Source organism: Sphaeramia orbicularis, chromosome 9 (genome assembly GCF_902148855.1).
Source record: "Sphaeramia orbicularis chromosome 9, fSphaOr1.1, whole genome shotgun sequence".
NCBI classification, from domain to species: Eukaryota; Metazoa; Chordata; class Actinopteri; order Kurtiformes; family Apogonidae; genus Sphaeramia; species Sphaeramia orbicularis.
The window spans coordinates 10,092,647-10,236,825 of record NC_043965.1 but is presented as its reverse complement, the minus strand read 5'-3'; the positions used below and the strand labels follow the sequence as shown (position 1 = coordinate 10,236,825).

Genomic DNA, 144,179 nt, shown 5'->3' with positions numbered 1-144,179 from the left:
GTTGAAATTGCACTTATTTTTCTTCAGAAATTTCAGATTGTTCCTGTTCTTCACATTTTTACGGAAAATTTGTAGATAATGTAAACATTTACATAAGGGTCCAAACACAGTAATGTCCCATCAGAGAGCAAACTTTAATTGATCGTCATTCCAACATTTATTTCAATATAAAGTAACTTCTTGTTTTGGATAATCCCTTATGGTCCGACTAAAGCAAAAAATGAATTTAAAAGTTAAAATGTGGGTCATTTAGCAACACTAATCTGTCAAAATTGTCTCTAAAATGTCCCGTCAGAGAGATTTCGAATAGCGTGTTTTGACCCATAATGTAATTTTACTTTTTTTTTTTTAACTGTTATTATTTTACTAGTTCAGCCCACTTCAGATTAGGCTGAATGTCTCCCCTAAACTAAAGTATAGAGATTGACCGATATATTGGCCGGCCGATATATAGATTTTTTTTTCAATATCGGCCATCAGCCTTAATTTATAAAAAAAAAAAAAAAAAAAAAAAAAAAAAAGCCGATATTTGATCAGTAGTAAAAATGGTATAAGATATATGATCAGGCACCTGTGTGGGCAGCACTTGAAGTTCAATAAATGTTAAAAGAGTATGTGTATTAATAATTTCATGTATATTGCTGCATAAAAATCTTAATTATCCGAGTGTTTCTTTTTTTTTTATTTTGTTTTTATTGGAAAAGGAGCAAGATATCTCTGCATTAACATTCATACATATGATATCTATTACAGTCCTTTTTGTTTTTCTCATTTTATACATACAACAGTGTCAAACAAAAAAAACAAAAAACATATGAACTGAGTGCCTACAGTTTTGGTACTTGTCACTTAAAAAAAAAGATAATCACAGCTTTCAATACCTCTGGATTCTTTAAATATTACACATGTTTATGCAAAAGTAAAACATTCGCAAATAAAGACAGGGAGATTATAAAGAAGAAATTCTTTGAGGAGTGATACAAATTCTGGGTGGCAAGAGGATACAAACTTAATCCATTTGTCCCAAATATGGTAAAACTTATCCCTCTGGATTCAATCAAGTCAATTTTTCCATTTTGAAAATTTGCAAGACGGTCTCGCACTAGTCTTCTAATGTTGGTGGAGTTGGCTTTAACCACCTTCTTGTAATAGATTTCTTGCTGGCTGCTAAACACGCCTGTAATAATTTTGTATCCTCCCTCCATTTTAGTACTGAGACATTTATCCGAGTGTTTCAATTGTATTTTACGGTTAAAAAAAATAATGAGCTTCAAAAATCGGCCAAATTTTTTAAATATCGGCATTGGCCTTAGAAAAACCCATATCGCTAATGACGTTCATTTTGTCTTTTGTTTGTGTAATTATACTTTTTTTCTTTTGTTCAGACAAGGTATAGTTTTTAGATGTTACCTGCTTGTGACTCCAGTCTTCCTCAGAAGTGTCATCCGACCCAAGGTGAAGGAGGCGCGGTCGGCTCGACGGGCTCTGATTGGTCCGTCGAGCTGACCAGCTGATAAATGACACGTCAGCAGCACGTCGGATGACGCTTCTGAGAAAGACTGGATTCACAGCCGAAACTGTCAAACAGCTAACATCTAAAAAACTATACCTTGTCTGAACAAAAGAAAAAAAGAAAAGTATAATTAAAACCCATATCGGTCGACCTCTAGTGAACTGAATTTGCCACCCCTGGATTAACCCTTTCATGCATGAATTATGAGAACCTTAGTCAATATTTTTTTACTTGAGTGATTTTTTTTTCTTCCTCTTTAGGCATGAAAAAAAATATGCAATTGGAATTTTTTTATGACCCTGTTTTTATGGAGTTACAAAAATGTCCACTCAGCTGGACACCATGCGTTTAATTTTTGAAGCAAAGAAACATGTATTTAAAACTCATCTTCAGAAAGTGATATACTGTGTGAAAACTATGAAATTAAAACATTTTTAATGCCGCTAATGCCATTTTCTCATATTTTAACATATTCTAATACTAATTGTTACTCAATTCATGGGGATAATATGCAAAAAAAACCCAAAACAAAACACCTTTTTGTTCAAGAAAACTGTAAATTACGGTCTACTAGCCTAATAATTAGCAATTGATTTACACTCAAACATGTTACTGCACATTAGGTTTATCTAGAACAACAAAGTTACAGTAATGTTACCAATTGCAGTGTTTGGGATGATGCATGAGTGTCCACTGTGTTGGCTGATATGGAACTAAAACAGCAAAATCCATGAATATACAAGAGAACAGCTGGAGAAGAGCTGTCCACTGTAGTGATCAGTATGCATGAAAGGGTTAATGGATCAACAGGTTTTAAACATTTTACATGTATTTTGGTGGACGGTGGACATTTGGGTCTTTATGGGTTTACTGTAATAATGATCAAACTTTATAGATGAGTCCATCCGTAACATTTCAGTGAGCGTCCATGTGACCAACAGTGGAAATGTCGTGCGCTGTCTTCCTCACTTTCTTTGTGCAGATGTTCACTGAATGCTTGTAACTACTTCGATGGTGACGATGTAACATTTTTGGGGCTGATAACCGGTGAAAAAGAACCTAATATATAGTGTGACTGTATGTGTAGATGGTTCGTTGTACAGATCGTACAAACACAATCGTTCAGCATAGGACAATCCTCAGCCACTGAAGCGATCAGGTGAGAAAGGTCAAGTCGGTTGTGGTTTCCAAATTCTCGTCTGTACTTGAAACGTGTTCTTTAGCAATCAGAAGAGTCTTTGAGTAGATAAAGCGAAAATACGAGAAATAATCCGTTCTTTATATACGAAATCCCTCGACGCCTAAAACAGTGGAATCAGTTAAGAGTGGCTTTTATTGAAGCAGCTGGATTTGACACACCTCCCTGATCTGGAACACGATGGAAAAATCACTTTCATCATGTCAAATCTGGAAAAAAAAAAACCAGCAAATTCAATGCAGTGACAGTTTTTTTTTAGAATTGTAAAGTAGGATGAGTTCAAGGTCAAATCCAGGTTTATATTTTCATATGTAATGTTGGGTTGATAGTTGTTGGTCTTCAGGCTTAACATTGGATTAACCCATAAAGACCCAGTGCTACTTTTGTGGCAGTTCCCAAGTGAATTTTAATCTATATTTAACCTTTCTTAAGTGATTCATCACCATTTATTGCTATATTATCCTCTTTATTTGGAGTTTTTTTTTTTTGTGAAAATTTGTATTTAATTTAATAATCATGTAGAAGTTCAAAAAAGCTCAGAGTAAATTCAAAGTTTATCTCATATATTCATGTTTTTTTCAGTGTAAATCAGGTATTTTTCTGTATTTAATTCACTGATCATGTAGATGTTCATAAAAGCTCAGATTAAAGTTGAGGGTTATATCAAAAACAGAGAAAACTGAAGAAAAAGTGACTTTTTCAGAAAAATATATCAATAACTGAACCTAAACCACTGTCATTGATCCAACTCCATGGGTTTTACTGGTGAATCAATGTTGTAGAAGACGACGGTGTTTCCATGGTAACTACGGCACCTCTGAACATCCAAAATGGGTCATATCTGATGACCACGATAAGATGAATAACTGTATTTTACACCAATTATTTACATGTATTGGTAGGATTAGAGGATCAACAGGTATTAAACAGTTTAAATCAGTAGATGGTTTTGGTCGATGGTGGATGTTTGGGTCTTTATGGGTTAATGGAAGTTAAAATTTAAGGTAAAAAGATGAAAACATTTTTAAAAAGAATGTAGTTGCTACATATACAGTACGTTGAGGTCTGTTACAGCTGTGGTTAAGTGGAGACGAAACAGTGCAACGTAGGTGTTACGCTGCAAAAACTCTGCAAAAGGAGTTCAGGAAAGGAGTTACCTGTAAAGGAAAACCAGCTCCTCATCCCACCGTCATAAGGCTACGTCCACTCTGATATGTTCTGTTTTAATATCCAAGTTTTGGTGCTTGTAACTTAGTGCCGACACGTTTGAAGACCCTAAAGGCAGAAAGTTTTAGTTTGTAACTCCAGATTTGTGGTGAAATGTGGACAGATAATGACACTAGTTGCTTTTCCACTGGACATCTGCGCAAAAGTTTACCGATATTTACTAAATGTCGAAAAAATAGAAGTGTGTAATATCAATTTTTTCCATTAAATCCCAAATACGATGATTTGTTTATTTATTGTTGCGAGATGACATGAGAAGTCATTCCATAAACATGGAGGCGAACATAAATGAATTAAAAAAAATGGATGTTGACGGGACGTTACAACAAGCAAAGAAGAAACGTGTCGGTATGTGTGGACACACCAGGAAACCCAATCATTTTTAAATTTAGTATGAGATCGAGGGTAATATATAATAATAATGAATATATCTGTCAATCAACACCATATTCACGTTTGTCGACATGTTTATGGAATGACTTCTCGTGTCATCTCGCGATAATAAATAAATCATTGCATTTGTGATTTAATGGAAAAACCGACATTACGCACTTGTGTTTTTTTGACATTTAGTAAATATCAGTAAAGTTTTTGCACAGATGTCCAATGGAGAAGTGACTACAGATGCCTTTATCTGTTGGAATTAAACAAAAGAATGAACCAAACACTTAATTCAGGATGCATATGGAAGTACAGCAGAAGGACTTTTCATATTTTGTCATGATAATCCTGAATACATTCACAGCAGGTGACTGTTATTTGAGCAGTTTGTGATAATATGCTCATCAGAGTGGACGGTTCATTCTAAAACTCTGATCAAATGATCACATGGACTAAGATAAAAAAATATATATATATATAAGTGTGGATATAGCCTAAAGCACGGGTGTCAAACATACGGCCTGTGGGCTAAAACTAGCTCACCTTTGAGTCCATTCCAGCCCGTGGGATAAGTTTGTGAAATGCAAAAATTACTCTGTAGATAATAATCATTTTAGTTCAGGTTCCACATTCAGCCCCAATTCAACCTCAAGTGAGTCAAACCAGTAAAATACTATCATAATCTATAAATAGTGACAACTCCAATTTTTTTTTGTTTTAGTGTAAAAAAAAAAAAATTACATTACTTGAAAATTTTATATTTACAAACTATCCTTTCTCAAAAAATGTGAATAATCTGAAATGTCTTTAAGAGAAGTGAGTGCAATTTTTTTACAATATCCTGTCTGTTAGTAAATGTTTTTGATCTGTAAATTGTAATACACAGGAGTAAATGATAAGTGGAAGCATAAAATTGTTAAAATTGCACTTATTTTTCTTAATAAATTTCAATTTGTTCATAGTTTTTCATGCGAGTCACATTTTTTTAAGGGATAATTTGTAGATGCAAACATTTTCATACTGTAATTTTACTTTTTTTTTTTTACTCTAAAACATAAAGAAAAGTGTGGAGTTGGCCTTAGTTATTTATGTATAATTATGTTATTATTTTCCTGGTCTGGCCCACTTCAGATCATACTGGGCTGGATGTGAAACCTGAACTAAAATGAGTTTGACACCCCAGGCCTAAAGAGGCTAAAACTAGCCCACCAGAGGGTCCAGTCCAGCCTGTGGGATAAGTTTGTGAAATGCAAAAATTACTCTGAAGATATTAACAATTCAGCCCCAATTCAATCTCAAGTGGGTCAAACCAGTAATATACTATCATAATAATCTATAAATAGTGACAACTCCAATTTTTTTTTGTTTTTTTTTTTGTTTTTTTTGTTTTAGTGTAAAAAAAAAAAGTTACATTAAATGAAACTGTTTACATTTACAACCTATCCTTTCACAAAAAATGTGAATAATCTGAAATGTCTTAAGAGAAGTAAGTGCAATTTTAACAATATCCACAGGAGTAAATGATAAGTGGAAGCATAAAATTGTTAAAATTGCACTTATTTTTCTTAACAAATTTCAATTTGTTCATAGTTTTTCATGTGAGTTCCATTTTTTGACAGGATAATTTGTAGGTGTAAACATTTTCATACTGTAATTTTACTTTTTTTACTCTAAAACAGAGAAAAGTGTGGAGTTAGCCTTAGTTATTTATATATAATTATGTTATTATTTTCCTGGTCCGGTCCACTTCAGATCATATTAGGGCTGGATGTGGAACCTGAACTAAAATGAGTTTGACACCTGAGGCTTAAAGATCACAATCACTTATGTAGTATTTGTAGAAAGTTTCAATCCTGAAGCATCAGAAAGCTCATAAAATGCGAAAGAATATTAAAAATCCAATCATCACATTGTTATATTACTTTCTTTTAGGGTGTAAAAACTGTCAGACATTAAAAAAAAAAATAAAAAAACATCAGAGGAAACCGAAAGCGTCTCTGTGATCCAATGGTCCAACGATGCAGGACGATACTGTTATTTTTCTGTCCACTTCCTGCTTCTTTGCTGATTGGCCAGCGTTCGTTTACTGTCCGTACAAACCGAGGCTATACGGTGATAACCTCAGAACACTTATGAAGACTGGGAATCACTGGCGTTCTTTTAACCAAAGAGGTTTTCAAGCTGTGACGCTCATTTGATTTTTTTTCTTTTTTTCTTTTTTTTTGGGAGGGGGGGTCATAAGAGCAGGCAGAAGAAAACACAACAGCTTCGTCTGCGGAAATTAAAAAAAAACAAAAAAACAAAAAGCTCAATTATATAATCAAGTAACATGTTTACTTTGTAGTTTAGCGATGCAATGCTGGTAGTTTTTAGACACTAATGGCTTTATTAGCTGTGTATGAAGCTTTTAATGTTTCTTTTTTTTTTTTCCTTTTTTTGTTCTTCTTGGATGAATCCAGTGCATTATGGGGATGCTGGATTGTGGTGCTCAGGGGTTAAAATGTACAAAAAAAAAAAAAAGAGGTGAAAGAGATTTTCCTGTTTTTGCCATTTGACTTGTAGCGCATTTAGAAATAAAATCATGCTTTTATCTTCACTCAAATGTTCTCTGGCTCATTTTTGACTCAGGCGTCTGGGTAATCCGTGAAGTTTAACATGCTGACCGTGTAATTGCAGCCTTTAAATCCATCTGTGTGTCATCTTCCCTGTCTCTGCTCTACTCGTGCCCTGTTATCACTGCGTAGTTACTATCAAACTGTACAGCAAATACCACACACACCACCGCAGCACAACTACAACAAAAACAATTCAGTCCAATAAACTGTCATTAGTGATGAGTCAGGACGACATGTTGAAATTTAGTGTGGAAAGCAAAAGCATTTTTTTTTAATATCCTAAATGATGTCCTTTTTGTACATTTTCTTGTTTAAAATGTTCAAAAATTGCCTAAAATAATAATTATTAGTGTTTAGTACAGCAGTTTAGATATTCATTTATGAGGCTTATTCCAGTGTTGAACATATTCAGGATCTAACATTTGGACACTTTACTCATTCACTCTTTTCATTTATGTTGAAGGAAACTGTGAATATAACAGTGAACAAATGCAATGATGGCTGAAGCTTTATATAAAGTGACTATTACCTCCAACATATTCACCAGTTTACTCCAGGACCGTAGGGTTAAAATTTGAATCTAAAATCATATCAATGCATGTCCGACCACAATAAATAAATATATGGATATATATTAAAAAAAAAAAAAAAGTCAATAAACAGAAAAAAATTAATATTCCCTTTCATTTAGAGTATTCAAATAGAATAAGCAGATTCTGACAGGTGATAAGTTCATTATATCGTCATAGTGGAGATAACAGTCGACGTAAATACGTCAACTGTCAATACAATAAGACTGGTAGTAGTAGTAGTAGTGGTATTATATGTCTTTAACCATCAAATGTTTGGTTGTAAAAACATTTTTTCACTTTAAGTCTCTCGGAGACTTATTTGGTAAAACCAAATTAAAACCACATTCTTAGGCTTGATGTTAGCTATGATTATTTTGTACATGGCATCATAAAGCCAAATGTAATTTTTCAGTGGATGCAGAAATGTCAGTGACTTTCCATACATGTTCAGTATAATAATAAAAATAAAAATAATAATAATAATAATAATAATAATAATAATAATAATAATAATAATAATAATAATAATAATAATATTATTCTCAATGCTATTTAATGAGCTTCATGTGGACATAAAATTCAAAATTCCAAATGTTAGTGTGAAGTTAAAATAATTTACAAGAAGAATAAGAAGAAGAATATAAAGGAAGAAGGATAGAAAGAATTGAAAAAAAAAAAAAAAGGCTCTGACCTGGTAAACATTGCCATCAACGGGTCACATGACCACTAAGTACAGGACAAATAGGAAATGTACTGGTTTAGCAGATTTCACCAAAAAAATGCAAAGTTAAACATCTGATGTAACAGCATAAGTGAGTCAAACTGTAGATCACAGTAAAATAGAATAGAATAGAATAGAATAGAATAGAATACAACACAATACAACACAATACAACACAATACAATAGACAACCAGATATAAAAGTGCCATCCAATCTGTATATATAAAATTTTATATAAAACATACAAATTAAAGCAGCTTAAAAAAACAAAACAAAAAAAAAACAGGTATAAAACAAGCAGAAACCCATCTCATACACAAGCTTAAAGTCAGTCATATCAGCTTTTGTCTGAAACTGTACATTTATCTTTTAAATTGACAAACACTGTAATTCAAATAAGATCAAAATCATTCATATTCATTTTCCTAAAGTCAGATCCCATAGGGCCACACATGGGCCTTCAGCTGTTATATTTACTGGTTTAACATATTTAAAACACAAACATTCAACTGTCTGATTTATTTTCACAGAAGTAACAGCACAGTTGAGTGATGCTCAGCTGTAGATTATCTAAATAGACCGAAAACTATTTTTTGTGGTGACGTCCAAATAAATTTTTATGATTTAGTTAAAAAAAAATGTCAAAATGTCTTGTTTTTGTTTTTTTTGTTTTTTTTTTTGTTTTTGTGTGTATATTAACTACAGGTATTTTTTTATTTTAGTTTTTATTTTTTATTTTTTTGCAAATGGATCATGTGAGATTGACTTCAGACTTACAAGAATGTAAAAAAAAAAGAAAAAAAAAAGAAAGTGTTGAATTGGAACTATAACCAATTGCAAAATCAGAATCATAATGGATGAATAAGAGAAAATAGAAAAATTTGACAAATACACTCTATCCCTTGTTTTCTTGTTTTCTTTATCACTGTATTCCACCTTATTTCTGATGCACTTTACCACTGTATTTATTTAATATCTGCCTGTGTGGGGATGTGTGCAGTTGTGGGAATGAATAACAGGGTTATAATAGTTCTGGATTTTTCATTATAGTTTAGTTTTATTCAATTTTTACTTTTTTTCTCCAATTCAGTTAGTTTTAATTAGTTTTTAGAGCAGGTTTGCTAGTTTTTATTAGTTTTCATTATTTTCTGAATCAGTGTTTTTCAACCTTGGGGTCGGGACCCCACGTGGGGTCGCCAGGAATTCAAATGGGGTCGCCTGAAATTTCTAGTAATTGATAAAAAACAGAAAAACTTACTAATAAAAATATATGGTAAGTTGAGAGAGCCCCCATCCATAAAAATATACATTATATAGTCTAAATGTCATCTAAAGTTAACGTTTATTTACAACATGGTATAGCAAACTGTTACATGATCGAAAACAAATTAATTTTAGCAAAAAAAATGTCTCCATCTTCAGTCGCCAGAAATTTGTGATGTTAAAATGGGGTCATGAGCCAAAAACGGTTGGGAACCACTATTCTAAATGCTTAGTTTTAGTTTAGTTTTAGATTTTTTTAATATCTTTTATGTTCTTTGCCATCAAATTCAAATAAATCCGAGACAGGACTCTAAATGACAGGTGACGGACCGTTAAATAACATATGGTGCCATTAGCTAAAATTGCTTGAGGGAAATAAATCGATTTCGTATCAGTCCGACGTTGACAAAGACAAAAACGAAGGGAATTTTAGCCGTAATTTTTATACGTTTTAGTTAGTTTTGTAAGCACACAATACAGTTTCAGTTAGTAAACGTTTTTGTCTTTTAATTATAGTTTTTATTTATTTCAGTTGAGGAAAATGTTTTTACAATTCTAGTTTTCGTCATTTCGTTAGTTTTCATTTACGATAATAACCTTGCTACTGACGTTCACATTCACACTCCTTTTGCTTTTGTTAATTCTTTGATTTAATACATGTTAACTCTGCTTCTAAACTGTACGCGTAGCCTTTCCTATTTTTGTGGCATGAGCCAGTTGTAACAAAACTGGGGGCTTGTCCGGGAATAAAAGAGTTCATCTACCACCAGCGGAAACTCTTATATTTTAAAAATTATTTCTTTTTAGTGACTGCAAAAACAGTTGATTTGAAATATTGTCTTGATGGGAATTGATCAGAATACAAACTAAATATTGTGCATGTAATCGCAGTCGTCGTCTTCATTCTGCTGCAAGGTTATAATAGTTTTGTATTTTTCATTATAGTTTAGTTTTATTTAGTTTTGACTCTTTTTTTTTCTCTAATTCAGTTAGTTTTAATTAGTTTTTAGAGCAGGTTAGCTAGTTTTTATTAGTTTTCGTTATTTTCTAAATGCTTAGTTTTAGTTTAGTTTTAGTTGCTTTATATCTTTTATCTTCTTTACCGTCGAATTCAAATAAATCCCAGACAGGACTCTGCTGCTTTCTACCAACTTTAGTCTCCATGTTTCCAGGTAGAGTGGGGACGAGAAGACAACTATAAACGACAAGTGACAAGAAGTGACAGACCGTGAAGTACCATATGGTGCTGCTAGCTAAAATTGCTAGAGCGAATAAATCACTTTCGTACCAATCCGACATTGAAAAAGATGAAAACGAAAACCTTTTATTTTTTAAACTATTTCTTTTCATTGACCACGTAAACATTTTATTTGAAATACTGTCTTGATTTTCGTTAACAATAATAACCTTGGCGAATAACTAGTGAAGAGCTTTTAAATGTCATTGTATTGTACAATGCAATGACAATAAACTATTCTGTTCTATTCTTTTAATCCTTATTGTGGGAATAAAATAATAATGTCGGCAATAGAGCTCTGGTCATGTTTAAACCCAGCTGAACAGGATGTAAAGATACTAACTGTCTTTAAAAGTGACAAGTGGAGTCCCGGAAAGTCCTATTCAGCAGATGCAGGCAATTTACCTAATGCTGTTTGGTTGTGTGCAGCATTAAGCAGGTAAAATGGGCTAAAGATTGGTTAATTAAGGCTGAGAATCCTGATGTAATTAGGAGCAGCAAAGATTAGTGGCCATCGATGGCGCGACGAGGATTTGCAGGTAATAGACTTATTATTGGGGCCGGCTGAATGTTACTTTATACTTCTGAATAAACAAAAACAAATTAGGAGCAGTGGTCCAATAATGGGTTATCTTGTCAAGGCCTGACAGAAATCCATGCCCCTATAACACAGTGTTAATTTTATGCACCACTGACAAGCGCAGCACTAATCAATAACACTACTATAAAATAAGGTGAGGCATCAATCTGCTGTGAAGGTGTTGGATGGAGTTGTGCCGACACACAGGGAAGTGTCAGCAGGGTTTGGGAGAAATTTACTCAATGCCCCGAACATAATGGAAGCTGTGTGCAAAAAACTGACACAGCAAGAAGCGGAAAAAAAAAAAAAAAAGCAGCAGCAGAATGAAGACGACGACTGCGATTACATGCACAATATTTAGTTTGTATTCCGATCAGTTCCCATCAAGACAATATTTCAAATCAATTGTTTACACGGTCAATGAAAAGAAATAGTTTTTAAACCATAAGGTTTTTTACTGGTGGTAGATGAACTCTTTTATTCCCGGACGAGCCCCCAGTTTTGTTACGACTGGCTCACATCGCAAAAATAGGAAAGGCTACGCGTACAGTTTAGAAGCAGAGTTAACATGTATTGAGTCAAAGAATTAACAAAAGCAAAATGGAGTGTGAATGTGGACATCAGTAGCAAGGCTATTGTTGATGAAAACTAACAAAATGACGAAAACTAGAATTGTAAAAACATTTTTTGTTAACTGAAATAAATAAAAACTATAATTAAAAGAAAAAAAAAAAGATAACTAATTGAAACTGTATTGTGTGCTTACAAACCTAACTAAAACATATAAAAATTATGGATAAAATTCCTTTCGTTTTCATCTTTTTCAATGTCGGATTGATACGAAAGTGATTTATTCGCTCTAGCAATTTTAGCTAGCAGCACCATATGGTACTTCACGGTCTGTCACTTCTCGTCACTTGTCGTTTATAGTTGTCTTCTCGTCCCCACTCTACCTGGAAACATGGAGGCTAAAGTTGGTAGAAAGCAGCAGAGTCCTGTCTGGGATTTATGTGAATTTGACGGTAAAGAAGAGAAAAGATATAAAGCAACTAAAACTAAACTAAAACTAAGCATTTAGAAAATAACAAAAACTAATAAAAACTAGCAAACCTGCTCTAAAAACTAATTAAAACTAACTGAATTAGAGGGAAAAAAAGAGTCAAAACTAAATAAAACTAAACTATAATGAAAAATACAAAACTATTATAACCTTGCAGCAGAATGAAGACGACGACTGTGATTACATGCACAATATTTAGTTTGTATTCCGATCAATTCCCATCAAGACAATATTTCAAATCAACTGTTTACGCGCTCACTGAAAATAAATAGTTTTTAAAATATAAGGTTGTCTGCTGGTGGTAGATGAACTCTTTTATTCCCAGATGAGCCCCCAGTTTTGTTACGACTTGCTCACACTGCAAAAATAGGAAAGGCTACGCGTACAGTTTAGAAGCAGAGTTAACATGTATTGAATCAAATTATTAACAAAAGCAAAATGGAGTGTGAATGTGGACGTGTACCGTTCACATCTAAACCAATACGGTACCGATACTCGGTTTCTCGGACCTGGTATCGGTGTAACTGGTTGTGTTGGACTCTGCATTGTGTTCTTTTTAAGGGTGAGACTTATGTCTTTGGAGGAAGTCTCCGTTTATTGTTTTTTTTGTCCATTCCTGACAAAAGTGACAAAACACAAAAACCTCCGGTCAGCGACCCCCGCCAAACAAGCTCCTCTCCCACAGAAATCCGGAACAAAACAGCAATACATTAAATTATTAAAACAAAATACAACATACCTGACAGAAGTGACAAAACACAAAAATCTCCGGTCAGTGACCCCAGTCAAACAAGCTCCTACACAAACCAAAATGATATAGAAATGTGTTTCAGCACATTATAAGCACCTCATAGAGCTTGGACTAGCTAGTTCATTTAAAAAATTAAATTAGCAGAGGCTAAACCAAAAATTTTCATGAACTGCACGGCTGCTTACCTCTCCCACAGAAATCCGGAACAAAACGGAAGCGGTAAAGGCGCGAAAACTCTGGTTATAGCGTGCAGTGTCACACTGTAAATTGCTCATTGGTGAACAGACTCAAATTAAAAGTTCCACACACTGACTCAGAGGCCCACAATGTCAGGTACCAACCAAAAGAAATGAAAATAAAATGAACAGATTTTGTGTAATTATAACAATACACAATATCATATACATACCCACACTGCTGCAAAATAATTGACTCTTGGATTAACCCTCCCTCTGGTTTTTACATACTGCTTCTGCTCAGTGAATTTCATCTTCGGGGGGGACAACCAACCAATTAAAATAGGTTGTGACTAGGGATGCACTGATACCACTTTTTTCCAGACCGAGTACGAGTACTTACATTTGAGTATTTGCCGATACCGAGTACCGAGACGAGTACTTAATAATCCCATCCCAGTTCTTAGTTGTTTGATTATGTATCAGATATACAAAAACGGATGTTGAGAAGTATTCAAGTCACTATTACTTATATTGCCTGTCAATTATTATTTTGTTATTTACTGTCACTGCTGTTACAAAATTCAGAGGTGGTCTGGGGTGGGGGTGGTTATGTTTAAGGCAGACCCACACAATATTATCAATTCATATCAGAAATTATATGTAATGTGTTAAAACCTTAACCCTCTGGTATTCCGTCCAGCAAGGCCCTTACCAAGCAGCAAGTGTGCCTTTTTGGCACACTTGTGGAATAATGTCAAAAAAATTTCATACAGTTTGTTTTTAATTCTTTTACACTTTTTTTTCTATTTCATCAACTTGAGCAGTAAATAAAAATACCAAATACTCAATAATTGTCACATTTTTTACCCTTTAAATGCCGTGTTTGTAATGGAAACAAACTATTTTTTTGGATGCAAAAAACAAAAAAATATTTTTTTTTTCAATATACTACATAAAAAGTGGATCACATATTATTTGATTTTTGCAGCCTGGTATATGTCAGTGATTAACTCCAACATTGGTTAATTTGCATTATTATTTTTGGCGCTGGGTCAAATGTTCAAAAATACTAGCATCTGTCACCAAGTGTGTGTAAAATGCACACCTATAAATCAAACTATTAAATATTATGTATTGATTTATTTTTCTGCTCTAATTTGATTTTATTTTTGCAAATTTAAGGTCTGCCCTAATCATACATATCAAATGGAAGAAATAGTGCGTTTTAGGCACACTTGGAAGACAGACGCTAGTCTTGTAATTTTCTTTTGTTTACAATGTGCAAATTTTAGTTATTGGCCAGAATTTTAAAGCTCATGAAAAAATGAACAACTTTTGAATTCTAACCTTATTTAAATTGTGAAAAATAATATGAAGTTTTTTAATACGAAGTGCAAAGTGTGCCTAAAAGGCGCACCCGGATACCGGAGGGTTAATAAAGATATGTTTTAAAAAAATAAATAAATCAAGTGGTCCTCCAAAGAGGAGGGGGGGGGGGGCAGGTAAAAAAAAAAAAGTACCAAATTTGACACCCATCCCTAGTGTGGACAGCGTGTAAAACTAAAACCTAAGGCTCCATGTGGTATGCAGGTGTTGTAGATCAGCAATGAGCCCTGCACCATCCACAGAGCGACCACACACACTCAGTAATGGATGAACATTCCTTCAACCACCTTCAGACAAAGGTTGTTTTTTTCATATTTGCTCATCGCTTTAAACCTGTTGATTTCCTCTGACATAACGTTTAACGGTAGGTATGTTTCTCTTTCTGATCAGGAATGTGGACTTTTCTTTGGTGCATACATCTCTACCATAGAGTATGTTTGTCAGTGGTGCAGTAAAACACACAAATGACTCTTTCCAAACGTACTGTATACATACATGACCATAGAATCATCATAAAACATGGAATTATACTGACATATTCCACATACCTGAATTAGAAAGTACTCCATTACATCCAGTCTGAATATGCTGTTTACACCACACGTGTCAAATGGTTCAACTCAGACAAACAGTCAAACATTACAGTAAATGTAAACACAGTCTGTGGATGAAGGCCTGAAGTTCCACAGAGACAAAGAGGAGTTCATGTTCACAGGAGAGGAAGAAAAGGAACTAAGGCCGAAGGAATGGACCCATCCATCCATCCATCCATCCATCCATCCATCCATCCATCCATCCATCCATCCATCCATCTATCTATCTATCTATCTATCTATCTATGATACATCCATTCATGATCCATCCGTCTGTTCATCCATCCATCCATCCATCCATCCATCCATCCCAGTTAACCCCTGCAGTGTGTCCTACACCTCCTCTGACTCCTCTGGATGTGGAGGAGCAGCACTTCTCCTCTGAGCTCCTCCTGGTTGGATGAACTCCTCACCAGCCTCACCTCCAGCCTACAGAGGAAACCCGTTTCCACTGCTTGTATTCATGATCGTATTCTTTCGGTCACTACCCACAGCTCATGACCATCGGTGAAAGTAGGAACGTAGATCGACCAGTAAATCGAGAGCTTTGCCTTTTGGTTCAGCTCCTTCTTCACCACAACAGACATTTACTTCACTGAAGACACCCTGATCCACCTGACCATCTCATGTTTGCATGACATAAAAGCAACATGATTACAAAACTATTTATTTGCTCAAACCTGATTAAAATGACTGATTTTTTTGTGACTAACCCATGCATGTTTACTGCTAATCCATTCTGTTGTGCTGTATCCACCGTACCACTGCAGTTAATTTCTCATATAAAATAAATTCTTCTATTTCTCGGTGCGTTTTATTTGACAGTAATGACCTATCAATATCAGTAACACAGAGGTGCTGCCCCTCTTGTTTGTCTGTCAGTGGGAATTGATTTGAATAATGACCTTTGACCTGGGCAGCGGACTCCTCCTGCTTGAAAAAAAAAAAAAACACCTTCTGTGTCAAGGATGAATTTAAACTGATGATGTGAACAACTGGACGCTGCTGTGTCAATACCAATTAACACTCACATATACACAGGTCCAGTCCAGAGCCGGTGGAGCGCGAAGTCTGGGAATAAACACCGGATTATGAGCATTACTGTCGCCAATTCAGTCCAACAGCAAAACAGGAAACAAAAACAGTCACGAGTGGGTTTATTAGATTATTGTGGGGCTCAGAAGTCCACAACCGAGGGTCTTCTATGCGAGGATGGTGCAGCTAAAGTGACTAAGTATCCCAGTTTATGAGGCTGTGGTCTTTGGTCCTACTTTGTGTTTCAGATATTTTTATTGCGAAGTCTTATCATAGAACAGATTTGAGATTCCCTGATTGGTACATTATGATTCATTTTTGATATCAACATAACGAACGCACATTCAGAAATAAAATGAAAACAGCAATGATAGAGTGAGAAAAGAGGAAGGAAAGAAGAGAAAAAAGGAAGAAAGAAGGAAAAACGGACACACACAATTTAACATCTCACCCACCCACCCTATCCCCAAAGCTACACTGTGGACTACTGCTTATATAGTGGATCTTTTTTATTTATTTATTTATTTTCCAACTTTATTTAAATATCAATTTACAAACGTTGTCAAATGTTTAACATATAACACAATACACACAATACAAGAGAATACAGATACAAAAATGAAATACAATCATAAAATCAATATATGCACGGAATACATTTTCAATAATTCATATAGAAAAAATAAATTAAAAAAAAAAAAAAAAAACATAAATACTTTCTCACCTAAAATTTTATCAAATGTAAGAAGAAACATTAAATAACTTATCATAACTATCAAGCAATGTCCTATTTTATTTTATTTTTTTATTAACAAGGGTTAATGATTTATAAAGTGAATTAAATTCAATTAAAAAATGAGGAAAGGTTGGTTTTGAGGCTGAAAATTTTTGTTTATGAATGAAATATTTACCTAATAAAATAAAATAAAAACCAAAAACTAAATATTGCAGACATTTGTTCTTATTTTCATAATAACATATAACATCTTTCAGGGAAAAACAGTATGACATGTTAGCTTGGTTGAAGATATAAGAACACAGGTTAGACCAAAATTGCTTTGTGATATTACATTCAAAAAACAAATGGTTTAAAGTTTCATCAGCATGTCCACTAAAAAAACACAGGAGTTATCCACATCCTTGAATTTGAAATGAAAAACTTGACAGGATACATCTTGTGAAGAATTTTGACATGAATTTCTTTTACTTTGTTATGGATGCAGTATTTGTGAGGTAAAAGTCATGCTTTTTCCCAGTCTATGTCCTCGAAATAAGAGCGCAATAAAATTTTCCTCGTGGTGAAAACCTCTTTTTATCTTGAAAAATTTTTCTTATACACTGTAACCCCGGACTATGGTTTTACTAAAATGCTTTAATTACAATGTACTTAAATGATTTCATTTTATTCCATTACTATAAAATGTTAAGTATATTCTACTAATTTGCAGACATAGTCGAAAGTACGAAAAAGTTGAAGTTGAATGGATTTAAATCACTAAGTTTTAGTCATGACCACAGCTTTTTATCTGTGCATTGCATTGTGGGTATTGAGCATGTTGTTGAAAATGTGTTATTTTTCTGTGCAGGGGTTCAGTGCGGTTGTGGTGTTAGTGTTAATTTGGACTTAATGTGTGTATGGCAATGTTTATTGGCCTTTTTGTGTTTGTTTTTGTATTTTTGTAGAGCTGCACCATGAGTCAGAGCCAGAGGAAGAACAGTGGTTTTACTGTTCAGCCAAACTTAATCTTATACTGTGTAAATCTTTATGCCTTGTCATATAAAAAAATCACTTCCTGTACTGGCAAATTACATTGAGCTAACTTCCTGCCTAACTTCCATCCACGTTAAAATATATTAAGTTGAATAATTATACAAAGGAACTTATATTGCAAAACATTTTAATTTAAATCTACTTGGCATTGAGTCCAGTGAGCTGATGATATTAAGTCTAATGATTACACGAAACAATAGACATTGCCACAAATTTTAGGTTAAATTAACTTGGCATTTAGTGTGTTGTACTTAAAATAGCAATTCCATTCAAATCAAGCATTTAAGTTGAATACACTCAAGTTTTCATTACTCATTACTTGAATTTTTAAGGCAACCAGTTTACTCAAATTTTTTAAGTAAACTCAACTTATCCGGTCTTACAGTGTATGTTTACTGTTACATTTCTTGTCTTGTATACTGATACCGTTCAAAAGCAACACAGACGTGCCCACTGGGCTAATTTCTTGACCAAAGGATAAGTTACTTTTCATTAAATTGAGTAAACCAGAGGGGATTGTTTTTATCACTGAGTTACATTCTTTGAAAGGTATAGGAAAATTATTATATAGTGGATCTTAATTGTCCAGCCCTTCCATTGATGATATCACTTTTTCCAATTTTTTTTCAAAGTCTTCCAGTTTGTCATTAACTGTGTATCTAATCCTCTCTAAGTGAAGCGTTACCATCACTGTTGTTATCCAGACTTTAAAAGTTGTCGTCTCTTTTGTCTTCCACAACAGGAGAATGAGCTTCTTTGCACTGGCTTTGGTCCTACTTTGATTTTGAAGAAAATATGTGAGTTCAAGCAGATAAAGTCCGGTTTAGAATCAAATGTGATGCACGTTTAAAATCATTATTTGGAAAATTGTCAACAGTAAATGAAGTTTCACGTCAAACTGAAGAACTTATGGGTTTACAGTTTTATTCTGTTAAAAAGTGAAGTATTTTAATCATTTCATGAACATCATGTAACTTCTTTGATATTATTTGATCTTTTACTTGATTTAATTTATTAAGTTTTTTTTATTTCGCAAGCAAAAATTGTAGATTTAATACTCATATCTGCTAATATGTTACATTTTTGTCTATATTGTTGATGTTTTGTAGCTCTTTTTTGTAATTTAGTTGATTATTTTGCAGCTTTTTTTTTTTTTTTTAATTAATCTACAGCCTAAAACATAATGGAACATTTATCTCAAAAATGGACTTGAAATTGTTCTTTTCCAGTATAATCCACTTTGCTATTCAAAGGTTAAAGGTGAAAAGTCCTAATTACACCAACAGTACCTAGCATTAGCATTAGCACATAGCACACAGTATTAGTATTTAGTATCTGTGAGCTTCTTTTTAAGGGGCTCATGTGCCTAAAGTATACCCCCAGTCCAGAATATACCCCTATGGACTAAAGTATACCCCGAGTCCAGAATATACCCCAATGGACCAAAGTATACCCCCCAGTCCAGAATATACCCCTATGGACTAAAGTATACCCCCAGTCCAGAATATACCCCTATGGACCAAAGTATACCCCCCAGTCCAGAGCATACCCCAATGGACCAAAGTATACCCCCCAGTCCAGAACATACCCCTATGGACCAAAGTTTACCCCCCAGTCCAGAATATACCCCTATGGACCAAAGTATACCCCCAGTCCAGAATATACCCCGACTGGCCAAAGTATACCCCTAGTCCAGAATATAGCCCCACAGGCCAAAGACTACCCCCAGTCCAGAATATACCCCTATGGACCAAAGTATATCCCCAGTCCAGAATATACCCCTATGGACCAAAGTATACCCCCAGTCCAGAATATACCCCGACTGGCCAAAGTATACCCCTAGTCCAGAATATAGCCCCACAGGCCAAAGACTACCCCCAGTCCAGAATATACCCCTATGGACCAAAGTATATCCCCAGTCCAGAATATACCCCTATGGACCAAAGTATACCCCCCAGTCTAGAAAATACCCCTATGGACCAAAGTATACCCCCAGTCCAGAATATACCCCTACTGGCCAAAGTGTACCTCCAGTCCAGAATATACCCCTATGGACCAAAGTATACCCCCAGTCCAGAATATACCCCTACTGGCCAAAGTATACCCCCCAGTCCAGAATATACCCCTATGGACCAAAGTATACCCCAGTCCAGAATATACCCCTATGGACCAAAGTATACCCCCAGTCCAGATTATACCCCTACTGGCCAAAGTATACCCCCAGTCCAGAATATACCCCTATGGACCAAAGTATACCCCCAGTCCAGAAAATACCCCTACTGGCCAAAGTATACCCCCAGTCCAGAATATCATTTTGATAGTTTGCCCTAGGCCAGAGTATAACCTGGGGGATAAACTGCCCTGGGCCAGAATATACCCCTGCAAGCCAGATTCTACCCCTCTAGGTCAGAGTATAGTGTTTCAGGTTGAAGTAATAAAAGTAATTGTTTAGAGTTTTCAGATTTAAGTCAGTTAACTCTCTCACAAACTTACCTGACAAAGCTGAACCCCCCCAATAAAATTTTGATAAATGAAGTAATTCTTGTGTATATCACTCAACACTGCTGATATCATGGGGGTATAATCAGGTCCAGGTGGGGTATATTCTGGCCTAGGCCTCTCAAACCCTGGGTATACTTTGGCCTGTTACACCAGTCCATCTCCAACTTTCAGACCTTCAGACCAGATGTCGATACCAGGTCTGAACAGGGCCTCAGACTGTAACCCTCAGCTCCAGCGTCATTCTTCTGGGGTCACTTCAAGGACATATTGGAATTTTTCAGGTGAAAACATCCAGAGTATATTCTATACAGTGGAATTAGATGAAAAAATAACATGTCCCATGGATGACATGGGGATGAAAGCACAAGGAATGCTGTCACTTTCAAGGCTGTGACAGACAATCACTGGCGACCTGAGCATAATTGTACTGTCATAAATTGCTGTCATAAATTACATTCACTATTGTGACCAGATGAATGGAGAGTCTTTCCAATAGTGCTCTGTGATGGGAAATGCTGTGAAGAATGTCTTTTACAGTTATTCTGAAATAATGCAACCCCAGAGAATAAAAGCAATTACATTCCATCTAAATCACACCGTTTCAACATAGTTTGAAAAGTCAGTTTCATTTGTCGCCAAATTAAAGAAATACTCTCCATCAGCTCTGACAATAAATCATCAATTGGATTTGCTGCTCATTAGAGAAGTCAACACTTGATCTAATTGAGTGTTTTCACCTCCAGACTTAACTAACCTTCAGTTTCTGGGCTGATTTTTGCCAAAAGAAGAAACTGGACCTGAGAGGGCCAGTGTTTCTGAGGTACTTTGAAGCTTTTTACAAGTTTTAACAAAGAAATCACATTTTTACAAAGAGTCTGTGTCACTGTGTAAACCTTTGGCCTCAACTGTCATTATTAACCAATGTGAAGTTCCTTAAGCTGTGAAGTTTTGGAAGCTTCCACGATGTAAATTTGGCGTCAGTAAACATAAAACTCTATAATACTGATGTTGAATCAATGTTGTACAAGATGATGGTGTTTCCACGGTAACTACGGAGCCTCTGAACGTCCAAATGGGTCATATCTGATGAGCATGAAAAGATGACAAACTGTATTTTACATGTGTTGATAGGATTAGTGGATCAACACGTTTTAAACAGTCTAGATCAGTAGATGGTTTTGGTCGACAGTGGATGGAGACACTTGTTTTTATGTCCAGTTAATGATATATTTTGCTGAAAAAGTCACTTTTTGTTCAGTTTTCTCTGTTTCGGACATAATACCCCTCAACTTTAATCTGAGCTTTTATGAACTTCAGACTCAGAATCATGTTTATTGCCATGTAAGTAAAACATGATTCACATTTCTTGGAATTTGCTTCAGTGGTTTGATGCATACGTAGAACATGGAGTAGGTAAGAAGTATGCAGTAAAAAATAAAATAAGTAAATATAGTGGACTATCAAATTTTGCAAAATATACAATATATAATGTGAGCAAAACCAATGAGTTTCTACATAAGGTAAGGTAAGGTAAGGTAAGGTAAGGTAAGGTAAGGTAAGATAAGATAAGATAAGATAAGATAAGATAAGATAAGATAAGATAAGATAAGATAAGATAAGATAAGATAAGATAAGATAAGATAAGATAAGATGAGACTTTAATGATCCCACTATGCAGAAATGTCCCAGTTGACAGCAGCAACATACCACACACCAGTACAAGAGAAAGACAGGTAGAAAAAAAAAACACAAGTGGGAGTGAAAATATGAAGGAAAATAAGAAATTTGGTATTTATATAAATAATTATATAAATAGATAATTAGAATTAAACATCTTAAAATTTAAATAGTATTTACATATTTACCTATTTACATTATTGTTACAATAATATATACATTATATTATTCATATTATTATTATTTATGATCAGTAAATTAAATATAGGAAAATATCTGATTTTCACTGAAAAATACATCATGCAAAATACAGAGGATACTATAATAAATGGTGATAAATCACTTAATAACGGTTAGAAATAAAAATTCATGAAAGAGACGACACAAAAGCAGCACTGGGACTTTATGGGTTAAACACAGAGGACCAGTTTCATGCTGTGTTTGTTTTTGAGTTCATGAAATTCTTAGTCTTTCTTATTTAAGCCCTTTCTTAACCCTACCACAGTTGTTTTCATGCCTAAACCTGACCACACCTAACTATACTTGTGGATCCTCCACAGTGGGATCAAGTAACAGAACATGTGTGGAGAAGTGTGGAGAATATACAGGGTGTCCATGAAGTCTCTTTACTGTTTACAAATTTATCACAAAAGCAAATTAATAGAGAAATCTTTGGAAATTATTACAAAATGAAAAGTAGATTTTTTTTTTTGCCTCATTTAACCCATAAAGAAAGACAAACTGAAGCTGAAACTGAAGCACTGTGGTTCTGTTTCTCTGTCAAATGTTCATTGTGGTCAGTTTCAGATGCTGCAGCTCTTTAATAATTCATAGTTTGAGTTCTTGTTTGTTCAGTATTAATTGTCAGCCTTGTAAATCCAAGCTGGACTGACTGTACATATCCTGACCAAGGAAAATAAACAAATTTCCTTATTTTATTTTATTTTATTTATTTTTATTTTTTAATTGATTTATTTTGAATACGGATATGATACAAGCTTCCTGATTACTACTATTTGACTTCTTTGCACAACATAATATAGAAATGAAAATTCAAGGAAGCATAAAATAATGATACACGCAAAAAGAAAAAGAAAAAAGTCATATTCGAAAAGGAGTGAGAAGAAGCATAGCTTATTAGCTCTCACCCCTTTGTCTAAACCAACAATATGTACATATATACATACATACATGTATACACCCATATACATACACATCTATCTATCTATCTATCTATCTATCTATCTATCTATCTATCTATCTATCTATCTATCTATCTATCTATCTATCTATCTATCTATCTATCTATCTATCTACATACATACGTACACCTACATATACATACATACACATATATGCATATACGTACATATACATACCCATGCGCATCCCCCATCCTTTTTTCATTTGTCAGACAGATGGAAGAGTTAATTCTTTTACCTTGACATGTTTCGGCTACAGCCTGTAGTCTTCCTCAGAAGGGTCACTTGTTGTCGTGTTGACGTGTCGTTGTCAGCTGTTTTATCCTGGTTTGCCAGGCATCGGGGGGTGATTATGCCCCCGATGCCTGGCATCCCACAGAGGAAGACTACAGGTTGTAGCCGAAACATGTCAAGGTAAAAGAATTAACTCTTTTTCCATCTGTCGGACAAATAAGAAAAGGAAATTTGTATAAGTTCTAATAGACAGTATGAACCTAACTGGACAGGGAAAATAAAATTCTCACTTTGTGCAATAATCTACACCTGACTTTTCTGCCTCTGTCCATAATAATATACATTATATAGCCCATGTGAGATGTTTGAAGGTACTATCTTTATTCTATTGTTTTTATTTGGTAGTAGTTTATTGTTCTTATTTATCTATTTCATTTATTTATTTATTTAGTTGTTTTTAATTGTATGGCTTTTTAATCTATTCTTGTATTTTATTCTATTATTTGGGTTTTATTCATTCTTCTGTATAACACTTTTTTGTACAGTTTATATGTCTGTTCTGTATTTTATTCATCTATTTTGGTTTTAATAATTCTTCTGTACAGCACTTTGGTCCACTGCAGTTGTTTTAAAGTGCTTTACAAATAAAGTTGGATTGGATAAATGTCATCTAAAATTAACATTTATGTGCAACATAGTATAGCAAACTATTACATCACAGGTGTCAAACATGCAGCCTGGGGGCAAAATCTGGCCCGCCAAAGGTTCCATTCCAGCCCGCAGGATGAAAGAGCAAAAACGAACAAGAACAGTCAAGGTTGGCAAAATAATCATGGTTCAGGTTCCACATACAGACCTATGTGATCTACAGTAAAAATAACAACACAATAAACCCATAAATAATGACAAATACAAATTTTCTTTGTGAAAAATTATGTGGAAAAAATTGAAGTGAAAAAAATAACATTACACTGTGAAAATATTTACATTTACAAAACTATTCTTTCACAATAAAACGCAAATGAATACATAAATAAAAACAAAGATGAACAACTCCAAATGTGCAGTTTTAAAAATATTCTGCCTTTTACTAAATGTTTTGTGCATTTATGGATCCACTGTGATCTGTAGTTGTGTTAATAATAATAATAATAATAATAATAATAATAATAATAATAATAATAATAATAATAATAATAATAATAATAAGAGATGTAATATTGTAGAAATTTTTCAAATTTTAGTTCCAAACTCCAAAATTTTAACAATATTCTGCCTGGTACGAAATTATTATGTAACATTTTGTGTAATGCACATGTATAAATAATAAATCGAGGCATATTATTGTTCAAATTGCACAAATTTTTCAAATGAATTTTCTGTTTTTTCAGGTTATTCACATCTTTTTTTGAAAAATGTAAATATTTTCATAATTTAATTGTTTTTTTTTTTATACTAAAATAAAAGGAAAAACTTGGATTTGTCATTATTTATAGGTTATTCAGTCATTATTTTACTGGTCTGGCCCGCTTGAGATCAAATTGGGCTAAATATGGAACTGAACCAAAATGAGTTTGACAGCCCTGTATTACATGATCTAAAACAAATTCATTTTAGCAAGAAAAAAAAAAAAGTCTCCCTTTTGAATGTCTGGGGTCGCCAGAAATTTGTGATGTTAACCCTTTCATGTATGAACCGTGAGAACCTTAGTCAAGATTTTTTTCTTCAGTGTTTTTATTCCTCCTTAGGCGTGAAAAAAAACAATGCGATCAAGTTTTTTTTTTTTTTTTTCTATGGAGTTACAAAATGATCCATTCATTTAATTTTTGAAGTAAAGAAACGTGTTTAAAACCCAATATCAGAAAGTGATATGAAAACAATGAAATAAAAACATTTTTAATGCTGCTAATCTGATGTCTTCTCACATTTTAACATATTCTAATGCTAGTAATTACTCACTTCATGGAGATAATGTGCAAAAAAAAACAAAACCTTCTTGTCTAACAAATAACAATTGATTTACACTTCAACATGTTAGTGCAGATCAGGTTTATCTAGAACAGCAAAGTTACAGTAATGGTCTGAATGTCAGTGTATGGGATGGTGCATAAGTGTTCACCGTGTTGGCTGATATGGAACTAAAACATCAAAACCCATGAATATACAAGAGAACAGCTGGAGAAGAACTGTCCACTGGAGTGACCTATGCATGAAAGGGTTAAAATAAAGTCACGAACCAAAACAGGTTGTGAACCACAGGACTAAAGCCTCTCCTTAACTCCAGCTGGTTCCACACATACACTCACCAAACAGAGCAGGTTCTGCCTTTATTAAACGGACCATGTTCTGACTGGCAGTGGATGGCAGACAGAGCAGGATCCCAATTATTGGTGAAATGAAACAGCACTTGTGTTGTTGTGTGTTGTCTTATTAGTTGGACTGTTGCTGCTGTTGCTGCTCTGTTCATGTTCCTCCGTCAGCCTCTGCGCTCAAAGCAGCCGCTACAACCAACACTTAAAAGAGGAACGACTCAGACTATATTATGCTGATTACGGACGTCTGCAGCTGCTTTAGTCCCTTTTCTCTTTGTGTGTTTTTCCATCCATTGACATGTGTTTTCAGCAGCGTCCTGCACTGTTCGGTAATTGCATCAGTTTGTAGTCTGGTACTTCGGCGGAATCGGTTCTATCTCTGATTCTGCCAAACATCTGAGTCTGTTGAGTTTGAAGCACACAAATGACCAGGAGAAGGAAAAGAACACAAGGAAGGCCAATAAAGGACAATCACACACCTGTGGTTCATCTCAGCTCCTTCAGGCAGGAACTACAGCCTTAATAAAAGCTGCTGTTTCACTGTAATTGTCTTATTTAACCCATAAAGACCCAAACATCCACCGTCAACCAAAATCATCTACTAATCTAAACTGTTTAATACCTATTGATCCATTAATCCTTTCAATATATGTAAATAACTGGTGTAAGTAGTCTATTTCCTGTGTGTTAAGCCTGTTTTTAAGGGCTTAACCACTTTTTTTTTTAGGAGTCTAACTGGATTTTATATAGATTTATGTGTTATTTTACAATCAGGAGCACATTTTAACCCTTTCATGCATTAATTATGAGAACCTTAGTTAAGATTTTTTTTCTTGAGTGTTTTTATTCCTCCATAGGCATGAAAAAAACAGTGTGATCAAGTTTGTTTGTTTGTTTTCATAGAGTTACAAAAATGTCCATGCATTTAACTTTTGAAATAAAGACACGTTTAAAACCCAATATCAGAAAGTGATATGAAAACAATGAAATAAAATAACATCTGATGTTTTCTCACTTTTTAACATATTCTAATGCAGGTTATTACTATTTTCATGGAGATCATTTGAAAAAAAAAAAAAAAAAAAAAAAAAAAATTCTAACAAATAACAACTGATTAACGCTGAAACATGTTAGTGCAGATCAGGTTTATCCAGAACAGCAAAGTTTCAGTAATGGCCTGAATGTCAGTGTATGGGATGGTGCATAAGTGTCTACTGTGTTGGCTGATATGGAACTAAAACAACAAAACCCATGAATATACAAGAGAACAGCTGGAGAATAACTGTCCACTGGAGTGACCACTATGCATGAAAGGGTTAAATTTATCATGTACACAACGACAGCGTTAGGATTTGTTTGGCTGTTTGAGCTACACAACAGGTTTGAGTTTTGCAAAAAAGTCCAAGTTATATTATGGAAATTAAAATGGATAAGGTGTAGTAATATGCAAAAACGTTGTTGTACCACATAAAAAGCTACAGTTCCAACATAGACCCAAACATTGAATAGAAAATTTGTTATTTTTTACCCATAAAGACCCAAACATCTATCACCGACCAAAACCATCTACTGATCTAAACTGTTTAATACCTGTTGGTCCACTAATCCTATCAATACATGTAAATAATTGGCATAAAATATAATTTGTCGTCTTTTCATGGTCATCAGATATGACCCATTTGGACATTCAGAGGCTCCGCAGTTACCGTGGAAACACTGTCATCTTCTACAACATTGATTCACCAGTAAAACCCATGGAGTTGGATCAATGACAGTGGATAGAGACACTGGGTTTATGTTCAGTTATTTATATTTTTGCTGAAAAAGTAACTTTTTCTTCAGTTTTCTCTGTTTCTAATATAAGAACCCTCAATTTTAATCTGAGGTTTTATCAACATCTACATGATCAGTGAATTAAATACAACAAAATGCATGATTTTCACTGGAAAAACATGAAATAAAGAAGATAATATTACAATAAATGATGATAAATCACATAAGAAAGATTAAATATAAAGAAAATTCATTTGGGAATTGCCACAAAAATAGGACTGGGTCTTTATGGGTTAAAGTATTTCACTGAAGGTTAATTGAAAATATTATTAAAATATTTTGGCATTTTATACAGGGTGTCCACAAAGTTTCAAGCAATTAAATGAATGAAGGAATGAATGAATGAAGGAACAGTTTATTTTGGTTTGTACATTAATCATTGCACTTAGTACAATAATTATATTAAACATAAAAATCATAAAAGGAATAGGCTAGAGGGAAAAGCTTTTTTTTTTTTTTTTTTTTTTTTTTTTGCATTTTTCATATTTTACACCAATTATTGACATGTATTAATAGAATTAATGGATCAGCAGGTATTAAACAGTTTAGATCAGCAGATGGTTTTGGTTGCCAGTGACTGTTTGGTTCTTGTTTAATTTTAATGTTTAATTGTTTTATATTCATACACCTGCCTTTTGCACCTGCTTTTTATCTGTTTTAATGTGTTTGGTTTCTGGTTTTATCTGCTATGTGTAAAGTGTCTTTGTCTCCATGAAAAGCGCTACACAAATAAAATCTATTATTATTATTATTATTATTATTATTATTATTATTATTATTATTATTATTATTATTATTATGATTAATGGGTTAAAGCAAAGGTGATGCTTGATTCATGTGAAACAACCTCAAACTCAACCATCACATACCCATGATACAGATTTTTGTGTTTTTTTTCTGTTTTTTAAAACTTTTTGGGAGTGTTTTTTTGTTTGACAGGCAGAAAAGAACAAACCCCTGGGGATGTCACTGACCCCAGCGTGACCTCAGCCTTCACGACTCAGGGTCTCATGGTTGAATGTGATTTCCCAGGTTGACTTTCCCTCCATGTTACCTGAGCTTTGGCCACATTTACTCCTTTTGCCCTTAGTTGTCGTCATCTGAGCTGACAACCTGAGCCTACGATGATTAATCGGACCTTGTAGTCAGTGAACATTTCAGACAGATTAAAAAAACACCTTCGTCACTGTAGGGGAAGCTGGTTTTTCATCTGTGAGGACATCATAGTGTTTTATGATGGTTCAAGCTGAAATTACAGAACTGTCAAGTGAGCGTTGGACTAAAAAGTTTGCAGATTTGGAAGATATCTGGCTCATATCTATCCATAAGTTGTTGAATGTTTTTTTTTTACTTTGTTAACATTTAGCATCCAAACATTCGAGTGTCTTAACGTTCAGAAAGTGGAGACATTTGTAAATTTCACTGAGCTCCTTTACATGATCCTAAAATCTGATAACGGAGTAATCAGATAATTGTAATAATTCAGTCTGATTCAGAAATGCTAAAATGAAAAAGCCCTGATTGAGATGTTTCAGTGGGATTTCTTTTGGAGTATCTATATAATAAAAGCAAAATGGCCTCTGTGTGCATGTGTGAGGAGGAGGAGGAGGAGGAGGAGAAGAAGACGAAGAAGAAGGAGGAGGAGGAGAAGAAGAAGAAGGAGGAGGAGGAGAAGAGGAAGGAGAAGGAGGAGGAGAAGAGGAAGGAGAAGGAGGAGGAGAAGAAAAATAAGGAGAAGGAGGAGGAGAAGAAGAAGAAGGACAAGAAGGAGAAGAAGAAGAAGAAGGAGGAGGAGGAGGAGAAGAAGAAGGAGGACAAGAAGGAGACGAAGAAGAAGAAGGAGGAGGAGAAAAAGAAGAAGGAGGAGGAGAAGGAGAAGAAGACGAAGAAGAAGGAGGAGGAGGAGGTGGAGAAGAAGAAGAAGGAGGAGAAGGAGGAGGAGAAGAAGAAGAAGAAGAAGAAGGAGGAGGAGAAGAGGAAGGAGAAGAAGGAGAAGAAGAAGAAGGAGAAGGAGAAGGAGGAGGAGAAGAAGAAGGAGAAGGAGGAGAAGAAGAAGAAGAAGGAGGAGGAGAAAAAGAAGAAGGAGGAGGAGGAGGAGAAGAAGACGAAGAAGAAGGAGGAGGAGGAGGTGGAGAAGAAGAAGAAGGAGGAGAAGGAGGAGGAGAAGAAGAAGAAGAAGAAGGAGGAGGAGGAGGAGAAGAGGAAGGAGAAGAAGGAGGAGAAGAAGAATAAGGAGAAGGAGAAGGAGGAGGAGAAGAAGAAGGAGAAGAAGAAGAAGGAGGAGGAGAAAAAGAAGAAGAAGGAGGAGGAGGAGGAGGAGAAGAAAAAGACGGAGGAGGAGAAGAAGTGGAAGAAAAAGGAGGAGAAGGAGGAGGAGAAGAAGAAGAAGAAGGAGAAGAAAAAGGAAGAGGAGAAGGAGGAGGAGAAGAAGAAGGAGGAGGCGAAGGAGAAGAAGGAGAAGAAAAAGAAGGAGGAGGAGAAGAAGAAGAAGAAGAAGGAGAAGAAGAAGAAGGAGAAGAAGAAGAAGGAGAAGAAGGAGGAGGAGGAGCATAATTTCATAAAGTTTTTTTTTTTTTTTTAATCTTTTTCAAACAGTATATTACAGTGCAAATGCACCAGTGCTGATGTAACTTCCCTTTAAATGAGCAGCTGAATTGATTTAAAGAGACAAAAGGGATCATCTCAGCTGTGATTCAGTCTCATGTCAAGGCCAAATGTCTTGTCTTTTGTGGGGAAAGGTCACATGACAGGGCCTCAACCAATCAGACAAGGATGCAACGTGAATACAGGTGTGTACGTCACTGTTTGTAAAAGTGTCCGTCTTTGTCTGTAAAACACAGTCAGCTGTGTTTACGTGTTTCAGGGAGGTTGAATCAGGACTGGTGTGGACTCTGGGTGGAAATACAGCAAAAGAAAACCAAATAAAACTAAATAAACTCAGCTGTTAATAGTTCAACTCAAACTGAAACAGAATGTCAGGCAAGACCAGCCTAACATGGTATTTCTAAAATGTTAATGGTTCACAGTGCATAATATAATAAAACAGTTTGGTGAAACGTATTTGGGATTGTGCATTTGTTCAACTTTTCATCTTTTTCAGCTCCTATAAGAAAATATAACAGCAATCTAATGTTCAGTAGTCCCAAGCCTACATTAAAACGAAAAAACTCAACTAAAAGGAGAAGGTTCAAAATAAAAGAAAACATTGTTTCCTCACTTATAAATTGCATTAAGATGATGCATTTCTCTAAAACAAACATCCACTGGCAACCAAAACTATCTACTGATCTAAACTGTTAAACACCATAAAACTGTTTTATACCATGAAAAACTATCTCTAACACAGCTGTTTCCAACCTTTTTTGGCTCGTGACCCCATTTTAACATCACAAATTTCTGGCGACTCCAGGCACTTAAAATGAAGACATTTGTTTTGTTGCTAAAAATTAATTTGTTTTTGATTATGTAATAATTTGCATGGTGGCCCAGAGGTGCAACAGCTCAAAAAATTATCCACTATAAGAAAAAAAAAGAGAACAACCCAAAAAATTATCCACTATAAGAAAAAAAAAGAGAACAACCCAAAAAATTATCCACTATAAGAAAAAAGGAGAAGAGCTCAAAAAATTATCCACTATAAGAAAAAAAGAGAACAGCTTAAAAAATTATCCACTATAAGAAAAAAAAGAGAACAGCTCAAAAAATTATCCACTGTAAGAAAAAAAAGAGAACAGTTCAAAAAAATATCCATATAAGAAAAAAAAGAGAACAGCTCAAAAAATTATCCACTATAAGAAAAAAAAGAGAACAGCTCAAAAAATTATCCATATAAGAAAAAAAAGAGAACAGCCCCCAAAATTTTCCACTATAAGAAAAAAAAAGAGAACTGTCCAAAAAATTATCCATATAAGAAAAAAAGAGAACCCAAAAAATTATCCATTATAAGAAAAAAAAGAGAACAGCCCAAAAAATTATCCAGTATAAGAAAAAAAAGAGAACAGCTCCAAAAAAATTATCCACTATAAGAAAAAAAGAGAACAACCCCAAAAATTATCCACTATAAGAAAAAAAGAGAACAGCTCAAAGAATTATCCATAATAAGAAAAAAAAGAGAACAACCCAAAAAATTATCCACTATAAGAAAAAAAAGAGAACAGCCCAAAAAATTATCCACTATTAGAAAAAAAGAGAACCCAAAAAATTATCCACTATAAGAAAAAAAAGAGAACAGCCCAAAAAATTATCCAGTATAAGAAAAAAAAGAGAACAGCTCCAAAAAAATTATCCACTATAAGAAAAAAAGAGAACAACCCCAAAAATTATCCACTATAAGAAAAAAAGAGAACAGCTCAAAGAATTATCCATAATAAGAAAAAAAAGAGAACAACCCAAAAAATTATCCACTATAAGAAAAAAAAGAGAACAGCCCAAAAAATTATCCACTATAAGAAAAAAAGAGAACAACCCAAAAAATTATCCACTATAAGAAAATAAAGAGAACAGCCCAAAAAATTATCCACTACAAGAAAAAACAAAAACAAACATCATCCACCTTTTCAATTACAGGGTGCTGTTTACCCAAAAGGTCTCTTGCTTTAAAATTAAGGCCACCAGAAAAAATAAAAGTATAGGCTGAAAATTTTTAAGGCCTTCAGCTAATGTGGCTAATGCTAATTTTTTGGGCTGTTCTCTTTTTTTTTTTTTTTTTTAATTATTATTGTGGATAATTATTTAGGCTGTTGCACCTCTGGGCCACGGTAAGTTTGCTACACTATGTTGCAAATACATGTTAATTTTAGACGACATTTAGTCTTTATAATGTATATTATTATGGACGGAGGCAGAAAAGCCAGGTGTAGATTACTGCACAAAGGGAGAATTTTCTTTTCCTTGGTCAGGATATGTACAGTCAGTCCAGCTTGGATTTACAAGGCTGACAATTAATACTGAACAAACAAGAACTCAAACTATGAATTATGAAAGAGCTGCAGCATCTGAAACTGACCACAGTGAACATTTGAAAGATAAACAGAACCACAGTGCTTCAGTTTCAGTTTCAGTTTGTCATGTCTGTTATGGATTGGGATTGTCTCTGTCAACTCACCATATATTTTTTTATTAGTAAGTTGTTTTTTTTTTTTTTTTTTTATCAATAACTAGAAATTCCAGGCGACCCCAAGGTTGAAAAACATTGCTCTAACACAACATATATATACAGTGACAGGATCGTGCAATGACAGAATGAATGGTTGCGTGTGTTTGTTTATGTATTTATTACTGTAGTGTTTTTGTTGTTTTTGCATTATTACTATACACTGACTGTTTGACACTTTTTTTTTTAAATTTCGCTGTAAATGTTACATGTTACAATGACAATAAAGGACTATTCTATTCTACCTGTTGATCCACTAATCCTATCAATACGTGTAAATAATTAATGTAAAATACAGTTTGTCATCTTTTCATGGTCATCAGATATGACCCATTTGGACGTTCAGAGGCTCCGTAGTTACCGTGGAAACACTGTCATCTTCTACAACATTGATTCACCAGTAAAACCCATGGAGTTGGATCAACGACAGTGGATAGACACACTTGTTTTTTCATTCACTTATTGATATATTTGATGAAAAAGTCATTTTTTTTCTTCTGTTTTCTCTGTTTTGATAGAATAACATTGAATTTAATCTGAGTTTTTATGAATATCTAAAAATGTAGGAAATTAACCCTTCATGCATGAATTATGAGAGCCTTAATCAAGATTTTTTTTTTCCTGAGTGTTTTTATTCCTCTTTAGGTATGAAAAAACGTGATTGAAATGTTTTTATGAACCTATTTATCATGGAGTTACAAAAATGTCCACTCGGCTGAACACCATTCGTTTAATTTTTGAAGCAAAGAAACATGTATTTACTGTCATACTGTGTGAAAACTATGAAAGAATTTTTTTTAAAATGCTGCTAATCTGATGTTTTCTCACATTTTAATATATTATAATACTAGCTATTACTCAGATAATATGCAAAAAAAAAAAAAATTAAACGTTTTAAAAGAAACTGTTCATTACGGTCTAACTGATTTACACTCAAATATGTTAGTGCAGATCAGGTTTATCTAAAACAGGAAAGTTATCGTAATAGTATGAATTGCAGTGTATGGGATGATGCATAAGCGTCCATGTTGGTTGATATAGAACTAAAACAACAAAATCCATGAATATACAAGAGAACAGCTGGAGAATAACTGTCCACTGTAGTGACCACTATACATGAAAGGGTTAAATATAAGGAAAATACATAATTTACAGTGAAAAATGCAAAATACTGAGGATAATATTATTATAAATGGTGATAAATCACTTAAGAAAGATTAAATAGAGAGAAAAAAAATTCATTTGGGAACTGACACAAAAGTAGCACTGGGTCTGTATGGGTTAATACTACTTTTGTTTGGATCAAAATATGTCATGTACTGAATCTGAGGCTCATTGAAGTGTGTTCACTGTTCAGTCAGACTGCACTGCCCCCTGCTGGAAGGACACACTAATGCATGACTGTGAAATTAAAGGTGATGCCATAAACCAGTGGGGTTAAACTCCTTTTAGTTCAGGGGACACATGCAGCCCAGTATGATTTCAAGTGGACCAGTAAAAAGGAAAAATTAGATTAAGACAGTGCTAATGTGTTTACCCTTTCTCATTGGACTGAGATGTTTTTTTTGTTGTTTTTTTTTACACCCTTTTGCAAAACAGTTCACACAGATGTCATTCAAGCAGCCCAAACTCCAGAGTTTTTTTTTTGTTTTGTTTTCAAACTGAAATCGCTGAAATAAAACTGAAATCACTGAAATCAGACTAATATATGAAATCAAAATGAATTCAGACTGAAATAACTGAAATCATGAAATCAGACTGAAATCATGAAATCAGACCGAAATCACTGAAATCGTAAAATTTTTCGCCAGACCTGACATACGTGCCAAATTTGGTGAGTTTTTGAGTTTGTTTAAGGGGTCAAATTCCAGTTTATTTTGTCTCGGTATAATAATAATAATGATAATAATAATAATAATAATAATAATAATAATAATAATAATAAAGTATAGATACTAAATAAATAAACAAACGAAATACAATAGGGCCTTGCTTTCAAGGCAAGGCCTCTCACTGTGAGTGAGAGGGCCTTACCTTTCGGCTCGGTCCCTAATAATACTAATAAAAACCAAATGAAATACAATAGGCCCTCTCCCTCACTCACACAGTGAGGGAGAGGGCCTCTCCCTGTGGGCTCGGTCCCTAAAAAAAAAAAAAAAAATGCTGTTCCTTATGCACTCGTCTGCTATTCCGTATCATATCTGGTAACAAGAATTAGCGTCCTTGAATATGGTCCATCTCTCCCATCTTTGATTAAAAGTTCCCACCTTAATCCCCAAACTCCACTGTTGTAAGTCATTTCTAATTTTTTTTGTATTGTCTGTGTGGTTCCTTATGTCTAAGTACATGTTTATGTAAATGTACAATTTAAAAGAAAAAAAAAAACATGTATATATATATATATATATATATATATATATACATATATGTATGAAGAAAAAAAAAGAAATTATCTGCCTCAGAGATAAAATGTGCTAAACATTATGTATTTCAATAAGATTAATTGGAAAACAAATGACAAAAGCTTGAAATGGTCTTATATACTGCTGTTTATAAAGACACTGTGTTAAATTTGTTGATCCTAGTGGCTTTTCTAACCCAGACATGCAGGTCTCATTCCAAGTTTCGCATGTGCAGCAACGGTCATTTTTGTGAAACACTCTACCTTGCATATTTAGTTCAATTCCCAAACTGTACCCGTGAGAAAATAAAAATATGTTCGAAAAAAATAGTAGTGCCTAATTTTTGTGTCCTTTTTATCGTGTTACATGCGGATTTTTTTGTATGCGAGCGTCAACTAAAAATGTGTTTTATCTGAAAAATAATTCCTTTTGTCTCAGTAAATATTTATTTTAAAACACACCCAAAGTGCTTCCAAACTTGCTTCATAACATTAGTCTACATCTGGTTTGAATTTTTAGCCCCCATGTCCTGTTTTGAGGGACCAGTTTCACAGAAGCACCCATATCCAAACAGAATATCAGAATAATGTCATATTAGTAACAGCAGAGAAACAGAAGTGCACATGTAAACAGTCACAGGTTTGTTGATCATTGCCTTCAAATATGAAGAATGCACCAATGTTCAAGCACAGCAGGCTTTATCTGAATAAAAAAGAAAACTTTTATTAATAAAAAATACAGACATATGGTACCACAATTCAAATGTTTACAGGTGTGTGAAAAGACGAGTGTGTAACAAACCATTCTGTCATATATAATGAATCCTAAGCAAATAAAAGTGAGCATTTTATCAGTTCTGTCGACACGGCGTTAAAAGGAGAAATGTCCAAATGAGCTGGAACATGTTTGAAATTCCACTAAGTATGAAGAATAAAAAAGGGAAAAAAAAAAAAAAAACAAAACACAAAAGACTCCAGGCAGCCTCTACTTGAAAACCAAGAATGTCAAGGTTTAAAAAAACTCATGTTTCATTTGAAAACTGGTGACCCTGATGGAAAAACTCCACTGATGCTTTGTGGGTAATGTACTTACTTACCTCCAGTGTTATCCAGTCTGATGTGTGTGGAACTAACAGTTACATATCAGATAATAATGAATAATGGATCCACTGTATGCGCTCTGAGTATGGATTCATAGAAAAGCGCTCTATAAATCCAATCCATTATTATTATTATATCAGAGGGTTTAGCAAAAACACATCTGTAGACAATCAGTTTTCCTCTAAAGCTGAACAAAACCACACTATGGACTATTTTAACTCAAGTGTTCCACGTGTAAACTCTCACCCACCGTCAGTGGATAAACACAAATGTAAGTCAATGAGTCCATGTGAAACAAACAAATAAAACTGGAGCAGAGGGAAAGATGGTTTAGGCCAGAGGTGTCAAACATGTGGCCCGCAGGGCCAAATCTGGCCCCTGGGATGAATTTGTGAAATGCAAAAATTACTGAAGATATTAATAATCAAGGATGTTCAAATCATTTTAGGTCATTTCAGTCTAAAGTGGATCAGACCAGTAAAATACTATCCTAATAACCTATAAATAATGAAAACTGTAAATTTGTCTCTTTGTCTTAGTGTAAACAAAGTAAAATTACACAAAATGTTTACATTTACAGACCAGTCTTTTACAAAAAATATGAATATCTGAAATGAAATAAGTATGTGGAATTTTAATAATGTTCTCCGTTATTTAATGTTTTGTGTATTTGTAGATCCACTGGGATTTGTAAGTCGTGATTCGCATGTATAAATGATAAACTAAGGCGTAATATTGTTTACATTGTACTTATTTTACTAAGGAATTTTCAGCTTGGTCATATTTGTTCATGTTATGTTCAAGTACAATTCGTGGATATAAACATTTTCATTACAGAATTTACTTTGTACACTCAAAAGTTCTTATCCTATTACTTATATTATTTCACTGGTCTGGCCCACTTTATATCATATTAGGCTGAATGTGGCCCCTGAACTAAAATGACTTTGACACCCGTGTTTTAAAGGATAGTTGGTAGATGTAAACATTTTCATCGCATAATTGTACTTTTTTCGCTCTAAAACAAAGGAAAGTTTGGAGATGACATTACTTCTATATTATTATGTTCTTATTTCACCGGTCTGGCCCACTGCAGATCAAATTCGGCTTAATGTGGCCCCTGAACTAAAAATGAGTTTGACACCCCTGCTTTAGGCTAAACTTTGAGTCGAGGACATAAAGCTGGCTGCTAACTGTTAAAAACCTATGGATCTTTTTCTAGCCATTTCTTTCTGGTTACAAATACTTTCCAGTCTTTTCATGCGACCCAGAAATACGACATATGATACAAGTCCCTGAGACCGAGCTCCCGATGGCTGGAACCACAAACAGCAAAACCATCTACAAAAGGAGGGTTATGATACAGTAGCTGCCCTGTGTTAGCATCCATTGTGTCCTTGCTGCCGACTGCGTCAGCGCCGACACTTTACAAACGCTCGTGTCAAACACAGCATCATAACCACACAGAAAAATACACAACACGTCACCTTTGACAACAATCAGCAAAATGGGAATCGAAGGGGCTGAAAGATCAGGGTTTTGGCAGAATCATCGCACCAGAATGTTAACTGTTTGATTTACTGATTCTAAAAAAAAAAAAAATCCACACAGCGGTTTGTCCTGAGGCTGATGCATGGGTTTTACACGACAATAACATCATGTTTAATTCCAGGAAATAATCACTGACTTTCCAGGAGCGAGATAAGAGAGTGACATCAGTTTTACCAGGATGCAGTTAACCTAGCTTCACTGTGTTCAAATTAAAATGGCCAAATAAATATGCCATTGATCGTGATGATTATCAATATGAACATTAGTCAAATTTGCAGACACTTCTGGACTACATTACCCAGCTCTAGCCCAAATTAACCCCCCCCCCCCCCGCCTCACCGATGAACAGACTAGACCATGATTTGTCAAATATTCATGTAAACGCAGATGAAAACTGCTCTGAACAAGTGGTGCCAGGCACAATAAACCCCACCCCTCGCACCTATTGTAGCTTATTTTGGCATCGATCCAGCTGACGTCATCATGTCTGTGCATGTGCCTACGTCAGCATAGACAAATTTCGACCATTATAAGTAAATGGGGAAAAAAAAAAAGACGTTAAAATTCTTACAAAATTTTTAACTTTGACCTACTTTTCCCAAAATGTAATCACATCTATTCTGGGTCACTGGCAATCTATAAACCCAATTTGGTATGAATTCAACCAATAGTTTAGCTACAAAAGTGTTACAAACACACAAACTGAACCAAAAACAATACCCATTGACTCTCTTTCAGGGGGCGGGGTCATAACTGTCTGTGTGTGGATTCAACGAACAACATTAAGCATTCTGATAAATGCTGGCGAGGCTAAGCTAGGCTAGGCTAACCACATCCTGATCTCTGCTCTGTACGGCCATATTTGCACTGCGAGAATTAGCGCTCAACTCAGATTTATGGCTCATATCTGATTTTTGTAGTGTGTGCTTGTTCACTTTTTCCCCCAAAAAAGCCAATAATCATCCTGAACTGACCAGCACATGCAAAAAAAAAAAAAAAAACAGCTACACAAATGTCAAATGCAGCACAAAGCTGTACTGAAGTAAACATGGAGCAGATGAAGTCATTGTCAACCATTTCATTCAGAAGTTTAGGTTGTAGAAGCTCCTGAGGATGAGGACGAGGAGGAAGAAATGCAGATTTAGGCGTTTTTCTGGAGTGTTCTCTATAGTTTTGGCTATCCAGACAGACTGGGGAGTCACATTTATTCCAGTACCAAGGTCACAAAAAAAAAATCCTACCTGTACTGTGACTGATTTAGGACTGCATATGAACATAAGGGGAAAAAAAACCCCCAAAAGGGCAGAAAGAGGCAGATTTGGACCAATACAAACATAAACTGTTTAAGATACAGACTGAGATATGAGAAAGAATGTGAATGACTCAGTCATTTCCAAAATTCTGTGTATTCTCCAAATGGGAAAAAAAAAAAAGGAAATTAGCCAAAAATTGCAAGATGGAAGTTGGCTGTAAGAGGCAGTGTGACAGGGGCCTGGCTGGAACCACTCTCAGTACATCTGAGCCACATTTACACATGTTAAATCACTAATTAAATTATCATTATTGCTCACACTAAATTACAAAGGAACCAAAAGGAACATCTTACATTGGTATGAGAGAGCTGCCCCATAACCCCCTTCGAGGAACAGACTCCCACTGGTTAAAACTGACTGAAGTATCTGAATTCCAACATAATGTCTGTTATGTCAAGGCAAAACAGGGCTTTAGAAATCCAGCACAGAAACAGTCCAATCCAGCGGGTCTGTCTGCCCAGACCCAGTACTGTTGGCAGCTCAGTCACTTTGCATGGATGTCAATCTGAGTCCAAACTCCGCCCCCTCCACTGTTCCATGCTATTGAGGCACACAGTTCAGATCAATCAGACCAGAAGAGGCTCAAAAACAGATGTACGTTTATGAATCAGCACCAAACCGGTATAAACAAACAGCCCTGTGTCCTTAATACTGAACTGCAAAAAAAGGCTGATTGATGTTGTTTGAAACCTAGACCGTCTGTATATAATAACATTATTATGGGTTTTCCCTGGAGATCGGCAGCTACAGCATGATTATATTTTGATAGTTATTGCAACATTATTTTATGCAGTTTCTTTCAGTCGAATCATCAGAATCATTTCCATTGTTCTACCTGTAGATGATTTTGAGTGTTCTGACTTGTTTTTCGTGTTCTGAACATAAAGAGGAAAACCATAACCATTCTTTTTATCACTTTCTTCAAGTTGAATTAGAACTCAGACCGCATAAAACCTTATTTTTTATTTATTTACTGAATTTCCACTCAGGTTTTTCATGCACAAACAGAAAAGGCAAATAAAAATAGCTGGATACTAAAAAAGAAAATGTCTACAAGAAGCTAAATGATACATTGGGTCTTTTACATCCTTTTTTCCTCCTTAATGACTAATTTAACTGTCTGACTCTTACTGTGATATTTATTTATATCAAATAGGGAACAGAATTTTTTTCATGTGTTATAAAAGTGACTGTTAAATAAAATAAAAACACCATTAACCCTTAAAGGTCCAGTTAATTTTGTGTCAGTTCCCAAATTATTATTTTTTCGATATCTAACCTTTCTTAAGTAATTAATCACCATTTATTATAATATTATCCTCTGTATTTTGCATTTTTTCAATGAAAATCGGGTACTTTCCCATATTTAATTCACTGATCATGTAGATGTTCATAAAAGCTCAGACTAAAGTTGATTGTCATAACATCCGAAACAGAGAAAAATGAAGAAAATGTGACTTTTTCTGCTAAATCTATTATTAACTGAACATAAACCCAGTGTCTCCATCCACTGTCATTGATTCAACTTCATGGGTTTTACTGGTGAATCAATGTTGTAGAAGATGACAGTGTTTCCACGGTAACTATGGAGCCTCTGAAGGTCCAAATGGGTCATATCTGATGATCATGAAAAGATGACAAACTGTATTTTACACCAATTATTTACATGTATTGATAGGATTAGTGGAATAACAGGTATTAAACAGTTTAAATCAGTAGATGGTTTTGGTCGGTTTGGGTCTTTGTGGGTTAAAATAATTCATTTTCTATTCAATGTTTGGGTCTGTTGGAACTGTAGCTTTTTATGCGCACAACAGTGTTATTGCACATTACTGCGCCTTATCCATTTTAATTTCCATAATATGAACTGGATTTTTTTTTGCAAAACTCAAACCTGTCACGTTGCTCAAACAATAGCCAAACAAATTCTAATGCTGTTGTTGTGTACATGATGAAATTCAAATGTGCTCCTGACTGTAAAATAACACATAAATCTTAACAAAATCCAGTTAGACTCCTTAAAAAAAGTGGTTAAGCCCTTAAAAACAGGCTTAACACATAGGAACTGGACTAACATCAGACCAGAGAGCGGATGCTAACGTAGCTCTATCAGTGAGCCTGTTTACATACACACCAATACTCCGATCATTATCTGATTTCTGGAGTTATCGAATTATTCAAGATTTCTCCTAAATACTCGTGATGTTGGATTTCTTTCGTTCTTTTACATCTGCGCATGTGTATATAAAAAATATATATATATATATAAATGGAAGTCACGCAGTGACAACAAACATGGCACGTAGCAGCGAAAAGTCAGCAAAGACTCACTTCTGGAGAAAAGAGGAAACAAATTTCATGCTACGACAAATGAAAACGCTCAACATCCTCCATCTGGTTGACGGGAGGAAATACAGGAATGGCAACACATTCCAAAAGTTGTCCTTTAGAAAGTCCGAGACAAGACCGGATGTTTAGAAAATAACAGGAAGTGTACGTCTTATGTCATAACATAAGTACATACTCCGAAAGAAATCAAATAATGGACTGAAACATTGTAAATCAGGGTTTTGGCATTTCGGAAGTGCACGTAAACGTGTCGCATCTGATTATGGCAATTATCGGATTACTCCCAGTTATCGGGTTTTATGGTCATATAAATGGGCTCAATGACGACACCCACGGGATAACCTACAATACAATACACTTAAAAATCTTTTCAGACATAACGCAGACATACGTGGGTCCCGAGGTGTGTTTCTACCCTTTTGCTGTTTGCGTTTTCAATCTGTGTGCAACAAAAAAACCTTAGTGGAAACAATGTAAATTAAAAATATAAACACAGAGAAGAAGTGTTGATTGAGACCAGGACAACTAATACCCACATGAATGATCTGCACAGAACCAGTCTAGTAACGTAGAAATACTTTGTACTTCTGCTTAAATATATTAAACTGATATTTTTTTAAATGAGTATCTGTACTTCGACATGATTCAGGAATGTGTGGACTTGTTCCACCTCTGTTTTATTAAAAAGGCAGATGTTCCACCTCTGTTTTTTCCAGTTTACAGAGGTAGTCTTGTCTGAAAACATTCCTTTTCACAAGTAGCTCCAGGTATTACAGCAAAGGATGGGATCTGCACATATTTAGAGGGTTTCCCCTTGTATATTGTGCAGTTACAGCTGGTGAGAGACCCAGTCTAACGCCATATTAAACCCACAGAGTATGTGTTTACCAGTTTAGGTGCTGTTCTGTAAACCTCTACAGGTCATTTACATGAAGCCTGGGATTAAAAAGGCCACAGACCTAAAACAGATGACTGAACTGGTCCAGTGGGCGGAGTCTCAGTCTAGTGAAATGATATCTGATATGCTGCTGTCCGTCCCTCCTCCACCCCCCCCCTCCTCCTCCCCCTGTGATCACCCGGGTCTCGTGCATGGAGCTGGCTGCGTGGGCGCTGCTGTCGTACAGGCCGCTGGAGGAGGACACCAGGGCGGAGCTGGTACTGGCCGCTGCCGCGCTCTGCATGCTGCTGGTCAGGTTGTCCAGGAACATCTGAGGCCGGTAATGCTGAACAGGAAACACAGAGACACGTTACATCTCTGCAGACTGAATAAACTGCTGCAATACATTTTTTTCTTGCATTTTGTAAAAACACGGACTGCACCTCTTTGTATTATTACAGGGATTATACACAGAAATAAACAGCCTGGCCTAAAAAAACTGAACAAAGGTCCTTCCATTAGATAATTAGTGCAGTGATGAACATGTTTCATCTTCATCAAGTTCTTTGGATTCCAGTTTAGGACTGCAACGACTAGTTAACAAATAGTCAATGACTAGTTTAAGTGTCGACAGGTTGTTAGCAAAAACTTCTATATAAGGAAAAATGTTTATTATACTGCTGATCTCAACTTGACTTTGTTAGACACTGGAACTGTTAAAGAAAAGTGCATTATGTGGTTAAGGAGAAAAAAAAGTATTTTATTGCTGCAGAAATATTTGCTGAATATTGAATCGGATATTTGTTTAATACACTTTTGCCGCGTTTCCACTATGTGGAACCGGCTCGACTCGGGTACCAGGTCCTTTTCCTGGAGACCGTTTCCATTACAGGATACTACCGACTTTACAGTACCTGGACGTCATAGCGATGCGGCGCGTTACTTCTGTGTCGTCTGCTCAGAGAGTTGCTGATAAACTCACTCGTTGCGTGTTGTCTCGTCAAGCTCATACGGAATTTTTACATCTGAAACTCCTCGACAAACCATGGTGTAGTTTTTCGGGCTGTCATCATGTGGATTAACCTACCGCTATATTTACTGTCAACTTCCGCATCTGTTTTTTATAAAACGGTGGGTCACAGAGACGACTCGCTGACCAATCAGTGGTCTGCAGTGTTTACACGTCACATTTTAGTATCTGGTCCCCAGTCCTGGAACCTCGGCGGAGGTGATACCAAAAAACTAGTACCGGGTACCAGATTCCAGGTCCTTTTTCGCAATGGAAACACAAAAAGGCCGAGAAAAGAAGAAAATGTATTTTATTGCTACAATAATTATATATAAAAAGTTTTTCTTTTGTAGTTCTTGTGGACTAGTCACTACAGTAGTCGATGGCTACCGTACTTTTCAGACTATTGGCCACACCTGACTATAAGCCGCACTCATGCTTCACACTGCCATTTCCGACGTCTCACCATCGATTCATTGATGCCAAGCTTACATGCAGCAGCTCTATTTCCTTCTTTGACAGCCGGATCGATCATTAGCCCATGAAACGTAAATTAGCCGCATCATTGTTTCAGCTGCGGGTTCACAGTGTGTGAAAAAAATAGTGGCTTATAGACCAGAAATTATGGTAGTTGACTACTGAAATAGTCATTAGCTGCAGCCTTATTCCAGTGGTCGGGGGTTCAGGGGTCAGTGGTATGATCTGGGGTTGTTTCAGTTGGTCAGATCTGTTATGTGCTCAACAATTTAGGCCGTCAGGTGAACCTGTTTTTCGTTTTATCTTGCTCCGACCCTCTACAACTACACAACGTTGACTTCATAAAAAAGATGTATTCATGTTGCGTTTGAAACTAAAAGTTCTCGTCTGATTTTCCTGCAGGTTTTTGGGAACGTTGTTTTAATTCGGTACTAGCTCAGTCTAGGCGTAATAAGATTTTGCCCCAAGAGTGGTGAAGCAGCCGTCGTGTGATCGTGTCAGACCAATGTAGTGACCGTCTCTTATAAACCAATGCTAAACATGGCTGCCTCCTGGGTTCAACAGGCTGGAACAACGATGTGGAAAATACTCAAATAATTCCTCAAGAGACAAGTGAAAGAGATTATAAACAATTCCCTATGTGTCTTAGGGCTATAGACAAATGCAGTAGTGGAACTTGTATGTTAACAGCTATAGACAAGAGAACAGAAGAAACAAATGTACCTGAGGATCTCCTTGGATTAAGGAAAACAAATCCAGACCTAAACACACAAGAGGACAGAAAAGCATTATTAACATTTGTGAAGCTCTTTGATGGGAATGATGGTAAATTGCAGCCGGCTGACTCACTCTGCATGTCTGTGGGGATGGTGGCGAGTGTGGATGGATGGAAGGGGACTGCATAGTCAGCAAGGGTGGAGGTCAAGTACGACGGGTCCAGAGGCTGCACATTTGGCACTCGCACAGTGGAAGGCTGGTAGGTCAACACTCTGAGGGAACAGGGAGGATAAAGGGTTAACCAGGACAACCGTGACAAAACCACAACACAACACTAGAAGCAAAGGAGACACACTGTGGAACACTCTGAATGTGTCATCAGCTGTTTCCCACTGAATTATTCACAGAGTTGGAAATTTGGGCCGGGGTTCCCACATATCTTTACAAGTAACATTTCCAAATATTTCCAGGATTTTTCAAGGACCAGAAATCAGTGTTCATACACATTTTTCAAGGTCAAATTCAAGCACTTTTAATGGTCAGTTTCAAATTTTTCCAGGACAGCACCTTATCACTGGGGTCAATCACATATCTACAGGAACACATATACTCATGATTATTTTTTCACTTTTTATCACTATGATGTGTATTGTATTATGCTATAAACATCAAAAATTATGTTTCATAATAGCAAAATGTTTAGAAATTAAAGAAGAACAAAAAGTTTTATCCAAAAAAGGGAAGCCACTTGGCGTTCTTCAAACACAGTCGCACCAAGACAAAGATTAAGATAAAAATGTACCTAGAGTCGACCTGAGAACACCTGGTAATTTTCTTTTCTATTTTTAAGTTTTATTTTTCAAAATGTATCCCCTCAATGTATCAAGTAAATATGCAAGGGACAGTGTTTCACAAAAATGACCGCTGTTGCAAAATCACTTGCGATTTATGTGTTTAACTGGCAGGTTCTGCATGTAACGTGAGCGGACATGATGGGTTACAAACAAAACCTGGAATGAGACTGAGATTAATGAAAAGCCCGCATGCCTGGATTAGAAAAACCACTAAGATCATCAAATTTAACAAAGTGTCAAGATCAAATGCACTGACACCTTAGTAGCTTTTCCTGTACCAATGAGGATCCAATTTTTGGCCCCAGTATTTGATTAAAAATTCATTCATTTTGGGATGGCTCAGAGCAAGAGTATAATTATTTTGCATTTATCTGAGGTCATCATTAGGTACATCCTGGGGGTAAATATGTCTAAATTTACCTTTTATTATTGGGTCTAAAAAAGCTGACCAAGTGCCAGACACCAAAAATAAATCCAGTTTCATGGAAAGACCCACTTCACTTTCAGTAGAGCCCCCAGTGTAACCTGTTCCACAGACCTACATGAATCTCGTATGTAACCTATTTTAATATGAAAACACAAAAGCTGATGAGTGTGCACCCCTACAACTTCCAAAATCTTTGCAGGATTTTATTTAATTTCAATAACTTTTCCATGTCTGTTGCATTTGTCAGGTCATTGTACCTGTATTTTTACACGAACATGCAAGTATGAAAGTTTCAAACCATGTTGTCGATGAACCCACTTTGACATTTCACTTTACATTAATGGATTGAAAAACACATATCTTCTGAAAATTTGGTTACAATATGCAACACATCTGAATGGAAACTGAATACAATATGGAAATAAAGGCCAAATGGGTGATGTTTCTTTAACTTAAGAAAAGTAATAAATACTGTGTTGCGAATGGTGAATGAGTGGAGGTGGTTTTCTCACCCCTTGGCATGCATCTCCTCAGTCTTGGAAATGTAAACACAGCGTTTCTTCAGTGGAGGGTCTGCGTCGTCCTCGGAGGAGGAGGAGGAGCTCTCCAAAGTTAGATCGATGACGTCCGCCTTCTTGGTGGATGTGGATTCAGCAGAATGTGGAACCACTGACGACTGGCGCAACGGAGCGGAGGCTGAAGGACAGCGGATCAAACGCTACTGTTAGTCTGGATTTTATTTTCCTTTTGGCAACAAATATTCTTGAAAAATGCCAAAACCAACAATGTGTCTGTGGTTTAGTCTGTCATCATCACTGTTTTATTTTTGACAAAATATTTTCTAATTTCACTAACTTCTTCAGTAACATTTAAACTGAATTAAGCAATTATTTAAACAAATATAGTTCAAAGAGCTAAATGGAACTATGTAGAGGAGTTTGGCTGTAAACATAAAATTATACTGTACTGAATAGCTGAAACAATCAATTGAAATTGATTAAAAATATTACTTGATTACAATTTTCTTGAATCAAAGCTTTTTAATTTCAGCTGCTGTTCCACTGTTGTGTTTCACACGAATGCTTATCATGACGCACATGACGCCAGGATCAACACACAGTTGTATGTTAGTTCCATCTTAAGGTGTTAGTAAGTTGGATCCAAATGTGTTGAAGACTGCAATGCACATATTGTTTGTAGATGTTGTTAGACTTGTTTGTTGTTGTCTATATCTACAAATATTTTTATGCATATACTTCTATACTGTTGTTATTTCTGTACAGATATTTTTTACATATATCATTTTGCTTTTATACTTTTTGTGGTTGTTGTTTCAGCTTGTTCTGGGAGTTGTTTGTCATTTTAGACACGTCTTTTTCACATTTTTACTTTTTTTTCTCGTCAACTCAAATAATTATCAACTCGAATCGAACCAAAGAAAACTAATCAATAGATTAATCGATTACAAAAGGGTCAAGTCACGCGCCTGTTGACTTTGAATCAAAAAATTAGAATTGAGATAATGATTTCAAACTTTTTGCAGTTCAATAGTATAACATCTTAAGTTTCTAAATCCATTAAAATTTTTGCCAAAAAAGGAATTTCAAGAAAATTACGGAACTTTTTATACAAACTAAATTCAGTCCCTCGGAAAGTTCTCTAAGAATGAATAATAACATAACTTATCACTGCTATAATTTTTAATCTCAATCATATATTTCTGTTTTCAATATAGTTTTATGACCTTTTACACACCCTTTTATCATTACAAAAATCATTTTGTCTGAAAAATTGGTGTGAATTGCTTTTTTAAGCATTTTAATATCAGATGGTGCCGGTTATGTAGGGAATTTCACTTTTCTCAAAAAACATGTTTTTTTTTTAATTACTGATTAATCAAATGAGCTAAACTATGGAAATTTCTGAAAGAAAGCATTTAACCCTCTACTTAAGCATGGCTTCATTGGAATTTGAAATTATTTTGTCACTAATCTAAAAAAAAGATTTATTTATTTTCCCTACATAACCAAAAATAGGTCTCGACATGAAATAGCTAGCTTGTGAAGGATTTTTTTTCTTTCACTTTCTATAGATTTTACTTTTCAAATCAATAATTATGATATTCTATTGTCTTCATATGGATTTGGTATACATGAATATTACATTCTCTGGAAAATATTTCCTCTTAATTGTAATCAAAGGGTAGTTATCACAGGATATTGATGAGACTCAACTTGAGCAGTCTGTCAGCTGGTATGAATGGAGCCACATATAAGTTCCTCCAGACTGGAACAGTCTCAGAGCTTCTATCAGCTTTAGCCACCAGCATCCCTTACTTCAAGACCCACAGCTTCATCAAGAACAAGCAAGCAGCCTACTTCAAGCAGAAGCAGTCCTTCCAGGATCCTAGCCGCTGCACCATCCAGACTGACTTCAGTCAGAATGCCAGCAGTCTGTGGCAGGATGAGGTCCAAAGGGGTCACTGGTGCCATGGCCAGGCAGCCCTCTGCACTGCAGTTATCTGGACCTCAGAGGGGACAGAGTCCTATGGCATCATCTCTGACTACCTAGACCATGACAAGTATGCCCCAGCTGTCTTTGTGGATCACCTTGTGGAGTCTGCCCAGTCCCACTCATCAGTCCCCATTGAGGAGAGTGAGATCTTCAGTGATGGAGCTACCACGCACTTTAAGCAGAAGTAATGATGCTCTACATGACTTCTCTTCTACAGAGTAGGGGCATCAAAGTCACTTGGAACTTCTTTGTGACTTCACACGGGAAAGGAGTGGTTGACGGTGTCGGTGGTACTGTGAAGCGTCTGGTGTTCAATGCCATCAAGTCCCATAAGCATCACATGACAACTCCCGCTTAGTATGACAAGTGTGCATAGAGGACAACAAGAAGATCAACATCCAGTTCATCTCAGCAGAGGTCATCCAACAGAGGATTCCAGCTCTCAACATCATCTGGGGATCTGTCCTGTCCATTCTGGAATCCAGTCTGTTCACTGTGTGAGGACGCAGTCCTTTGGTCAGGTTTCTGTATCACGCTATTCTGAGCAACCTAAACGCACCCACAGCCTCCTTCCACAGCCTGAGCCTGTACCTATAGCAGCTTATAAATGGTCTACAGCTGTGAAGCCTGACTCTAAGTGGTGTATGGCACAAGCCATCAGCTTGGAGGAGGGTGCCAACATTATGCTGTGATCGGTGCTGAATATACAGACTTTACTGAGCATTAAATGTGCATTAAATGTGCTTAATGAATCACTTTCTACAGCTAATATGTGTCCTTTGTATATCTAGTCATAAATATGTATAAAAATGTATAAATTTGTTACCTGTCTTTTCTTTCCCTACATAACTGAAATTCCTAATTCCCTACATAACCATTCCATTCTTTAAAACTCTTGCCAAAAGTCATAGTTACATGTAAAAAATAAAAAATGCATCCATAGTTTATCAAAATAGACACCTTAAAGAACATCTCAGCAAATTTTCATAGTTAGGAGACACTTGCAACCGCACTTTTAAAACTTTTAGAAAAAAAGGAAAATTTAGATGTTAATTTTTGTTCCCTACATAACCATGCAGTTTTTCAAATTTCTATGGCAAAAGATGGCACTATAGCTTTTGTTTCTTTTTATGAGCTTCAAGTACAAGTTAATACCTTTAAAATGATGTATTATTCATGTCTCTAGCTTAAATACTTTTTGAATTAGAGTATAAAATGTAGTCGGGCACTCCCTACGTAACCGCGTGACTTGACCCAAAAATAATCGACCGCTGCAGCTCTACTGTACTGTCAAAGATATTCATGTTTCAAACCAAAAAAACAGACTGTTACATTTGTTCCGGATGGACACAGATGATACTTGTTGGTATCTGATGACAAAGGCATGGTTGTACTTACTCTCCACTTTGGGAACTGACTGTGACGGGACCTTGACAGTCTCTTTCTTTGGTCTCATGGGACACCACGTTCCATCCTCCTGGAACTTGATTTCATCAACATCTGAGCAGTCATTCAGGATCTCTACGAATAAACTGAAAATTGAGGAAGAAAAAGTCCCTTGGTGATCTGATTCGAACGTGTGCAGATGTGCATGAGCCTCACAGCGGCAGGAAGTGGACTAACCCGTCGATGATGAGACTCTCGTACGCAGCTTTCTTGTCACAGACAGGACAGATCCAGGTGGGTTTCTTCTCGTTCATCTGCAGGTAGAGGGCAGCATCGAAACACTGCAGATGAGAGCAGGTCACAGCGCGACACGGCACTGTCAGGCGCATCTTCCCCAGCTGTAAACAAAAACAACCCAGTCAGAATACACGCAAGGGGTAAACAGTACTTTATACACAAACGTAGAGTCAGGGTGCTTCATTTACCGGACACATGAGTGAGACTCGAAGGCTCGTTGTGGCTATTTCACTGTCTGGATCTGCCGTCAGCTTCTCTTTAACTGCAACACAGTGAAGAGGAGCAGTGTGAAGACACATGGAAAACATGGAATCAAGTCTAATATAATGTTAAACTGGGTGATCTGGACCAAAATCTAATTATAATGAACATATTCCTGTCAGTAAATATCAATATCACAATAAATGTCAAATCATTACTTCTTTCATGTTTAAGGCTGATTTTATGGTCCTGGGCCAGGGTTCCCACACATCTATACAAGTAGCATTTCAAAAAATATTTCCATGATTTTTCAACTACCAATAATATCATTTTAATGGCTGTTCATACTCTTTTAGCACATGAAAAGAAACAGATTTCATTGATTTGTTTTTCTGAAAACAAAATAGTAACATTTTGCTGTCTGAGACTGTCAGTTATCTTTATATTCTTTTTAAATAAAAGCCATCCCAGCTCTTCAGCCAACATAATCCAAAGGCAAACACTGACCAAATCAAAATTTAAATCTGTCTTGGTGGAGGTCTGCGCTCTCTGAGTGCTTTTCTTGTTTATTAAAAATGTCATCACTTTTTCCTGGAACCTGCTATGAATGAAAGAAAACTACGCTGTTATTTGGTTTTATTTTTGTTATTTATGATTTTAAATAATTCATAAATGACATAAAGAGATGATAACACCTAAATGAATGCAAGAGATGTAAGAAGAAGAAAATGACATAAAAGTCATGGTGCGATGAAAATTATGTGGAAAGACTAAAACCAACAAGTGGTTCCAGGCAAAACATTTCCTGCCCCTCACATGTATTTCACCCATTCTAAGTAAATACGATGATTTTAAAAAATCATAAAAAATTTGAACTTTGACCTGCCTCTCCCAAAATGTAATGACATCTATTCTAGGTCACTGGCAATCTATAAACCCAATTTGCTATGAATTGAACCAATAGTTTTGCTACTAAAGTGTTAACAACAAAGAAACAAACCAAACCCAAAACAATCCCATTGCCAAGGGGTATTGTTTTTGGTTTTGTTTGTTTCAAGGGGCCCTTGCCTCCCCTTTGGGTAGCGAGGTAATAAATAAGCATCCACTAAAAACATACATGACAAAATGATGTAAAGGAGTGAACCGATACAATGTGAATGTGCACTAAACAAAATGTCATATGTATTTAATTAGAAGGACCGAGGTCCTGGCTGTGTAGGCATCATATTAAAGGGTATAGTTACTTAATGCCCTGGAGTGGTCTGGGTTCCTGATGCCCTTCATCCGTAGCCTCTGCAGAAGCAGCGGTGACGTCAGCTGCCTCACCAGGTACACCGACATGGAATAGGTCTAAAACCCACAATCATATAACATAGATAGAGATAGATACTTTATTGATCCTTTGCAGGAAATTGTATTGTTACTACAGCAGCAATACAAGAAAAACACATATTGACCCATCACAATAGACATCCCACAACCAACCAACAATGGAACGAAGCAGTAAACAGAATAAAAGATATATATATATATATGAAATATGTACAATACAAGTAATGTAAATAATACAATAAACCAAACACCTAACACCTAAGTATGCACAACATACAATAATTTATCGCACAGCGATATTAAAAAGTCTAATGGCAGCAGGCAGGAAGGACTTCCTACTGCGTTCAGTCCTGGACCAAGGGGGAATCAGTCTGTGGCTGAAGGTGCTCTCCCTGAACATCTCAAGATGGTGAAGTGGGTGAGATGCGTTCTAGAGAAGTCACCACAACTGTCACAGAGATAAAATGAGTTGCTAAGCTGTTATTCTTGTTTCTACCTTGCCAATTTCCGGCGCCCATGTCACTGAAATTTGATTGGGGACTGCAGAGGATAGTCGCACCAGTGACGTTATGTTCAGAGGCCTTCCTGGTCTCTTCTGTTCAACGCCATTTTTGGGAGGGGGTGCATAACCCTACAGGGGGAGAACACTGGGTTAGCTTCTTTATGGCAGAACACAACAGGGTGTTTGGGTTCAGAGCAACACAAACACTTACCGGTAAAGGAAAAAGTTTTCCATTGACTTTTATACACAGACTGTTTGGATAATTGTCCTCTTGAGGGCAACTCGTCTCTGACAAACAAAACCTGCAAACACACATTCAACAGTCTCATTATACACTGGACAAACATCTTTTTAAAATCTACTCTTGGCTGAATGGCAAAAATATTTTTTTTTTGCCTAGTGACACCAAAAACTTAACCACTGGAGCTTTAGTGCACATTTCTAATGACTCTGAGGTCAGAACAGTGACTTGATCTTCTCACCTCAGCTGAATCTGAACCATATAGTCCCTTCTGCCTCCTGGTAAAAAGTCCCTGAAGACAAACACAGATGAACCACTTTAGCATTCACGTCACACACAGGCATGTTTTATGAATCACAGGTGATGAACAAACCCTACCTGGATATGCATACTTCTCGAACTTGTTGTGGGGTCAATGCAAAGATAAAATATTTTTCTTGGTGGTATCTCTGCGCAGTGCTCGCACCTGAAAAACAACAATGATGACTATTAATACACAAACAGCAGTTTCTAATTTTGTTTAGAAGAAGGTAGACAGATGAGAAATGCCTAAATGTTAGAAATACATATTAAGCAATAAGACGGAAAGAAGAAAATTTTATTGTGATATAAATTTTGAAATACAGTTGATAATACTTTTAATCACTATAAAGATAAAATCATTATTTCTCACTAGATACTAGATTGTTATTTGTGGTTTTAATCATTCATTAAAAACAAAAACAAGGTTAAGTTTGTAAATGAACAAGATGAAATAAGACAAAAACACATGTATATCATGGTGTAGTTCTCAGGCTGACTTACAATATTAAAAATGAGTGTATCTAAGTAAGTCTGAAAAGAAGTATTGAAATTTTCTAACAAGGAAAGGAGATTCAATACTCGCTTTTAAATTTCCTTTACTCAGGATCACTTTTTTCTCCAACTATTCGATAATCACTAGTAGTTAGTCCTGGCTAATTAGTCACTGGTGGGGTTTGTTATATCAGCTAACATCACGGTTGTGGATTAGTATCCACAATCAAGTGTATCATGCAAGTAAATCACAATTTGATGTTTGTTCAGTCCTGAAGACACCTCTTTGTTGCTAAAAAAGTTAGTCCAGGCGGGTTAGATAGTCACATGACCTTTTTTTTTTCCCCAACAAAGATCGGCATGAACAACATTCTGATCTAATGATAACGAACACATCTGACTGAACAGTTACAGTACACTTAGGTGTCACAGACCTAGACTTGAAGGCTTGATGAGGACGTCTAATACATCGTAGAAAGGCAAGGGCTTCATCTGCACATCTGGGTGGACTGGGGGCAGGAGGGGGGCCGGCTGCTGCAGATTCATGCTGGTTTTGATTTAGGCTCTTTCCACCAGTCAATGGACTGAAGCCTTAGTTACAGAACTGACACCTGCCAAAAGAGATGTCAGGGTTCAGTACACTTCAGTACTCCTACACTTGATACCATACTCTGGAATAAAACAGAGGAAACAAATTTATGTGGCACGAACAGAGCATCACGGACGAACACTTACACTGTTCTATAACAGACTGTGACAACATAAGCAACCATCTGCATCAAAATAAAAAGACAAGGGAAGAGCTGATCCTGTTTTAGCTTTTTCCCACAGAAGCCCTGTATCTGAAGGGGATTTTACCTTCATTTTGATAATTAGGTGGCATTGTTTAAAAATTGTTTTAGAAAACTGATCAGCATGGATCACACCTGAGTGTTCAGCAAGCATCTGAATTGTATCTAATCATGGTAATGTGAAATAAAGTTTAGCCACCACTTTACTTTTTAAAGCAATTCTAACACTTAACTGTGGCTAGATGTTTCCAAAACCAGTGCCAATACAACACCTTGACATTGATATGGTTCCTAAATTATACTTGTTTCAATACCAGCCTCCCATATAACCAAAAAGAAAATTATATTACAGAAGAGCTGCAATAATAATCAATTACTTTTCAACTATGAAGATAACTAACAATTATTTTGATAATAACTGGTTTGATAACAATCTTTTTTTTTCCATGAAAAAAAAAGAAGTTTAAATTCTATCGTGCAATGCCCCAGCTGTTCAAATTAGATTCACAACTTCAACTGGAAATTTAACATGATATAATTAATAAAATGGTATGACAGCCTTGAAGTGGCTTGTGACAGAATGGTTGCAGTTAAATTTCCCAGACCACCACAGAATTTGTTGGCTGATGTGCCCTTGAGCAAGCCCCCCATTTTCCCCTCGGGCACCGACGTGGCTGCCCACTGCTCCTTGTCTGCAGTGTGTGGTGTGTTTGTAATAGTCAGCTAGTGATGGGTTAAAGGCAGGTGGGGAACTTTGGTATGTGTTGTATGTCTGAAAGTATATAGACTGACAAATAAAGATTCTTAATTGCAATTTGGAATCCTAATCCATCTATTAAACAGTAAATCAACATCTCAACATGTTTCTAAGACCCACACGAACCCACATGAATGGCCAATTTTACATTTATTTTCAGTGAATAAAAGACCAAAATATCAAATAAATATATACAGATGTCAATCAGTTTGTTTCTTTGAGTCTGCATCAATTTTATGGTACAAAATATCCAATATACCTCTTAAAAGACTTTCTGAACACACAAACCTCTATGATATGTGACAAGTATGAAACTGGGACATGGATACAGATATAACAGTGGTGTTTTAAAATGACTGTATCCAGACTCTGGTAGATTTCTCATTTCTTTGACATTATTGACTGAGTCCTGCTGAGTCTTTGAGAGCAGGACAAAAGCGGAACTGCACAGACCATCGCGATCACAGCATTAACTCCACCTCTATAGTAAACAAACCGGTATTTCAACACAGCAAGTCACCATACTGATCGAAACCACCACAGGTTACACACTTTTCTGTGCTCATTAAAAACCGAGGAAAGCTACTACACACTATAAGTAAGTTATATATGAGGTTTGTTACATATATGCTGTTTGTTATTCAGCTAGTTTGTGATCGTAACACACGTCTAGTTACCAAACATGGGATCCAGCTTCTTGCAATCACAATTAAACAAATAATAATATATATTAAAGAATGCGTATCCTAAAAAAATATGGTAACGAATGGATTTTATATATAAAATTAATATAGTGTGACGTCTCTTTATTCAATTGAACACAGTAATCTCGCTTTACTTTTTACTAAGTGGGTGTATCCAGGAAATAGATGTCACAGATTTTCTGTCAAAAAAAACATTACTATAACTTACACACGAACGTCTACGCAATCGAATTGACATAATAACGTCATTTACTATCAAATGACAAAAAACGGTAAGCTTTCTAACACTTCCAGCAAACAAGGGACCCATAACGCTTGGCTAGTCCAACACTGTTAGCATTAAGGCTAACTGCTAAATCGCAAACGGTGTGATCTGTAAATGCACATTCCCGCCTTGCAATTCCCTTATTCTCGTAGTCAATTAACTGTGAGCCATATGTACTAACGAGTGTGTTCGTAAAATGGGTCGTTAAATAGTGTATGTTTGACAGAAGTAAGTCACAATCAGTGTTTTTTATTTTCGCCTACCCGAAACTCCCCACACGCCGCCATCTTGTTGTTCCGGTCATCGCTCCAGTCCGACTACTTCCAGGTGACGCCAACCGTCCGGCGGAGGTCTGCGAGTCCGGGATTCTCAACGAAAACAAAGGCTGGGCACAGCTGGGCAGTACTGCAGAAGCTAATGTTAGCATACCGATTACATTTATTGAACTGGGTTTCAAGTCAAAACTTCCAACCTTTCTTTACACTCCTCATTATTGCACAATATCACTACAAAAAATACACTGGTGTCTCCCAGGCTGGATTTGGCTGTAAATAATGTTTTATTTCCACCACCATTTTACTGGAGTACTTCCATAATGTTTCAGTGTAAGTTACTGTAGTTGTCTGGTAACTGATTACATGGAAGGAAACCCCAATTTTTTAACTAAGCCAGGGTATATATGTAAAAAATAAAAACAGACAGAATATGAGGAAGAAATCTGCATCACAGTTGTACAGTCCTAAAGTAAGGCAACAACTTAATAAAAAAAAAATAAATTATAATACTAAAAATAAAAAGGAGAAAATAAAAGCAGCTAAAATCATTAACAATTAAGCTTTGAAAATGTCTCAGTGTTAATGAGGACACTTAAACGATTGTTGACACTGATTTAAAGTATGTGGGTAGTAAGTAAAAGCAGACCCTCCTGACTCAGTGGTACCTCTGGCTCCTGTTAACTAAACCATGGTTATAGTTATGCTGGCAGATCTGTTAGATCCGTTAGATAATGACAGAGCTTAATTAAAATTGCTCTATAAATAAATAAAAACTTTAATCTGCTCTTGTTGTAAGGCTAGGCACATCCAAAAAAAGTCAGTTTTCTGATAAACAAGGTAATGTTGTGTGCCATACCTATCACCTGTAATGAATCTCAAAATACTGAATGATGTGTTGCATCTAATTTGTTAAGAGTTTAACTGGAGTTATCCATAAATAACATCCCCATAGTCCACTCCTATATCTACCTCTGTTTAACTGTGCCAAAAAATTACCAAATCAACACTTAAATGTTATCAATGAATCGGTTAATTTGCCTGTTTGTTTGTTTGTCTGATTCATTGTTTGTTTGTTTTTTTTATTTGTTTATCATACTCCTACTCTACTTTTCAGACAGATTTATTTATTTATTTAGAGTAAGACTGGAGATTCCGTATGTTTGTGAAAGTTTCCTCCTGACAGCTCTGGTTAATGTGCTCCCTCTCATCCCCAGACCACACCACAGGACCAGACCCATATTCGTCGCGCTGTGAATTGTGGGAGTACACAGTAGTTTCAAGATGGCGGCGAGCAGGAGGCTGGCCAAGGTAAACCTCCCGGTCCCGTTATTTTCATATGACTTGTATTATATAAAAATGTCTTAGCGGCCAGAGGACGCCTTTTAGACTTAGTATGACTTCATATGAGATGTATTTTATGTGAAATTACAATTTTACTAGCGGTTTTCAGATGAAAACTTAATAAAAACGAGAGGTCAATACTGGCCACCTAGCTGGCCAAATATTTGGCAGCAAAGAACCGGCAAATTAGGCCACAGAGTCGAGAGTCAGCATTCTAGAGACGGCCAAACTGCTAATGTATCTTTACTATAACAACATTAGTGTCAAGGCAGCCGTGGGCGGTTCTGTCGACAAATAGGTTTGTTAATTGTGGCGAACACAGTGTGCTATGGTCGAATTTCCACAACATCAGATATTTAGCTAATTAGCTAACCGTTAGCCTTAACCGCAATCTTAACTGCGTTTTAGCTAGCTAGCTTCAGCTTAACAGTTAGCTTAGTTATATGGGAAGGGTGGGGACGAACTTAGTATAATTCCGTAGCTAACAACGTTTCATTGCTGTTACACGACAGCCTCAGACAGTAGATCAGTAATAAGTGAACGTTTTTAAAAGTGGTGCTAGCATCCTTTTGTTTGACAGTACCGTCCTCCTTATTTCCCCTATTTCAACCAGGTATCATTAATTCTAATATTACTGTCAGCTGCCATAAGTTGTAACTTGGTTACTTGGCAGTAACTGTTTCATATCGACCTTTATAATAACTTAAAAATCACAATGATAACGACCTGGTTTGAACAACATTGTAACATCTCAGTTGGAACATTTTGGAGCTTGACTTGAAAAATTGCAAATGCAACGAATTTTGATACAAGTAGATAGAAGCTTAGATATTCTACCTGTACTGTAAAACTTGAAAAATCACTTAGTAATTTATTTCATGTGGTGTTGTACACACCTAATCATTGTTTAGTATATACAACTACATAGATCAAGTTTAGTGTAATGTGTTGTTTTGGGTTTTAAAACCATTAAAATTAAGTTAAAGTAAACTGTTGCTTTAATAATACCCAGAAAAAGATGTCAAAATGATGTAAATCAGTTAAATAAGTCAAATCAGAAGTGTAGTCTGCGTTGTATGTCATAATACTGTTACAGTTTGGCTTATAAAACTTTAAAGAACATGTTATACCTTCTGTTTATGTAATTACATTAAAATCCGAAAGAAATGCATCAATTCAATCCTAAATAAATACTCCTCAGCTTCTATAAAACAATATTTTATAATAATCTATTGGAATAATAATAATAATAATAATAATAACAATAAAAAATTGGAGCAGACGCAAAAATGAACTGGTGCAGTATTTTCAATAGATTAGAAGAATATGTCTCTTTTTTAAACATTTAATAATTAACATTTAAATGTTGTACGCTATGTATTAGGCACAGCAGTAATGTAATGAAAAGTTCAATATGTTTTTTAACTTTAGAATAAAAATTGCCTGTTGAGTTTTGAATACATTATACCTTTTTTTTTTATTAGCTACTTTCCCTAAATATTGCAGGTCTTGAGTTAGAATTAATGCCTCTATAGAGTTTTCTCAAGGTTTTCAAAGGTCTCATATGTCCAGTTTTCCAGCAGTTTTTGCAGGACTTGTGCGTCGCGATAGGTGGGTTTGTCATCATGTTGAAATTTGAACTGACAGTTAATTGTCATACAGAGTATTACAATCATTGCGAACAGTGTAATTTTCCATTTTATTAACTTTAGGCCACCTCTGTAGTTTACATATACATGTAGTTTAACTGTGCAGCTTATGAAGAAGAAGAGACATTTACTGAAATAGTGTTTTGGAACCTGAACTTGGTAGATATGATATGACTTGAATATACACAGACTAATGTACAGCCCATGTTTGTGCAACATGTAGAAGAGACAGTAAGAGCACACAACTCAGCAGGTTTTCTAACTTAACCAAATATCTTGAAAAAAAGAAATTAAGTTTCCTTGTTTGTTTATGGGTCTCTCCTATGGCCAATGTTGTGCCCTTCCATTAGATTTAATAAAAATAAGCAATCCCAAAATAACAAGAGTTTCTTTTGCAAAAAAAAAGTTTTTTGGCAGGACTTTTTTATATTATTTTGTGGATTCTTCTGAGCATGCTACAACTTATGACAAGAGTTCCACACATTTTCTCCCTTCATACAAACAAGATATAGCTTAGTTTGAAGGTAAAACAATTTTTAAGGTATTTTAGACATGTCTAGAAAATAGTGATGAAGTTAATTCATTACTTTTGCATATTTTTAAGAATTTTACTACAGTTGAACTGCACATACATCAATAGGACATGTAAAGGCCAGCATATAATGTATGATTAAGAAACACACAGTAGGTCTGGGTGATGTATTGAATGTATTGTAGCTTCTTCTTGGTTGGATGTATTGACTAACTCTTTCACCAACATCAAGACCAAACTGCTGTGTAATACGTTTAAGATTTTTGAATTTTTTTCTCTCCTGAAGTCTGTCCACAGACACACAGTCTGTGTATTTTACAGGGAGAAATGCATCATGGGACATAGCCTAAAGGCCTGCAACACACTAGATATGTATTTTATGTGTGCGGTGATCACATTACCTGTCAGTTTTCGTTTTTCTGTCCATGTGAACAGGTTGGAGCAGCTACACAGGTTGCATGTGTTGCATCACTGAGCAGAAATACACTGGCATGTGTTACAGATATGAAAAACTAGCCCAGATATACAGTCTCAACTTTAAGTTTCTCACAAACTGAATTTATAGTTAAACGTAATCATATTGATAACATATTGAAATCATTGTAGAAACTAGGGCTCATGGTCGCAATTCTACAGCAGTAAACATGCTAATACATAGCAGAGGTAGGCAGTGTGTCCCAGGCATAATGTTGCTATGCTTGTGAGTTCTTAACGCCCATTTATGACTATTCTTCTGCACCAATATATTCAGGTAATCAACTTAACCTGCAGGCATTTGTGTAATGTGGTTTTGTATGACAGTGAAGTCAGCCAACTGCTGAACTCACTGGTCAGAGGGTAAGAACTGGCTGCAGCAACACAGTGAGTTTGCACAGTTATGTGAAATATTCTGTTTAGGAAACCCTAAATATACTTGTTATAGGACCTGTTGTGTTTTGAAGGGAAACGCATCACTTGTCTTCTTAGTGGAGTTTAACTACAGTTGTGGGTCAGTGCTGTTTTTATTGACTGAACTTAGTTCAGACAGGGAGAAAATATCAGAAGTGATTTATTTGCCTTTTTTCTCATTATTTTCTTAACATTTCTGAATGTTTCTATAACATTTAAATGTGTAATTGACTACATTTTTATTTAATTTTCATATTAGGGCTGGGATGATTCTGAAACATGATCATAATAAAAGTAAGGTTGATAACCAATGGTAGCCACCTGTCTCATGGAAGAAATAGGCTAAATGTTCCAACTACAAAGCACTGCATATGAATAGATTTTCCTTTTGGACAGTAAATCTCAGAAGGCACGTCAGTAAAAACAACTGGGCAAATACTGTGTTTTAAATGTTTTATATTGTGTTTATGCACTGTGTTTTAGTCTCCATTTACAAACTGCTTCTCTGTTGAAGTCTGTCAACATGATCAGTTGGGGTTGAGTTCAGGACACAGCATGAAGTCCAAAATCTGACCAAACTGCATGGAAGTTAACAGACAAAACTTTGCATTCAACTGCACCATAAAATATACATTGAAAAGTCAATACTGAAATTGACTATGGATTACAATAAAGTTTTTTTTTTCCAACTACCTAGTGCTAAATCTGTAATTACAGAGTATAAAAATGTTTTTCCACGTTAATGTTAGTTTCGCCAACCATGCCACTGTTTTAACTGTTCAGGCATTGTCAGGGTACTCTATTAAACTAAATATGGTGATAAGTATTGTGAAAAATAATGATGTTGAACAGTATTTCAAAATTTCATGTAGATTTTTGGTACAGTTAGACCCCTTTTTTTTTTCATTTAAACATGTTAACTTTATTCTATGTCCTTAACCTGTAGGTAATTGTTGAAATGTTATTGAAAGTGTTATCGCTCACGTACTGTAGGCTTGTAGGTAATTTATGATACACCATATGTTGGCATACTCATTCGTCATGTACTTAAATATAATATGTTGTAAAACAGTGTTTTGTTATGTCTTTTATAGGTTTGGCTACAGTTGAAATTTTTAGTCACAATATATATTATCTATTGTGATGTCAAAATATATTGTAATGTAATTTTTTGTCCATATCACTCAGCTGTAATACCAATATTTTAACTCACCATAGAAACAGTTTCTCACATGAATTTCTCCTTTGGGATTTTCCTTGAAAGCTGCAGAATATGAAATTGCATGAAAAATGTTAGGATTTGAAAATATGCACTTTCTTTGTGTTTTTGCTTTCAGTCCAAATCAAGAGACTAATTATAAATACCTCAGACCACTTGAATTACTATATATTGGTGGGGAATCATGGGAGACTGTCCCAGTGACTTGTAAAATGTCAAGCACTGGAGTTTTAAAACATTGCTTGGAAACCATTGTATGTGATCACATTGTTTCAAGTTATTTAATTTTCTGTTTGTTTTTGTAAATTTGATTGCATATTTATGATACTAAGGGGGGTTGGGTTCTGGTAATTATTTTAGGGGTGTCAGAGTGAACAACTTCAATTTATGATTAATTGAGAAATGATGAGCAAATATCCAAGAAATGTATTATTTACCTTCTCTGTTAGCTGATCTATGATCAGTTTTAGACTGCTCTACTTCAAGGTTGTGCTAAGTTGTTTGTGTTTTGGAGAAGTCATGGTTTTATTTTTCTGATTCACTCATTTATTGTCACCTTCCTTTGTCATAGGTTTATGATTTAGTTATTTAAGAATATGTAACTAAAATCTTCAGACACGACTTAGTTTAACTTCACGAGAAGGAGCTTTTTATTGATTTTACACCAGTACTGTGCACGGTACTCAAGGAGTCCAAATAATAGGGATGTCTGGTCCCTTTTTATGATAGAGAACACATTCAAACAGCAAAATGGAAATAAACATAAAGAGCTAACACATTGAAATTTTATTTATGTTAGCAGGTCTAAAATTCTTCTAGTCCAACAGCGTACAAACTGTACTGAGGATCATTAATAGAACCATGAGTTAAATCTGCTAATACTTGGCCCGAACCCTGTTGACCTTAAGATTTGTCTCTTGCTTTCCTCAGGAACTTGACGAGATTCGCAAGGCTGGAATGAAAAACTTCAGAAACATTCAAGTTGAGGAATCAAACCTATTGTCATGGCAAGGGCTCATTGTTCCTGTAAGTTGCATTGTGTGTTTGGCTGCTCTGACATGAATTTGTCAAAATGGAAAGTGAAAGTGTTTTGCTGAAGCTTCCTTCTTTCACCTCTAGGACAACCCTCCTTATGACAAGGGTGCGTTCAGGATTGAAATCATTTTTCCCACTGAGTACCCTTTCAAACCTCCCAAGATCACATTCAAGACAAAGATCTATCATCCCAACATTGATGAGAAGGGTCAGGTGTGCTTGCCTGTCATCAGTGCAGAAAACTGGAAGCCTGCCACCAGAACTGACCAAGGTGGGTGTGCTAGTGTGACATATGCTCTCCCATTATTGTCATGGGAATCTTGCCTAAACGTGTTATTAACAAAATGGAGATATAAACAACACAATATCTAATGTCTGTATGCGCAGCCTTACATTACAGGAAAACCCTGACCTCTTTACTGTTTAAAAAAAAAAAAACATTAATGTAGACAATTGCACTGAAGTATTTCTAGGGTTGGATTCAAAGATTTTTAATTGTTTTTTTGTTTATTTGCACATCATAAACAGCAAGAGAAAAATAAAAAAATAACATTCAAACAAGTAACATCATTGTGCAGGAGAGGATAGAAGCCAAAAAGGGCTTATGTGAATCAGAGGTCGCCTTAACCGAAAATATTCCGTCATTGACGGATTTTTTTTGAAATGACAGAAAATTCTGAAGGCCGTCCGTCATTTTGATAGATTAAAATACTGAGGGTAATCTACCAAAGAAAGTTTTCGCACAACACTGTGAACAGAACCTGCTCGCAGGATCGCTGGTCTGTCTCTCTTAACAAGGCATCAAACATTCCATAACAGCATCCTACCTGTAAAGAACCTAACAGCGCTGCTGTTCACAACTACACTGAATACAACAGCGGTACTTCAGTCACATGACTCCCCGTTAGTTCACCTGTAGTAGACCCCCTGTCCAGTTGATGCCAGTGTGCATATTAATCAGTCATTGTCAAGTCTTGTCTCGTTGTTTTGCTGACTTTAGCCAAAATTAGATGCTACTTTGCTAGCTCAAAATGCGAAGACAGCCGAGTCTCGTTAGTTATTTTAGAAAGCCCAGTAAATGTGATCGTATTGATAAACACAGTGAAAAAAGAGGGACTGATGTGGTGAAGGATGACGGGCAAGCAAGGAATACTCCAGTTCTTACGGCATTTGGTGTGTTATATGTACGCATTTTCTACCTTACATGTGTTATTTGATGCCATGTCAATTTGTGCCCAGATCTCTGGTTCACATAACCCGAACTAATGTTATTCATAATAAATACAGTCATGTAATGCACAGTTAATACTGTTTTTTCATATATACAAGTTGATTTTCAAAGTATAACCTGTCCAAGGTGGTGGACACGGTGGTGCAGTGGATAGCACTCGTGCCTCACAGCAAGAAGGTCCTGGGTTCCAATCCAACACCAGTCAATGGGGGAGTCTGCATGTTCCCTCTGTGTCTGCGTGTCTTCCTCCCACCATCCAAAGATAGGTTAATTGGTGAATCTAAATTGCCCATAGGAATGTGAGAATGATTATTTGTCTCTATATGTCAGCCCTGCGATGAACTGTGAACATGTCCAGGGTGTACCCCGCCTTTGCACATAAGTAGTTGGGATAGGCTCCAGCGACACCCCCCCCCCCCCCCCGACACTAGTGAGAATAAAGCGGGTTCAGAAAATGAATGAATGAATAACCTGTCCAATATTTGAAGAGTTTTGAAAAGGTAGATTGATTTAATTATGACATTATGGAATAAGAATAAACTAATGGTTCACACACGGCATAAGAATAAAAAATGTTCTCAGATTTCTCAAGTTCGGTTCTTATGTTTTTAATTTTACATAATGTGACACAACACTTTTCTAAACTGGTACAATTACAGAGATAAGCGCCACAGTAGTAAACACGCATGCTGGTGGTGTCCCATATGTCGCTACAGTGGGCTGTGATGAACAGTGCAGCTTCCACAGGGTTCTGACAGACTTTTCCCAGCACTACCTTTACAGGAGCCAACATGCACTAATGCTGCCTTCAGGTGGTATCGGGAAGATGGGCCTGTCCTCTTGTAAATTCAAAATTACCAGTGTGTTGTGTCCAAGTGCTTTTGTTGAAAAATGGCTCGCACAGTTTATCGTCACTTGCTACTTAGGTAAAACAATTTTGGGTGCATTAAATCTCTCATCGCTCTCAGCCATGTTGAAAAGGTCAAAGGTTATTTTCACCTCAGCAACTTGTGCATCAAATTTTTTTCCCGGTGGAAAATACGACATGAGGGGGCATTCATGTGCAATTTTCAATTTCTAAGTAGTATTTGCCATAATTCCCACAGCACATGAAGGCAGCATAAGAGCTTATCCCATAGGTCATGTATAAAGACAGTCACATTATTCATCACTGTGGAAAACTAAAGCCACAGTCCCACTCCTGTTAGCAAGATCTGCCACGGTGCTTCTTAAAACAACTCGTTTGCAGAATATGTAGAAACTTTGGGATGCATTGTCTGATTAATTCATTCCTCTTTGACAGCTTTAATAAGTAATCGCTATCAAGAATTCACCCCTTTTCATATAATCAAATGACTTGTTAGAAACCGGTGAGATTCATGATTAGTTGAATGTTCATTTATTGTCAGATGAAAACGATCTAAAAAGACAGATGTCACCAAATGAAATCAAAACATCGGTTTCATTTTACGGAAGCATGTTTAAATCCACCTTTACGGGTTATACAGTCTGTGGCTCATCCTGTTTAGAATATTACCCCGATAGTATGTGACTAGATAACATGGAATAGATCTGTAGTGTCACTGTCGCAGAAACAATGAAAATCTGTTTTGCGGCTCTGTTCTGTTTAACAACAACAACAAAAAAAGCTTTATGCAAAAATATAGTATATAGATAGTATAGTCTGTTATCTATTTGGATTCAAAACCACAAACAAATTAAACCATAGAAAAGTCTGGAATTTTTATTTGGATAAAGAGCAAGCACATCTAAAATGACTGATGCTGAATTTGGGATCCATGGGTGTTCTTGTTTTATCTCCTGTGCACCAAGGTTATTATCGTTAACGAAAACTAATGAAATGCCAAAAAACTAGAATTGTAAAAATATTTTCGTTAACTGAAATAAATAAAAACTATAATTAAAAGAAAAAAACGTTAGCTAACTGGAACTGTATTGTGTATTTACAAAACTAACTAAAACGTCTAAAAATTACGCATAAAATTCCCTTCGTTTTCGTTTTTATCAACGTCAGATTGACATGAAATCGATTTATTTCGCTCGAGCAATTTTACCGTATGACACTTCATGGTGCGTCACTTGTGGTTTCCAGTCGTCTTCTGGTCCCCACTCTACCTGGAAACATGGAGACTAAAATTGGGAGAAAGCAGCAGAGTCCTGTCTGGGATTTATGTGAATACGACGGAGAAGAAAAGAAATGATACAACAAAACTAAAACTAAGCAATTAAAAAAATAAAAAGTAATAAAAACTATCAAACCTGCTCTAAAAACTAATTAAAACTAACTGAATTAGAGAAGAAAAGGTCAAAACTAAATAAAACTGAGCTATAATGAAAAATCCAAAACTATTAGAACCTTGCTATGCACAGGTAAATACTGAGGAGTCGTTTTAAATCTGTCAGATGTAGTTTTTGGTGTTAGTATTCAAAGATTCGAAGACTATTGTCAATTCACTAGAAGCATGACATACAGAGAGATGAAATGCTGGTTCTCTCACCTTGTTCAATGTCAGGCATTTAAAAAGTGGTAAAAAAAAATAGACTAAGAATAAATAAACAGTTTAAAGAATCCACTCTAACAGGATTTAAAGTGTACATGTCAGTGTATTTACAGTAGCAGCAGTAGTGCGATACAGTAATGGTTGAGTGTGGTGAGTATGAATGTACAGATCCGTCTGTCCATTCAGTCGTGTGTTTGCACTGATGGCTTGGTGTGTGTTGTGTCTTGCAGTAATTCAGTCCCTCATTGCGCTGGTGAACGACCCCCAGCCGGAGCACCCCCTACGGGCAGACCTAGCAGAAGAATACTCAAAGGACCGTAAAAAATTCTTGAAGAACGCTGAAGAGTTTACAAAGAAACACGGTGAAAAGCGACCAATGGACTGATCACCTGAAGAGCGAGTAGCCCTCTGTGTCTCTCTCTCTCTCTCTCCCCTCTCCCCCTCTTTATCTCACCTGCCCGACCAAATACTGATTCTCCCCGCAACCCCCACCTCCCCCCAAAATCCCTGTCCTGCTGTCCCCCCTCCCATCCCCTCTTCTCCTTTGCTCACTGTTAAACCCTCAGTCCCCGTTCCCCCGACCCCCACCCTCACATGGTCCCCCACCCAGCTGAAGCCAGAACCAGGCAGCAGTTGCGTCACCCCCCCACCCCCCCACCCCCTTTCAACAAAACCAGGACTCAGTGCGGATCAGACAGCCTCCTCCCCTTCCTGCGCTCATCCTCCTCCTCCTTTCACCCCCCCAACCCTCCACCCCCTTTACTAACTGTCTCTGCTTTTCAAAAACCCCTAAAGTGATAAAGTTAAGGGAACACCACGTCCAGGTGACATGTAAAGGCGGAGGCAGAGAAATGTTTTCAATTTACTGTTGGATTTTTCTCAATATAAACAATACTTGTGTTGATTAGATCTCACTTAGACATCATTTTTTTTCTGAGCTATTTTACTTTTCACTGAGCAGGAAAAACTTTCGTTCGCCCCATTATCAACACTCTATGTTAAAAACCCCCACCCCGATTGAAAGTTGAGGGGCTTTAGCTCAAACCTAGGGCTGTGTTGCTAACTCCAGCGTGTCCACTCCAGGTCGATTTGCGCTGTGCTCTGTGGAAACGCCGCCTGCCCGTGTACCATCGTAGTCAAAGTGGAACAGCTGTGGTATCTTGTAGCTGCAGATGTGTGACACGTTTCCTTAAATGAGTTTCACTATGACTCTGATCGGCAGCGCCGGTGTCACTTCCATCCCACCGAGCAGATGCAAACAGGCAGAACTCACGCAAATTCCACAGTTAATTTTTGTAAACGTCGCCGAAGGATTTGATTTGTTAACACTCCAAACAGTGAATTATGAGCAGGCCCTCAAAGCTGAACCCAACAGCGATGTTCCACATTTTTCCCTGACATAATCATAACAGCATGACAAATCACTAAAGTGATTTTTTTTTTTTTTTCCTTAATAATTTGTCTTCTCCATTTTAAGTGAGTTGGAGTGGCATAAAAATTGGCTAAACGGCAGATCCTGTTGGTCTATCTGAACCTTTAGATGCATGTCAGTGGCCTCACAACAGGAACCCCCCCCACACACACACACACACACACCAGTAGAATTCCATCTATCATATTAGACAGAACCCCTTACCACACTGAGACATAGTCTAGTGGCAGATCACCCATCAGCTGCTCACCTGAAAGGGACCTAACTTCGCCAGGAGGGGGGAAGGAGAGCGTGTGGAAGGAGAAACGAAGCTGGAAACTAAGCGCAGCTCCTGGAGGCGGTCCTAAGAACCAAGCATCTTCAGGGCAGCTGGGAGAGGGCTGGCTGTCCCGGATGTATCAGGACATGGAAAAGGACTGGAGTGGCCAAAAAACCACCATGTTAACAGCTGTTTGATCTGGTCCCAATATTGTTTCATAATAAAGATGGCTAACCATTTGGCCTCACCGTGTGCCTGGGAGTCCACTGGCTGTTCTATGTGTTTGCCTTTATCTGCAAAATAAACTCAAAGCTGCACTAAGTGAAGACTGGGCCAGCCCAGCAGTGACAGGTTTTATTATGCACATGTAGACAGTGTTGTACAAGAGTTCAAGATGACTGGAATGGCGTCAAATCCAAATGGTAGACCTGTTATTGGGCTCAGGGTATGGCCTTAATCCAAATGGCAGACTTCCTGTTGGCTTTAGGACATGGCTTCCAAGAGGCTTTTTGAGCTGATAAATACATACATTTAGGTTAAACCACATTCAGGGGCTTAATTTTAGAGGGATGTCCCTTATGTCTATGCCCAAGACCCACAGATTAATGTGTCACTACTTTAAATGTGTGTTTGGAAGGACTTTTGTACGGATAAAGTCAGCAGTACAACGGCCAAATAGGAAACAAACCAAGGCAAATACCAACCAAAATGTCAATAACAAATGTGTAGAGAACCAAAGTTTCAAGCTACTGGGGTTAATTCTGTAAGAAGTGTTTGAGTGTAAAGACCTGAAATTGGGTGAAGAATTACAGGTTGAAAAAACGGCAGACGCCTAGTTGGTCTTAGTTTATAGCTTTAGGTTTGTTGTTTGTTTTTTTGTTTGTTTTTTTGCATATCTGGACCTCCATCTACTATGTGTTAATCACATTTGGTTCGTCTGGGCCAAACCACCTGTTTCTCACCACCTCTGATGTGCATTTTTAGTGAGTTTTCAAGTACATTTATCCTCCCATTAATTGGGATAATAGTCGCTTTTCCATTGGACATCTGCGCAAAACTTTACCGATATTTACAAAAAACAAGTGCGTAATGTAGGTTTTTCCATTAAATCACAAATGCGATGATTGATTTATTATCGCGAGATGACACGAGAAGTCATTCCATAAACATGGCGATGAACATAAATATGGTGTTGATTTATAGATATATTCATTATTATTATATATTACCCCTCTATCCTGTGCTAATTTTAAAAAACTGATTCAGTTTCCTGGTGTGTCCACACATACTGCACTGTTTCTTTTAAAAAAACCTCTTCTTGTAACGTCCATCAACATCCTTTTTTTTTTTTTTTTTATTCACGTGACTAGTTGCAGAAAAAGGTCTTTCCATTGCAGTTTTGTGTGATGTACCATTTGCCTGAAAAAAAAACAAAAAACACCAGCGCAAAAACTTTTAATCGAAAAACAAGAGTTTTGGTGAAATTGTCGTTTTTCCATCAGGTAAATTTTTATGCGCAAGTTTTATTCGCACAATTTGAGGGTCAATGGAAAAGCGACTGATGATCTGTTATTCTGAGAGTCGCAAGCTTATTAAAATGGTTTCAAAGTTGATATGTGAGGAAAAACAGTGCAGATTTGATATAAAAAAAAAAACATTAAAAATATAAATAAATTAGTGCAATATTTCCAAAACCGACCTGTTAAATATAACAAACCCTTGTATGTGCTTTCTCTGTGCATCTCCATATATATGACACCGAATCTCATATGCAGATTATTTTATGGACGTTTTTGCTGACATTTAAAAACTGAAATGAGTAAATGTGTAGTCTTGTAAAATGTCTCATAGTTTTATTTCATCTCATCTGTAACACAAAATACACTACTTTATAAATGACAAAACTTATTTGAGAGCAATTATTTCAGGGCAAAATTAGACATTTTGAGAAAACTAAATGCTAAATAATAGAATCATCAGGCTTTTCTGTAGGTTTTATTGGTGCCATTTTTAGTAAAACACATATTTGCTTAATTCTGAATTTATATTATCACAATAAGAAACAGTTGGAGGGTTTTTCTTGGTGTTTGAGGTGAATGAAAAATGTTGCCGTTTAGTTTCCATAAAATAATTTTCTTAAACATTTGTGAACGGTCCTAGAAATTCTATTATCGGTCCATAAGAAATCGTGTAAATATTTGTAGGTTTTGTCTTAAAATTGCAAGAGAAACATGAGGAAAATTTTTCTACATGATGTTTAGCTCATAAAGACCCAAATATCCACTGGTGAAAAAAAACATCTTCTGATCTAAACTGTTTAACACCTGTTGATCCACTAATTCTATCAATACATGTAAATAATTAGTGTAAAATACAGTTTGTCATCTTTTCATGGTCATCAGATATGACCCATTTGGATGTCTATCTATCTATCTATCTATCTATCTATCTATCTATCTATCTATCTATCTATCTATCTATCTATCTATCTATCTATCTATCTATCTATCTATCTATCTATCTAATTTTTTTTTTCTGAAAAAGTCACTTTTTCTTCAGTTTTCTCTGTTATAATAATGTTTGAATTTACTCTGAGTTTCCATGTACATCTAAATTTAGGAAATTAAATATCAGAAAATACATGATTTACAGTGAAACACACAAAATATGGAGGGTAATACAATAAATGGTCATAAATCACTTGAGAAATGTTAAATGGAGAGAGAAAATCCTATGGGAACTGCCACAAAAGTAGCACTGGGTCTGTATGGGTTAAAACAGGGGTTCCCAAAGTGGGGCACATATACCCCCAGGGGTACTTGGAAGAAGCCCAGGGGGTACTTTAATTTTTTGGGAAAAAATACATTAAACTAGAAGCACTTGGAGAGCGCAGACCTCCGCCAAGGCTGATCAGTGCCCCCCCCCCCCCCCCCGTGGGCCCCCCCACGCCAAGGAGGTTATGTTTTTGCCAGGGTTTGTTTGTTTGTTTGTCTGTTTGTCTGTCCGTTAGTGTGCAACATAACTCAAAAAGTTATGGACAGATTTTGATGAAATTTTCAGGGTTTGTTGGAAATGGGCCCCCCCGTGGGCCCCCCCACCCCCGATCACCACCAAAATTTAATCATTTCTTCCTTATCCCATTTCCAGCAAACGCTGAAAATTTCATCAAAATCTGTCCGTAACTTTTTGAGTTATGTTGCACACTAACGGACAGACAAACAGACAGACAGACAGACAAACAAACAAACCCTGGCAAAAACATAACCTCCTTGGCGGAGGTAATAAGTCATCATGTACAAAATACAAAATAAATAATGAGAATTAATGTTGAAATATAAAACACAATAAATACATTCACATGATAGTTTTATTGTCAATCATCTTGTTTAAACTTTGGTAACATTTTTATTTTAAATTATTCAAAATGAGTTTGAGTAGCTAAGTGTTTTTTGTTGTTAAAAGGTTCATTCATTAATTAATGACCAATTTAGTTATTTTTCTTGTCAATGAAATTGGTTTATATTTTGCACACAAAATTTACTTTAAAAAATGTGTGAATTTTATTATATATTACAGTTAAATATATGTTGTTTGTTTACAAAGTTTTGAAAATATAAACAGATACCTTTGACGCAGGAGCACTCAATCAATCAAAAATGCCAAAGCGAGAGTTAGGGGTACTTGGCTAAAAAAAGATTACATATATAAATATAAATAAATAAATAAATAAATAAATAAAAAATTTTTCAGGGGGTACTCCACTGTAAAAAGTTTGAGAATTGCTTGGTTAAAGTGATATGTTAAATATATGAACAACAAAAAATGCGCCTGGTCATAATGATCACAGCGCAGGTGTAAACACTAACCCTAATACAGGGATTAGAACGCCTTTAATCCATATTAACAGTGACTTGTACAGTGAGCAGCAGGCAGCTCAGTTTATTATCTGTTTCATACTACACAACATTTCCAAAATTGGAATGTGTCTCAACCCACTTTGTATTCAAACCTGAAGCAAGACAGAACGTAAATAGAAAAGGAAACATACATCAGATTATTACGGTTAATTATTTCTTTATTATTGCGTTCAGATTTAACAACAATTCAGATAAATCTACGCATACGGACTTATAATAGAAATGATATCAAATATATAAGGTTTGACTTCATTTTCAGATCAGTTTTCACATGTAAAACTCACACATACAGACTTGGCAGGTGAATGCAGATGTTTGTGCTACACAGACCTGAGATCAGTAGAAAAGTGCTCAGAAAACACACACACACACACATCCGATCAGACAATACAGCATCAGTTCAGTCTGTCAGAGGGGTTACAGTTAGTACGAAGTGAAACTTTGTAGAAAAACAGGTTGTATATATGACACTTCTGGGGAATCGGGGGTTATTTTTTCACTTTTTTCTAATATTGTGATGTAGAGCGTTTGTATGTCGTTAAGTTTGCGAACAGGCCAAGTAGTGGAATTAACCCTTAAAGACCCAAACAGCCACCATCAACCAAAAGAAACTACTGACATAAACTGTTTAATACCTGTTGATCCATTAGTCTAGGGGTGTCAAACTCATTTTAGTTCAGAGGCCACATTCAGCCTAATATGATATGAAGTGGGCCGGACCAGTAAAATAATAGAAATAATAGGATAAGAACTTTTGAGTGAAAAAAGTAAATTCCCTAATTAAAATATTTACGTCTACAAATTGTACTTGAACATAACATGAACAAATATGAACCTGAAAATTCTTTAGTAAAATAAGTGCAATGTTAACAATATTACGCCTTAGTTTATCATTTATACATGTGAATCACAACTTAGAGATCACAGTGGATCTACAACTACATAAAACATTAAATAACAGGACAAATATTAGAATTCCACATACTTCTCTTAAGACATTTCAGATATTCACATTTTTTGTTAAAGGCTAGACCAGGGGTGTCAAACTCATTTTAGTCCAGGAGCCACATTAAGCCAAAATTGATCTGAAGTGGGCCGGACCGGTGAAATAATAACATAATAATATATAAACAATGTCAACTCCAAATTTCCTCTCTGTTTTAGAGGGAAAAAGTAAAATTATGCAATGAAAATGTTTTATATCTACCAACTATCCTTTAAAACATGGGTGTCAAACTCATTTTAGTTCAGAGGCCACATTCAGCCAAAATTGATCTGAAGTGGGCCGGACCAGTTAAATAATAACATAATTATATATAAATAATGTCAACTCCAAACTTTCCTGTATGCTTTACCTACGAAGCGCTATAACACTACCCACCCCTCAGTTGACAACCACTGCTATAAATAATGACAACTATTTTCATCACATAATTTTTCTCACTCTAAAAAAATGTAAATTTTTTAGAGTTGACATTATTTATATCATCCTGAGACCCAGCAATGCATTTTCATCCTCTGTAGGGGACAAATTTTTGACAGTTTTACTTAAAAAAAATGCTGTCCATTGCAAAGGACATTCCATAAATAAATAAAAATAATTTTAAAAACGTGTCTGGAAAAAACCTTCCAAAAACTCTTGCATTATGCAGTTTCCAATCGAGACAACTGTTTAACCCTTTCATGCACAGTGGTCACTACATTGGACAGCTGTTCAAAGGTATTCTCTTGTATATTCATGGATTTTGTTGTTTTAATTCCATATCAGCTAACACAGTGGACACTTATGCATCATCCCAAACACTGCAATTCATACCATTAATGTAACTTTGCTGTTCTTGATAAACCTGATCTGCACTAACATGTTTGAGTGCAAAAAAATGTTAATAGTTATTAGACTTTAATTAACAGTTTTTTTTGTTTTTTTAAACAAAAAAGTTTTTGTTTTTTTGCATATTATGTCCTTGAAGTGAGTAATAACTAGTATTTAAGTATGTTAAAATGCGAGAAAACATCAGCTTAGCGGCATTAAAAATGTTTTTATTTCATAGTTTTCACACAGTATGTCAGTAAATACATGTTTCTTTGCTTCTAAAATTAAATGCATGATGTCCAGCTGAGTGGATGGTTTTGTACCTCCAAGAAAAATACGTTCATGAAAAAAAAATTAAATTGCATTGTTGTTTTTCATGTCTAAAGGAGAAGAAAAACACTCAGGAAAAAAAAAAATCTTGATTAAAGTGCTTAGAATTCATGCATGAAAGGGTTCATGTAAAAAAACTAAAACTCACTTTCCTGGGTCTCAGGGGGATATATTATCATGGTAATACTTTACTGGTCTGACCCACATTACATCCATATCATATGAGACTGAATGTGGCCCCTGAACTAAAATGAGTTTGACACCCCTTCTATCAAGGAAACTCTGATCATGTGACCCATTAGACAGGAAACTGCAGTTCAGAGCTCGACTTTGCTTGTTTTGTTGCTTTACGTGCGTTAGCGTCATCATATGCTACATATTTGTGAATGTGAGTCCTTCTGACAGACAGATGGTGACAGAATACGTCTGATAACAGATGCAGAGTGTGACGGACCGCCCACAGTTCACAGGTCAAACAGAAGCTCAGGTTCAACAGGAGCTACACTCTAAAGGTCAGTGTTTAGAACCACAATGTAATAAATGTTATGGCCCTGGTAACAAGTCAAGGCTGTCAGTCATAATCCCACTGGGGTTCTGATGGTGCAGAGCTCTAACACTCTTATCAAAAGGCTAATAAACCACCTCACTGCTGAGTTCATGTTATCTGACAAATCAGCTTTTTACTACTAACCATTTGATCAGTAACTGAAAACACAACAATGGAAACAGGGACATGTGGCCATAGTTCAAAGGAAAACAACATTATTGAACATGACGTCAGAGAACAAGTTCCCAACACTGCTGAGCATAAACATTTCAACAGCACTGAGGGGGGGACGGCAACTGAAAATGACGACATGACCAACTAGACTAGAAATGACCAATGCTTGAACCCTCTGGTATCCCACCTGTAGAGGTCCCTCCTAACCACCAAAGGCGCATAATCTGCACAGCGCCGTAGTAATTTTAAAATGTTGTTCAGTTTTTTTTTTTTTTGTTTTTGTTTTACTTTTTATATTTTTTTGTATTTCATCAACTTCAGTCATAAACAAAAATACCAAATACACAATAACTGATATATTTTCAACCCTTTAAATGCCATGTTTGTAATATAAACAAACCATATTTTATGATGAAAAACACAAAAAAACTTCTTTTTTTTCTCCGATGTATTGCATAAAAATTTGAATATTTACTTTTAGATTTTTTGCAGTCTGGCATATAGCCTATCAATTACCAGATTAACAGAAACATTGGTAAATATGTGTTATTGTTTTGTGCTAGGTCAAATGTGAAATGATAAAACATGTCAATGCACATTTTTTTTTACTAATTTTTTACTACATCTTTTATTTTATTACCCCGCCTCCTGCAGGGGAGGCAAGTGGTATTGTTTTTGGTTCGGCTTGTTTGTTTCTTTGTTTAACACTTTAGCAGCAAAATTATTGGTTAAATTCAAACCAAATTTAGTTTATAGATTGTCAGTGACCCAGAATAGATCTCATTACATTTTGAGAACAGTACGTCAAAGTAAAATTTTTTAATGAATTTTTTAAAAATATTTTTTTTTCCCTATTTGCTTATAATGGGTGAAATTTCAAATATATGTAGCAGCAAAACTATTGGGTGAATTCATACTAAATTTGGTTTATAGATTCCCAGTGACCCAGAATAGATCTCATTACATTTTGGGAAAAGTAGGTCAAAATTTAATTTTTTTTTATGATTTTTAAAAAAAAAATCTTTTTTCCCCCATTTACTTATAATGGGTGAAATATGTGGAAGGGGTGGAGTTTATTGTGCCTGGCACCACTTGTTTTTTATTTATAATGTGCTGACTTTAGTGGCTAATCAGAATTTTAAAAAATCATGCAAAAATGAATGACTAATGAATTTTGATCCAATACAAATTACTTTTTATAACATGTAGTGCAAAATGTGCATAATATGCTCACCTGGATACCGGAAAGTTAAGGGCTGAAAATGTTATGGCTACTATACGTTAAACGTCACAGTACTATGATGTAACATGGTACAGTAATAGTCCATTATGACTTTGGTGTCACCTGTGCAGTTCTGTGCATCATTTTATCAATAAAAAACAGCAGCGAAGCAGTGTCCTGAACATGAGGACGCCACTGCCTTTAGTCCAACAGCCTCAGAAACAAGCAGAGGAAGCTGAACGGAAGCTGAACAGAAGCCTAACACCTACTGGGTTAGTACAGTTTATTAGAGCAGGCTCATCTAACATTCTTCCACTGACCAGACACTGTAGGGCAGAGGTGTCAAACTCATTTGAGTTCAGGTTCCACATTCAGCCCAATATGATTTGAAGTGGATCGGACCAGTAAAATAATAACGCTGAAAAAAGTAAAATTAGATTATGAAAATGTTTACAAAAAATGTGAATAACATGAACCACCTGAAATTTCTTAAGAAAAATTTGTGCAATTTTAACATTATATTTAAGTTTTTCATTTACACATGTACATTACAACATACAGATCACAGTGGATCTACAAATACATAAAACATTTAATAACAGGCAGGATTATTGGTACAACTACACTTATTTATTATAAGAAATATCAGGTTGTTCATATTTGTTCTGATTTTTCCACATTTTATATGTATGTTCTTAGTTTAGTGATTTATGTATGTTGTTAGAACTGACTTTTATTGTATTTTATGTATATTTTTAGTGTGGATTTAATGTATGGCTGTGATTTCTATTTTGTGTAACTTCTGCTGCTGCTGTCTTGGCCAGGATATTCTTGAAAAAGAGACTTTTAATCTCAGTGGGCTTTTTGCTGATTAAATAAAGGTTAAATAGAATAAAATTAAACATTTTTAGTGAAAGGATAGTTTGTAAATTTAAACATTTTCATATAATTTTACTTTTTTTACACTAAAATATATAGAAAAAAAATGCAGTTGTCATTATTTATATGTCATTATGCTAGTATTTTACTGGTCTGATCCACATTAGATAGAATTGGTCTGTATGTGGAACCTGAACTACAATGATTTTAACATCTTTAATTGTTAATATCTCCCGTGTAAACTCACAAATTCATTCCACGGGCTGTTTGGACGCTTTGGAGGGCCTGTTGTGGTTTGCAGGCCGTATGTTTGACACCCATTCTCAAGGATAACTACATCAGTGTGTGAAATTAGCGTTTTGACTCAGTACTCCACTTACTAGATTTTACACTTGATGAATCCCTGCATATAATTAAAACACAATAAAGTGAAATATGTTGAAAATATTCAGACATGCATGAGAACCTTTTATACTAGAATACCGTTGAAGCTGCTGGAAACAACTTCTTGCGTGTATTTCTTTTTTTAAACAGAAATTTTTTCAATCGGCCAATGTAGAAAGTGGTCTTGTAATGGTATTAACACTTAAAACTACATCCACACCAAGATATTTTCAATAAATAAAAAACTATATTCAGCTGCTGGCTGATTTCCCAGCATTTCAGAGGTAACTTCTGCTCATTTTAACCATAAACTGTGTGGAAAACCAGAGTGATGCTAACCTTTACATGAAAGTGTATTAGCATGGATGTAGCACGATTACTAAAATTGCTATGGTGATGTGTGAAGCAAAAAGGAGGGACATGTTGGCCTGTGTATTTCATTAAACAACAGAAAATTAAAAATAAAGATATACACTTTCCCATCAGAAACAACCATGTCACAGCCAACTCCTGAGTTTCTGAGGTGGAGCTGATCGTACAGTGAGTTCCCTTCTTGTGATTTCAGAGTTTCAGTCCTAAAACAGCTTTGTTGGCTCTGCTTCACCACTGCTTGTTTCTGAACTGTTGAACTGACAGGAGTGACAGATCACAGCTTCTAAAATGTTCTCATAAATGAAAATAACCCCAGACAAAACTATGACAAAATGATCAAAAACTAAGTTGTACTAAATGTCATTGTGCAACACACTGATGTGGATTAGTGCGTATAGCAGCAGTTAGTATGGCTTACATAAGGAGTACAGTTCAACATGGCTTCTGCTCCTCTGTCAAGGACGTTTCCTTCATCTGAAAACATCAAATTGTAGTTTTGTTAAAAACAACATTTGGATTTAAGTCTGTATCAGTCCTACCAACACATGTTCTGTTACTGACATATGTATATGGCTTTAAAACATGTCCCTGAATGCACCACAAAGACACATCAGTGTGTACTCGTATGGGGCTGGGCTGTTTTCAGTTCATCTGATTCATCAAGTTTATGCTTTAGAATCAACGTGAAAATGCCAAAAATCATAAAGCCCAGATTACTTGGACTTCTGGAGACTTTGTTAGAAAAACATTCAAATACAATTGTTTTTTTTTTTTTTTATAATAATATATTACTTTTGACAAAAATTTCATTAAATTTTTTTAAAACTATTTAGCACATAATGCACACTAACAAAAACACTTAAGAGTGTTGTTGTTTGCTGATATTGCACAGACAGACTAAACACAACTACTGTTGAATCATGTTTTATCTTGACTTCATGTAGATAAAAACCTGACTAAAATACGGATCCTTTTTGCTGCATTGCCCAGCTCCGTCTCATAGCTGTAAGGATGTGTGGACAGTATTGGGTTTTTATTGTCTATTAATTGATAAAATATAAATAATCTGTAACAGAATTGTGAAAATGCTAAGAGTACAAGCCTCTGTTTGTTGCAGTGTTTTACGTCTGTGCAGTGGGACTCAGGTCTTTGAAGGAGCAGAGCTGGATTCTCTCCTGGTGGTACAACGCCAGTAAAGCCGGGTCACTGAGCACGCTCAGTTCATGCTGCCGATCCAGTGACTGAGAGAAGTCGTCGGGTCCCTCTCCACAGCCGCCCTCCTGTGGGTGACTCGGGTACCCAGGATGCACCATGAGCTCCGCTGTGACCACGGGCTGATCTGAAGCAGCCCAGGTGTGGCTGAGCGCCCTCTGCAGGTGGGGGATGGACATGCTCTGACCCATGGTGGTCAGTCCGAGGTACACATCAGGCCACCTGTGGGCGGGGATAGGGGTCAGAGGTCAGAACAGGTCAGGGTGGATGAGTCTGTCCTTACAGATCATCACAGGGTTCGTACACATTTTTCAAGGTCAAATTCAAGCACTTTTAAGGGTCATTTTCAAATTTTTCCTGCACAGCACCTTATCGTTTTCACTTTTAAATCACAATGATGTACATTGTATGCTATAAACATCTAAAACTATGTTTCATAATAGTAAAAAGTTGAGAAATTAAAGGAGAACACAAAGTTTTATCTTCAGGCACAATCGCACCGAGACAAAGATTAAGATAAAAATGTACCTGGAGTCAACCTGAGAACACCTGGGAATTTTCTTTTTTGACATTAAGTGTTATTTTTCAAAATGTATCACCTCCCTGTAAGTAGCTCTGGCTTGCCATCCAACCTAGCAAAGTTAATATTAAAACAAAATAAATAAATCACATCAGAGTTAGAACTGCAAACACTTTCAGGCACTTAAACTAAAATTCAAGCACTTTTCAGACCTTGAAAAGACAACAATGAAATTCAAGCATTTTCAAAGATTTCAAGCACCCGTACGAACCCTGTCATGAGAGTCCCAGGTCCTATGGCTCCTCTGTCAAACTGTACGAGCATTATGTAGGATTTCTACTTTAAATTATTAGAAACTGACTCACAAGTATGAGTGGAGTCCATATGTTGCTGTGAATGTATGCAGCCACTAGGGGGAGTAGTGAGTCACTTTGGTCATTTCCCATGATGTTGACAACTTTATTCATTCATTCATTTTCTGAACCCGCTTTATCCTCACTAGGGTCACGGGGGTTGCCTGGAGCCCATCCCAGCTACATAGGGGCGAAGGCGGGGTACACCCTGGACAAGTCGCCAGTTCATCGCAGGGCTGACATATAGAGACAATCACTCTAACATTCACACCTATGGGCAATTTAGATTTTGACAACTTTATACTTGAGCCAAATTAAGGATAAAGAGCTGTTATGTTTTATGTATATTACTTAACATAACACTAACCCTCTTTGATTTGATTCTCTGATTTTGTTCTTATTGAGTTTATTTTATTTATATTACTATAATTTAATATTTAAACGTAAATAAAGAAGATAAGTGCAATGTCAGATCTTATTCAACAAGATAAAAACAGTGTAAAATATATTTAATATAATATTTAATCTTTTTTATAGAGGAAAAAGAGCAAGACAAACATTTTAAAAAATCGATAAGTACATCATCAACTATTATAATGATACAGAATGATCTACTTTTCAAAATCAAAATAGGTAAAATCGCCCTGGAGAAAATAACATATTGTTAAAAATAAAGTAGAAGTATATGAAAGTATTGGAAACCCTTTGTACAATTTATAAAAAAAAAAAAAACAGATAACAAAAAACAGATTGGACAAATCATACAGGAAATGTCAGACAATGTATAATAAAATATAAAATTAAAGTACCATATATGTTGGTATTTGAATATCCATAATACTTTTTATTTATCCCGTGTAACATTTATTTGTACATTTATTTCCTTTTACACTGAGAGTGGAATGATGTTGTTTCCTGGTAAAGGGGTGGGTTCTGGGTACAGACTGTGGACTTTACTTCAGAACAACACTGTATAAATAAATACTGAAGGTTAAACCCATAAAGACCCAGTGCAACTTTTATGGCAGCTCCCAAATGGATTTCTCTCTTTTTTTAACCTTTCTTAACTGATTTATCACCATTTATTAGGATATTATCCTATGTATTTTGCATTCTTCAGTGTAAATTCATTTTTCCCTATATTTAATTAACTGATCATGTAGATGTTCATGAAAACTCAAGAGTAAATTCAAAGGTTATTCTATAAAAACAGAGAAAACTGAAGAAAAAGTGACTTTTTCAGCAAAATTTATCATTAACTGAACATAAAAACAAGCCTCAAAAACCACTGTCATTGATTCAACTCCATGTATTTTACTGGTGAATCAATGTTGTAGAAGATGACGGTGTTTCCACGGTAACTACGGAGCCTCTGAACATCCAAATGGGTCATATCTGATGACCATGAAAAGATGACAAACTGTATTTTACACCCATTATTTACATGTATTGATAGGATTAGTGGATCAACAGGTTTTAAACAGTTTCGATCAGTAGATGATTTTGGTTGATAGTGGATGGAGACAGTTGTTTTTATGTTCAGTTAATGATGTATTTTGCTGAAAAAGTCGCTTTTTCTTCAGTTTCTCTTTGTTTTGATATAATAACCTTTGATATTAAACTGACCTTTTATGAACATCGACATGATTGGGGAATTAAATACAGGAAACAGTTGAGATCAGTAGATGTTTTAGGTTAAAGGTGGATGCTTGGGTCTTTATGGGCTAAGGAAAAAAAGTGAGTACTTCATCCACCACTGGTGTTTATGGGTTAATATGTAAACCAAAGTTCAATAGAGATATTCTTATAAATAAATAAATAAACAGATGAAATCATTATTTGAGAGTGTAAAAATAAAGACTAAACAAGAAAAGAAAAAACTTACACTTACTGACACTTACACAATAATGATAATTACTGCAAAATCACAATATCACATCAGCTGATCTCAGAGGAAAATGAGACAGTCAGCTGACAACACTTGCTCCCAGTATGGTCAGTCTCATGATATTTTATTTAACTCTGATAAGTCAAAGATTATGCTGTTTGACACAAACAGGTACAATGTAAAAACTAAACTTGAGTTGAATAACCTTCCATTACAATATGTCAAAACCTACAAGTACCTTGGACATATTCTATCTGATAATCTTAGTGATGATAATGACATTCAAACTAAGGTTAGAAGTCTTTATGGCAGGAGTAATTTTATCTCTTGCAGGTTTTATTTTTGTTCCACTACTGTTAAGAATAAATTGTTCATATCTTTTTGCTTGAATATTTATCTCTGTTACTTAAGGGGTAATTTTAAACGTTGTACTGCTCACTCAGTCAGAGTTGCTTTTAACGATGCATTCAATATTATACATGGTTTTCATCATAGCTGTAATGCTAGTGATATGTTCTGTTTTGATAATGTTTGCTCGGAAAGTAATTTTGAATTTTATACTGCGTTTAAGTCACTCTAGAAATGTTGTGATTTTTACAGTTGTTAACTCTGACTTTTATGCAGATTCTACACTTGTTAAATACTGGCACCAGCATCTTTATACTTGTTATTGAAGATAGGGTGTGTGCATGCGTGTTGTTTTTATATTTATAACCCTTTTTATTATTAGTTTTTTTTAATGTTTATCATACTCTATAGACTGTAACTACAGTATTTACATGTCTGATACAAATAAATAAATGAAATAAATGATATGAAAAACACTGATGTGATGACACTGACCTGATTCCATAACGGCTGAAGACGGGGATGGATTCCAATGCGTCCTTTTCCACCTGTGTGTAGAACGTGTGCAGGTGAGCCGGCAGCCACGGGCAGGTGTGTAAACCTGCTTCCACTGGAACACGAGTGTAAGGAATCCTGAGATCAGACAGGACCTGAGCAAACACCACGCGCACCTCTGCAACACACAGGCAGTCGGCAATAACTGTCCACACACACATTTATGATGCTAGTAAATAACAGTGTCATGGTCCTGTATTTGTATAGTCCACAGTTCCATGGCGAATGTGACACATACATCTGTCAATCAAACTGATCCAGACAAGCAGGTAGCAGTAAATCAGAGGTGTGTTGTGTTTTGTGTAGTTGTTGAGTGTGTTGTGTTTTGTGTAGTAGTCCAGTGTGTTGTGTTTTGTGTTCCGGTCCAGTGTGTTGTGTTTTGTGTACTGGCCCAGTGTGTTGTGTGTGTTTTGTGTTCTGGTCCAGTGTATTGTGTTTTGTGTTCTGGTCCAGTGTGTTGTGTGTTTTGTGTTCTGGTCCAGTGTGTTGTGTTTTGTGTTCTGGTCCAGTGTGTTGTGTGTTTTGTGTTCTGGTCCAGTGTGTTGGGTTTTGTGTTCTGGTCCAGTGTGTTGTGTTTTGTGTTCTGGTCCAGTGTGTTGTGTTTTGTGTACTGGTCACAGGTTTAATGCTTCAATGATGGTATTCTATAAAACCGAGTATCACAGTGTCATTGTTTTGTGTTTTCCTATTCTGACATCCAACATCATAACGAGACATTTTTATTCCTTATTTCATGCTTCTTCCCATTAGGCTTCATTTGTTTCTGTGTAACAAAAAATATACATTTCACTGTTTTGTGCTCAAATAAATAAAAAGAAACAAATATATTTGCATTTGAGATCGCTAGTTGCTTGTTCCTGCATTTTACTGTATTGTATCAAACCATGAACACTGACCCAAAAACACATACATAGTGAACAGTGTTTTTGTGTAAGTCTTTGGTTTATCCACGACATCCTGGACATAAACATGGTGGACTTTAGTGCAGATCTGATCTATGAGGTCAAACATTCTGACAGATGGATATGGTGGTTTAACACTGGGACCATGTCCATCATATCTGTATCTAGGTCCAGATTATTTCACATCTTCAATAAAATTTGTTGTCTATACATTTGCCAGAATCTTTTATGTATTCACCCTTTCAGGTTAAGTTTTATCCATATAATGCCATACAGCAACACACAATTATGTCAAAGCATTTTCCAAAGTACTGAAATGCTGCGTGCCATCTGTTCATACCTCTGTGGTGTGTCTGAGTGTATAACAGATGCTATTATGTATGTTTGTTGATGACTGAGTTGGCTTTACCTGGCAGCACATGCACATGTTGGTGTCCATCCATGTGATGTGGCAGGTGACCCATAAGCTCCCTGAACAACTGGACCTGGGCCCTCAACTCCAGCTCTACCTGGAAAGGTAAAAACACATTGTAAAATTAATGGACAAACAGCAGAAAGCACTGCCATACCAACACAATGCAATGGAATTAAAGCATGTGTGTGCACAGGGAACACTGGAATCTAGAGGAAAACATCTGAACAACAGGTTTAAGATGGAAGATTTACTGTAATGTCCCACGTCCTGCTTTGGCTTTCATTAGGGCAGTGAGGTTTACTGTACAAGTCATAATGTAGGATATTGGAGGTAATACTGCGATTACAGTTGGAGCCTAAATCACTGGTTTAGGAAAGTGTACAGATGTCTTCAAGTCAAACATACAAACACAAACTGTCAAAATATTTTTAAAAAATGAAAGCGTACAAGAAAGTGAGAAAAAATACAAACAAGCGGGTTCAGACAGAACTCCAGTTGGTCTAAGAGTTAAAAATAGTGAGGTGTTTTTTGTGTTGTTGTTTGTTATAGTGATGATGGAGAGGATAATTCTTGTATAAGTCTATATAATGTCTTTTATGGTAATGTTCCATATTATGCCTTTAACTGGACAGCACAGCGATAGCAGACCATCATCCCCTTAGATCAGTGGTTCCTAACCTTTCTTCCTTGGAGCCCCAGCCCCCACTCCCCCACCCACTTGTGTCCTAGACAAGCACATCATGACAAATTTATCTCATGACACTGATCAAACCAGACTCTTAACCCAATTCACCTACAGAATCCTCCAGGAGCAAACACTGATTCTGGAAATGCACTTTTTTTACATGTATGACAAAATCAAATTCAATACTTTTCCTTGTCGTTCCATACCACTTATGGGCCCTTACATTCACCCAGAAATTCCATTTAAAAGTGAGATATAATCCACTGCTCCCCACTAGAAACACAATGTTTACGACATCTTGAATTTATGACACATCTCTTGTCGTCCTCAAGCATCAATCACTAAATATTATTTGACTGCAACAAGGTGGAGGTCTGCAGCCGTATCATGTTAGTGGAATTATCACACTGAATAATTGTATTATTTTTTTATTTTTATTTAACCTTCATTTAACCAGGAAAAGGATCCCAATTGAGATTAAGAACCTCTTTTTCAAGTAAGTCCTGGCCAAGAGACAGTATGAAACACAACACATAGTTACAACATACAGTTACCTCATACAGTTACAACAAACAATAATTGACAGGACAATTCAACCTATGAAAAACACGTGCAAGTCATTGAGTTGTTCTCCAGCACTTTGAGTTTGGATTTAAAAGCATTCATGGAGATCAGTTCAGACAGTTTCCAGTCTTTTAGCAACATATTCCATGTGGACGGAGCAGAGTACACAAATGCCCTTTTTCCCAGCTCTGTATGGGCAAATGGCACAAAGAGGAACAAATGCTCATTCGACCGCAGACAATAAGAATCAACACTTCTTCTTGTGATTAAACTACAGATATAGGAAGGCAGTAGCCCAAGTATGGCCTTGTAAATGAAGGTGTACCAGTGTCCCAGCCTCCTAGTGGACAGGGCAGGCCAGCCCACTCTGGAATACAAGTCACAATGATGTGTCATGGTTTTAGAATTTGTAATAAACCTCAGAGAAGTATTACACTGTGAATAACCTGAAATGATGACTCTGAACACCCATCAAATATGGTGCATTTACAAAGGAAAATATAAGTTCTTATCTGTAGGATCAAACAGAAATAGACCAGGTCTGTAGATACTTGTCATGCATATCATGTGAGTGTGTGTTTTTTTTTTTTAAACTGCAAAAACTGAAAAAAAAAAAAAACCAACCCTAAAATCTCTAAAATGTCAACCTAACATAAATGAAATATACTACAACAAAATGACATGATCATAGGAAGCTTTGCAGTACCAAATACACCTGACAGATCGGATGGTGACATAGGCGTGTATTTATTCAGATGTTCTGTAAAACTGCACAGTTTACATTCATGTCATTTGTATTTTGTGTTAAAACAAACATTGCTGAATAAGCTAGCATTGGGAACAGACTGAATACTGAACACACACCCTCTTTTACAACCTGTATTCATCAAATGTCTAAGAATGACACAGGTCAAGTGACTGAAAAACTGACAGAGAAGACACAATGACAATGGTAGATTCTCACTGATTACAGGATTAATGATATAAAGCACAGGAAATCCTATATAAATAAGTCCACAGTAGATGATTTTGGTTGAAAGTGGATGGAGACACTTGTTTTTATGTTCAGCTGATGACATATTTTGCTGAAAAAGTCACTTTTTCTTCAGTTTGTCTTTGTTTTAAAATAATAACCTTTGATATTAAACTGACCTTTTATGAACATCGATATGATTGGTGAATTAAATACAGGAAAATACATGATTTAGACTGAAAATTGAAAAATACAGAGGATAATATTATAATAAATGGTGATAAATCACTTAATAAAAGTTAAATACAGAAAAGAATTCATTTGGAAACTGCCCATAAAGTAACACTGGGTTTTCATGGGTTAATACAAGCTCAAATGACTTCATTCTGCTGTAAGTGCCAGTTACTACTGGTTGTAGAAAATCCAATTTCTGCTGTCATTGTAAACGCTTGTGATGCTGCAGTTCCGGCCAAAACAATAGAGGAGACTGTACAGTAATAGTCTAAAAAAAAAAAAACAGAACAGAACAGAACAGAGCTCCCTTCTTCCGTTCCCATATCAAATATTCACACAATTGTGAAAAACACAAAACATGAGAAATATAAAACTGACCCAGTATTATGAATGTTCCATGTAGAAAAAATGGCGTCATTTGTATCTGTAGAGAAATTCAGAAGGTTATTTTCACCATATTTTAGTAAAAACTGTTGTTTATTTTAGCCAATTAAAATCATTTTTATTTCAACTGGTTTTATTGTTCTACTGAACTGCCTTTTGTTGTCTTTTTTCTTTTATTATCACTCATTACCCATGTTCTGATCTTATGATTAATTTGTTTTTATTTATTTTATTCAAGTTTTTAATTGTTTTCAGTGTTAACCGTTAAAGACCCAAAAGCATCTACTGATCTAAAATGTTTAAGAACTTTTTAACCTCTAATCCTATTTAATTCACGTAAAATGCAGTTGATTTCAGCAGCGTCAGATGCCTTTACATCCATAGTCTCTGTAGTGAACGTGGAAACATCATTATCTTCTGCAACATTGGTTCATGTCTTCTGACAAATGACGATGGTTGTAGATGCTTGTTTTTATGTAGAATTAATGATATATTTTGCTGAAAAAGTCACGTTTCTTTAAATTTGCTCTGTTTTGATATAATAACTTGTAAATTTACTGAGCTTTTAATAACACCTACATGATCAGTAAATTAACTACAGGAAAAATACCTGATTTTCACCAAAAATGCAAAGGATAATACTAGAATAAATGGTGACAAATCACTTGGTAATGTTTAATGTAGAGAAAAATTCATTTAGACGTCACCACAAAAAATAGTTCTATGGGAGGAGACCTCAGGGAAGGCCCAATACACGCTGGAGAGACTATGTCTCTCGGCTGGCCTGGGAACACCTCGGGGTCCCCCCGGAAGAGTTGGAGGAGGTGTCTGGGGAGAGGGAAGTCTGGGCATCCCTGCTTAGACTGTTACCCCCGCGACCCGGCCCCGGATAAAGCGGAAGATAATGGATGGATGGATGGGTTCACTGTTTTTTCATCATTAATTCCTGAGTTTTCTCTGTCATATTGCAGATGGAACATGTCAGTGTACCCCACCTTTAGCTGGGATGAACTCTTGTTTGGATTTTTAACTCCGGAGAAGACAAAAATCTATGTGACTTAACGAGGTACTTACATGAGGAACAAATTCTGTCTGCAGGAGGCGATAGAGGGCGATAAGACTATGGAAACAAGTCTTCTGCAACATTGGTTCATGTATTTTCACAAATGAATGTTGTAGATGCTTGTTTTTAATGTAGAATTACTGATATATTTTGCTGAAAAAGTCATGTTTCCTTAAATGTTCTCTGTTTTGATACAATAACCTGTGAATTTACTGAGCTTTTATTAACACCTACATGATCAGTAAATGAAATATAGGAAAAATATCTGATTTTCACTAAAAAATCCAAAAGACAAAATTAGAATAAATAGTGATAAATCACTTGGTAATGGTTCAATGTAGAGAAAAATTCATTTGGACGTTGCCACAAAAAACAGTTCTATGGATTCACTGTTTTTTCATCATTATTTCCTGGGTTTTCTGGGTTCCTGGGTTTAATACAACAATAATGGCATTAGAAGTGGCTGCACAGAGGATTATTTGCAGCGCTCAGGCGATTGACGTACCTGTTCCATGCTGAGCTGACCTCTCTCCAGAGCCCGTCTAAAGCCCATCTTGCCGTGGAAGAACCCATGTTGGTTGACCAGTGTAGAGGACGTCTGCAGGCTGGGACAGACCGGAACCCCCTCCGACAGGTTCGCATGGAGTCCGATGGGGATGTTGTATCTGACAGACAACCACAACACTCAGCAGAACTGGCTAATAAAAGTATACTTTGATCCATACATATATTTAGTTTAGTGTTATTCTGTGTATTCGTACTACATCACTGATATTCTGAAAAAATTACTAAACAATCTACTCACAGAAAACAGATAAAATCTAATATGATCACTAATTAAACGTGTAACTCATGGGTGTTAAACATAACCATTTGACCTTTTGAGTTATCTTGCTAACAGCCTGAAATGTCTTAAGAGAAGTAAGTGTAATTTCAACAATAATCTGCCTGTTACTAAATGTTTTATGTATTTGTGGATCCACTGTGCTCTTTAAGTTGTAATGCATGTATAAATAATAAACTGAGGCATAACACTGTCAAAATTACGCTTATTTTTGTTGATAAATTTCAATTTTTCATGATCGTTCATGTTATTGACATTTTTTAAAGCATAGTTTGTGCAATTATGTAATTTTTTTTTACTTTTTTCATGCTAAAACATTGAGAAAACATTGGAATTGACATTATCTATATAGTATTATGTTAATGTTTTACAGGTCTGACCCACTTCAGATCATATTGGGAGGATGTGGCCCCTGCACAAAAATGAGTTTGACAGCCCTAATGTAACTTTGGTTTACTACATACTGTACATACACTAAATCTGAAACATGTCTGATGCTTTTATGTGACTGTCAGTGTAATGGACGCAGAGCAGATATGTGGATCAGTATTTTCACTACCTTTTAGCCAGATCTGCAGCCTCTTTGGCGGCAGAGGCGTTGACCAACAGTGATGCGTTGGAAATGCCCCCGGCCCGGAAGCAGTCCACGATCCCCTGGTTCCTCCTGGGACAGTAGCCGAAATCATCTCCCGTGACCACCAGCATCATTCTGGACTGAGGCATTGTTGCTGGTCGCTGACAAGGACACACAGGAAATGAATGAATACTGAGCACTACTTATTTATATATTAGAGCTGAAATGATATGTCAATTGAGCGACTTGAATCAATTAAAAAATTATCTGATGACAGTTATACCTTTGTTATACCTTTTATGTTACGTTATTTGTATATTTGGATATGTATTTGGTATTAATTTATTCTTGTCCTAATGCTACAGTAGCTGCTGATAATGCAGAACATTTGCAGATAAATAACCTTAGAGCAATACCTTGTTTTAATAAACAATTTGGCATAAACACCACATCCATGGGGGTCACCACTGTTGCTTCACGGGCTACGTGACATCAGAGCTCGGAACTAGGAGTACATCAATCTAGTACGAGTTCACGGGTGGGAAGTCACAGGTTTGACTGCCATTCCAGTGCATTTTCACTGGTAGAAGGTTGGAAAAACATGAGTTCCGGATGGTCTGGAACACAGCATTAGTAAGTTGGATCCAAATGCGTTAAAGACTGCAGTGCACATATTGTTTATAGATGTCGTTGGACTTTGTTGTTTATAACTATAGTTGGGTCAATATACAGGGTGTCCCATAAGTCTCCATACATAGGAGACATAATACATTCCATACATATATGGTTCTAACATGTATTTCTTTGTATTTCTTCTTTATAGTTCTTCAGCAGTGGAGGATACGCATTGACATGTGTTCCCGACAAAATGGCAGTCATATAGAGCATATTATATAAATAAAAATGGTTTATGTCAAGAAACGTTTATTTTTCCTATGTATGGAGACTTATGGGACACCCTGTATAATTGAGAGACTTTTTGAGTTCCCTTTACAGGGTAACATAGTTGACAGGCATAGTTGACATTTTTGCTGTTTTCAGGCCTAAATCAACATAACCATAACACCTCATGGCATTTTTACAGAAAGATTCTTCTAAATATCATATATACAGTTGAGTAAAATTGAAATTGAAAGTTATTTATAAAGACATTGTAGTGACACTGTTGACATAAGAGTGTGATAAACACACACTTGACTCAAACACTATTTTATATTAAATAACTAAGAAAGAGGAGAAAGAACATATCTTAGAGTCTTATCAGTGTCTTCTTCAGGACAAAATGACACCATGTGGAGCAGGTCATATGATCTGGAATTAACATACTTCCTTCTAAGGTGTTTTTGTAATGGGTACCTTAATTGAAAGTGATTTCTAAGACACAGATACATTTTGTTATTTTTTATATAAAATTTGATATATTGCCAAAAAATAAATATCTGTCCTGATTATCTCAACTTAATAAAAAGAATAAGAATAAGCTCATTTTATTATTGTTTAGCTAATTAGAAGGTGGTTGGTATTAAATTCGGACAGTTACTTAGTTGACGTTTTAGTAGCTATATCTAGTCATTTATTAATAATCTATTAATCATTCATTAATAAGTGATTGTTTCTGTAATTACATAATTATGGAATTTTTAAAGACATGATCATAATGAACATAAAAAAACATTCCTTTCTTGTTGTTTTAACTTTTAATAAAGATGTATATAAATATGTACAAAATATATCCCATGGACTTCAAAAGTCCCTCAATTATATACAGACTCAGATATTTTTATATGCCCTTTTACTTTTATACTTTTTGTGGTTGTTGTTTCAGCAGATTCTGGTATAAAAGGACAAGGTGTTTGTCATTTTCAGATGCGTCTGTTTCAAATTTTTGCTATGTTTTCACCAATTCAAATAATCGCTAAACTGAATCGAAAAATCAATAGTTGTGTTTGCGTGTGCGTGTGTGTGTAACTTAGGTAACACTATTGACAAGGATTCAGGAAGACCGGGGTTCGAGTCCTGGCCTGAGAGAATTAAACCATCCAGGTGGGTGAATCTGGACCAGGACACTGATGGACCAGGACACTGATAGACCAGGACACTAACGGACCAGGACACTGATAGACCAGGACACTGACAGACCAGGACGCTAACGGACCAGGACACTGATGGACCAGGACACTGATAGACCAGGACACTAACGGACCAGGACACTGATAGACCAGGACACTGACAGACCAGGACGCTAACGGACCAGGACACAGATGGACCAGGACACTGACGGACCAGGACACTGACGGACCAGGACACTGATAGACCAGGACACTGATGGACCAGGACACAGATGGACCAGGATACTGACGGACCAGCACACTGACGGACCAGGACACTGACGGACCAGGACACTGACAGACCAGGACACTAATGGACCAGGACACTGATAGACCAAGACACTAATGAACCAGGACACTGATAGACCAGGACACTTAAGGACCAGGACACTGATAGACCAGGACACTAATGGACCAGCACACTGATAGACCAGGACACTAATGGACCAGCACACTGATAGACCAGGACACTGATAGAACAGGGTGGGGAACATAACACTGACGTAGCAGCCAACATATGAAACCCAGTGAGGGGGGTCCTATCCAGGACTTTTAGCGGCTGATTATATCCTCCTGAGACCCAGAAAAGTGAAAGTTTTAGCTTTTTTATATTAAACAGTTGTCTTGATTGGAAACTGCATAATGCAACAGTTTTTTCAGACACATTTTTAAAATTATATTTATTCATTTATTTATTATTGTAATGTCTTTTTCAATACACAGCTTTTTTTTTTTTGTTAAAGTAAAACTGTGAAACATTTGTCCCCTACAGAGGACAAAAATGCATTGCTGGTTCTCAGGAGCTTAAAGTGTTGTTACTGATTTTATGGTTTTCTCGCCTGTTTCAGACCAGCAGGGAACACAGTAACTGATAGAAGATAAAACCACTGCCTTTTCACTGTGACAAATTATTTCCTGTGATAATCTCGACAGAACACACAGTTCATCTGAGTGGACTAACACTGACCCGTGGTTCATATTTTCCACTATGTAATGGATATTAATGAGGAGTTAGAACACGTCACTGAATGTAGTGAACATTATTTACTGTTCAACTCCTGAACAGTACAGGACTGTAAACATAATTCGAACAAGGATAAATTAACTCCTTTCTTACAATTAACCAAAACCAGACGATAGTATGTTTATTCGCTGCCTTTGTTGTGTTGTGTGGTGTTTACAGTCTTACAGTGTGTATGTGGGTGATGTTACGCACAATGTAACGGACAGTTTAATGTCGACTAAAGGCAATGGTATAACACTGTTCAACACAAACAGACCAGGAGCAAAAAAAATACAGCGTCTTACCCATTGTATCACACAAGCTTGGCCATGTATGTCGTTACATCCGAAGCCACACGGACACCGGCACCGTGGAAGTAAACTGTACTTCCGACTACACAGACCAACGGCTTTACAGGGAAGAGCAGAACCACGCCCCCTGCTGAAGGACACGCGCTAGCTCCAGAGATGAGCTGGAAAACGTCCCTTCAAAATAAGACTTTGCCGATAAAAGGCTTTTAAATGTCTTTCAAAGAGAAATGTAATAGACTGTTAATATTTGTATTTACACTATTTACGCGTGTTTATGTAATACACTCATATGTAACGATTTGTTTCAGGGCGAATCTTTTAACATACACATGAATTCATAGAAATCGATCTTTTATTCTGAAAAATTCCAAAGCGGACGCGTTTAAAGACTTTTTTTTTCTTTCTTTTTTTTTTCTTTCTTTTTTTTTTCTTTTTTTTGGTTACACGTACGTGTTACTTGTTTCCTTTTTTTTCATACTTTATTTACATAATACTGTACACACATACACCAGAACATGGCATGGAGAAAAAAACATAATGCTCGAGGTGAGGCAGGAAGAAATTAAATACAATTACATAAATAGGTAAGTAAATGAGATAAAATAAAAGTAAAGGAATAAACAAGAAGAGAGAGGGAAAAAATTGCAACTTAAATTCTTCACATAAGGCTTTAGTCTTCACAGCTTTAGAGTTAGTGCAAAAGTTAAGTGTGTCTAAATAGGATTTCAAATAAGATTTAAAGACCACAAAGCTGGGTTTCTGATTGGCAAATTTGCTTGTATGTATATGACATTTAGCTAATAAGGAAATGAGATTAAGAATAAACAATTTCCGAACAGGCAAATCAGTAATAATGAAACCAAATAAAATATCTTCAATTTTGTGTTACATGTTTCCATTCTTGCCAAAACAGCCCATGATTACATCACATCCCTATGGAAAATTATTAACATATGTAACTTTTTTTTTTTTTTTTTCAAGATTAGAACTGCCTAGAAAAACCCTCTAACAGACCTTAAATAATTCTCCTCAAATATTTATGTGATGTTAAGATTACAATTACAAAATTTCTCAAGTTATAACCGTTTACAGAAAAAGAAAAACAAATAATGTACTTACGTTTTACCCTTTCAGCCAAGTAAATACAACATACAGTGTCACCTTGTCACCATGCTCATATTTACCTTTGTATTTTCCCTCACCTGTTTGGACATACCTGTCCTTATCAGCCTGTCAGTGCCTTCCAGTGTGCAGGTGTGGCATTCCATATCGGTTTCCACGTCATGTTTGGGACAGCTTAAGATACATGAGATGCACGCACTATGTAAACAAGTCTCACCGCTGGGAACTGATGCAGCTGCGGCTCCACTTAAACCAGTACAGTATCACACAAATATCAATAATAATAATAATAATAATAATAATAATAATAATAATAATAATAATGACAATAATAATAATAAAACTGTGATCACTAACACAGTCTTCCTTCAGAGATGTTTACATGTGACATATAACTTTACATTACCAACAAACATTACAGTGGCTTCTGTTAAACATGGTTTTCAGGTATTTGTACTTTTTCCATTCCTCCCATTTTTTATTTTACACAAATATCTCTATTTTCTGCTACATATATCTGACCAAATGCAATTTTTACTTTAGTTTTACTGCATTTGAGGGACATACTTTATACATACTTTATATGGTCAAATCGCAGAGCTTTAGCATTTTTAACCATACAAATCTGTAAGCCACCTGTTTTGCATAACATTTTCATATACAAAGCATTGGATGGAAACTGAGTCCTGTTCTGCCTGGAAGAGGGATGTTTTTAATCACATTAAAAAAAAAAAAAGGGAACAAACCAAATGTTAAGCTGCACTTTGAAGTTATTGCGGTTGAGCTGTATATTATTTAACAAACTGGTTACCAGTTTACCAAACTATACCTTAACCAAATCCAATTATGCCTTTTAACAAACCCAAATTACATTAAAAATGTAATGATACAAGTTTGGTTTTTCCCCTGCATCATCTACATTTTTATACATTCAAAGCAGCGTCATGAATGGAAAAGTAGGCGGAGCTGTCCAGTTACACAATACTTTGCCCCTCCTGCTAACCAATACCCTGTCTGCACAGGGATTAATGTTGAGTCTTAACTTTCAATCTTTTTAAAAACTTAAAAACTTGGGAAAAAAAAGCAAAAATTGAGAAAAGCTCATGTAAACGTGTGAAATTTGAAAAGAATTGGGTGAATCAGTTAAAAAAAAAATCCAAACATTGAAATCCAGCCATCAAACTGTGCATTATACCTCTCCTAGTGTTAAAGAACATGTCAGATTTGAAAAGAATCAGTTGGACAAAAGTCACTGAATGACAGAGGGAAATCCTAGTATTTATGGGGCTCTCAGGCAGGTGGGGGGTATAACAAAAAAATACAAAACTGTGGAGTTCTGTGGAAGCTTTTGTTTCTTTATTAGCAACTTGGCATTTCCAATTTTCTCCTAATACATAAAGGTAATAATGATGTCAAATAATTTCCCCTCTTTTTTATCTAAAGACGTACAGTTTTCTTGCAAGATGGAGAAAATGCTGCCTCCAAGTCTTCCCCAAACTTATATGGTAAAATAAAGTATAATACAACTAATAATATGATTTCACACCAAACCACAACCACCGCTCAGCCCTCTGAACACCTTCCAGTGTGTACTTTTGTCTTTTCTTGTAACCATAGGACATCGGGCTGCATTTTCCACCATAAAAAACACTATCAACACAACTTGGTGAGAACACTTTCAGTCAGTGTTCATTTATTTTACAAAAACATGTTACAAATGTATCAGTACGGTTCTCTGACTCGACCCCAGTTCTGGTTATTAAAAATCCCATTTGGCTGTGTGAATAATACCTAAGCAGAGTTAATGTCAGTGGGTCCAAGTGTGTGTTATGGTGCCGACAGTCAACTTGGGTCATCAGGAACCCCAGGCCCGTTAAGTCATTATCCTTTGAACACACCATCAATATTCATGATGGTAACATCTATGAACACCAGGCCAGGTTGGAAAATAACCTGGATGGTGCTTTAATTATTCAAATAATTCATAAGGTGAGTGTCCTGTTGGTGGAAGTTTCTAGTTATGGTCCTTCATCCACTGCTCAGTCCACTGGACTATCTGGTCCAGGTTGTGTTCCAGGTCTTCAGGAGTGTTGCTTGGGAGCTGGTGGACGATCTCCTCTTTGTAGGCCTCCATGGCCTCCTCATAGATGGTCTGGAAGATCTCACACTGCACGTTGTCCTGAAGCTTCTTCCCTGCGTAGCCCCTGTCAGTGACACCGTCCACATCATGACTCAGTTTTAACATCAGTGAACAAACTGGAGTGAAGTTAATGGTCTTTAGTTTCAGTCTATTAAATCATTCTAACTTCCAAGTTAAAAATAAGATATTATATTATATTAATGAAGTCCAGTTCATTTTACAGAAAAACATGCACAAGAAATGTCCATCAAAGGCCAATTTATGTTTATATTTTGAGAATATTTCATGCTTCTTTTTTTTTTTTTTTTTTTTACTTTTACTGCACAACAGAAGTTGAACTAGAAGCACTCGGAGAGCGCAGACCTCCACCAAGGCTGATCAGTGGCCCCCCCCTGTGGGCCCCCCCACCCCCGATCACCACCAAAATTTAATCATTTCTTCCTTATCCCATTTCCAACAAACCCTGAAAATTTCATCAAAATCTGTCCATAACTTTTTGAGTTATGTTGCACACTAACGGACAGACAGACAGACAGACAGACAGACAAACAAACCCTGGCAAAAACATAACCTCCTTGGCGGAGGTAATTAAGTAAATTTTTGTTGTGAAAAAGTAATGGTAACAGCATTTCCAACTCCTCAGTAATGAAAGTATCTATTGTTTGTCCTAAAAGTTGCTAGAAGTTGCTAAATGACATCATCACCTAATTTGCATAATTGTAAATGTGCATGTAATTGTAATAAACAATGTAGGAGAGAAGAATAACATGGTGTTAGAGACAAAAAGTGAGAATAAAAACACCATATATATGTTTAGAAGTACAAATGAACTATACTCTGTCAATTCTTGTTTTGGTTCTTTTAATGTCTCAATTCCAACCCTCCTCCTTTATCTGGGCTTGGAGACTGACTGAAGTGACCCAAAAGAGACACTCTGGAGGAGTTACTTAGGTAATTTATTTATTTATTTATATGATTAGTTTTTATCTTCATTTTCTTCAGTTTGTTTTGTTTTTTAACCTTACGGTCCACTTAGGAGACGACAACAAGTCACAGTAAAACATGAACATTTTTAATTTTCAGTCTACATTAACAATCTAAATGCACCGAAAAGAGACAACAGAGAAAACTGTCAGTGTCAATAGGGCTGATTTATATTCAGTGATTTGTTTTAGACTCTATTTTAGAATATCCAAAATTCTCCAAAAACATCAGAAAAAGGGGATAGATTTATCACCAGTGACTTTTATGATAAAGTCTCTAGAGGGGTCTGAAAAATCACTAAATATACCAACAAAGTGTCTAAGTTGGAAACACTGACTTATACAGCTACAGACAGACTGTGTCAGAGAAAATCATTTGGTGTCATTTAGAGGAAAAATGTTTGAGGTTTCTATGGTGGTCTGAAAAGTTGCTAAATCTAGCAACAAAAGTACAAAGTTGGCATCAATGAACTGTAAACTTAATATCATGTTGATATTAAATTGTATTAAATTATGTTTAAATGACAATAAAGCATTCTGAATGTGAATATCAAGTCCTGTGTTATTAAAGCAGAGTGGATTCCTTAGTGCGATGACCTTCACTGTCCATGTGAGAGGAGACGTTACCTGCTTTCCAGTCGAGTGTAGAGCTGGGTGTTATCTGTGCGAAGGACAAAGACGATGTGGAACCAGCGCTCAGGGAACAGGTCACAGCCGTGGTAATCCACAATGACACCACCTTCCACCATCTTCTCATCCAGCTCATCTACTACCTGCAGCAGACACAGTCAGTCAGAAAAACCACCTGTGGAGCGTCACGACTTAACTAGAAGCTCAAAATATAAAACTTCAATATTTATCATCTTATAGAACCATCTAAACCAGGGGTGTCAAACTCATTTTAGTTCAGGGGCCACATTCAGCTAAATTTGATCTGAAGTGGGCCTAACCAGTAAAATAATAATGTAATAATATATAAATAATGTCAACTACAAACTTTCTCTATGTTTTAGAGTGAAAAAAGCAACTTTACATTTTGTAAAGGTTTACATCTACAAACTATCCTTTCAAAAGATGTGCATAACATGAACAAACTGAAAAAACAAGTGTAACTTTAACAACATTAAGCCTCAGTTCATCATTTACACATGTACATTGTAACTTACAGGTCACAGTGGATCTACAAATACACAAAACATTTAGAAACAGACAGAATATTGTTAAAATTGTACTTACTTCTCTTAAGACATTTCAGGTTGTTCATATTTGTTCAGGTTATTCAGATTTTTTGCAAAATTATACTTTGTTTTAGTGTAAATACATGAAAATGTTTACATTTACAAAGAGAAAAATTTGGAGTTGTCATTATTTCTATGTTATTATGATAGTGTTTTACTGGTCCTGCCCACTTGAGATTGAATTGGTCTGGATGTGGAACCTGAAATAAAAGGATTGTTAATATCTTAGTGTAATTTTTGCATTTCACAAATTCATCCCAAGGGCCGGACTGGACCCTTTGGTAGGCCGGATTTGGCCCCCGGGCCACATGTTTGACACCTGTGATCTAAATCCTACATCTGTGTTTCATGTGAAGCTTTTGCTATTGTTTTTTACTTTAATTTTACAGATTATTTCTTGGCTGTGATGTCAAGGGCAGGGTAATCATTTACAGATAACTGTTAAAAAAAAACAGAAAACATTTTCTTTACTGTAGCTGCCATATTATCATCTTATCACCTCTGAAGGACTTTGCTCTTTCAGTGAATATTCATGCTATAAAATGTCATGAGCCTTTTGAATTTCCACCCAAAACACTTTAAAATTCTCATTTGTTATCTCCAGCACAGCCTCCATAATCCTCAACCAGGAAATAGGCTGAACCAAGGTGTCAAGTAAAAAATATTGCAAATCACAGAAATACTCATTTGCTGTAATTTACAAGGGAATTTTAACTTTACAGATACAGACGTGGCACACATTCACACAGAATTAAGATCACAGATGATCCCTACAATTTTCCAGAGATTGTACTGGTCCCATACCAATAGGACATTACTTTCACTGACTTCCTCCAATGACAGCACAGAAGAGAAGCACTTAATCTAGTAGTTTGCTAGAAAAAAAAATGGTTTCCCAGTTTGGCTCTGGATATATGATAAATGGTTTGATGAATGGCAGACAATGGATACTGAATGAATAACTCATATCTGACTAAAGCCTAAACTCATGTTGTTTGGAGGTCATATGACCCAGTTACAATGTGTTATCCACAACAGTATGAGATTATCCAACACTGCAGTCATACTGTCAAAATACAAATCTGTCATTGATAACAATAGACTCAGATACGGCAAGAATCATCTAGCACCAAGTTTGTTGCTTTGTCAAAAAAAGTCATCCTTTGTGAAAAAAAAATTCAACAGCTATCTTTTGCACAGTAAAGGGAGGCATGGCATTTCAACAGTTGGCATACAGTTCTTTCAAGTTATTGAATAAAATACGTTAACTTTATTTTTGTGTCTCCTTGTGGTTCACAGGTTACCAAATAGCAAAGAGCTCCACTTCAAAACACAACTGAAGAATTGCAGTAATTTTGGTGAAAAAAAAAAAAAGGTAATGGATAAATGGACAAACATGCTGAGTGCTATATTCCCATGGAATCACACCCAGATCCAGGGTGGTTTAAACACAGAAACTTTAGACAGAGAAAAATGGTGAGATTTTGAATTTTGTGACACTGAGCAGAGGCACTGTGTAAAACATGAGAATGAGTTACAATTACTTTTGTAAATTTTTGCATTCTGTATTCTGGTTTAAGTTTATATGTTTGACCTGCCTTAAAACATGAGAATGAGTCACAATTATTTTTGTAAATTTTTGCATTCTGTATTCTAGTTTAAGCTTATATGTTTGACCTGCCTTTTCCTAATGGGTAATCTCTGCATTTTCATCAACAACCAAGCAACGCAACTGAAACTGATTAGACTATTGCCCCCAATAACGGAAACGTGACTTTTTTTCACCTATTTCAAATTACCATTTAAGAGAGCTGTTTAAATCACAATATATGAAAACGATTAGGACTACAATCTGAGAAGCAGCAACGAAGAAGACAAACGAAAGCAAACATATAATGATGGTGATGATGAGTTTGACTGCCCTTTAACCAGTGATTTTATGGGTTTCATGCAGTGGATGTGACAAAAGGAGGCTGCAAACTCTGGCAAATATCATGTAACCTCCAGCTTTCAGTAGATCTCTGGCCTGAGTTTTCATGAAAAACCATTTCTTACAAGTAAAAGAAGTTGCAATTGTACGAAAAGTGATGTTAATTAAATGATCTCATAGCTCCTCTCTTTAGTCTCATGATTGCATTAGGTCCAAGTTGTGGTTCAAATCATATTATATGACATGTCTATAAACTGTTACCCCATTATGAGCCACATGGAGGTGACGTCTTCTTATTTTGTTTGATAAACAGTTAAGTGTTCAGACACATCAGGTTAGCACAGATAATAACACATTTCTGTTTTAGAGACTAATCTTAAGTTACGGAATGCTGTTGGCTGTTGTTTATATTAGCTTAGGAGTGGTGTTGAGCACCCAGTGGCATGACAGAATCTGGAGACCCTAGAGCAACAAAAAGTACACAAGTGCTGGATGACACTCACAAAAATTCTTAAGTTATTGCATGAGCAATTTACTAGAATATATATTTGAGCATAGGATTCATGCATAAGGTCCAGTGTTTTAGCATAACTAACTCACCCTGTCTTCATCCAAAATGGGGCACTGGTACTCCTCATCATATCCATCATAGAGTTGTCCTGAGGGAATAAGATCACAACACTCAGCTCTGATCCAGCAGGAGGGTGAAACTCTTCCATAGTCAAAAGTTTCAGTCAATGAGTACGAAATACTATCTCTCCAATCTAGGTCATCATTTGTTTTTGTTTACCTTCCTGGGCCAGGTCACCAATGTTAACATAAGTTAGCCCTGTCCGCTGTGCCAGCTCCTTCCCTAAAGTTGTCTTTCCAACACCAGGTGTACCTGCAAGAGGATACTTCATTCAACTGGGAAGTAATCTTTAGATTGTTCAGCAAAAAAAAAATCACATTATTTAAAATACTTAGACAATTTAAAAAGTTATGGCAGCCTATGAAGAATGATGACCACAAACTAAATAAATAAATAAAAAGTTAACACGCAAGACACTGTAATGTAAACTGAACTAACTTAATATTGCTGTGTATTTCCTGTTAGTTATACTGACGTATCTTATTATTACTGGACAGCAATAGGTGGAAGGTCCAAGGCAAGGCAAGGCAAGGCAGATTTATTTGAATAGCACAATTCATACACAGGGCAATTCACAATGCTTTACAAAAATGGAAAAGAGACAGGTTAAAAACACACACTTACAATCAAAACATAATCAATAAAACATAAATAATAATCAATTAAAACAAAGTAAAAGAGAAGAATGCAGACAGAACCCTTTCAGTTGTAATATGCACAGGTCCATCGTGTACATGTGTTTATTTTACCTGTTAGTAGAATATTTGGTCGCCTCTTCATCTTCATAGCTGGTTAACTGCTAGCTTGCAGCTAACACGTGACTCGTTGACGACCGCCTGAAAAACAGAAAACAGCTTTTACATTTCCTGGCATTCTCTACAGACTTTGAATTTCATACGCCAAATGTCAAAAACAAACCTTGAGAAGAGAAGACTGGCAAAATTCAGTGACTTCTACAGGAACGTGTGCACTAGTCCAGCACACGAGCTTCAGCAGGATGTTTCCCTGGCACAGCGGCAGACTGAGGGTTGACGGCAGTTTTACGTCACTTTCTGGTCTGTTTTCGGCAAGTCAAGCCTCCAGAAGTTTAAATAGATAAACTTGACCAACGCGATGCCTGATAGTTAGTTTCTCTTTTAATGTTATTAACGGTTTTCTCCCTTTTATGCGTAAATTGCTTTACAGACAAAAGGTTTAAGTAATAGAAAGGCTGAAACCTGCTCCTGTCACGTCAAATGGTTAAACGAGGTAAGTTTATACAAAGGAAAAATATTAGCTAAACGTAACGTTAAAATACTTAACGCTAACGCATTTTACCGATCTGTGTTTTATTGTTAGCAGCACACAGATGCACACAATACAGTAAATCGGACCTTAATTGAGGTAATAAGGCATTTGACTTTTTAATACTTTTATTACGTATTTGAATTGAGAGGTTTTCTCAATAAGTAAACTTGTAGCAGCACAAGTGCATGAAGGACACAAAAAGAAGACACTTACAAAAATGACATTGTAATTCAGTTCCTACTTCTCTGCTATGTGTTCTGTATTCTTTTTCCTGTGGCTTGTATCACTGAAATCCCTCAGCATCATCACTATCATCATCAGTCCCATTTGTGTTTCAGATTCCCATATTGGACTCAATGTGAAGCTCCACAGCCAGAAATGAACAAGCTTTCACTGGGAGATAAAACTGCTTCAAGTGGGGTGGGTAATGTATAGTATATACATCTGAGATTATGTGTGTAGATTTTGTGGTCAAGCAACATGTTATGAGTATGTTGAAGCATATGCATACATCCAATAAGTAGCACAACAATCAAAACAAGTATTTCCTGTAATAAAGTACACTCTAAACCAGGGGTGCCAAACTCATTTTCTTTCAGGGGCCACATTCAGCCCAAGTTGATCTCCAGTGGGCCGGACCAATAAAATAATGGCAGAATAGCCTATAAATAATAACAACTCCAAATTTTTTATTGCAAAAAATAACATTAGATGATGAAACTATTTCCATCCAAAACAAAAAAAGATGTGAACAACTGGAAAAAACTGAAATTTCTGAAGAAAAACAAGTACAGTTTTATCAGTATTATGCCTCAATATATGATTTCTACATGTGCATTACAGATCAGATCTACCAAAGCACAAAACAGGTAGAATATTGTAAAAGTTGCACTTATGTTTCTTTAGACATTCCAGGTTGTTCATATTTGTTCAGGTTATTGACATTTTATCGTTAAAGGATATCAGAATTTAATGTTCTTTGCAATAAATAAAAGAGAAAAAATTAGTGTTGCCATTATTTATAGGCATGATGTCATATTATTTTTGTCACATTAAACCAAGAAGAAAATTTGGTTGATTTGTAGGTTATTATGCTGTTACTTTTGAGTTTAATGCCCTTGACTGTTCATATCTGCAGGGTAATTTTTGCATTTTGAACTTTGTAAATTCATCTCGTGGGCCAGATTGGAACCTTTGGTTGGCCGGTTTTGGCCCCTGGGCCGCGTGTTTGACACCTGTGCTCTAAACTTTCACTCATCTGAGCAAGTGTTAGCAATTGTGGTTTCATTAAATGTTCAGTATCACTTGGTGCCCACAGCATCATGATCAATGTCATAATTAAAAGCATATATTTTACTCCTAATACAGAATTATGAAGTGAATTAGCTTAGGTGAGTTCTCGTGTTTTCAGAATGTGTATCGTACGTTTCCAAATTCCTCACAGATCCTTCATTCTGCTTTTGCCTAATTCCTCCTGTTGCATGTCTGTTGCTTTAAATGGAAATGAGCTGCTGTTCACCACACTCCTTCCCTTTCTGTTCCATAGATACCATAACAAAAAATAAATAGACTCCCAAAATTTGAAAGATAATATATCATTCCATTGCAACATAATTTCCCTGAAACAGCTCTATTTTTTCACAATTATGGACTGAAAGCATGTCTTAGAATGCACATCAGTCCCTTTCTTTTCTAATCTCTGTGTATATACACCCTTCGGTAGTTTTAAACAACTTATATTGATAAAAAGTGAAATTGTTGGTCTAAGGCTCCATCAGTGTGTATCAGCTGGGTTTCTTCTTCACTGTTTTGGACTGAAAGTGGTTGTTAAAAAAGCCCCAGAATTGTGCCTCTTTGTCTCTGTACTTTTTCACCATAATGTCAACGACCTGGTAAATCATGCCATGGTTGTCAGATGTTTTTTCTAGACCAGCTGAGAGCACTGACTGTATCATTGGGATGAAGTGTATCACAGTTATTACAGTCTTTCGGGATTAAATGTCTCTCTCTGGGAGTTTTTGTAACATATTTTTCTCCAGCTGTAAAGCCACTTAGAGGGAGTCCTTTGAGGTGAATGTCTAATTTGTGATATTCAGCCGTATAAAACATTGGGAATTGGGGGAAAAAAATACGTTTCGGATGAGGCCTGTCGGTTATGGCCCAGGTGCAATTATTTTATCTAATTGTGATCATTTTACATAATGGTGATTGCCTCCATTCATCAAGCAGTTGGATAAGTGTAACAGAAATATGTTTGATCATCCTTTCCACATCACTTACCATTATTTGACTGGTGTTCTCCATGGCACCTTGTTCCAGTATCTGTGTAACAGAGACAGGTGGTGACATCAGCCAAATTTTTGACTATCAGCTTTTCTCTGTGATAAACTATTGTTGTTGTTATTTCAGCCTTTAAAAACACTTTCAGCCTTCATTTCTAAGTGCTGTTTTATATTATTTTTGTATTTGTTTTATATTGCATACATACAGCAAAGGTTTATAGATGTATTAAAAAAAAGGAAAACTACTTCAGTTATTTTTTTTTATCTTGAATTCACATAAACAAACATGGATTGAAATAATAAATTGTCCACAGTGTGGAAAAAATGTAGATGTGCGGTTATGTCCAATTTAAGGTTTTCCCTATTGCTAACGTATGTTTCTTTACTGTGTTGTGCAGCTGAACCGCTGGGTGGACCCATCCTTCACTGATCTTCCCGTGGAAAACTTCTCTGTCTCTGGAAGGAAGAAACCATGTCCGTTTTCAGGATTTAAGCCTGAGCCCAAGAGACCGAGGAAAAGAAAAGGAGAGACCACCGGTTCAGACTCCCATTCGCACTTTCTGCTCAAAGACTCGGTTCAGGATGAGTGTGATGAGCCATGGGTGGACAAACATGCACCGCGCTCACAGGTGAATACTGCTGCTGTTAGCATTTGGTTTGGTATCAGGAAATAAACTCCTATTTTAGCCAAGAACGCGCTGCCGCTCCAGGGAGGTTCGCATAGCAACCTGCAGCGGCAGCTCAGCGCGAGCCTCCATTTCCCACAATGCACGTCGTGACAAAAAATTCCGAAGATGCCCAAGTTACCTCCGGGTTCTGAATTTAAACACATGGTGTTTGTTTATGGTGGATGGCACTTCGAAATTGTTCGCTGTAATGCAAGAGATTCAGGTGAGTAATCACAGAAAGACTTGCAGATTCGTGATACTTAGGCTGTGACTGAGGTTTTACAGATCTGATGAAAAATTGCTCACGAAAGTCTCCCGCACCTTTAAGAATAATACAAATAAAACTCTTAACTCTAGCACTCTAGACACAATTTGGATTTAAACACAAAAAACTCTGAAATGGGGTTAAAGCAAGTATATTTTTACATATGCACAGATACTGTATATTGATTCAACAGACATAGCACAGAAGTAAGAGGGTTTTTAAACACTGGGTCATCACCATGAAAGGTCAATTGTCAGTTGCCAGTTTTACTTTTCACTTATGCATCATTATCTTTTTTTTTTTTTTTTTTTTTTGTACAGTGAGGGTATGGGGATCACAACAGGTGACATGTTAAAATGAGAGCCTCAACATGTTGCAATTTCTTTGTCAGTATCAATTTAACAGTGCCTCGTGTTATTCATACAACAGTACATTTGCTGGAAAATCAAATTAAGGATAAAAGTGATTTCCATCAAATTTCATACCACCTACAGCTCTTGGCCGAACTCAGTTTGTGTGGTATTTTGTATTTTAATTTTATTTTGCACTGTAAAACTCTTTGTGACTCCCTGTCTGTGAAAAGCGCTCTATAAATAAAATTGACTTACTTAAAATGATGTTGATTAAATAAAACAACACTGTAAGACCCTCTCAGTGCTTAGTTCTGTACTTGATTTGGCTCAGCAGAAATGTATTTGCAGTAAAGTCAGGTTAGGTTTATAATATGGTATTTCACATACAATAAAATATAAGTAGTGACAAAACCACACCATGATTTTGAACATGTTTGAGGAGGGACCTTCAGATGTATTAATTTGCCCCACAAAGATGAAGTGCTCAATATTACTAGTGACAATAACTCATCTTTGTAGTATTTTACATATCGTTAACCTCATAGCATAATTACCCAAGTCATGTTTTTGGCCAAATTGTAATATCTGCTTAACTTCACTCTCCTAACACTGCTCATTCAGTTTTCATCATTGATTGTGACATGGAAGAAATATGACTATGACTATGACTATGAGGCTAATGATATTTCTGACTGTTGGTTTATTGATACAGTTTTTTAATCAACAAAATGATTAATCTGTTTTTATTCCAGAGATAATTTCAAGGTGAAACTCAAACTATATGTGCATTTTTTAAGTATCTGTTAGATATCCAGTGTGAAGGAATAGGTAGTCTCACAGCAGACTGCATCAGGTTTCAAAGTAAAAAAAAAACCCAGGCCATTATTTCGCTGAAAAGGCCCATCTGTATCCTGAGGCTGTTTGCTCAGTTTAATGCTTCTGTATGTTTGTGAAGGCTGAGCTCGCCGTCCACAAAAAGAAGATCGAGGAAGTGGAGAACTGGATGAGAGTCCACACGAACACGTCAAAGGTATGATCATCTTTCTACGTGTTTGTGGAAAACCAAGCTTTACAATCATTAATGATCTAAATGGTTGAAAGCTGATCTTATTTAACCTACTTGTGGTTCACTTTTCACTTTCAGATTCATTTTATTTTGCTCATTATCATATCCTCCTCAGACCCAGTGAGGAAACATTTTCACCATTTTACATTAAATAATTGCCTTAATTGGATACAGCATGGTGCAACAGTTTTTTCAGATACATTTTTTATTTTATTTTATTTTGTATATAATGTCCTTTTCAGTTGACTTTTTTTTTTCTTTTCAAAGTAAAGCTGTGAAACTCTTGTCCACTACAGAGGACAAAAATGCATTGCTGGGTCTCAGGAGGACATATAAATTCAAGAGACAGTATCACAAACAAAAACGTCATCCAATGTTGCCCAAACTACATATGGAAATTCACATACATATGAACAGGAAGAACAGATCTTATGTCCGCTGGTGTTCGTTGGCCCTTTCCTGATATTATATAATTACAGAAGAATGTATGATGATGCCCCCTGGTGCTTTTTTTTATCTTCACACATCAGAAAAACATACTCCCAACACAGTCTTCAAGTCTATTATGGCCCTTTTAACATGAATATTATCCGATACGTTCATTCTATCAGTTTGTTTTTCCTTAAAGGGTTAAAGTGACTTTTGTGACTGCAGATATTTACCTCCGCCAAGGAGGTTATGTTTTTGCCAGGGTTTGTTTGTCTGTTTGTTTGTTTGTCTGTCTGTTAGTGTGCAACATAACTCAAAAAGTTACGGACAGATTTTGATGAAATTTTCAGGGTTTGTTGGAAATGGGATAAGGAAGAAATGACTAACTTTTGGGGGTGATCCGGAAGAAATCCTGGATTCTGGATCACTTTGAAATTTTCGTTAACATTGTGGTAAATGGGGCCATAATTTTCGTTTCCCAATATCTCGCTTAATTATTGACCAAAACTCATGAAATTTAACTCAGGAATTGACAATGGGGTCCTCGATCACATTTCAAAGGCTGATCCAGATCTGATCCAGAAGGCGGATTTTATCTCACTTTATATAAAAAATGGGGGTGCCCTTACTTTTTGGCCTACTGTGCCTTTAATTTGGATAAAAATTTCAGGAAATGTTGATACTGGCACAAGGAACAAATGATTAAATTTTGGTTGTGATCGGGGGTGGGGGGGCCCACGGGGGTGCCCACTGATCAGCCTTGGCGGAGGTCTGCGCTCTCCCAGTGCTTCTAGTTTTTTCTTTCTGCTTCTTTAGGCTATACAGCTTTAAAACCCTGTGTTCTAAATAGTTGTGTGACTGTCACCTACAGGGTGGCATCCTGCTGTTGACAGGACCGTCAGGGAGTGGGAAGACGGCTACAGTTCAGGTGTTGAGCCAGGAACTAGGCCTCCGGGTTCAGGAGTGGACGAACCCCACTGGCCTGGAACTGTACAGCTGCAGCCACCAAGGTATTATTATTATTATTATCATTATTATTATATTTTCTTGTGTTACAGCCTTTATTCCAAAAAAGATTAAATTAATTTCTACCTAAAACTTTTACACCTTATAATGGCAGTAGAAAAAAGTTTGTTTGAAACTTTTGCAAATTTTATTAAAGATAAAAAACAAAATATTCAAGATTCAAAGAATGTTATTTTGCCAATTCACTAGATGCACGGGACATACAGAGAATTTAGATATCGTTTCTCTCTCACTAGGGCTGCACGATACTGGAAAAAACTGACATTGCGATTTTTTTTTTTTAGCCCTGCGATATGTATTGCGATATGAAATAGCTGTGTGGTGCCGACATAAACGGTCAAACAAATTAGTTGTGTTTCCTCTCATTGTGACAACAGGTGCAAGGCACTGTCGACGCAGACCACTTGTTTCAATATCATCCTTCTTGTCGCCGAAATTATACCAGATAATTGACGTTGCTTTTCTTTTTGGCACCAGTCTTTGTTTTCGGTGATTTTCTCTTGTTCGTTGCTCATTTTTCAACGTTGTTACAAGCAACTCACTCCATGTGTAGGGGCGTGGTCTGCTTCTGCAACCTGATTAAGAACGATTGCGATTGGCAGATCGCTGTGTGTCAGGTTGAAATCAGATGAGAGCACATCAAGTTCATTTGCCTCCAACATTGCAGGATCTGCGATGTGACTATTGCGCACATGTACATTGTGATGATGATGCTCAAACGATATATTGTGCACGTCTATCTCGCACCTTTTAAATAAAAAAAAAAAGGCCATGCAAAATTTTTTTTAAAAAGAGGTAAAAATAGAATAAGAATAAATACGTGCTATAAAGAATAAACTATAACAGGATATGAAGTGTATTTGTAAGTCTAGTTACAATAGCAGAGGTTAACAGGTGAATAATGGATCAGAACAGAAACATCAGATATGACCGTCACAGCAGCAGGTTTGACAATTGTGCAGATATTTCTAATAAAGTGCTAACATAACATGTACATACTGTAAGTATTCACAGCATTTGCCTTGACACTTTAGATTTTAGAATAAGGCTGTAACACATCTGTGAATACTTTCTGGATTCACTGTTGTGTCCAATCATGATCCTCTCACATGTTTCCAGTTAATCAACATCCTAATGGTGAAATCCAACATAACAATGTTACTCGTATTTTCTTTAAACTCTTCACTCTTACTTTGCCTTACTTCCAACCTTTTGAATTTGTTTTAGCCATCCAAATATAACCTAAGTTTGGTCCACTTTTGTCCGTTAATTAGCCTTTCTTAAGAAATTACAAAGTCCCAACTGTTGTGGAAATTATTTTGTACGTGGTTATGTGTAACAGAGACAGTTTTTTACAAGATTCTGTGTACAGCTACTATAGGGATCTCTCTCTGAGTTCATTGACGCTAGTAAATGTGTCGTATTTCAGAGTGGGCGGTGAACGGTTACAGCTCCCAGTCGACCCAGTTCCAGGAGTTTCTCCTCAGGGCCAATAAGTACAACTGCCTTCAGATGTCTGGTGATGGAAGAGCATCAGACAGGAAACTCATACTAGTAGAGGTTTGTACGACACCTTTAATTCAGATCTGTTTAACTCTGCAGTATTTAAGAACGTCTTCACTCAGTTGTTGTTTTTTTTAGTTACAAAGTGAGTGCTGCACTTATTCCAATGAGTTTAAATTTAATCTGACATTTATAAACACAATCTGGATTATCATGATATTATTATTATTGTCATGACACAATTTCCTCTGGGATTGATAAATTATTCTGAATCTGACTATAGTTTTTTAATATAATAACTATATTATTAATTTGACAATTTGCATTGGTGATCAGCAACTGTCATTATAAGTAAGTAAGTAAGTAAATTTTATTTATAGAGCACTTTTCACAGACAGAGTCACAAAGTGCTTTATCAATTCAAATCAGAATCAAATTAAGTTTACAGAGACCCAACAGAATCCTTCAGGAGCAAACACTTGTGATTGGTGACAGTGGCGAGGAAAAACTTCCCTTTAACGGGCAGAAACCTCGAGCAGACCCAGACTCCTGAAGGATGGCTGTCTGCCTTGACCAGTTGGGGTTAAAGAGAGAGAGAGTAAAGGAGGAGAAAAGAGAGAGCGATAGAGAGCCTGGAGGGGGGGGGGGGATGCCACATGGAGTACGTTATGATGAATACATAGAGTGTAATCAGTTTGTGGTGGCCCTGGGTTAGGTGGGAGACTAAAAAGCCTTTTTGAACAGGAGGGTTTTGAGGTGTTTCTTAAAGCTCTCTACAGAGTCCATGGACCGTAGGTGTAGAGGCAGGTCATTCCATAGACGTGGTGCCACAGCTTTAAAAGACCTGTCACCGCGTGTGCTAAAACAGGTGCGTGGAACCATCATCAGGTGCTGTCCTGAAGACCTCAAGCTACGAGTCGAGCTGTAGGGCTGGATCAGGGAAGCAATGTATGCAGGGGCCTGGCCATGTAGGGCCCGGAAAGTTAGCACAAGAATTTTGAAATGAAGACGATATAGAACAGGGAGCCATTATGTTATTAGACTGTTTTTAGAATTTCATATTTTCATTATATGAACATAAACATCTTGTTGAAGGCAGATCACACTAATTTCCTGTAATTTAATAAAGCACAATTAAATCAAAATAGAGAAACTGAACAAAATCAGGAGTAAACTACAAAATTAGTCTGCAGTTTTTTTTTCTTTGTTCTTTTTTTGTCTTGTTACATCTTTAACGTTGTTTCATTTTATTCTTTTTTTGGCATTTTCATGTTGCTGCATCTTGTAATACGTATTTAATATATTTTCTTTATGTCTGCGGTAGAATAATAATTTAAAAACACAAATAAGTGCGTGTTCCTCCAGACTTCACATAGAATGAAATTAGCCTTTAAACTTGAAAAAAAAAAGATTTACTTTTATTGTGATAATTATCAATATGACCTCATATGATTTTATTATTTTTTTGTCTGGACATTTTCCACTTTATCGCTCAATTCTAACTGAAACCATTTTGGGTTGGTACTAGAGTGGATTTTGAGAGTGGCAAATTTTGAAGAAATGTACTTTTTTTCTGATAGGTGTTAAAAAATAAAATTAAATCAAACTTAACGTGGACAAGTGATTACTTATTTGTTGTACTTAGGTGATAAAAAGGCAAGATAATCATTCATCATTTCTCATATGTAGTATCGAGTTAGCTTTTTGTATATCTCACTAGTTTTTGGTTGTTTTTACTTTAGTAGTATATGTGTATTTAGTATTTTATCCTGTAGAGTTGCACATTGCCTACATTTTTCAGTGCTGAGTGTGATATTTTTATACAGTCTTTTTTTGCACTAAGTGTTCATGTGCTACACAGATTTTCATTGTTCCTATGACAGTGACAGTAAAGATCTATTCTATTCTATTCTATTCTATTCTATTCTATTCTATTCTATTCTATTCTATTCTATTCTATTCCATTTTGTAATCTGTGTTCACTCCTCCATTTGAAGACGGTATTTGCTGCTTTTCTCCTAAAGGATGTAACATAAACTAACCAGCTCATCATTGGTTTCTCTTCAGGATTTTCCAAACCTATTCTTCAGACAGCCGAGCAGCCTGCACAACATCCTCAGGTGAGAACACTAACACCGTACATCTGCTCTGATGACACGCCACTTCCCCGTCACAGTGACCATCACTGATTTTAGTGGTCTGGCTTCATGAACTTCACTTTTGGGTCTATGGTGATTAACATTAGGGTCAGACATCATTGGCACTCATATTTCTGGTACTGGATTGAACTGTACTGTATGATTTAAGAAACAACTGTAACACTTCACCAGCCATAAAATATGTAATCTTGCAGCTATATGTGGTTGTTGCTGTTCGGACCATATTGAAAGGGAACCTTGTTAACCCTTGTTGTGTCTTTAGCAAATTTAAAAGACTAGTGACATTGTACCTGTGGTGCCACTGTACAATAGCATGATAAGTAGAAGCTGTCTGCCACCACTATCCATTTGTAAACTACCATTTAATCATGCATTTTGCAGGTAATAATTTGAGGCAACATGCGAGGCATGAAGGGAAGAGCATGTATTTGTTTGGCCTGTCAGGCATGATTAAATTCATACAGCGGTAGTGAACTGCAGCCTTCACATTGTAGCATGGTCTGGTAGGAGTAGAAATGTAATGAACGGCAGCATAACCACCAGTGTTGGGCAAATAGCTTCTAAAAAGTAATTAGTCATAGTTACTAGTTACTTGTCCAAAAAAGTAATTGAATTAGTAACGGAATGACTCCTTCATAAATGTAATTAGTTACCAGGGAAAGTAATTATTGCGTAACTTTTTTGAAAAAGCTTCAAATATGTAAAAGGAAAAGGAAAGGAAAAGCTTGTTTCATGGCCCGTTGCATAGAGTAGAACAGCAGACAGGTACTTCATACCATAACTGTGGTGAGGCTGGGGTCCACCACATAAGGGGATCTGCATTTATAGGAAGAAGATGCTCCTTCAGTTAATCCCACATCTCCAGTTTTTTCAGTTGCTCCTCCTGGATACATTGGTAAATGTCTCCGGTCCAGTCAGTTGGACTCACTGATAAGTCGTCCCCTAAATTAGCTGCGCGTGTAGCTGCATTCAAGTGAATGGGCTGTGCTGCGGACAACTCAAACTTGGAGATGTCATTAGTTGTTCAGGTGAAGGCAGCGTGGACAATTCAGACTCATGTGGCACACAGGTGAAGCATGAAGGCAGTGTGGGCAATTTGAATATAAGAAGTGCACGTAAAACGAACGGCTCGTAACGAATTGGTTGTTATCGTTGACTTAAAAGAGGCGTTCAAAAGTGTCGAGTCGTCCGCGAAGTCACATCTGTCGTGCCTGGCTGAGCAAGCCAGGATGGATAAAATCGCCCAGAATACCTGACAACATTTGAATACGGACATAAAATTGTGCCTTGTAGATAGCTGGGTAGTGTTTCTATTCATTTGGTGAGTTTGGCGGCGATCGGGCCTGTGAAGGCTGAGGAAAAGGCGTACAAACGCCCTCCTGTGCTGCAACATCGATCGGACATCGATGGGACGGACACGGGGACACGGGGCGGGGCCAAAATGCGCATTATATGGGTAGGATGCAAAATTGTCGATCCTCATAATACACATTTTAACATCAGTGATTCCTGTTTTAATTTTAATTTTCCTTTTTCTTAATTTGGGTTGTGCACAGCCCATTACTGAAACAGTTAAACAAGGTACAAAATCAAAATGAATCTTCATGATCCAATTGGATCATTTTTATTATTTTCATTTTAAAAAATTTCAATATGGTGATTATCTAATAACAAGAACTAAAACGATTAATCACTTCGTTGACTTGAATCGATTATGAATGAATGGGATTAATAAAGTATTCTTATTCTGATTTAATGAATGTATGTGAAGGACAGAACCATAGGAAACTATTCTGACACCACTGACTCAACATGTGGTTGATATTGATGATACAGTCATTGACTGTATCATCAATACATGCTCAGCAAACTCTGAGTGTCTACTATCCATGTGTACTGTATGTCCCTACTCTGTGTCTTCCAGGCATTTTGTGAAGACGCGTCGATGCCCGTTGGTGTTCATAGTGTCAGACAGTTTAAGTGGAGACAGCAGCTCACGCTCCCTTTTCCCCAGAGACGTCCAGGAGGAGCTGGACATCACCAATATCAGGTTCATTTATTGGACGGTTATGCTTTTATTTGTTCTTTATTTTGCTCCTGAAAAAGGGAACAGGAGAAAAAACATATAATTATTTGGAGTAAGTAGTGATGTTTGTGAGTGTAACATAAAGAAGACGTTTGTCGTGCTTGGCCATTGTTTTTGTCAAGTCCATAGACTGTAGACAAAGACAAATGCTCTTACACCTCCTACTGGCACCAAAATTCTGCATTTAGACGATCCACTGTCTTACTTCTGTGACATATTTGAGTCTTTTAGCCATTTACGTCTGTGGGATAGAGACCTGGGGCCTCATGTATAAAGACTTGCGTGGATTTCATACTGAAACCTGGCGTACACCCAAATCCAGAAAAGTCCGAACGCACAAAAAAATCCAGATGTATAAAACTGTGCGTACGCCCAAATCCAAGTACACTTCCTTTATACATCCCAATCAGCGAGGAATTGAGTGCATATGTTGGACTACCTGACTCCTCCCTCTCCACGCCCACATTTAAATATGCAAATTAGTATGAACAGGGTCTGCAGGTGGGATTCCCTCTGGGATTCCCCTGTCTGCATGACCAGACGATGACGTCAAGGTGGACGCGAAGCGGAGGCCGAAACAGGCGGAAGAAGAAAAGAGACGAACTGAGAGTGTTTGAGGAAAGAGTCGCCGATATTGTCACACTTTTCTTACAGGACTGATGCGGATCACCCCCAAGATAAATATAGATTTAGTATTTGTGTAAGTCACACATTAGTTCATTCTACGGGTCATACACAATCTGATCACAGCCAAACAAGAAAAAGGTTCATGCGTAATCATGTCAGGATATCAAAGAGGAAATCAAAGACTTTGACTCATGTTTAATTACTCAAATTATTATTTTCCAACAATGAGACAGAAGACGCAGTATCATCCTCCTGTCACAGAGGCTTCCTGTTGACTCCCCAGCGTTAGCCGGTCCTCCGGTCCGCCACAGCCCACTGCTGATGCCTGTCCGACCGGTCTGGGTCTGTGCTGACCCGAGCCACAAGAGGACATCATGAGGACAATCGGCGGAGTCAATGAGCGACTGGACTGACGAATAAATGTTCTCACAGACATGAACACTATATTCATCAACCAATGAATTTTGTGTCCTTGTCTCCTTATATGGTTGTTGCTTAATGTCCTCCCGGGCAGGATTGGCATTGATGGGTCTGGGTTGGTTCTGGTTCTGGTTCTGGTGGTGGATGTGCTGCTCTGGCAGTAGGATGACGTGTTGGTGTGTTCATTGTTCTTCTGTGTATCTCCGATGTGCACATCAATCGGAGGAATGACCTTTTTCACATTATTAACAGTTTCTCAGTGTCACCTCTAAGTGTCACCAAAAGTTCCAAAGCACTAGAAACGTGCGTACGCCAGCTGTGGAGTTGGCGTGAAGGACCGCACATTTCCACGGTCATTTCACTCTTTATACATCTGAACGTGAGCGTGGAAAAGGGCGTACGCCAGGTTTTTGTGCGTACGCACGCTTTGTACATGAGGCCCCTGGTGATATTACATGGACTGACTTTAGTCTGATAGGTTCAGGGCTGTGATTGGTCATTAGGGCTGAAATCAGCTGATCAGTTGTTACTACATTAACCCTTTACTCATCGAAATACTCTGAAATCCAAAATTTCAACCTTAATGTGCAATTGGACACCGTCATCTACCTCTTCTTGCCTTAAAATATCTGAGCAGCACTTGCTGAAAAGTAAACACATGTAATAAAACAGTGTGTTTTTACACCTTGGGGTCGGGACCCCATGTGGGGTCGCCTGGAATTCATATGGGGTCACCTGAAGCTTGTAGTAATTGATTAAAAAAAAGTAAATAAATTACTAATAAAAAATATTTTTTAATGATTCAATATATATTTCATTACAATTAAAACACCACATATTTTTCCTAATAAAAATCAAGTTCAAATAAAATGCAGGATGTAACATCTGAGAGGGCATATCTTGATTGACTCGATCATGTGACCGCATGTGTTACTACGCTTCAACCTGCCTGGACACAGTTGAAATCGGACCGAACAGAGAATGGAAAGATTTCTTCACCCATCTGGCCCTCTCTAGGACATCAAATTTATGATGTTAAAATGGGGTCACAAGCCAAAAAAGGTTGGGAACCACTGCAGTTAAACAACTGTTATAAGGTCATAAACTGACAAACATCACTCACTATTTACATCTTCAAAATTTCTATAAAATCTCTCTGAATCACCCTATAGTGTTATAAAAACCAACATGCTTCTTAATGTCACTGAGGCACGGGATTGGCCCTCATTTAATGTTTGCGGAAATTACCAAAAATAGTCACTTGCCCAATAAAGGGTGAAAAAATACTTTTGTCCAACCTCTAATTTAAACCCATGGTGCACAATACCACCATTTACTACCACTATTTATTGTTTCCTGTTGTCCTTAAAAGCTGACAGGAAGATGAAATAGACTGAATGAAGGGAAATGATGAAAGTGTAAAGAACAGACTGGAGCTTATTGACCTAACATGAACTGACCAGAGCCTCTTGCTCACGCCGTCTGCTTTTGTATTGTCAGAGGTCAAGCAGCTGTTCCTCTGTAATTGTATCTCTGTTGTCTCTGGATGTAACTGCAGGCTATAACCACGTTACACAAACACAGCACTCTGCAGGAACACAATCCCAAAAGGAAAACGCACCATTTAGTTTTACCTTTAACTGTCAGAACCCTTCTCTGTAGTCGGTAAAAGGATAAAATCTCACACAAACAGTCCACAGAGCCAGAGGGGGGATGAGGTAACTAAGCACTGATGTACTAACACATAATATTATATGTAGTCAGGTCTAATAAAACATCCATGGCTGTGGCACAACACTATCTACTGACCAAAGACTGAACACACTGAGAATCTAGGATAGGAGGGCATGAGTTCAACTGGATTTAACCCATAAAGACCCAAACAGCCACTGATGACCAAAACCATCTACTGATCTAAACTGTTTAATACCTGTTGATCCACTAATCCTATCAATACATGTAAGTAATTGGTGTAAAATGCAGTTTGTCATCTTTTCATGGTCATCAGATATGACCCATTTGGACGTTCAGAGGCTCCGTAGCTACCGTGGAAACACTGTCATCTTCTACAACATTGATTCACCAGTAAAACCAATGGAACTGGATCAATGACAGTGGATGGAGATACTGGGTTTATGTTCAGTTAATGATATCTTTGCTGAAAAAGTAATTTTTTCTTTAGTTTTCTCAGTTTCTGCTATAAAAACCCTCAACTTTAATCTGAGTTTTTATGAAGATTTACATGATCAGTGAATTAAATATAGGAAAATACTTGAGTTACACTGAAAACCCCCCACAAAATAAGGAGAATAATATTACAATCAATGGTAATTAATCACTTAAGAAAGGTTAAATAGAGAGAAAAAAAATCATTTGAGAACTGCCACAAAAGTAGCACTGGGTCTTTATGGATTAAGTAAAGTTTCTGTTCAAGTTTATGAAATGTTTAGAAAATATGCAACAGAATATGTGACGTTGTGAATGAAACCAAGGTTCAAGGCTGCTTTATGTGTCTCCCATGAGAGAAATTTGTCTTTACACCTTCTAAAACATTAAAATACAGAATGCAAATCTATATTATAATACTGGAAGGTCTCAGAGTGTCTGTGTGTGTGTGTGTGTGTGTGTATATCTGCGAAGTTCTGAGAAATATGGATGTTTTTAACTGGCCAATTTGGTACCTACAGTTGGGGAATAGTCCCATCTCCACATTGAATATCTCAGGAAGTTGATAGGACTAATATTTTGTGACATATTTGTCATTTTGGAATACAATAGTCTTACAAACACGTTGCTCGGTTGACCGGAAGCGCAGGACCATGCTACATGATGAGATGGTGGTAAACTACATTTGTAGCCACAGCTGCCCTGGGGCAGGCTGACGGAAGCGTGGCTGCCAATTTGTGCCTACGACCCCTCCGACCACCACCGATGCACCGATACACAACAGCACATGACTGGGACAGTAGGGTGGTCCAAAAATTTTTTTTGAAGATTCTCTGGATTAGAACCCTGCATTTGGTTCCATATCTGGCCAAATTACATCGGTTCAGATTTTATGCAAATTAAATAATATTTAGAGGTTGCACAAAGACACGTGAAGATTGCTCTATATACTATAACATAACTAGCCAAATGAATAAGGCATAGTAGAATAATTTGTAATTTTATTCTCAAAATCAAACTGCAACTCGCATAAAAATGTTACTTAGAAAGTCCAGCAACCACTGTTGCTTTATTGAAATTACAAAAAATGTTCCTGTGTTCTTTGACAACTTGGAGCAAGTACTGTTTGTGATCTTCATTTTTTGTTCGGCTACAGTTGAAGTCTTGAATAAGCTTCACCCCTCTTTCAGCAACATCACTGACAACTTTTCTGGAATGCACAATTTTAGCAACCTTCTGAAAGTCTTCATCATCAGCCCAGTCTTCTGGAGGAATTCTGAAGAATGTTTGTGGTGACAAAATCACTGATCTGCTTCCCTTCATAATCTGCTTGATTAAGGGCATCACAACGCTTTAGAGGAACCTCTGAACCTTCATTTTCCATCATGTTGTGAACCATCAGCTGCTTCTGCTCTTGTGTCACACTGGAGTCACAGAATGCCAGGCCAACCAATTCTTCACTCCAGTACCAAAGATGTCGGCCGAAAGCTGTTACGGCTGCTTTCTTGACAACTGAATTTTCATACTGTGACAGCTTTTTAAGGAATGCCAAATCATTTGCAGGGGCTTTTGCTGGTGATGGGGCTTCAAACTATGCTCTGATGTAGAGGCTTTGTGCAACCTCTAAAACATTTCCTTTTTCTTCCAAATTTTTTCCTAAATCATCTTTTGAATGCCAAAACCTAATGCAGGGTCCTAATTGAGGTTATCTGAAACTTTATTTTTTACCATGATTGTTGGACCACCCTACTGGGACAGTAGCCATGGCCGCCCCGAAATGAACTTAAAAACAGGAATGACTTCAGTCCCTAGATATCGGTATTAATATGACCTGTGGTTCCCCATGGGTCAACGCGCTAGTACTAAAATAATTACATTGACAGATAATCATGTACATAACCTGTCTGTCCTGTCATAGATCTTTATGTACAGTCTATAATGACAATGACATGAAAGGAGCACAGAATTGTCTGGATCCTTGAATTATTCTGTCTGATCAGAGTGTCTCAATATGATCTGTCTAAATACTGTGTTCTATTTCTAGTTTTAACCCCGTTGCTCCGACCACAATGATAAAGGTCCTGACTCGTATTTCAGCCCTGGAGGCAGCGAAGGTGAGTGAAACTGATGCAGTTGTGTGGGTGTTTAGAGTTCTGTTTTTGTTTTGTTTTTTTTACTCTAATCCCTTCATATTTTGGAGTAGAGCTGTGGGAGGATGTGTGTTCCTGACCAGGCGCTGCTGGAGTCGCTGGGTTCTGGAAGCTCTGGAGATATTCGCAGCGCCATCAACAGTCTGCAGTTCTCTTCTCACCCAGGTCACGTCTCAATCTAACACTAAACCCAGTACCAGGTCAAGGTCAAGTTTATTTATACAACACATTTACAATGACGTAAAGAGCCCAAAGTGCTGTACAAAGATATAGATAAAAATACAAGATATGATAAAACTAGTTAAATATATAGAGATATAATATATACTAAAACTGATAAAAACAGATACGCAATAATAGGATAAATAGTATCTGAAAATAATACAAATAAAGTAGAATGTTTCAGGCTCTATCACCTACTAAAAGATGAACTGAGCAATAATAAAAGGCCAAAAATGTGGATATCACCAACCACTGATAAGTAAATGTCAACTTATTATTCGTTTCAAGTTTAAAGGTTAGTTTTTGGAGCTCTGCAAAATTTTAAGAAATAACTTGTTTTATTATTTAGTAGTTATTTGTGGCTTTATAGTACTCCTAAACGATGCAAGAAGACAAAAATAACTTAAGAGATGTAGAAAAAAAGTTGAAAACAACATTAAAGATGAAACAAAGATATAAATGACATAAAAAACATAACTCTAGTCTCTCATTTTAGGACTCAAAGCTTATGTTGTTGATTTTTCTCTTTTTATTTCCATGGCCTCACTTCCTTAAGTTAAAAAATACAAATAATCTACTTATTCTGTAGTGAAAACAACATGAAGTACAATATGTGATTTTAAACTATTCCTAAATAAAATGTTTGTTCAACATGTGACATTTAGTGAAACATCGAAACACTGTTTTCACCAGCGATGTGAACAAAATAAGATGTAAAGTGATGTAAAGTGATTTATAATAATGTAAAAAATATTTTGCAGTAATTACACTGATGTATGATTTTGAAAAGAAATGATCTGCCTCAGAGATTAAATGGGTTAAATCTTACATATTTTAATAAGATGAATTATAAACAAATAACCAAATTCTGGTTATTTGATGTTTTCAGTCTGTCTATATCTATCTATCTATCTATCTATCTATCTATCTATAGTGGTTTATGTACATTTATATAATAGATTTAAAGTGACTGTATTGTAATGAACAGACAGTGTTTTGCTCTGACACAAACATTCCTTTGGACTAAAACCCATCATTAATATAATAATGTAACATCATTAATTCTATTCCCAAGACTGTATCTGTGAAACTACAGCCAACCAACATTTTGGAGCAAATTTTTCATTTCAAACCTTGTAAAGTTTCACTACTTTTATTCTGGAGGCATTTTACCTGTAGACCAGTGTTGTTGTATATATGAGACATGACAGACTTGGAATAAGAAAAGCCTCACTCTTTCTAACAGACTGTTTTCATCTTGTTGCATCTTCTCAACATGTGCACACTTACACATTTAATTACATTTATCATAAGTTATTCACTCAGTTGATTTACAATACAAAACCTTTGTTTTTGTACTATATTTAATTTTTTTTCCCCCAGAATTTTGTCTCTTTTTTTTAGACATAAAGTGAAAATTAGTGTGAGAACAAAACCATAAAAACTGTGAAACTTAAGCTTATTTTTGTTTTCATTTTTAACCATAAAACCTATGAAACTTATGCATATTTTTATTTTTGTTTTCATTTTTAACCGTAAAACGTATGAAACTTGAGTTTATTTTTATCTTAATTTTTAACCATATAAAGTATGAAACCTAAGCCCTGTTTTTATGTCACATGGGAGATGGGGAAATGCATTCAAATAAAATAACCTGTAATTTATGGTGTTTCTCTTTAACCATGTTTTAAGTTCATTCTAGGTTCGAAAGTCAAACTGTCAGTGTTGCCTCTCAGTCCGTTGGTTTTGACCTGCTGGGATTATCAAATTGTGTCATTATACAGATATAACTATTATGAAATTAGAACTTGTGTCTTCCTTTGAACTTTGCAGACTCATCTTTGGAAAAGGGGCTTTGGAGGATGAAGAAGGACCGAGGTGGGGGCACACAGACGTCACAGGGGAAGACTCTGTCTAGAAAAACCCAGAAGAAGAAGAAGTCTAAGCAGATGAAAGAGCAGGAAGAAGAACAGGCAATCGGAGGCAAAGATGCGTCTCTGTTCCTGTTCAGAGCGCTGGGGAAGATCCTGCACTGCAAACGTGAGTCTCATTTTGATTCCTTTATAATTTACCAGGAGATCAGCAGGTTGGTATGTTCAGATCATGAAAACCAGATATTATTACCTCGCCTCCTGAAGGGGAGGCAAGGGGTGATGTTTTGATTCAGTTTGTTTGTTTCTTTGTTTGTTAACACTTTAACAGCAAAACTATTGGCTGAATCATACCATATTGGGTTCATAGATTGCCAGTGACCCAGAATAGATGTCATTACATTTTGGGAAAAGTAGGTCAAAGTTCAATTTTTTTATGAGTTTTAAAATCTTCCCATTTACTTATAATGAGCGAAATATATGCAAGGGGCGGGCTTTGTTTTGCCTGGCACCTCTTGTTTTTTATTGTTGTGTCAATTCACAAAATAAGAACTAAATCACAGCCTCAGATTATAGGTATCTTTCATTTGGTTACATGTTCTTACAATACCAGTCAAAAGTTTGGACTCACCTGGTTTTTCTTTATTTTCATGACTATTTACTTTGTAGATTCACACTGAAGGCATCAAAACTACGAATGAACACACATGGAATTATGTAGTTTAAAAAAGTGTGACATAACTCAAAGCATGTTTTTTTTAAATTTTAGATTCTTCAAAATAGCTACATTTTGCTTGTATTACTGCTTTGCACATTCTTGGCATTCTCTCAATGAGCTTCATGAGGTAGTCACCTGAAATGTTTTCCAAAAGTCTTGAAGGAGTTCCCAGTGATATTGAGCACTTGTTGGCCATCTGTGGTCCATTTCATGCCATTGAAATGACAAGGTGAGTCCAAACTTTTGACTGGTAGTGTACATCTTACTGGCGACATGTCCAGGGTGTACCCCGCCTTCATCCATAAGTAGCTGGGATAGGCTCCAAGCGACCCCCATGACCCTAGTGAGGGTAAAGCAGGTTCAGATTACGAATGAATGTTCTTACATCTTGTATGTTGGTCTTTTATATACAATATCTGCATTTTTAAAAATCTTTTAAGTCATTTGTGTCCTGATATGTTTTCTTGAATCTTTTACATTGTTTTCATTTTGTTGTCTTTCTTGTTTTTGGCCAAGTGGTGTTTATATTGTTACCATCCAACAATAAATAAACCAAATAATTTTTTTTTAATGTTCTCTTTTATGGGATTTTCATCTTGTTCTGTCTTTTACATCATTTCTCCTTGTTGTGTTCCTTACCAGTAGCTTTTAAATGTAAACGTTGCAGCATTTTATTACGTAATGTCAGTTTGGGTCCCAAGGGTCCCTAATGTGCCTTGGGGTTTACGGGTTTTCTTTATTTCAAGGGAGATTATAATCCCTCTGTGGGACTGTCTTTATTCACTCTCCAGACTGTAAATGTGTGCTGCAGGGTGGATTCAGTTGTTAGTAAAAGTATTGATATTCTACAGTATCAACAGCAGAGGGAAATGGGGAACCAGCACAGACCCACAGCTGTTAAATCCACCAACAAATATACACATCTCTGCTAGTTTGGTAATGTTTCATACATGTTTGTTGTCAACAGGTCAGAGTCATGAAGAGGCTGAAGGAGCTGACGGTGCCTCTGGACCTGGTTTACCTCCACACCTCTCAGAACATCACAGACAAGCTTTACTTGTCGATCCTGAGGTGCAAACACACGCTGTTTTTGACTCCATACAGTAACGTGCAACAATAAGAATCACCTATAAACCTTTACTGTGTGTGTGTGTGTGTGTGTCTTCATCCAGCTGGTTGTGGAGCGCTCGCATATGTCCGGAGAGTTCTTCAACCTGTACCTCCATCAGAACTACATGGACTTCTTCTCTGAGGTGGAGGATGTGGTGAGAGCCAGCGAGTATCTGTCAGATGCCGACCTCCTCACTGCTGATTGGACAGTCAGTCTTTTTCTAATTAACAAACATTTAACAAACTCCTGTTTTGCTGTTTGCCTGGTAGGGTTTGGATATCATTCAAACATTTTTTTTTAATTCAAATTTTTATTTGGTTTACAATGCAAAATTTACATATTTTATACATTGATAGTTTTGTTTTTTTTTATAAAACAAGACAAATATTGGCACATCCTCTTACAGAATATCTATTTTTTTCCAATGTTAAATGATGTAAAAGATCCAGAAACCAAGATTAAACATGTTTGATAGCAGGTCTATTTCCTGCTGTATTCGACCAGAGCCACAGATTGGGTCCTTGGGTCCATGGTGACACCAAATAAACACTGATCTTCACTGTTTTCAGAGCCGCAGCGTCATGTGGGATTATGGGTCTTCAGTGGCCACCAGAGGGCTCCTTCACTCCAACTCTCAACAGGTGACCGTGGGATTCAGACCGCTTCACAAACCCAACTGGCTCCAGGTCAACAAGAAGGTACAGTCAGACCTCCAGGTGTCAGAACCCCCTTTAAGGGCTAGGATGGAATCTATGCATGGAAACACAGATGAACAAGGGATAATAATGGACTGGTTTTAACTCTAATAAATTAGAATTAAAGCGATAAGTGTGGCTCATAATTCAGAGTAGAGGTTGATCAACAGTAGATTGTTTGGTAATATTAATAACAATATTTTGGCAGGAAAAAAAGTCAACAGTCAATTAATCAGCAGATATCACTCAACTATCCCTCCTCCTGGAAAAAAAAATCAAAACTGCCAGGAATAAACTAAATTTGACTAAATACATAAATACCACTATTTTTTTTGGTTTGTTTGTTTGTTTGTTTTGTTTTTTGGGGTTATTTATTACCTCTGCCAAGGAGATTATGTTTTTGCCGACATTGGTTTGTTTGTCTGTCTGTCCATGTGCAAGATAACTCAAGAAGTTATGGATGGATTTGGATGAAAATTTCAGGAAATGTTGATACTGGCACAAGGAACAAATGATTAAATTTTGGTGGTGAGCGGGGGGGGGGGGGGGCACTGATCTGCCTTGGCGGAGGTCTGCGCTCTCCAAGTGCTTTTCTAGTTTATTCTTTTTTTCTGTTGTTGTCAGTACTATTATTGTTATTGGAGTTGTTTTGCATTATGTGCTTGTTGAATTTTGGTTTTCGTGTTGTTGTCTTGAGTGTATGTACATCCTGTTTGTTGAGTGAGTTGTGGGAAATTATGGTGCTTTGTTTTTATGTTGTTAATGACCCCAGGAAGAGTAGCTGCTGTGGTGTGCAGCAGCTAATGGGGATCAAAACTAATAAACTAAACTAATAATGAATAAACCTGAAATGCTGAATTGAACATCTACCTCAAATGAATTTACTTTAGGTAGGATCAGTTTTCAGTTTTTGACTTGCTGTGGTACCTCAAAGTTAGTTACTCCAATTAAGAAGTTTAATAATAACTATTAAACACTGTCAGCAGTAAATGTTTGCTGACGCTAATTGATTCTCGGACAGACGTCACAGTTTTCGAAGGAAATATTCTACCACTTCAGATGTAAAAATACAGTATAGAGCAGTGTTTTTCAACCTTGGGGTCAGGACCCCATGTGGGGTCGTCTGGAATTCAAATGCTGTTGCCTGAAATTTCTAGTAATTGATAAAAATAAAAACTTATTAATAAAAAATACATGGTGAGCTGAGTGAGACAATCATAATACACAAAAGACATGACAAACTGAAGCACTGTGGTTCTGTTTATCTGTCAAATGTTCATTGTGGTCGGTTTCAGATGCTGCAGCTCTTTCATAATTCATAGTTTGAGTTCTTGTTTGTTCAGTATTAATTGTCAGCCTTGTAAATCCAAGCTGGACTGACTGTACATATCCTGACCAAGGAAAATCAAATTCTCACTTTGTGCAGTAATCTACACCTGGCTTTTCTGCCTCCGTCCATAATAATATACATTATGTAGACTAAATGTCGTCTAAAATTAACGTTTATTTGCAACATAGTATAGCAAACTATTACATGATCAAAAACAAATTAATTTTAGCAAAAACAAAAAAGTCTGTTTTGAATGTCTGGGTTTGCCAGAAATTTGTGATGTTAAAAAGGGGTCATGAGCCAAAAAAGGTTGGCAACCACTGGTTTAGAGGAAAAGGATGGAACTGATAAGTGAAGTTACAATTATTAAATGAGATAATATAGTGGCCCATGGTGCTACAGCAGAACCTTTGACCACCTTTGTGTTTGACTCTGGCAGGTGTAGGTGTAAACAATCTGGTCCATGGTGTCTCCTCCTTTAGTCGTCCTTGAGAATGAATGTAGAATGAATCAACGGTTCAGATGAAATTCTATTGATTCCCATCTTTGACCTACTTATGGAAGCTTACTGTAATAATACAAAAACTACAATTTCGGTAAAATCTATAAAAAGAAAATTAAAAATGTAAATGTCATGATTTCAATAACGTGCTTTGAGGAATACTTGGAATATGAAATAATAATAACCTTGTTTTTTTGTTGTTGTTTTTTTACAAAGGTATTGCAAGAATATGTCCTCACTGGGTCCATTTTGACCTGGTTATGCATCTAACAGTTAATGTTAATGTCTCTGTTTTTGGTCCATCAGCACCGGGAGAACTGTCAGGCAGCAGCGTCGCTGTTCAGGAGCTTCTGTCTGACACCCATCAGCCTCCAGACTGAACTGCTGCCTTACCTGGCCAAGCTCACCAACCCCATGAGGAACCAAGGTTAGTCACACTCATAGTTTAGCTGGTGTTGTTGTAGGTTTGTAGATTCATCCCTGTACAGCTGGGCAGTAAAATGGTAATTTTTTATTTTTATTTTGTGAGAATATAAAATTAATAACTATAAAACTTGTTCTTTTTGGTGTTCTGCTGATAAAGAAAAGTTGAAATCCATAAATAACTGTCTTTTACATCATATTCAACTTGTGGAATAAGAGCTCATCCTTTTGTCATGTTTCATCTTTATGTGTATTGTCTGTAATATTTTCTGTATTTTTTGTTTTTTCATCTTGTATATGACCAATAATCATCCTTTAAACTGTGATAAAATAATGATTTGATGGTTATTGTTAACTGTCTGCACTGGTTTGTTAACCTGTGTGATGAGGATTTAGGCTTGTGGTGTTTCTAAAATGTGATTGCGTGTCCTTCAGCTCAGATCGCCTTTATCCAGGATGTGGGTCAGTTGTCGCTGAGGAGGTTTCCCGGCAGGTACAGAACACACATTTTCACATCCTGTCTCTCCATCGCACATTTAGATTCAGCTGCCTTTAGATTCAGCTGCATATGAAACGTAATTTTAGATGTTTATAGCATAATATAATGTACATGGACTCTGTTGAGACTTTTAAATAACATCTTAAGACACTCTTGTTTAAGCAGGCGTTTTAAATCCAAACTGACACAGGGCTGCTACAAACCGATTGCACTTGATGTATTTATTGCATTTTAAATTGTATTTTAATTGTTTTGCACTGTAAAGCACTTTGTGACTCCCTGTCTGTCAAAAGTGCTCTATAAATAATCATTGTGATAAAAAGTGGAAAAAAAAAATCATGAGTATATGTATTCCAGTATTTTAAGGTGAAAATGACCCTTAAAAGTGCTTGAAAAATGTGTACGAACCGTGGATATCTGAACCAAACCTCTGCCATTGTGACTTTGCAGATTAAAACTGGAGGCTCTGACAGACAAAGACCCAGGCCAGCTGCTTTTAGACAGCGAAGAGGAACAGGAGAAGAAGAAGAAGGAGGAGGAGGAGGAAGGCCAGGGGGCATCTGAGGATGGTCTACTACCCAGTCAGCCCCAACCCACCGCTAACCAGGTCCTGCTGGAGGACGACGACCTGAACATCGAGGAATACGACAGCGACTGACTGACACCAGACACTTTACTGTGATACTGTGACACTTCCTGTTGCATTTCTGTGATTCTTTTCTCTGGTTAGAGGATGATTATCGCCATGTGGATTAACAAAATAATATCACAGACCAGATTTGGAACCAAGGAGATGCCTTCTGTTACAAAAACACACACTAATCTGTTGAACATTGGTGATTGATATTTTCCAAAGAATCTGAAACTGTGGAAGCACATTCATGAAAGAAAGAACACATCGGACACTTTATCTCATAATTACACGATCCTCACGTCAGAATTCTTGAGCAAAACTTGAGCTGAGTAATTAAAATTGTCACATAACATGGAATCTATAAAAAAAAAAAAAAAACTTGAAGATTTTATGTCAGTGGGTCATATGACATAGAAACTAGTGAAAAAATTATATTTTCTTTAAAAATGTGACTTTAAATATAAGAAGAATTAAAATACAGTCGAAGGAGATGCATCTAATTTGTTGTGTGTTGGAAAAATATGTGATGGAAACACTGCACTTCTGTTCCAGCGGAATCAGAGAATTCACATGAACTTCAAAAATTAATAACCGATATTACTATACTGAATAAATATGATGCATATCTCTACATTTGTTTTTAATACTTCTTTTATTTAAGTATTTTTTATAACAAAAAGCATTTATTTTCAGTAGTTTCCATGTCATGTGACCCAGTGACTCAAGGTCGGAAATTGTTTCATTACATTAAAAACACAAGACACTGTTTTATTGTGGTGTTTCTTCTGTTATACATCATGTTTATTTAAAAATTAGCTTTTTTTTTTTTTTTTTTAGATTGCATGGTATGTGAGGATGGTCAAGTACGAGGCTTCCCAGTCTTTTCTTGTAATTTGGAGAGAATTATTAGAAAAGAATCTCATAATGTTGAGACGTGGCTGCTGCTAAAGTTGTTTGTGCTTCTGTAGTTCCTCATACAGATGATTATGAGAATATTTGTGTTCTACTCACTGAGCTTTGATCAGATATGGATTTGACCTTTCCTCAGATTGATAAATGTGTGATTTATGAAATAGTCAAAGTGCCACCTCTAGTTTGACTCTACCAGGTTAAAGACTGTCAGTATTTATTTGTTTTCTGTGCAGCTTCTGAACTGTTTTTTTTTTGTTAATTTTCTGCATCTTTTTGTTGTTTGAGTAAGAGAAGCCTGGAGAGCTTTAATGGAGAGTTCTTTTGGAACCTTATTTTGTGTTATCTGAAACATAATAAATATTACATTAAGTACTTATTTTGAGTACATATCCTTTTTTTTATTTTTATTTCTTATAAATGGTTAAATTAAAAGCAGGTTATTCCTCCTGTCCCTTCTTGACCACAGAATTGATGAAGATGTGGTTGGTCCCTAAGCACTCCTGATATGCCAAATGTTAATGCAAGGTACTGAGTGTATTATGGGTAAAATGTAGAAAAAAGAATAAAGCACAAATGAAAAAGGACAGTAAAATGTGGGTTGAATGTGCCTTTTTTTCTCTAACATATCATTAATTCATGGTAGTTGAATACTGTGAATATTGAGACAGTTATGGCTGTAATAGCATGTTTACACATGATGGTGTGTGTACTACTGACTCTGTGCTGTACATGGGCCCATGTCCCACAGAGGCCCCCTCTACCGGACATTTATTGTACATTAATGGGAATGGGTGTGGGCACCCTGCCACCCATTCCCACCCAATAACAATTTTTACACACTTATTTATGTATATTTATTTTAATCATTACATGAACTGTGACAGACACACCTGCACTCTAATAAACCCTGACATAGTAAAGATCCATTAACATCAGAGTTACAGGTGTGCCTACCTTCAGGAGGGGTCCTACTGAAGGTCTGAGCCAGCTGAGGTTTGCCTTCACGGATACGCCGTTCAGCCTCCCAGCAGCAGCAGCAGGTGTGGGAGCAAAGAGGCTGGAGACAATGACTTTCATCTAGGAGTTTACTGTAGGGGCTCCTCATGTCAGCTGAGAGACCAGTCTGTCATTGAGTCACAGAGAAAGGCTGTGAAAGACATGATGGTAGAAAATGTCCACATCAACATTTTAACATGTCATTACAGAAAAAAAAATACAAATAAAAACCTAAACTTAACAAGTCCCCCTTAACATTTGTGAAAATGTACACATGTAAGTCTCATTACAAAAATGAAACTTGTTTATAAAAGCCAAAAGATGGAAAATGAGTAGACCAAAGTTTTCTCATATTGGAAGCCTTCAGTTCAAAAGCTTGTTTACATTATGTATATATATATATATATATATATATATATATATATATATATATATATACATATATATATATATATATATATATATATATATATATATATATACATATATATATATATATATATATATATATATATATATATATATATATATATACATATATACATATATATATATATATATATATATATATATATATATTAGGGCTGTTTGATTATAGAAAAAAAAAAAAAAATCACGATTATTTTAGCAATAATTGAAATCACGATTATTAAAAACGATTGTTTGTTAACTAGGGATGTCCGATATTGGCTTTTTTGCCAAAAACCGATATGCCGACATTGTCCAACGCTTAATTTCCGATTCCGATATCTACCGATAACGCTGCCGATATATGTGGGATATTAAACTAATTTTAGGTAACATCACATATCTCCTGTCATGGAATTAACACATCATGCCTAATTTTATTGTGATGCTCCATTGGATGCATTCTCAAATGCAACAAGACTTTTAAAATGTAAACACTGTCTGTGCAAAGAATACATACTTCAACTTAACTCTTTCCCTGCCAGAGCATTTTCCAGTGAGATGGTAGCCAGCGCCAGCCTTTTTGGTCATTTTCACTAATCTTTGGAGGCTGACTGAAAATGTTGTGTTAGGTGTTTGATCTGTAAATAATTATATGGACATGTAGTTATTTATCTATGTATGAATTTATGTATTTATTTATTTTCTACTAAAGCCAAATCAAACAGTGTCTTACCTCTGTCCCTGCTGACATTCTACAGCTGAATCTGTTCTGTGTCCTCAGTCTGAATCTGAACTCACTCTAACAGATGAACACTAGCTGTCCTTTGTCTTGTCCCATGTCTGTGGGTCTGTCTTCTCCTTGAATGTCCTCTATAAATGTTTCTTTTCTCTTCCTCCTGTCTGTCATTTTCTCCGTGTCCCCCCCCCCCCGTTTCGGACCTGAGCCGATCCGGGTTTCCCGTGTTCTGTGTCCGTCTCCCTCACCTTCTGTTTCTCCGTTTCTGTCTCTAAATGGTTCTTCTGTAGCTCCATCATATATTGAATTGTCGGACTCTGTCTCCATAATCATCTTTAAGGCTTTTAAAACTGTGCGCGGTTCCTGCACAGTCTGCATTTCTTCATTCACAGTGACTGCCGCTGGATGCGTTGCCATGGGATACGGAGACTCCAGTGCAAAAACGTTAAACCCGGTCCTTCATTTTTCTGAAAAAGCTGCTTAATTGTTTGTTTTTGGACTAAGGAAAGTAATTCACATGATCCGCAACAGCTTCAACTACAGTATAACAGTGAAAACACGGAGTGACGGAAAATCTCATCATTGGCGGAGAAAGAGTTAAGTTGTGGAAAAAATGCCATATTTATTTATTTTCTCTCCCTCCCTCCATGAGTCTATTACAGTGTGGCAACTCTACTGTACAATTTTGAAAACTGCACATTTCTTTCAGCTACAAACAATGCTTCATTTATGCGTCGGTAAATGCCGGTGAAATCAAGGCATTATTTTATCGGCTTTAATAATAGGCAAAAAAAACGACACCGATATTCACCGATATTACATTTTTATGCCAATATCGGGCTGATAATATCGGTGGGCCGATATTATCGGACATCCCTATTGTTAACCTTAAAGTTGTTTATTTTTTTCTTGCGAAACAATGTAAAATATACTCTTTAACCCTTTCATGCATGAATTATGAGAACCTTAGTCAATATTTTTTCTTGAGTGTTTTTATTCCTCTTTAGGCATGAAAAAAGCAATGCAATTGATTTTTTTTTTTTTTTTTCATGACCCTATTTTTCATGGAGTTACAAAAATGTCTACTCAGCTGGACACCATGCGTTTAATTTTTGAAGCAAAGAAACATGTATTTAAAACTCATCATCAGAAAGTGACATACTGTGTGAAAACTATGAAATAAAAACATTTTTAATGCCACTAATCTGATGTTTTCTCACATTTTCCATCCATCCATTATCCACCGCTTATCCGGGGCCGGGTCGCGGGGGTAACAGTCTAAGCAGGGATGCCCAGACTTCCCTCTCCCCAGACACTTCCTCCAGCTCTTCCAGGGGGACCCCGAGGCATTCCCAGGCCAGCCGAGAGACATAGTCTCTCCAGCGTGTCCTGGGTCTTCCCCGAGGTCTCCTCCAAGGGAACATGCCCGGAACACCTCCCCAGGGAGGCGTCCAGGAGGCATCCGAAACAGATGCCTGAGCCACCTCAGCTGGCCCCTCTCGACACGGAGGAGCAGCGGATCTACTCCGAGCTCCTCCCTGGTGACCGAGCTCCTCACCCTATCCCTAAGGGTGCGCCCAGCCACCCGACGGAGAAAACTCATTTCGACCGCTTGTATCCGGGATCTTGTCCTTTCGGTCATGACCCAAAGATCATGACCTGGAACACCTGGAACAGGTCTGACTTACTGCCGGCGATGCGAACCAGACTCCTGCTTCGGTCATACAAGGACCGGACTGCCCTTAACAAAGGGCCCCGGACCCCATACTCCTGAAGCACCCCCCACAGGATATCATGAGGGATCACGGTCGAATGCCTTCTCCAAATCCACAAAACACATGTGGACTGGTTGGGCGAACTCCCATGAACCCTCGAGCACCCGATGGAGGGTATAGAGCTGGTCCAGTGTTCCACGACTAGGACGAAAACCGCATTGTTCCTCCTGGATCCGAGGTTCGACTATCGGTCGGATCCTCCTCTCCAGTACCCTGGAATAGACTTTCCCCGGGAGGCTGAGGAGTGTGATCCCCCTGTAGTTGGAGCACATCCTCCGGTCCCCCTTCTTAAAAAGGGGGACCACCACCCCAGTCTGCCAATCCAGAGGTACTGTCCCCGACTGCCACGCGATGTTACAGAGACGTGTCAGCCAAGACAGTCCCTGCACATCCAGAGACTTAAGGTACTCAGGGCGAATCTCATCCACCCCCGGTGCCCTGCCACCGAGGAGCTTGCCAACCACCTCAGTGATTTCAGCTTGGGTGATGGATGAGTCCACCTCTGAGACCTCAGCCTCTGCTTCCTCCATGGAAGACGTGGCAGTGGAATTGAGGAGGTCCTCGAAGTATTCCTTCCACCATCCGACAACATCCCCAGTCGAGGTCAGTTGTTGTCGATGTTGTCTCACATTTTTATCATACTCAAATACTAGTTATTACTCATTTCATGAAGATAATATCCTCCTGAGACCCAGGAAATTGACAATTTTAGCTTTTTTACACTAAAAAATTGTCTTGATTGGAAACTGCATTATGCAACGGTTTTTTCAGATTAATTTTTAAAATAATTTTTTTTATAGATTGATTTTTAATGGAATGTCCTTTGCAATGGACAGCATTTAAGTTAAACTGTCAAACTTTTTTCCCCTACAGAGGACAAAATGCATTTCTGGGTCTCTGGAGGATGTGCAAAAAAACAAAACAAACTTTTTGTTTCAGAAAACTATGGGGCGCCGAATGTAAAAATTCAGTCACTGTTTAAAGGTGACATTTTGTGAACATTTAGCTCACTTTTCTCACATTTAGCTCATCTTTCTTTAATTTGAGACACAAATTTGTGTAAAACTGCATGTTCTTTAGATTTGTTAAAAATGTGTACAAATGAAAAATAAATCCTATATCTAAATGTTAAATCTAAATGTAAATGTTAACTCTAAATCTAAATGTTAAATCTAAATCCTAAATCTAAATGTTAAATCTAAATCCTAAATCTAAATCTAAATGTTAAATCTAAATCTAAATGTTAAATCTAAATCTAAATCCTAAATCTAAATCTAAATGTTAAATCTAAATCTAAATGTTAAATCTAAATCTAAATGTTAAATCTAGATCTAAATCCTAAATCTAAATGTTAAATCTAAATCCTAAATCTAAATGTTAAATCTAAATCTAAATCCTAAATCTAAATGTTAAATCTAAATCCTAAATCTAAATGTTTAGAAAATATGCAAATTAGGCAGGTTGGCCCACACCCTTTGCCTCAGCCCCGCCCACATCACCGACAGCAGAAAGAAGAGACATGGTGGGCTCGGAAATCGAGAGGGCAGTTATAGCTGGTGTATGGGCTGCCCTTCAGGGCACTGCTCCACCGGTGCAGTCCACACCACAAACGGTAAGTCAAGCGGTTGAATTTCAACTTTTTAGCTCTTCATGAACAGAGTTACCGCTAACTTGAAGCGTGAAGTTGGTTCCGTAAACGGAACCAGTTCCGAGTTCCGAAAACGGAACTGCTCCGTTTATGGAACCTGTTCCGTTTTCGGAACTCGCAACCAGTTCCGTTTAAGGGTCCAGTCCCGTTTACGTGTCATGGAAGTAAGCCGTGCTCCGACCTCCATGCACCGCTTAGCGTCCTCCAAGCCCGGCTCCTGCGGGGCTTGGAGCTGCTCTAACCCGCAGTGAATCGCGAGAACAAGCCGGTCCTCCACGGACCTCGGATCTCGTTCTGAATAATGCTCTCCATCAGGTCCGACCCATAAATTAATACACATGTGCACTCTTCTGCTGTTTAGATTTTCTTTAATGCTGGTGAATATCATTTTATTTTACTTCATTAATGCCAACCCCAACTTCCACATCGCCGGTTGTGCCCTGCACAAAGCGGGCTCCAGGCTTCTAGCGCCAGCTTGCAGACTGGTGCACTAAGCCGCTGTGACCCGGTACACCACACCGCAGCACGGACCTCCAAGCTCCAGGCTCATCAGGTCTTCCAAGGCCGGCTTCTGTGGGCCTGGGAGGTGCTCTAAAACGGGCTGAACCGGGAGACCAAGCCGCCTCTCCACGGACCTCGGATCTAGTTCAGAATAATGCTCTCCTTCAGGTCTGAGCCAAAAAGTAATACACATTTGCACTCCTCTGCTGTTTACATTTTCTTTAATGCTGGTGAATGTCATTTATGACTTCCTTAATGTTAACTCCAACTCCCACATCGCCGCATGCCATGGAAGCCGTCCTACGGGCTCCAAACGCCGGCCTCTGCGGCTTGCAAAGCCTCGCAGCGAGCCGCTGCGACCCGGGGCGCGGATCCAGTTCCGACAATCGTTTTCGTTCACAGAACTCGGAACCAAGCCAGGGTGGATGCTCTACTTTGACCATGAAAAGATGACAAATTGCATTTTACACCAATTATTTGCATGTATTGATCGGATTAGTGGTTAAGAAGTTCTTAAACATTTTAGAGCAGTAGATGATTTTGGACTGTGGTGGTTTGGGTCTGTATGGGCTGAATAGAGTTACTGTGTCATACTGTCATATATTCCTTGAACGGTATGATTATAGAACGTTATGACATGTTTAAAGTTGTATAAGGAATAAAATTATAATACAATGTGATATAGGAATGACTCGTGCGCTGTCCATGGTGCTGTATTACACATATGCAGCGTACAGGGCTAATAGAAATACAGGTAAATTCATTGTTTGAAGTAAAACAAAAACTTTTCTTAAACACAAAACAAACAACAACAACAAAAACAACAACAACAACAACAACAACCATAAGTTCTCAATAAAATCGGATGAGTGACTCCCCTGAAACACCTTCTTTCAAACACATTCAAAACAAAGATAAACTTTCGCGGATCTGCTTCCGTGTAAGGGTCTCGGATTCAGCACAACGGACAGCGCACGATTCATTCCTCATATCACATTATAGATTTTTCCCCCTTAACTTTAAACATGTCATAACGTTCTATAATGGAGCCCGCTTTGTGCAGGGCACAACCGGCGATGTGGAAGTTGGGGTTGGCGTTAATGAAGTAAAATAAAATGATATTCACCAGCATTAAAGAAAATCTAAACAGCAGAAGAGTGCACATGTGTATTAATTTATGGGTCGGACCTGATGGAGAGCATTATTCAGAACGAGATCCGAGGTCCGTGGAGGACCGGCTTGTTCTCGCGATTCACTGCGGGTTAGAGCAGCTCCAAGCCCCGCAGGAGCCGGGCTTGGAGGACGCTAAGCGGTGCATGGAGGTCGGAGCACGGCTTACTTCCATGACACTTAAACGGGACTGGACCCTTAAACGGAACTGGTTGCGAGTTCCGAAAACGGAACAGGTTCCATAAACGGAGCAGTTCCGTTTTCGGAACTCGGAACTGGTTCCGTTTACGGAACCAACTTCACGCTTCAAGTTAGCGGTAACTCTGTTCATGAAGAGCTAAAAAGTTGAAATTCAACCGCTTGATTTACCGTTTGTGGTGTGGACTGCACCGGTGGAGCAGTGCCCTGAAGGGCAGCCCGTACGCCAGCTATAACTGCCCTCTCGATTTCCAAGCCCACCATGTCTCTTCTTTCTGCTGTCGGTGATGTGGGCGGGGCTGAGGCAAAGGGTGTGGGCCAACCTGCCTAATTTGCATATTTTCTAAACATTTAGATTTAGATTTAGGATTTAGATTTAGATTTAACATTTAGATTTAGGATTTAGATTTAACATTTAGATTTAGGATTTAGATTTAACATTTAGATTTTGTCATACCCGCAGCCAGACGTTAGTCTGGTTTTGTCTGTCTTTTATGTTTTGTTTGTCATTTCCTGTTTTATTTTGTTAAGTTTCCCCTCATGTGTCTTGTCTGTCGTCTTTACTTCCTGTTCCCTGTTCTCCCTGACCTCTTACCTGATTACCTGTCTCCGCCCTGATTTGCTCCACCTGTGTCTAGTTGTCTTCCCTCCCTTTTGTGTATTTAAACCCTGTCTCTTCCCTTAGTCAGACGCCAGTTTGTAACTCTTGTAGTTCTAACCAGTGTTTTGACCTCGTTTGTTCGTTTTGTCTGCCTGTTGTGACCCTTTTTGGATTCCTCGGTTTTTTGCCTTCTGCCTGCTCCCTGTCGGTTTTGTCTGCCTCATCTGGTTTCCTGGTTTCGATCTTCTCGCCCTGACTTTTTGGTACGTGAGTATTTGTCTAGCCCTTATGTCCTGTTGCCTGAGTGATAGCCTGCCTGTGCATGACCTGTTTCCGTCCCTGACCTCCCTTTGCTTTTCCCCAGTCGGGAAAAATACCCCAAACGCCGCTCGGGGAGACGGGCTGCTGCCCTCAAACCGGAGGACGAATCAGAGGAGGATTTCTCCTACCATTATCCTCAAGATTCTGTCACTATTATTACTCTTACACTTTTGTGTAACTAATAAACCTTTTGAACCTTATTTTTGTGTCCGAGTTCCTGCATTTGGATTCAGTGTTTGTACTAACGCCTTCACAGATTTAGCATTTAGATTTAGATTTAGGATTTAGATTTAGATTTAACATTTAGATTTAGATTTAACATTTAGATTTAGATTTAACATTTAGATTTAGATTTAACATTTAGATTTAGGATTTAGATTTAACATTTAGATTTAGGATTTAGATTTAACATTTAGATTTAGAGTTAACATTTACATTTAGATTTAACATTTAGATTTAGGATTTATTTTTCATTTGTACACATTTTTAACAAATCTAAAGAACATGCAGTTTTACACAAATTTGTGTCTCAAATTAAAGAAAGGTGAGCTAAATGTGAGAAAAGTGAGCTAAATGTTCACAAAATGACACCTTTAAACAGTGACTGAATTTTTACATTCGGCGCCCCATAGAAAACTGTTAATTACAGGTTAATAACAATTAGCAACTGATTTACACTAAAACATGTTACTGCAGATCAGGTTTATCAAAAGCAGTAAAGTCACAGTAATTGTATGAATTGCAGTGTTTGGAATGATGCATAAGAGTCCACTGTGTTGAGTGATATGGAACTAAAACAACAAAACCCATGAATAAACAACAGAACAGCTGTAGAATAGCTGTCCACTGGAAGGACCACTATGCATGAAAGGGTTAAACATGAATAAAGCTTTTAAACACTAAAACAAAGAATGTTCACTTTTGTACGAAACAAAACAAAAAAAAATCTTTGAATGGAAATAAGTATACTGTAAATTCAAGTCTGTTTCCTTTTGTAAACAAATAGTGCTCTGTAATTAAACTGCTGTAGACTTGCCATAGAACCATAGCAATAAAAAAAAAAAACCAACTCATGTAAAGTGCAAATTATAAATTCAAGTATGTTCAATGTAGTAGCAGCTGGTGTAAAATAATGTCTTGAAGGCCAAACCTAGCATTTGTCCAGTGTTTTCACCATTAGTCTGAAGCCCCAGTTGTCAGTGGTGTTAATGGAGCACATACCTTTGACCAGGTCATGGACTCTGTTTTCTTTTGTCTCCGATGGTGATGAGAAGGGAGCTGCACCTAAAGAGATTCAGAGATTGAAGATTGCATTGCGGACGAAGTTAGAGACGGAGTTGTTGTTTTTTTGTGTGTTTTGGTTTTTCATCAGATTATCATGGTGGTTAAACTTTAGATGTTTACAAAGGTTTGTTGTGTTAGCGGTCGGTGCAGACACAACTACAAACACTTTTAGCATGTGATGTGTTTTTGCTCTTTGTCTTCTTCATCAAACCCAAAGTGATTCCATACAATTGAATTTGACTTGCCTTTTTTGTTTACCAAGCACTTCTGCTGTGATTCTCCAGCCATTTTCCCAGACCACTAGGTACAACTTTCTTCGTGGGGTGGACCTGCCGGCTAGCTGTTAGCTAGAGCAGCTCATGGTAGCCTGGCAGCCAGACTAGCATTCTGGACAAGTAGGAAAAAAAAAAGTCAAAAGCATAGCAACAATAGGGACGAGATCTCACGGTGGCCTGTGGCTTACTTCCGGTGGCTGTGGTACCGCTGCCACTGTTCTATTGGTACAGAGCAGTTGACAGTGGCTAGCGCATAATACAACTGTATGGACGTTCCAACCATGCATGAAGTAAATGTGTTTGTCAGTTATAGAATGGGCCCCACGGTGCCGCTGCGGGGCCACATCGTCAACATATCTGCCGTGGGGCACATACCAAGGGCATGGGGATCACGGCTCTGCCGCGGCCCTACTGCAGTGCCGCGGCACCTGGCACCGAGAAGTTAGTCACAGGCGGTGTCGGTGCCTCAATATGCACCCGCTGTCTCTCCAGTAGGGACGAGATCTCACTGTGGCCTGTGGCACCGGTGCCTGAGGTGCCGGTGCCTGTGGTTCACTATTTCTGGTGCCAGTGGCTTATTTCCAGTGGCTGTGGTACCGCTGCCACTGTTCTATTGGTACAGAGCAATTTACAAAGGCTAGCGCATCATACGACTATACGGACGTTCAAGCCAGGCATGAAGTAAATGTGTCTGATGGTTACAGAGTGGGAGTCAGGCTAATAATGCAGACGTAAGTTTGTTCGTGAATATAGACCAGATTTTATTGAAATGAGTACTTTTGAGACTGAGTGAAGCAGACATTTTTTCAACTGAAATTCTGTTAAATTAAGATTTTTTTTTTTTTAAGATACGACTTTATTCCCTCAATATTAATACTTTTATTCTCAATATATCACTTCATTCTCGTAAAATTATGACTTTTTGTATTTGACTTTATTCTCATGAAAATACAGGTTTCATCTTCATATTTTACGACTTTATTCTCGTAGTGACAAGTGTTTTTCTTTTCTTATGTGGCCCTAATATGCCTTTGTAGTTAAAAGGTTCTTCCAGTGTGGAATATTTAGCTGATTTCTGGTTTTCCAGTGGAGGACGATTGTCTTCTTGACGACAGTTAGGGCCGTGAATAATATTGTTTTAATCAGTGTAATGGTCCATTAGGGGATGGAGGATGGATAAAAAAATAAAAAAAATAAATAACAAAAAAAGAAGAAAGAAACATTTATTGATACAAGGTTGAATGTTCACTGGGCTTAGGATAGCGACCCTGAAATGTGGCTGCCAGCTCGGCCACACTCTGTTTAAAACGGATGCATATGTCCGAGTTGGAGAATGTGGTGGACAAAGACATGAAATAAACATTTCAGTTCACTAGAATCCCGTTTAAAGCTTGTTGACATTTCATACAAAGGTTAGCGCCAACACTGATTAGGGTTTCTACTTTTGTCAGTTGTAGTTCAGTTATCTGTGCATCATCAGCATTGTGAACAAGGCGCTTCCTTAGCTCACAGTCCAGTGGAACTCACAGAAACCCTTGGCACCGCACCATGGCACCTGGCACTGAGCTGTGGCACCGCGGTGCCACGGCACCTGGTGTGGTACCGGAAGTGAGCCACAGGCGGTGTCGGTGCCTCAATATGCACCCACTGTCTCTCCACCAACATCTGTCACCGAACACAGGCTAACATCGGTAGCTCGCTAGCTTGTGATAAGCATTAGCATTAGCCACAAGCACAAACAAGTGAGGTATTCTGAACACTGAACCGACAGCTAATGTTCTTCTGAACACATAGTTGGTGTTAGTGTTTACCTAAGTCACAGACCATGGACAGGTCTGATGGATCAATACAGTAAGATAACAGCTTTGACACTCACCTGCTGTCCTCAAGTGTATCCCCGGTCCAAATCCTAAACATGGCGGGGATGCGGCTCCAGGTACCGGATGGACAAACAGAAACAAAACCCATTCAGTTATCTCTGCTAATCATGATTATTGCACTGCACTATGCTGGAGGAAAAATAGTACAATCAACTTCTATGGTTTAGTAATGACACACAGTTTATACAAAACATTCCACCACCACCCCCCTCCCCTTCAGAAAATAGAGGTTAAATTTTATAGTTTGGCCAATAGAACTAGGGGGCGCAGTGGCGCAGTGTTAAGTACTGCGCCTCACAGCAGGAAGGTCGTGGGTTCGAGCCCTACCCCCTGCTGTGGGAGTTTGCATGTTCTCCCCTCCCATTCAAAAACATGCACACAGTGAGAATGCAAGTGAATGCCCCCCCTATGAGGGGAAATGTTGGCATGTTGCCTTAAAATAGGTTAGGTTAGATAGGGGGCGGGGGTGCCGCATCGGCAGTATCTGGTCTCATGGACTCGGGGTCCTTCGTACGGACGGGCATGGGGTTCACAGACTTTGTCGAGGTTGGCTGGTAGGAAGATGAAGTTCGCCCATGTTCGGAAGTATGTCGGCCTTGGGGAAGTGATGACATAAACAGGTGCCGACGGTAGGCGGGGAGTAGATAGCGTCAAGGTAACAGCGTCAACATATCTGCCGTGGGGCATATACCAAGGGCATGGGGATCACGGCCCTATCGAGGTATGTATGTCGAGGTATGTCGACTCCAAAAGTAGGAGGGGTGAATGGTGTGAATGAGGAGAGATGGAGAATGACTGAGTGAATGGTTGTGAATGGGTATGAAAGAGGGGAGGTGGCGAATGGGTTGGCAGGCAGCCCACACCCATTCCCATCCCCCCTATTGCTACCCATGGTACCTAAGTTTAAACAGCAGCAGTCTGGCTGCCTTTTGGTGCTGAACAAATTTGCTTTGTAACTTCATAAAATATATGAGGCTTTGGACTCTTTTTTGATTGATTGCCTTTTCAGAGCATGTGACAGAGTTGCATTAAAACGGTTTTAAAAATGTAAGGAGTAGAAAGTAGATTGTGTTTAGGTTTGAGAGACAGCAGGTGCATATTGAGGCACCGACACCGCCTGTGGCTCACTTCCGGTACCACGGCTCGGTGCCAGGTGCCGTAGTACCGTGGTGCCGCAGCTCAGTGCCAGGTGCCGCAGCGGCACCGAACCACGTCAGTTCTTCATAGAAGAGTTCCAACTCATTACTAGCAGATGCGTACTTCTGCAAACAGATTGACATATTATAAACACTGACTTTGTTGTTGTGTTTGCATGGTGATTGTTGTGTTCTTCCCATTATTTTTTTTTTGCAACCCTTTAATGAAAACGTGATAATAAAAGCTTTTGGAAAACTGGGGCCTGCATAATCCTAATATAATCTAATATCATAGATATGCAATGGAAAATGTTTGAAGGGGAATAAGGAGCAGTGTGTCATGAAAAGAACAAGGTAAAAGCTATAGGTGAGCACATGACAAGATAAAAACAGAAGGAACACAATAAATTAGAAATAACTGATACTGGTCAAATCAAATCAAATTTATTATATATCGCCAAATCATAACAAAAGTTACCTCATGGCACTTTACAAATACAGCTGGTCAAAACCAGACTCTCAAACCAATTTACAGAAACCCAACAGAATCCTCCAGGAGCAAACACTGGTGACAGTGGCGAGGAAAAACTTCCTTTTAACAGGCGGTCACCTGGAGCAGACCCTGAGTCCTGGAGGATGGTCGTCTGCCTTGACCAGTTGGAGTAAAAGAGAGAGGGTAAAGGAAGAGAAAAAAATAGAGAGAGAAAGAGACTGGGGGACGGGGAGGGACACATAGATGCAATTAATGCACAGATAACTGAACTAGAACTGTCAAAAAGTAGATCAGCTGGTGTTAATATAATTACTACAAACCAGAACAAATGTACATAACTGTTAATACTACTACTACAAATACAAGTATTAAAAGTGGATATACTACTACAACGGTTGGTGCAAATAGTAGCAACCTCTACCATCTATGGAACAATATAATAAACACTATCAGACCTGTATGGATGAGTGAGTAATGACGAAGAAGGCAGGAGAGAGGCAGGATCACAGCAACAGGTCCAGAGGTTTTTTTTAACAGGTCCAGAGTTGATCCACGGAAAATCCTGGGAGAAAGGCTTCAACCGTTGGCCTAGTCAAACCCACAATTTACCCCGTACTTCCTCTTGATACGTTTATTTCATGTCCTTGTCCACCACATTCTCGAACTTATTGGACACATACATCCGTTTTAAACAGTCTGTTTCAACATTGTACCAATTAACGTTTCTCTCTTTTTACCCATCCTCCATCCCCTAATGGACCATTACACTGATTAAAACATTATTCACGGCCCTAACTGTCGCCAAGAAGACAATCGTCCCCCACTGGAAAACCAGAAATCAGCTAAATATTCCACACTGGAAGAACCTGTTAACTACAACGGCGTATTAGGTCCACATAAGAAAAACACCTGTCACTGTGAGAATAAAGTCGTAAAATATCGAGATGAAACCTGTATTTTCATCAGAATAAAGTCGAATACAAAAAGAGTCATAATTTTACGAGAATAAAGTGATATATTGAGAATAAAAGCAATAATATTGAGGGAATAAAGTCGTATCTTTTAAAAAATCTTAAACGAAATTTCAGTTGGAAAAAAAAAACAAAACTCTGCTTCAATTTCAAAAGTACTCATTTCAACAAAATCTGGTCTAGATTCACGAACAAACTGACCTGCATTAGCCTGACTCCCATTCCATACCCGACAAACACATTTACTTCATGCCTGGCTGGAACGTCCGTATAGTCGTATGATGCACTAGCCACTGTCAACTGCTCCGTACCAACAGAACAGTGGCAGCGGTACCACAGCCACTGGAAACAAGCTACTGGCACCAGAAACAGTGAACCACAGGCACCGGCAGCCACCAGAAGTGCCACAGTGAGATCTCATCCCTTCTGTAAAATTTCGAGGAGCAGAGAAGAGCTCATTGTATCACCAGAGCGTGTCATTGGCTGAACTGAGTGTGAAAATCACCGCTGTTTTGGTTTGGTTCATTTCATTTGACTTGAGGCGTATGCTTTCTGGAAAGGTGCCTCTGTAATATCCAGACTAAGGCAAGATTTGTGCCAGGCTACAACTACCGCTAGTTGGGACAATATTGCCCCCAGCCAGTGTCCCGTACAATTTTTATCCAAATAAAGTGAAATTTACTATAGTAAATGACAAATAAACAACAGGACCGTAGAGAAAACTTCAGCACAGCTTGAAGGGGTATGTTTTATATATAGATGTAAAAAAAATATTGTTTTTTTTAGATATATGTAGGAGTGTCATTGTTGTATTTAAATATTTGTTAAATTAAACCTCCTTAGTTTGCCTTCAAATTGAACATTTTGCCCTCCTCGTACATTCTAAAGCTTGATATATTGGATGTACTGTATAAATATAAGAATGTTATAAATGTTTAGCATATTTCAGGCAATAGAATTTACAAGGTGGGCAAGAATGTTCTTTTAGATTTTAAGCTTCAGGGGCTTGGGTAGCAGAAACAAGCACAAACAAATGTCATTTAATTTCATTGATATTTCATTACGTAATACATAACAATATAACAACATAACAATGTCTAACAATATATGTACATGTACAATGAAACAATACACAAGTCATTAAAAACAATGACAACAGATATCTTAGAACAGATAAAAACAAATTTCTTTAATGTTTGTAAGAAGTGTAGCCCAGATACTCGTAAGTGAAACAGATAATGTTCCGTCCTGGCCTAGGGCTTTACCGAGACGTACATAATGTGCTCTTTTTGTCCCCTCCCAACTCCCAAGCACACACATCAGTCCAACACTACAGTCCAAATATTTATTATGAAATAACTAAAGGAGGGTTAGGGGAGGGCTCGGCTAAAACAAGAAACAAGTCGTCTTCAAGGTTCAAACTAAATTCTCTAATCCAAAACAAAATGCAAGAAATAAAATACATTAAACTAACCTAAACTCCCTAACCAAAAACAGGAGAAAAGGTGAAAACAAAAAAAAA

General features: G+C 36.8%; 5 protein-coding genes across 8 annotated transcripts; 2 read left to right on the top strand and 3 right to left on the bottom strand.

Annotated features, from left to right (window-relative positions):
* Positions 1-42,126: 42,126 nt before the first annotated feature.
* pias2 (protein inhibitor of activated STAT, 2) lies at positions 42,127-56,181 on the bottom strand. The gene is given in 15 exon segments (XM_030143223.1): positions 42,127-42,770; positions 42,772-42,933; positions 44,797-44,834; positions 44,923-45,062; positions 46,584-46,767; positions 49,984-50,117; positions 50,209-50,369; positions 50,457-50,530; positions 51,714-51,819; positions 52,298-52,432; positions 52,515-52,605; positions 52,786-52,836; positions 52,923-53,010; positions 53,774-53,950; positions 56,120-56,181. Coding segments are annotated over 14 exon segments (1,539 nt in total). The 5' UTR covers positions 53,886-53,950; positions 56,120-56,181; the 3' UTR covers positions 42,127-42,707.
* On the top strand, positions 55,384-68,491 carry ube2l3b (ubiquitin-conjugating enzyme E2L 3b). The gene is made up of 5 exons (XM_030143232.1): positions 55,384-55,485; positions 57,346-57,439; positions 62,691-62,786; positions 62,880-63,066; positions 66,779-68,491. Exons 2-5 carry the CDS (start codon positions 57,413-57,415, stop codon positions 66,931-66,933), a joined length of 465 nt encoding a protein of 154 aa, XP_029999092.1. The 5' UTR covers positions 55,384-55,485; positions 57,346-57,412; the 3' UTR covers positions 66,934-68,491.
* Positions 68,492-78,061: 9,570 nt separating this feature from the next.
* ydjc (YdjC chitooligosaccharide deacetylase homolog) lies at positions 78,062-93,231 on the bottom strand. The gene is made up of 6 exons (XM_030143225.1): positions 92,808-93,231; positions 89,377-89,552; positions 88,479-88,638; positions 84,065-84,164; positions 82,694-82,871; positions 78,062-79,311 (listed from the first exon to the last, which is right to left on the bottom strand). Exons 2-6 carry the CDS (start codon positions 89,538-89,540, stop codon positions 78,999-79,001), a joined length of 915 nt encoding a protein of 304 aa, XP_029999085.1. The 5' UTR covers positions 89,541-89,552; positions 92,808-93,231; the 3' UTR covers positions 78,062-78,998.
* Positions 93,232-95,598: 2,367 nt separating this feature from the next.
* Positions 95,599-101,884, bottom strand: ak6 (adenylate kinase 6). 2 transcript variants are annotated; one of them, XM_030143227.1, is made up of 6 exons: positions 101,776-101,884; positions 101,607-101,693; positions 101,017-101,109; positions 100,827-100,885; positions 97,686-97,831; positions 95,599-96,139 (listed from the first exon to the last, which is right to left on the bottom strand). In XM_030143227.1, the coding sequence occupies exons 2-6, from the start codon at positions 101,641-101,643 to the stop codon at positions 95,950-95,952; spliced, it is 525 nt and encodes a 174-aa protein (XP_029999087.1). In that variant the 5' UTR covers positions 101,644-101,693; positions 101,776-101,884; the 3' UTR covers positions 95,599-95,949. The 2 variants fall into 2 exon arrangements, with proteins under 2 accessions (XP_029999087.1, XP_029999088.1); XM_030143228.1 differs by having other exon boundaries at positions 101,796-101,883.
* Positions 101,885-101,929: 45 nt separating this feature from the next.
* rad17 (RAD17 checkpoint clamp loader component) lies at positions 101,930-128,707 on the top strand. Of its 3 annotated transcripts, none has more exons than XM_030143219.1 (17): positions 101,930-102,105; positions 102,483-102,564; positions 104,825-105,055; positions 106,668-106,742; positions 108,079-108,212; positions 109,649-109,793; positions 111,804-111,856; positions 113,820-113,945; positions 119,239-119,308; positions 119,398-119,509; positions 121,400-121,606; positions 123,123-123,226; positions 123,328-123,474; positions 123,836-123,964; positions 126,100-126,220; positions 126,652-126,709; positions 127,166-128,707. In XM_030143219.1, exons 2-17 carry the CDS (start codon positions 102,523-102,525, stop codon positions 127,371-127,373), a joined length of 1,962 nt encoding a protein of 653 aa, XP_029999079.1. In that variant the 5' UTR covers positions 101,930-102,105; positions 102,483-102,522; the 3' UTR covers positions 127,374-128,707. The 3 variants fall into 3 exon arrangements, with proteins under 3 accessions (XP_029999079.1, XP_029999080.1, XP_029999078.1); XM_030143220.1 differs by having other exon boundaries at positions 108,079-108,217; positions 109,663-109,793; XM_030143218.1 differs by having other exon boundaries at positions 108,079-108,217; positions 109,654-109,793.
* Positions 128,708-144,179: the final 15,472 nt, after the last annotated feature.

Bases quoted from the DNA above. Each gene is read 5' to 3' on its own strand.
- ube2l3b (XM_030143232.1), top strand. From the start codon at position 57,413: ATGGCGGCGAGCAGGAGGCTGGCCAAG. The intron at 57,440-62,690 runs GTAAACCTCCCG...TGCTTTCCTCAG, and splicing joins CGAGCAGGAGGCTGGCCAAG to GAACTTGACGAGATTCGCAA. The intron at 63,067-66,778 runs GTGGGTGTGCTA...TGTGTCTTGCAG, and splicing joins TGCCACCAGAACTGACCAAG to TAATTCAGTCCCTCATTGCG.
- ydjc (XM_030143225.1), bottom strand. From the start codon at position 89,540: ATGCCTCAGTCCAGAATGATGCTGGTGGTCACGGGAGATGATTTCGGC. The intron at 88,639-89,376 runs GTAGTGAAAATA...GTTGTCTGTCAG, and splicing joins GCTGCAGATCTGGCTAAAAG to ATACAACATCCCCATCGGAC. The intron at 79,312-82,693 runs GTCAGTGTCATC...CCCCGCCCACAG, and splicing joins TTCAGCCGTTATGGAATCAG to GTGGCCTGATGTGTACCTCG.
- ak6 (XM_030143227.1), bottom strand. From the start codon at position 101,643: ATGAAGATGAAGAGGCGACCAAATATTCTACTAACAG. The intron at 100,886-101,016 runs GTAAACAAAAAC...TTATTCCCTCAG, and splicing joins TGGTGACCTGGCCCAGGAAG to GACAACTCTATGATGGATAT. The intron at 97,832-100,826 runs GTGAGTTAGTTA...TGTCTGCTGCAG, and splicing joins CCATTTTGGATGAAGACAGG to GTAGTAGATGAGCTGGATGA.
- rad17 (XM_030143219.1), top strand. From the start codon at position 102,523: ATGAACAAGCTTTCACTGGGAGATAAAACTGCTTCAAGTGGG. The intron at 102,565-104,824 runs GTGGGTAATGTA...TGTGTTGTGCAG, and splicing joins ATAAAACTGCTTCAAGTGGG to CTGAACCGCTGGGTGGACCC. The intron at 113,946-119,238 runs GTTCATTTATTG...TTCTATTTCTAG, and splicing joins CTGGACATCACCAATATCAG to TTTTAACCCCGTTGCTCCGA.